The sequence below is a fragment of the Poromitra crassiceps genome, assembly GCF_964638095.1.
Source record: "Poromitra crassiceps genome assembly, chromosome: 7".
NCBI classification, from domain to species: domain Eukaryota; kingdom Metazoa; phylum Chordata; class Actinopteri; order Beryciformes; family Melamphaidae; genus Poromitra; species Poromitra crassiceps.
Genome location: NC_139628.1, coordinates 34,450,447 through 34,586,871, shown reverse-complemented (window position 1 = coordinate 34,586,871; position 136,425 = coordinate 34,450,447). Strand labels below are relative to the sequence as shown.

General features: G+C 44.0%; 6 protein-coding genes and 1 pseudogene across 8 annotated transcripts in view; 3 read left to right on the top strand and 4 right to left on the bottom strand.

Annotated features, from left to right (window-relative positions):
* Positions 1-25: 25 nt before the first annotated feature.
* On the bottom strand, positions 26-2,378 carry dctn6 (dynactin subunit 6). Its single transcript, XM_083639843.1, has 7 exons — positions 2,336-2,378; positions 2,030-2,094; positions 1,824-1,929; positions 836-924; positions 647-694; positions 367-509; positions 26-252 (listed from the first exon to the last, which is right to left on the bottom strand). Exons 1-7 carry the CDS (start codon positions 2,371-2,373, stop codon positions 154-156), a joined length of 588 nt encoding a protein of 195 aa, XP_083495969.1. The 5' UTR covers positions 2,374-2,378; the 3' UTR covers positions 26-153.
* Positions 2,379-6,945: 4,567 nt separating this feature from the next.
* On the top strand, positions 6,946-8,109 carry LOC310779236 (beta-1,3-galactosyltransferase 2 pseudogene; annotated as a pseudogene). Its single transcript has one exon. The product of its transcript is annotated as a beta-1,3-galactosyltransferase 2 pseudogene (transcript).
* Positions 8,110-17,127: 9,018 nt separating this feature from the next.
* On the top strand, positions 17,128-68,678 carry LOC310780080 (zeta-sarcoglycan-like; the record flags this gene model as incomplete). The annotated part of the gene is made up of 8 exons (XM_083640626.1): positions 17,128-17,166; positions 33,447-33,638; positions 38,782-38,883; positions 53,526-53,613; positions 55,030-55,152; positions 56,338-56,410; positions 67,204-67,327; positions 68,398-68,678. 8 exons carry the CDS (start codon positions 17,128-17,130, stop codon positions 68,590-68,592), a joined length of 936 nt encoding a protein of 311 aa, XP_083496752.1. The 3' UTR covers positions 68,593-68,678.
* A 5,219-nt stretch (positions 68,679-73,897) lies between these two features.
* On the bottom strand, positions 73,898-89,951 carry LOC310779946 (uncharacterized protein). The gene is made up of 18 exons (XM_083640469.1): positions 89,807-89,951; positions 89,574-89,593; positions 85,693-85,759; positions 84,970-85,199; positions 84,769-84,849; positions 83,248-83,316; positions 82,942-83,121; positions 81,962-82,129; positions 80,772-80,835; positions 80,558-80,648; positions 80,281-80,422; positions 78,549-78,653; positions 76,969-77,068; positions 76,426-76,681; positions 76,237-76,311; positions 75,857-75,959; positions 75,189-75,304; positions 73,898-74,984 (listed from the first exon to the last, which is right to left on the bottom strand). Exons 1-18 carry the CDS (start codon positions 89,829-89,831, stop codon positions 74,891-74,893), a joined length of 1,986 nt encoding a protein of 661 aa, XP_083496595.1. The 5' UTR covers positions 89,832-89,951; the 3' UTR covers positions 73,898-74,890.
* Positions 89,952-90,662: 711 nt separating this feature from the next.
* Positions 90,663-99,714, bottom strand: mfsd8 (major facilitator superfamily domain containing 8). The gene is made up of 12 exons (XM_083640749.1): positions 99,344-99,714; positions 99,023-99,105; positions 98,637-98,680; positions 97,398-97,638; positions 95,686-95,799; positions 95,363-95,507; positions 95,040-95,098; positions 94,841-94,949; positions 94,601-94,735; positions 94,391-94,494; positions 93,215-93,441; positions 90,663-91,973 (listed from the first exon to the last, which is right to left on the bottom strand). Exons 1-12 carry the CDS (start codon positions 99,397-99,399, stop codon positions 91,767-91,769), a joined length of 1,524 nt encoding a protein of 507 aa, XP_083496875.1. The 5' UTR covers positions 99,400-99,714; the 3' UTR covers positions 90,663-91,766.
* A 6,644-nt stretch (positions 99,715-106,358) lies between these two features.
* LOC310779237 (butyrophilin-like protein 3) lies at positions 106,359-114,314 on the top strand. The gene is made up of 10 exons (XM_083639750.1): positions 106,359-106,485; positions 106,685-106,744; positions 108,140-108,499; positions 108,803-109,087; positions 109,208-109,306; positions 111,791-111,820; positions 111,906-111,923; positions 112,111-112,131; positions 112,292-112,327; positions 112,426-114,314. Exons 1-10 carry the CDS (start codon positions 106,482-106,484, stop codon positions 113,088-113,090), a joined length of 1,578 nt encoding a protein of 525 aa, XP_083495876.1. The 5' UTR covers positions 106,359-106,481; the 3' UTR covers positions 113,091-114,314.
* A 19,575-nt stretch (positions 114,315-133,889) lies between these two features.
* Positions 133,890-136,425, bottom strand: part of LOC310780189 (uncharacterized protein) — an 8,279-nt gene continuing 5,743 nt past the window's right edge. For both annotated transcript variants that reach the window (XM_083640764.1, XM_083640765.1), the window contains exons 7-8: positions 135,925-136,125; positions 133,890-135,671 (exon numbers count right to left, since the gene is read on the bottom strand). In XM_083640764.1, coding sequence (XP_083496890.1) covers positions 135,427-135,671; positions 135,925-136,125 — 446 coding nt within the window. In that variant the 3' untranslated portion in view covers positions 133,890-135,426. The remainder of the gene's footprint in view (positions 135,672-135,924; positions 136,126-136,425) is intronic.

The following is a 136,425-nucleotide window of genomic DNA, read 5'->3' as shown; positions in this document are numbered from 1 at the left end:
GAGCGAGGGCGGCCCTAGCAGGGATTCACAGCGAATGTGGCCACGTACTGTAAGAGGAGTGAAGGTGCAGCCTGAAGCGAGGTGCTTCTGGTGTGTGTTGGTGCAGATGCTTCGGGTGGTAGGGAGTGTTCACCATGCTGAGATGACCCCATGTTAGTTTCTGACAGGTGTGCCGCTTCCTTTGATCGTCTTCTTCAGGTGATGGTAGTTGGGCAGAATCTTCATGAGGAAGTCGAGCTGCAGAGTCTGAGGCTGAAACAGAGACGTAATGGATACAATTCACCACTGTTTATTCACGCAGCCATATCAAACAAACATACAAACTTCATGAGTCACGACAATAGCCTTGTATCAATGGAGACAGACCTGTGGCCTCTCAGTCTGCACACGCCTGATGCAGTTCGAGCCGTAGATGACGGTGTTCTCTGGTATGACCTCACACGTGTTCACCTGGCAGCAGGCGCCCACGATACAGCCACTGGTCAGGATCACATTCCTCCCAAGATCAGCTACGATTTAGCGCCAGCAAATAGACGGTGTTTCAAAGATAAAACCAGAAAACAGTTGCGTGAAAACAATTAAAATGGAAGAGATGCAAAATGTAAATGTGTCAGCTACAGGAATGTAAAGTGTCCACAGGACCTACCTTTTGACTCGATCACGTTGTTGTCTCCAATTTTCAAAGACTGAGAGACTTAACTAGAATTAAGGATTTAAAATATTGCAACCAACTGTACCAATTCTTAGATAATAGAATTACATGACAAACTTATGCATTACATTTTCAAACATTTTCCAATTGATAGGCATATGCAGACTACCAATCAAAGGATACCACATCCAACCTCAAACACATTGTTGATCCCAATGGTCATGGTCTTTGGCTCAACACCCTCTGTGTCTGGCATGATGTTCTCTGGATAACTGAAGATCAAATACATGATACTCAGTATATTCTGAATAATTGCAACAAACACTAATATGATTCAGCAGGGGGAAAGAATAAGAATAGAGAATAAGCCCACGAATAGGATAGAAAATAAGCAATAAAAAAAAGTAATGGCAGAATTAGTGATTGTCTAGGGCAGGGGTTCCCAACCTTTTTTGGCTCGTGACCCGATTTTGACGTCACAAAAATCTAGGGACCCTAGACATTCAAATTCCAGTACACTGTCGATAATATCATCAGTGACATCGTCAGTGATGTCACATGTATGCTCCTTCTTTCCCTCAGAATTGTGACTTTAATCTGAGATTTCTGACTTTAATCTCAAAATTCTGACTTTATTTTCAGAATTCCGCCTTTATTCTTAGAATCCTGATTTATAGATATAACCTCAAACATTTTCATTCAAAAAAGTCACTATCTTATAGTAAGCCCATTGTTTGGATCTCACCTGCAATTACCACTCATCACCATTCAGGGGAAGCTCAGTGAATAGAAGTGAAATGATATTACATTAGTATTACATTAGTTATCAAAATAGCTTAGATGTGAGATTTTGTTAAAGAGATAGTTCCGAGATATGAGATATAGTAGTTTTGGTGAATATTAGTTTTTCCGACTTTCCCACAGTCAGAAATAAATAGATGTCTTCAGACAGATCCTTTTTTTTTATGTCTTTGATGTAGACTGAAGTATGTCAAACAGCAATATCATTCTATATTTTGGCTCAATTGTTGAGTGTCTATGGGATCAAAATAGCAATCATGGTCCCAGGCCACAGGCATCCAGGAATTGGGCGAAATGAAGCCGGCAGTTTCTGAGGGGAGGCCCACAGTCTCAGACTTTGGAAACTCGTGGTGGTCTAGGCTAGGCCTACCTGTTAATGATAAGTGCCTGCTCCTCAATCAGATTGCCTTCTCCAATGACAATAGGGCCTGCCTCTGCTATAATCCGAGCTTTGGGATGGACAACTGTTCTGGCACCTACAGGTAGGAAACAGAAACAGGACAGCATCTTATTACAGCATTATATTACAGCTGGATAAAAGATGGTGCTTCTGAAATTAGAAAAACAAATTCTCACCAATGGTCACATCTCCTCTTATTTCGCTTTCTACACACACAACCGCTCCAGCTGCGATTCTGGTACTGCAAGAAAACAGAAAGTATTTCGCGCTAGGCTTGATTACATACAACCAGACTAGGCTTTGAAATGATAAAACGAACCGAGCTGATAATGTGGGTGTTGTCATCAGTGGTTTCCCCCAGCGGGGTTTTCAACATAGACACGATTGTAACGCCTGAGATTGAATGTCTCCCTCGAATTAAATGCAGTATTTCAAAATAAGTCGATAGCGTAGCGAGAAGGCTAACGCCAAGGAAATGTTACCATTTCTGTGCAGGTTGCTTGTTGACGTCTGACATCATCCTACCCCGGCGATTAAACCATCGGCAATCGAGTAGTATGCCTTGTAGAGCAGCAGAGTCGAAGCTCAGGGTCGATTGCTTTTGTCTGAAAACACCATCCTGAAACGTTGCCTCCCTCTACTGTATGTTTTTGATACTGCGATTAATACTGCAATGTGTGAATGGAGGAAAACAAGCCTTTCCAACACTATGCACTCTGATGTAATAGTCATCTTGTTTATGTAATATTAATACAATGTATGTAGCCTATGCTATAAAACAAATGTTTTATTTATAAAAACAAAAAAAATAATCTTAAACTACTTTGTTGTTGTTTAGTTGCCAAACATAAAAAAACTTGAGTCTTAATTAAGCCTGCCTTTTCATTATGTGATGTAGCCCACCTACTAGTAGCCTGTAAGATTGCATAGACTGTGGAGTCAATCTGTGACCACAAAGGTGAATGCCACTATTATAAACAATAATAAAACTATAAAGATAAAGCTGTAGCCTACATAGACAGTATTGTAATAATCCGCTCCCGGGATCATTAAGTGAGGAGGAGAAGAGGCAATACTTGGTACAATCTTTATTCCTGGTTCACACTCATAGCTTCTAGCTACACACACAGCTCCTAGCTACACACACGTCCTGTCCGCTTCCTCGTATTCCCAGACTCTCCCCCCAGCCGAGACCGGAAGTCCCCTATACACTGGCTGGTCCGCTGCCTTCACGTAACGTCGTAATCACCACCGACATGTCAAACTCTGGGTCGCCACATTACCCCCTCCCTTCTTAGGCCAGCTCCCACGCTGGCACCCACAACCCACACATATCCCCCTGTACCAAAACACACCAACACATCAACGCTTTCCCCAATATCTTTTTTTCCTATCCCCACATTAAATTCTAATTCCCCACAACAGTCTTTTCTTTTCTTTTTTTTTCACACACCATCATCTACATCATTGACATTTTCCCCCTTTCCTTTTACACTCATTTTCACTCACATTTCAATTATTTCGTTTCTCTTTTCCCATTCATTTAAATTCTACCCACATTTCCATTCATTTAAACCGCCATTTCCATCCCCCCTTTCAAAGCTTCTGTCCCATCTGAAGCACTCTAGTCCCTCCCAACCCCCAGTGGGGTTAGTCCTTCGCAGGGTGACTCTCTTCGGTCCCCCCTCTGTGCCCTACAGTCATCACACGCCCTGCAGTAGCTCCGCACGTCCTCTTTTTGTTTGCCCCAGTAGTACATGCTACGGATGCGGCTGAGTGTCTCTTCAGGCCCGAAATGCCTTTTAAGTCTGAGATGACCTCTTACGGGGCCCCTGTGCATCCACCGCAAGACCAATTCCCGCAGGTAGCTGGGTACAACCGTCCGGGACCCCTCTTTCCCGTGTCCTTTCCTCACCAACATCCCCTCTTCATCCAGACGCAGGTCCGTAAACATGTTCCACAGTCCCTTCGTGGTACCGGAAAACATGTGAATCTCCTCTCCAGGGGGTCGGCTCCCGGCCGCCACCCACGCGAGCACCGGACCGATGTCCGCGTCCTCCGCCTGCCTGCGTTTCCACTCCTCCACGTCGACATCCATGATGGTCACGTCGTCTCCCGTCAGCCCAAAGTCTACACAGTAGTTCTCCAATCCCCCACCCCCAGGGGGCGGCGCTTTCATTCCAGTAAGGAGAAAATGACCGACGGCGATCTCCACCGTGGCTTCCTGCACCGCAATTGTGGGGGGTGTGGAGCAGTCAGGTTGGGCTGGTTCCTCCGGCGTTGACCCCTCTCGCTCACCCGGAGACAGGAGCGTTGCTCTCCCGACTGTAACAGCGTTGCAGATGATGTCCTCTACCATGGGGGTTGCAGAGCAGCTAGGCTCCTCCGGCGTTAGCAACACCCGTCCATCTGGACACGCAGTCCACACTCTCCTGACCTGAATGACCTCTTCCCCCCGGCTGCACACATTCTCCTCTGGAGACACAATCGTCAGTCCCCTGACTCTAATAACGTTCTCTTCAGCCTGTGTCCCTCCTTCGTCCTCCACAGACTCAGTGCAGTTCCTGGCCAAATGTCCAGGCTTCTTACACAACCAACAGAGTCTCACCTGCCAGCCGCCTGCGCATCTCTCCTCTCTCGCTGTCCTCTGTCCTCTGACAGCCTCCGGACACTCCCTGGCCAGATGTCCAAACGCCCCGCACGACCAACAGACACCCGGGCGCCCCCAGTACCGTTGCTCCGCGTACCTGGTTTGCCCCGAATGCATGCTGTGACACACCTCGCCAGATGTCCCTGTGCTCCACAAGTCCAACACAGTTTCTGCGGCTCCTCCGTCTGCCGTTCTCTGCACTGCGTGGCTTCCCTCAGTAGCTTCATAAGCACCTCTGCCCAGGCAGGCGTCGCCTCCAGCAGCCGTCTGATCCCCTGCATCAGGCGGGCCTCCACGTCGGCAAGCACCGCGCTGAACTTTTGCTCCAGGCGGGCCTCCATGCCGGCTAGTACCGAGCTGAACTCCGGAGTCGGTAGCTCCTCCCTCCCCCCGTCCAACGACGAGGGTCCACCAACGTGTGCCATTCCACGTGGTGTTTGTAGCAGTTAGCACACCAGCTAACCCCCAGCTAGCACACCAGCTAGCCTCCAGCTAGCACGCACAGCTAGCCTTTCAGCAGCTAGCAGACACAGCTAGCCGCCCACGCCTGGCCGATCCTCCCAGGCGTTAATTTTCACTTCTTCTCCGCTCCTCCTTGCCCCTTCTCACACGCCAACTGTAGCACTCAAGCCGGCCTACTTGAGGGAAATCCAGCCCGATTAGCTTGCAGCTGGCTGGAACCTCCGCGACGAGCAGCAACAGTCCGTCTCTCCGTTACTCTTTTTTTGATGTTACCGCACGAGGCGAGCGGCAAAGTTCGTAGTTAACACTTCTGTACACCAATGTAATAATCCGCTCCCGGGATCATTAAGTGAGGAGGAGAAGAGGCAATACTTGGTACAATCTTTATTCCTGGTTCACACTCATAGCTTCTAGCTACACACACAGCTCCTAGCTACACACACGTCCTGTCCGCTTCCTCGTATTCCCAGACTCTCCCCCCAGCCGAGACCGGAAGTCCCCTATACACTGGCTGGTCCGCTGCCTTCACGTAACGTCGTAATCACCACCGACATGTCAAACTCTGGGTCGCCACATTACCCCCTCCCTTCTTAGGCCAGCTCCCACGCTGGCACCCACAACCCACACATATCCCCCTGTACCAAAACACACCAACACATCAACGCTTTCCCCAATATCTTTTTTTCCTATCCCCACATTAAATTCTAATTCCCCACATGTCAAACTCTGGGTCGCCACAGTATATTACCTTCGCTTAAAGTCGAGCTGAACTCATAAATTACTTTTCTTTTGTTTTAGTTCAAATACCTGGGTATGCAGTGCACCTATTTAATAATGTATGCAAACAAAATCACAACAATCTAATTTCTTTAGTTTTTCACACTTTTTCACATCAAAAGTGCATTTTTCAAGATTTCATTGATAACAGTAATGTACAGTTTGCTGACGTCACCTTGTACTATCAGATTTCTACCCCATTTCAACCAATCATATCACGACATGCAGCTGTCAATCAAATCTTCATTTCAGGATAATTTTCTCTTCCAAATGAAGTAGAAAATGGCGCCTAGTGCCTGTCATCTGCAGAATTCCTATCCCATAAACTAACTACTAATTGGCCAATTGTTAGAAACATGAACAAAAAACAAAAACTATAATCTCTAAGAATGCAAAGAAATGTAACTGGCTCGTTAAAACGCGCATTCCAGGGATATCGTATTTACAGAAATAGCGTAAAAGGCGCACGCTTGAGAGCGTTTGTTTGGTTGTCAGGGGTCTGCCCTCGGAGATTCCAGGCGGGCAGGCAGCACCCATTCATCGGATTGTCCGCTGACTCCGCTCCCTCCGCACGAAGCAGCTGGCTGCCTGGTACTCCGCGGATCCCACTCGCGTAGCACGACAACACGCTGAATCCCACTCGATTTGGGGGTGGAACACGCCATGATTGAATGTATATTCATGTTTTGTAAATGGTTAGTTCATCATTAGTCTTGCTGGCCGAAGAGTGAATTTTTTTAAATGTGTCTTAAAATGAGCCAATTACACATCCTTTGCATAGGACAGGCTACATCAAACTGAAGCCACTTCTTAACATGCAGAGACTACTGATGGTTTTAAAGCAACTGACAGTAGCAGGCTGGTAGCTGGGCACTGCCAAGGTGGCCTTAGGGATCTCAGGGTATCACGGCCATAGGGAGGGGCAACGGAGGCCATGTGTGTAATTCCCACTCTGCACTCCCCCTAATAATAATAATAATAATGTCCCAACGCCTATGACATCATCAGTCATCTCTGCACGCACAGCGCACAATTTCTCTACTTTGCATCACTGATGACATCACTCACTGATGACATCACAATGATGTCACAATGTCTATGATATCATCAGTGATGTCACTGTGCAATTGTGACATCATCACTGTTGTACCACTTGATTGTATATGACCCGAGCAGCAGCCCCGTGCGACCCCGACTTGCACCATGCAGTGGAGGCGCTGGCACTGCTGTCCCATCAAGATGACCCTGAGAGTCAAGCATTCCCTCTTCCGCACCCGCGTGGCTGGCCTCCTCTCTCTGGCCCTGCTCTTCACCCTCTTCCTGTTCTTCAGTTACCAGTACTGGCTGCCGGGACGCTGGCCTACACCGTCGGGCCTCGACGGCCCCAAGGTAGAGGCCAAGCAGAGTGCCTCCCTCAGGAGCCTCTGGAGGGAGACAGGGTATGTGGTACCTAAGCGCGGCGAAGCAGGGGCAGGAGGGGGAACCAGGATGGGTGTAATGGGGCTTGACAACAACAACTTGCAGCAGGAGATGGGTGTGGGAGGGAGGTTCAGCGCCCAGCCCTACCGCTACATCCTGGACGAGCCCTTCAAGTGCAGGGACAGCACGCCATTCCTCATCCTCCTCATCCCTGCCAAACCCGGCCAGACCAGCGCCCGCAACGCCATCCGCCAGACGTGGGGGAACGAGAGCATGGGGCTGGGCTTCGTTCGTCTCTTTTTGCTCGGCGCGGGAAAGGGCTCGGACACCTTCCTCCAGAGCAGCATAGAGGAGGAGAGCCGTGTCCACCACGACATCATCCAACAGGACTACCAGGACACGTACCACAACCTGACTATCAAAACCCTGATGGGCATGAACTGGGTGGCTACCCACTGTCCGCGCGTATGCTACGTGATGAAGACGGACAGCGACATGTTCGTCAACACCGAGTATCTCATCCAGAAGCTGCTGAAGCCCGAGCTTCCGCCCAGGCAGAGGTACTTCACAGGTTCCCTGTACAGGGGCTACGGACCACACCGCAACAAGAACAGCAAGTGGTACATGCCGCCGGAGCTGTATCCCAGCGAGCACTACCCTGCCTTCTGCTCGGGCACGGGGTACGTGTTCTCGGGGGACATGGCGGAGCTGATCTACCAGGCGTCGCTCAGCATACCCAGGCTGCACCTGAAGGACGTGTACGTGGCGATCTGCCTGGCCAAGCTGTGCATCGACCCGGTGCCGCCGCCCAAGTTCCTCTTCAACGACTTCCGGGTGTCATACTCCAGCTGCACATACAGCCACCTGATAATGTCCCACGACTTCCAGCCCAACGAACTCATCAAGTATTGGAACCACTTGCAGAGCAACAAGCACAACGCTTGTTAACACTGAAACACGTGCGCTTCTTCTTTGTTTCTTTTTTCTTTCTTTTTTTTTACGCAAGATGGCGCTGGGAGAGGGGCCATGCCCGTAGCTACCATTGAGAACACCGAGGTCATGACCTCTGTATTTTTTTGTTATTATTTGTTTTTTATAGCCCCGGCCCCCCAATCTATTCATCTGTCATTGATGTTTTAAAGCCCTCATAAATAACATGGTAGATGACATAGTTGATCAGAAATGCAACAATTTGCTTCCTCTCTGTGTGCTATATTCACTTTATTCTTTGCCCATACAAGGACGCTTCTGCATGACGTCATTTTGTAATCGTCTTTCCGGTTTTAGACACGGAAGTAGATTACGCCTACCGTAGTAATTTTTAGACTTGCCAAAAAGCTGTTTTCAAGCAAAAAAAACCCCACTGTTTCAAAGTTTTAATATTTTGCGGGTGAGAAGGTAACATATGTGACCAGTTTATCAGAATAACGCCTTGAGTTAGTTTATTTAACGAGCAGCGAGGACTGGGAGCGCTGGCTGTGCTGGCCGGTCGGACTAGCTATCTGTCAAACCCTACTGTAGGCTACTGGCAGTGAGAAAACACACAGCAGTAACGCTATGAACATGTAACTGAAGTTGGCCGCAGTGTAGCTTAATTCTGAATGTTGCCAAACTTCATTCATTATTATAGTGACGTTTTGTTTTGAAATTGGCCGAGATGGGCGAAAATACATCATAAAGTATTTTGATACAAATTACAAATAGCCTACTTGCTCAAAAAATGTATCACAATACAAATACAAAATACTGGTCTGAAAAATGTATTTGAGATACAAATACGTATTTTGTATTTTGAAAATACATAAAAATACATTTTATAAAAACTGATCAAGAGCTGCAACAATTAGTCAATCCATCAATTCATTGCCAAATATTACATTCATTGCCTATTTCGATCATCTATTCATCATTTTGAGCCATTTCTGTAAGGAAAATGTCCTAATTCTCTGATTCCAGCTTCTCAAGTGGGACATTTTCTGGTTTCCTTAGATGGTAAATCATCTCTTAGTCCTCTGTGACAGTATTCTCCTTTGTGTACCCTCTAACACATTACAGTTCTTTCATTTCAGTTTTAGTTGTTTTTCAGCACAGCTAATTTCTCCCTCACTTCAGCTGTTAATCACCTTCTGTGAGGCAGACTTACAGGCAGCATTTCTACATGTTAACCTCAAGTTTTGGAACTTTGACCATGTTAGCCCTAGATATCTGACATCATAACAGTATCCCTGGAGATGATGTGCCATGGCTGCAGTTATGGAAATCGCCGGCTCCACGGGCTCCCAAAATCATGACTGACAGACAGACACCGCCCACCCACCTTGGTGCCATCGTGCAAATGTGCACCATCGGCTCATACTACATCAGAGTTGCTGGAGTGACATCACTGATGACATCACAACTGCCTGAGTGACATCACAGTTGGGTAATCAGTTGCTCGAGTGACATCACTGATGACATCACAATCATGACCCACACTGCCGCCATACACACTGCCACCCACTTTTCCAATTTTAATTAAGAAGATAATTAGTTGTGTCTTTCTAATATGATACACTGGTTTGAATAAAGTAAACCGTTTCATTTGCAGATAGGCCAGTTCATGCAATATCTAATACCCACCCTACTCTGCCTCTGATTTGTGGTTGAGTTTGTTCTGAGGGTAAGCCAATCAGAGGAAGAGTAGAAGTGACATGTCACATTTTTTTTCTCTCCACAGTTTAAACCTGTGTCAATGGTAAGAATGTGTCAATTTGAGAATAAAATGACATAAAATTAAAGAAAAAAGTATTTTATGTATTTAAAATACACAAAATACAAGGTCTGAAAGTATCTTGATACAAATTACATCTTATTTTTCTCGGTCCAGCCAAATACAAATTAAAAAATACATGTATTTTAAATACATGTATTTTAAATACATACATGTATTTAAAATACTGGCCATCTCTGCGCGCTGAACCGGAAGAAAAAAAATACAATTGCGTGTAACGCGTAAGAGAGAAAAAGTGAGCGTGGTGAATAAGGTGAATAGAAGGAAGAGACATAACTCACCACAACGTTCAAATTTTGCATTGGGGCTAGATTGGGGCTAGACTTTGGGGACAGTTCTATTGAAGTGAATGGGTAAGTAACTCCCCTGTAAGTGATGTTTGTGTGGATGGGTCATTGTATTTAATTGAGCAGTATTCTGCCATATGTGACCTGTATGCAGAGTATATATTATGTGGGGAGACATTTATTTTGTGTATCATTGTAAAGCAACAGCACAGTAAAGAGGATATTAATCTAATATGATGTCTGTAGTTCTTTATAGATATTATAGATATTATCTAGCCTCTTAATTTTGCTCTCAAAGTGCACCAGATTGAAGCATTTTACTTTAAAAATTGACAAAATTCTCTAACCGGGGGGGGAACAGCGCCCCCTGGGCCCCCCACACCGCACTAGAATGATCTCGGAATTTCTCAAACCCTGGCCTGCTTGACACTGTAAGTAAAATACTATGTAAAAGTTGTATGGAGTTGTATGTTATTTATTTGGTGAATGATTCAGAATGAATGATGTATGTGACACCATGGAGCAGATGCATTGGCTCATTGAGTAGGCTACTGTGAAAGCTTCTGCGTCGATTTTTATGATACGATAATGGTGAGATAAAGAGGGAGGGGCAGTGCGTGCTAAACTGTTGTGGGCCCCAATGCAACTGCATTACCTGCATAATGGTAGTTGGGCCTCTGAACCTAGGTGTGTGATAAACGTCAAGTAACTGTGTTAAATCTTACTTTGTTGTTGTACTTTCCAAAACCTGCTAACATTAGTTGCCAACAACACAACACAACAAAGGGTAAAGCTACATACTTTCTACACGCACACCTGGGAAATAAGGGCCCCAAGCCAAGGCCTACAAGCTAGCTCTCAACAACAACTGAAAAACGACAGGGTTCTTAAAGGCAGTGTGAGCTAATTAGGAGTGATTGTGGGCAGCTGTGCAATGAGGTGGAAGTGGCACAGGTGAGAGGTGAGTGAGTGGTGCATGGTGGGAAGTTGAGTCCAGGATACCAGTTTGGCAGGCCCGCGGGAAGTAGGGGTGCTGCAGGTGCTGCAGCACCCCCTAGATTTTTTTCCCCCAATTTTTTTTTTTTTTTTTTTTTTTTTTTTTTTTTTACAAATGTAATTAAAAATATTTTGCAGTGCACTATGTTCCTTTCTTGTTTAAGAATGTTTCGGGAAATGAAAATGTAGCCTATTTAAATAGAATTATCAACAATAACAATCAAGGAAGTTACATGCTTGTAGGCTAGAGAAGAAGAAGCGCGCATGCACGCACATGTTGTGTTGAACCAACCAACAACCAATACGAATTGTTTAATCTGGCAATAAAGAAATGTGAACTTGACATGCTATTTTAATAGCCTACTCAAAAATGCACCTCCCACTATACAGCAAAGAGAGGAGTCAATGTTTCTTGATATATGCCATTCAGATCAGAATAATTAGTCTAGTCATTAAGTTTGCTGATAATATTTCTATCATGTTAAGTCTGTGTCATGTTAACTGGTGTATTCAGAGCAAATAGGGAGATATAGAGCATTATCATCATGCTATATATCTCCCTCTTTGCTCTGAATGAGTGAGAAAAGGAGAAAATACTGAATAATTACATCACAACAGTATCCTAATGTTGATTTAAAATGAGATATTCCTCTAAATATGGCAAAAAAATGTTTAAAAAAAACGCCCAATTTTTTTTCGGCGGGGCCCTTGCGGGCCCCACCGAGAGTCCCTTCCTCCCAGCACCCCCTGCTTAAAATGACTTCCAGCGGCCCTGCAGTTTGGTGTTTTTGACGAGTATTTTGGTCATGGGTTTCATACACTTCCTGTAATAAAACACCTAAAAGTTAAAGAGGGGGGGGGGGGGGGAGTATCATGGGACACTTTTTGACTTTTCGCCTTGTGGAAGCTTTCTTGCCATGAATTAAAAAAAATAGCCCAACACATGATACATTTCTGTAATAGTCAAGATGTTACCTAACCTTCTGAGGTGGAATGAAGGTTACATTATATTCCAAGGAGGCGTGGCATCCTCTTTTGTGTGAACTGACCCAAAATCCCTTTTTTCTGTAACGTTTCGTATTATGGGACACAATGTTTGGTATTATGGGACAGATGCCTTATGATGGATTTAGGCTAGTGTAAGGATTTACTACACAATTTAATTCATACTTTGATATAATCTGACATGCACATCTTCCTTTTGTTGTTCATCTTTATAAATTAAGACTCCATGTGCATTTAAACTGTTTTATTTAATGTTTAAAGGGAGTAAGTACACATTTGGTCCACTACAGGGAACAACACCTTGTACCCAGTAAGTACCCTGTAAGTACATATTTGGTCAACTACAGGGAACAACACCTTGTACCCCGTAAGTACCCTGTAAGTATGGGGTACAACACCTTGTACCCCGTAGTTATATAGTAACTACATAGTAACTACAGGGGCGCGGGCTGTATTCTAAAGCAGTGTCAGTTCCCCCGTACTTACATAGTAACTACATGGGTGCGGGCTGTATTCTAAAGCAGTGTAATTTCCCCCGTACTTACATAGTAACTACCGTATAACTACAGGGGCACGGGCTGTATTCTAAAGCAGTACCTTGTACCCCGTAAGTACCCTGTAAGTACGGGGTACAACGCCTTGTACCCCGTAAGTACCCTGTAAGTACATATTTGGTCAACTACAGGGAACAACACCTTGTACCCCGTAAGTACCCTGTAAGTATGGGGTACAACACCTTGTACCCCGTAGTTATATAGTAACTACATAGTAACTACAGGGGTGCGGGCTGTATTCTAAAGCAGTGTCAGTTCCCCCGTACTTACATAGTAACTACATGGGTGCGGGCTGTATTCTGAAGCAGTGTCATTTCCCCCGTACTTACATAGTAACTACCGTATAACTACAGGGGCACGGGCTGTATTCTAAAGCAGTACCTTGTACCCCGTAAGTACCCTGTAAGTATGGGGTACAACGCCTTGTACCCCGTAAGTACCCTGTAAGTACATATTTGGTCCACTACAGGGAACAACACCTTGTACCCCGTAAGTACCCTGTATGTACAGGGTACAACACCTTCTACCCCTTAAGTACCCTGTAAGTACATACAGTATTTGGTCCACTACAGGGAACAACACCTTGGACCCCGTAAGTACCCTGTAAGTACGGGGTATAACACATTGTACCCCTTAAGTACCCTGTAAGTACATATTTAGTCCACTACAGGGAACAACACCTTGGACCCCGTAAGTACCCTGTAAGTACGGGGTACAACGCCTTGTACCCCGTAAGTACCCTGTAAGTACATATTTGGTCCACTACAGGGAACAACACCTTGGACCCCGTAAGTACCCTGTAAGTACGGGGTACAACGCCTTGTACCCCGTAAGTACCCTGTAAGTACATATTTGGTCCACTACAGGGAACAACACCTTGTACCCTGTAAGTACCCTGTATGTACAGGGTACAACACCTTCTACCCCTTAAGTACCCTGTAAGTACATACAGTATTTGGTCCACTACAGGGAAAAACACCTTCTTGTACCCCATAAGTACCCTGTAAGTACAGGGTACAACACCTTGTACCCCGTAAGTACCCTGTAAGTACATATTTGGTCCACTACAGGGAACAACACCTTGGACCCCGTAAGTACCCTGTAAGTACGGGGTACAACACCTTGTACCCTGTAAGTACATATTTGGTCCACTACAGGGAAAAACACCTTGTACCCTGTAAGTATCCCGTAAGTACAGGGTACAACACTACATATTTGGTCCACTACAAGGAAAAACACTTTGTACCCCGTAAGTACCCTGTAAGTACGGGGTACAACACAAATCTTGTTACCCTGTACTTACAGGGTTATTTGCGGGCTGTATTCTAAAGCGTTATCCACAATTTTCAAAGGCTCTAATAAAGGCTTGAGACTGAAGGGGGTCACCATTAAACACAGGGATATTTCTCATTGGCAGAGCAGATGGTACATTTTGCTGAACCAACAATGCAGTGATATCATTCTGACGTTGCATAATATTCACAATATCATTCTGGGTGTCATTGTGTGCTAGGTTCAGATGGGATTGACGGCCTGTTTGTTGAGCATTATGAACCACTTGTGTCATTTGTGCTTGTTGGTTAATCATCACTGGCCTGATGTCAATTTGTGTTAATGCAGCTTGTTTGGGCCTGACAGTCACAGCCTGGGCCTTAGGGTGAGATCCACTGACAACAGACTTTATTTTTCCTGGAAGAAAATGATCAGCATGAGGATTCAGTCGGCTTGTGTTTTGACCGGTCCTCCTCTCGAGATATGAATTCATTCCGTCAGATCTTTTAATTAGAACCACGCTTTGAATTGATTTTAAGGACATGAAGTTTAGCATTGGCTACAGCCAGTTCGGTTTCCAGAGCCAACTGTTCCTTCTCCTTTCTTAGTTCCTCCTCGGCTTCCAATAAATGTTTCTTTTGTAAAGCAGCCATGTGCTCCATAAGTGCTGCTTTATCAGCTTCTGCCTTTATCCATGCAGAAGATGTAGATGACGTTCTGGATAAGTGAGATCGGGCATAATTTACCATTAAAATATTTGAAGCACTGTCCTCAGGGCTAATATCATCTTCACACACTAAGTTACCAGGAAGTGTAATATCATTGTCAGGAGATTCAATATCATTGTCCTTTGATTGCACATGTGGCAGAAGGTTAATATCAGGTCCAGTGTTACTTTTATTGCACTGTCACAGTTTCTCCTGTAGAGGGCATCCACTACCAATGAATGAGAGCAGACAAAGCTCACTATGGCAATTGACTGAATCATTGGAACTGCAAGAGAGATCAGATTGCTATGATCTAATATTCCTATAGGAACTTAATAGTGTGTCTGCGAGTTTATAGTGACCTTATCATACTTTAATATCTCTCCTGTTACTGTCTTGTGTGATAGAAGATTTTGATTTGATGCAGCTGCATGATGGTTTAAAGTTTTGCTGTGATTCGCATCATTCTGATTTTGACTATGGGACTAATATTGTTTTCATAAGGGGTCAAAGAGGAAGGGGTAAAATGTCAAATAGCCTACACCAAAACAGAGGCTGCATATGAGAGAGAGAGAGAGAGAGAGAGAGAGAGAGTGAGAGAGAGAGAGAGAGAATTGAAATTGAATTGAGAGAGAGAGAGAGAGAGAGAGAGAGAGAGAGAGAAAGATCGTTTTAAATATTTTTTGTAGTCTCGTGCTGCGTCAAGCGAGAAAAAGATCACCGGACTAAAACCGGAAGTATATCGATTCTGCTTATGAATCAAATGTAAACTTTCTAAATACATATATACATAAATAAATAAATAAATAAATAAATAAATAAATAAATAAATAAATAGATAAATAAATAAATAAATACATACATACATACATACACATACATACATACATACATACATACATACATACATACATACATACATACATACATACATACATACATACATACATAAATAAACAAACAAACAAATAAATACATTTTAATTCAGCACCTGTTGCTGTGAGGGAACATTGCTCACCACTGAGCGACACATTTAGGCTAATTTACTAATTTAACTTACAGTTCAATACAACCCAAACGTTAGTTTTACAACAATCACAGGGGGAGAGTGAGATAATAATATACAGACATAATATAGCCGCAAGCGGCGATGGGCGGGGTTCAAGCCTTGCGCAGATGACAAAGCTTCTGATTCTAGGACATCCTCCTTGATATATCTGACAAGTTTCGCGATCATTGGACAAACAGGTGTGGAGTTACAGCCTTTTTTATGTTAAGCCACGCCTATTTCTGGCGTTTATGGCGCCCCCTTTTGCTCGAATTGCACAGAATTTGACACACATGGTCTAGGATGGTCTCCGAAGACCTCCTGCAAGTTTCGTGAAGATTCCTTAATCGGTCATGAAGTTATGACAATTTAGCTGTGAGGCCACGCCCTCTCACAACTTTAACGATCAATATCTCCGAAACTAAAGTAGATTTCAAAAATCCACCAATCACGATTGTAGAGCTTGCTCCATAGATGCTTCCTGGCGATTTTGGTGCAAATCGGTCCAACGGTCTAGGAGGAGATGTCAAAAATGTGTTTTCCAAACTTTTCCAAATATCTCAAAAACTTTCCAGGCGTACATTGAGGGTCCTTATGGCAAACTTGTAGAGCAGGTTCACCTGAACATCTAGAAAAAAAAAGTTTGAAAATCGGACCAACGGCGTGGAAGTTATGGCCTTTAACGTAAAACTGTGGATTATAGCGCCACCTTCAGGCCGATTCGAAAAATCTTTCTTGCTACCAGCTACCAGCCAACAATATCTGTCATTGGGCCAAATTTCAGGTCTCTACCATTTACCAACTCACGGGAATTTGCGTTGGGGCAGATGAACAACAAGAAGAAGAAGAAGAAGAAGAAGAAGACTAAACCAGCACAAAAACAATAGGGTTTCAGCCCCTTCAGGGCTTGAACCCCTAATTAGGCTAACATAACATAGGCTACTGGTGCGCTCCTCAAGAGTGATTTTATTCTGAAAGTTCTACAGGAAGTCTGACTTGAGAGCGGCCGGCTAGCTTGACAGCGGTTAACCACCCATCGTGGCAGCACAGCACAGCAGCTCCGTGAGCGGCAGACGGACCCTCCTGAGGCCGCCGGCCCCCGCATAACTAGACCAGTCCCTAGGAAAACTACTGACACGATGCTATTTACAAAAAAAAAAAATCGTTTTTGTTTTGCTACTGCGTTAACATTTTAGATTCCCGAAGTTGTGAGCAGCGTTGGATGTAATTCTGTTAAATGGCAGTGGCCAGCTGGCCCGTACAGGGAGTGTGTGTCAACTCAACTTTGTGGAAATAATGTGGGACGACGGTGGGATGACATTGTAACATGGAGCAGTCGACGACCCTTGACATAGAGACGCTGAAGGTGAGGCAATTTAGACCAACCTGGACATGTGCATATTTTGTGTGTGATATTGTTTTCAATCTTGGGGCGAAAGAAAACTGCTCAAGTTTGTCGATGGAGAGCAGAGGATCCCAGTTTGGATAAATTGTCAATTATGCAACAGGTGATAGTCTTGACAGTCTTCACTTGCACAAAAGTGCTCTAACGTATGCGGACAAATTTGAAAAGCATTGAAGCATGTATATAACGAAGGGGATTTTAATAGGGGTTCATGCCTGGGTTTTCTGGTCATTCATTCATTTAAATAACAGCTAGCCTACTGTATTGTGTTTTTCAGCCATTCAAATGGTGTGATTACCCCCTTGTCTCAACAGTCCTTTCTGTAACAGGTGCACCCACTTATTCGTTTCTGCCATATAACCCCCCTTTCCAACTAAGGGTATGGTAAAGTCTCTGCTCACTCTTTCTCCAATTTCGCACTATAGTTGCAGCGGACATTACAGCCTATGCTCCAGGCTAGGCAATAACAAAGTAACAAACATGAATCGGTCTTTGATTTGAAAGTTCCTGAGGATTATGTTCACATGTGAACATATCCATCTTCTTGCACTAATACTTCATTCTCCAGTTAAGAAGGAGAGTAATCTGTAGTAATAATCCTATTTCTGCCTGCACGATTCTCATGATCATTCGAGTCTAGCAGGGGGAGACACGCACTATGCAGTATGTAACCTCTGGATACAGTGTATACGGTATACATGTATAGAATGCACTGTATAGCTATACATTTTTCAGTGCTGCAATGCAAAAGGAAAGAAATTGTGTAAGGATTGGAACCTGCACAGTCTCTTTTCGCCAATTGCACAGACAGCTTTGGATATTGGTGTAGGGCAGGGATACTCAACTTGCTTTGCCCTGCAGGGATTGTAGGTTTCTCGGGTGTCAGCTGGAGTTTAGTCTGACAATGTTGTGCACACCGGATAGTTAGTTAAAGTCGAGCTGAACCCAAAAATGACTTTTCTTTTCTTTTAGTTCAAATACCTGGGTATTCAGTGCACCTATTTAATAATGTATGCAAAACAAATCACAACAATCTAATTTCTTTTTTTTTCACACTTTTTCACATCAAAAGTTCGTTTTTCAAGATTTCATTGATAACAGTAATTTACAGTTTGCTGACGTCACCTAGTACTATCACATTTCTACCCCATTTCAACCAATCATTTCACGACATGCAGCTGTCAATCAAATCTTCATTTCAGGATCATTTTCTCTTCCAAATGAAGGGGAAAATGGCGCCTAGTGCCTGTCATCTGGCAGAGTTTCTAGCCCATAAACTAACTACTAACTTGAGCAATTATGCAAACTAAATCAAACGGTAATGTCTAAGAATGCAAAGAAATGTAACTGGCTCGTTAAAACACGCATTCCAGGAATATTATTTACATTTATAATGATAATGGCGCGCGCCTCCGAGCCTGACAGCCTCCCTGGCTGTCAGGGGTCGTCTCTCGGAGATTCCAGGTGGGCGGGCAGCACCTATGGATCGGATTGTCCGCTCGCTCCGCACAAAGCCGGTTGGTGCCTGGTACTCTGCGGATCCCACTCACATATCATGACAACAGGCTGAATCCCACTTGATTTGGGGGTGGAACACGCCAGGATTGGCCTATGCCAAAGCCAGTCCTCAGAATTGTCAAATCAAATCATCGACACGTATATGGTCCGCCTCTCAATTCGTTTTCAGTGTCCGACGCTCGCGCTGGTGCATTCCGTTCCGGTTCACTTCGACTTTAAGTTAGTTAAGTTAAGTACATACATAAGTGCCTGGATAGCGAGCAGACGGCGGTAAATGGCCTGGTAAATGGCCTGCATTTATATAGCGCTTTTATCCAAAGCGCTTTACAATCAGTAGGTAGTCTACATTCACCCATTCATACACCGATGGCGGCAGGCTGCCACGCAGGGTGCCTACACACCATCGGGAGCAAGGAGGGTTAAGTGTCTTGCCCAAGGACACGACGACAGCAGCTGGGAGGGAGCGGGGATCGAGCTGCCAACCCTTGCGTCATTGGCCGACCCGCTCTACCTCCTGAGCTAAAGCCGCCCCCGGCGGTGTTTGACAATTTAGCTGGAGCTCAGTCAAACTTTATTTCACGTTAGCTTTTATTGTGAATTACAAAGAAAACTAACGTGAAATTATTTGAAAATGGTTGGGGGGGCCACTCTGCACCCTGTCGCAGGCTGGTGTAGGGGGTCATCAGTCAAGAAATAACTCCTGCTTGGGCTCAAAGTTGACTCCTCTCTTACTAGAGATGTTGACAAGTTAGTTTTCTCTTTCAGCTTATTTGTTCTGCATCATATTCAATGTAAGCTACTTATTTTGAAACGTAAATGTGTTGAATAGTAAGCTTGCTGAAAGTGCAGGAATTCCACCAATGATATTGTCGTGGTCGTAAAGGAGGCTTTATTTGTTTTAAAGTCTTTGTTTCTATTATTGGTGATAACGCTCCGATCAGTCTGTCGCTTCCCCTGTATGTTCCACTGATGAATGTAAATGATGTCTATGGGGGGCGGGGGGGCTGTCCAAAATGGCCCCCGTTGGCTCTGTAAGGATCTGCTGGGGATTAGTGTACTGTGAAGAGTCTGTCTGTTTACATCAGCAGTATGTGGTCTTTTCCCGCTGCCCGCACCATCACCGCTGAGACGGGAACTGACGGAGCAGCCCCAAACACCCAAGGCCAAGCAAATAACAAAGCCAGCTGTCTCTGCATGTCGACAATAATGAGTGTTACAAAGGTTACAGTTAAAGATCTCGTTCAATTTCCTCTGTCTCTCTGTCAGACGGTTGTAGCGTATCACACTGCACACTTTTTAGTTGTAGACCACAAACACACATTTTTTTGTGTTTTTTTTCTCTCCCCATGAAACTGTCATCAAAAGAACAGCTTTGAGGTATGGCTGCCACATACGTATCACAAGCATAAGGACATTCTTTGTGAAAAATCTATTCAAACGTGTGTGTGTGTGTGTGTGTGTGTGTGTGTGTGTGTGTGTGTGTGCGCGCGCGCCAGTGATGTTCAGAGGAATCTTGTTGGTTATGTGTTCTGATGTTCTGATGGAACAGCTGTGACCTTTCTTTGTGAAAGTCTTATTGGAGATCTTTGATCCCTGCTGGTGCCGTGCCTTACACTAGACTAGGTTATCTTTGTGCTTCCAGTTGAGGAAAGTGCACCGCCATCCATCAACAAAGGAAGGGCAATCTCACAGCGTAAGTTCAAAGCATTGACAAGCACCAGGCCTATTGGAACTCCGGGGGGAGACACAGGGCAGACGCAGCCACAAACATTGAATTTCACATTTTTGGGCGACCATCTATTGACTGCAGCATCTTCTTCTCTGTCACATCAGCACCATGTGAAATCAATGCAGTGAGTTTCTGTTTGAGAAGTTGCTCGCATGATGGGCCTTGTCCACTTACACTCGTGTATTCAGGCTGTGACACATTTTGACAAGTTAAAAGTTAAGTTACTCGCAAGTCGCTGCCGGGAGGTTTATATCTCTACCAGCACTAGAGGGATGTAACTTATGGTGCACTTTGTAATGAGGCGATACTCTTCATTCAACTTCATTTCCACAGTGCTCTGCCGCGAAGCCAACAGCTTTTCAAAGTAAACTGCTTTTTTTCAAAATAACAGTCCACACAGTCACATCTTACCTATAATAGTAGCTGAGACCAAAGCCGTGTGAATCGGAGATTGCTCCCTTAGATGATTATTAAGTCTGTGTCTGTCTAAACTCGCGTCAACAGGGGTCTCTCTCTCTCTCTCTCCTTACCGCCGGACCGGATAAACGCGGAAGTGAAACCCAGAAGTGAAACGCAGCTGCCTGCCTACCCCGTTCGCGCTGCCTAGCAACATAGCATAAACAATGTGAACGCCATGCATACTCTCGCGAACATCTCTCGTTATATTCTAACAGGTTTTTTGGAAGTTATTTTGTGGTTATGGCCGAAGTGGCTGCTGCAAACTGTTTCATTTCACTTCCTGATCTTCCCTGGCCACAGACAGACTAACACTGGCCGATTCACTCGGGGTTCAAACGAGACTACTCTGCGTTGGTCTCGTCTACTATTAGAGGTAAGATGTGATGCATTGATATTAAATTTAGACTGTTTAATAACAATCGAAAAAGTTGCTCGTAGCTGCTTTAATTTTCCAATGCGGACACACTTTAGTGCCGTCTTTTTTTAAGGGAAACATTTTAAGCACCTTTTATTATTGGAGATCCTCCTGTCCCCCCATGCTTCTTCCTACACCTGTGTTGTGCTGCTGACATCAGGTGAGCGACAAGTCTCTCGTTTATGCTTGTGAATTGATCTGGAACCGAGAAGCGTCCGTAGCGCAAAAAGAATAGACAGTAATGTTAGTCTCTCCTCCTCTCTTCTCCTCTCCTCTTCTCCTTATCTCTCATGAAAAAACCTCCGCTGCTGAATGCATATTTATTTTCCTTTTTCCCCCGTTTTTTAAATATTTTTCCCCAGATGTTTTTATCCCATTTTTATTCCTCGTTAGTGCAAATTTTAATTTATTTATCCTGGTTGCTGCTCCACCCTCTGCCGATCTGGGGAGAGCCGAAGCTGGCTCCATGCTTCCTCCGAGACATGGGCAGTAGCCAGCCGCTTCTTTTCACCTGACAGGGGAAGCTTCACCGGTTTTACATAGCACGTGGGAGGATCACGCTATTCCAACGAGTTCCCCTCCCTCCGAACAGGCGCCCCTAACGACCGGAGGAGGCACCACTTCAACGACCAGGATATTGCATGCTTTGGTGTGGGGTTCCTAACATCCTATATGAAGGAAAACCCCAGGGGGCACAGGGAGAACATGCAAACTCCACACAGAAAGGCCCTTTTGATGACCCCACCCGGGCGGTGGGCACTCGAGGACATCCGGACGGGCACGCACTCCTTCAGGGCTCACAGCGTCCCAGGTGGGAATCGAAACCCAGGACCGTCTAGCTGTGAGGCGACAGCGCTTACCACTGCGCCACCGTGCTCCCTGGTGAATGCATGTAGGGGAAACCCTACACCTGTACACTTACCGTGTGTCACAGTCCAACCACCTTCCCTGTTGCTGCCTCAGCCGGCAGTGCAGTGTTGATATGCAGCTAAAATGCAGGACGGACGTAATCATTAGTGCACCTCCAAATGTTTTCTTACCTCCAGCCGAGGGGGGCCCTGTGGGACTCCCGTGGTGCCGCTGAGTGAGAGGAGGCCCTGTGGGACTCCCGTGGCACCGCTGAGTGAGAGCGCCTGAGCCGATCTGCTGATTAATATCACCAAGGCATTAATAACGTCTCATTTTCTTTCATTAGCCGCTCCTCAGCTGTATTTTGTGTCACGGCTTGATCAAAACAGCATGTTAGAATATCGCCCTCTACGCTAATTGGTGAAGATGAGGCGTGCTGGCAGCGGGAAGGGGGACTGCTGGATAATTGCTAGCTTTGGCTTGCTCCAGCTGTAGCGCACTGCATGTTGTCGAAGCTCTGACGCCCCCCCTCCCCCGCCTCCCCCCAGCAAAGAAACCGACCGTCACATCTCAGCAAAGACTTAATAGGGATTGATGTAAATACCCTATGAAAATGTGATAGCAGATGGTTTTGTATTAAATTTGCAAGGACCTTTCTGTTGCAGTGTATGATCTACAAAGATAGAGGCTTTTATAGCTTATTGTGCCTTGGAGATGCAAGTAGCTGTGGAGGTGTTAAGCTATAAATAGAAATTGCATGTAATCAGAACATGGCTAGTAGGTGGTACCATCCATCCGTAGCTTTACAGCGGGCTTCAGACCCGTCTACTCCTGATAATCTGTTAATATTCCTCTTGAATCTGCAGAGTACATTTTGACGATTTCATCATAGAGAGATCTCAATGATTGTGCCTAAGCAAGATCATGATGGCAGATATTAAACACTCCACCCAAAATCAATGTTGATTTATTTTGCACATAATCTCACACATCAGGCATTCATTTAGTTTGACAGTTATTGAGAGTTGATTTGAGTTAAGTTGTGGACCACCAGTGATGTCATTCATGCACAAATTACATCACTGGTCCACAACTTAACCCAAATCAACTCTCAAACTAAATGAATTATGTGCAAAAATAAATCAGCATTGTTTTTTGGTGGAGTGTCCTTTAAGAATAATTGTTGTCTCGGAAAATGTGTGTTCTCATCTTCTGTGTCTGCATGGGGATAAAAAAAAAGTCACTTAATGCTGCGTTTGTTTATAACACGCAAGTCGCAAATTGCCACGTGCTACTAGCAAAAATCCAATAAAACGTCACGTTAACTCGGAGTTCCTACTCGCAAACTTGGGTATGATTTCTCAACCCCTAGTTGCTCCCAGTGCGTCATTTGATGTCATTTCAACATGGCCACCCACAATGTATGAATTTAAAACACATTTTTGGCACATTTTTCTTTTCTTTTCAACAATAGTAAGCTTTCAGATCAATCAGCATACAGTACAGTAAACCCTTACAATTAAACGTTAATGTTGATATTAGCTGTTAGCTTAAACAGCTAACAGCTATTAGCATCCATGGTTTTGCGACCTGAAGCTCGAACGCATGTAGGTCGGGGATTACGCGTTTGCCACTTGCCACTTGCCACCCCTGCCATATATAGAGAGCGAAAGTGAACGTCACTTCCTGCCTTTCTCTCGGTACCAGCGTCTGAAAAAATATGAATGTTGGTGAACGGCGAGAGACGATACTTTTTTTTATCCCATTTGAATTGTGCCACAGGGTACACATATCATGTTTGTCAATGTAAAAGATAACTTTGCACGTCAAGAAAGTCGCAGTTTGTGGTAAAACTGTGGCACTATAAGTTATAAATCAGAAAGACTACGCACAACCAGTCGCATAAGTGAGGTCTCTGCCGCCAGTCCACGTTGTTGATGGTGTGACGTATATTGTGCGACACGAGAGATGTAGTTGTCTTGATAGTTATCTTTTAAATTGACAAAAATATGTTACCCCGTGGCACAATTCAAACGGGATCAAAAAAGGTATCGTCTCTCGCCGTTCACCACCATTCATATTTTTTCAGACGCTGGTACCGAGAGAACGGCAGGAAGTGACGTTAACTTTGGCTCTCTATAAATGAACGCAGCATTACTTCTACAAAATATGTAGTTTGTAGTTTTATTGGGTGCAGACGTCTGTTCATTGATTGATTCTCTGGCCTATATCTTGCAATCTGTCTCTTGTTCACAAATGAGCAAAAAATACTAGGGGGCTGGACAAAATAAAGGAAATACCTAACAATATGAATATAATTTACCTAATGAGGAGGAGGGCCATCTTTCCCCCTCAGAACAGCTTCTGTAGTGCCGTTAAAACCTGAACTGTGTGTACGGTAATTGGATATTGGACCATTCTTAAAGAAGGAAAACCTTGAGGGATGAAGCAGCTGGAAATCTACAAAGCAGCACTCTGCACTTCAAAACATTTTATAATATCCATTTATCTCACTTGTTTGTTTATATATATATAAAAAAAAAAGATTTGATCACACACTTTGTATAAATGTTGGATGATATTTAGATCTGGTGAAGCCATGGAAGATGTTCACTTTATCTCAGTGTTCAAGAAACCGTGATTGAGGGAGCAGTATTTGCACCTCTCAGGGTGCTGTACGTTTACATAACGCCACCGTTTTTCTAATATAGTATTTTAATACTTGTAGTGATTAGATTATTTTATCACTTAGGCTATTTTTTATATTCGAGCTGTGCACTCATATTTCCTTTCCTCGCTGAATCCTATTACTTTTGCTGCTGCGACAACAACATGATTTCCACATGGGATCAATAAAGTTTAATCTCATCTTAAAATGGCCTCGTGTTCTTCGGCTGTTACAACCATACAGAGCAATGGTCAGTCCTGATGTCTGCTGAAACATGGCTGCCCATACATTACAGATCCACCATCAAGTTGAACAGCCATTCATTTAACACCAGGTGGGAGAGCGGGCAAACCTGGCTTGAAGGCATCCTTTGGCTTGAAGGCATCCTTTGGCTTGTTCTTGTTCTGGACCGTTCTGGATGTGGGAAAAAGGAGGAAGGGGGGAATCCTTGGGTATCTCACGATTTGATTCAATTCCGATTCCTGGGGTCACGATTTGATTCAAAATCGATTTTCGATTCAAAATCGATTGTCGATTCAGTACATAGGGCGGTACAGTACATAGGGGCATTTCAGGATCTCCTCCAGTCCGCTCTGTGCTAAGAAAGGCGGTGTAGCAAATTATGGTATGAAATAATAAAAAAGTGTATTATGTCGTTTTTATTTGAAAAAGTTGTATTAACTGATTGCAATAATGCACACACAGTAGTACACACAAAGGCAAACCTAAAAAAGGTAACATTCATTCATGCTAAACTTGGTCAAATAAAAACTTCTTAGTATTTCTCGGTTCTCAGTGACTTCAAGAAAGATAAGATATAAGAATCGTGATTCTTACATGAATCGATTTTTTTGGGGACACCCCTACTCTACAGTCTCCCATTGCTCTTACCCAGTGTTTCCCAAACTATGGGTCAGGACCCAATTTAAGTCGCGGACCCGTGGGGGGTGGGTCGCCAACTGCTGGTCGTGGCAACTCATTACCATATGTTTTTGGGAGTTTGGGTCCCAGGGAGACATAAAAGTTATCTTTTGGGTCCCCAGATGAAAAAGCTGGGCAACCCCTGCTCAAACCAGATTCCGAGTCTTTTTTTCTTTCTGTTTTCTGTTTTTGAAGTTTTTGTTGAGACCGTAACAGAGGCATCAGAGGTTGTAGTTCTGTCTTTTTAGCCGTGTCACTGTGCAGTGAGCTTTGACTTGTGACCTCTAAACCTGTTTTCTAATTTCTCAACACTGTTCCCTTTGCCAGATTAGTGTTGCAAAATTAATAATTTTACCGTTTCCTTACCTATGTACTTGTAATTTGGACACTTATTTGGCAGCCTCTAGGCCATGTTCAGACTAGGAGGCCAAATCTGATTTGTGAACTTTAATGACTTATTAATGATTCTATCCAGATTGGTTTTATGAGTCTGGACGCTCCAAGTCTGATTTGTGTCACTTGTCCCAAACCACATATGGAGGTAGTTTCCAATCTGTTTTCGACTGATGTGACTTCAGTGTGGACGCGCTGATCACCCAAATCAGATTTGACAGTGTCTTTTGCAGGGGGCGGGGACTTGAAGAGCAGAGCGCAGACATGCAAACACTGCCAGAAACATTGTATGTTGGCTCATTGGCTCTTTGTATCTGGACACACAGATCCGACTTGAACACTTGCCCAAATCAGATTTGTGGCAGTGCGGACACACTCTCAAATCAGATTTGGGAAACCAATCAAGATAATGAGGATTAATGACTTTAGCAGCAAATCGGATTTGCCTGTAATGTGAACATGGCCTTAGTAGGGCTGCACAATATATCGTTTCAGCATCGTCATCGCAATGTGCACATGTGCAATAGTCACATCGCAGAGCATGCAATGTCAAGTAAGGCAAATTAACTCATAGCCTACAGTAATGCACCTCTGTTACGTTCTAAGCTCTTTTCCTACTAAGTAAAGTACCGGTACCTTTACTCACTTAGCATCCTGCAACTGCAGCTAAAAACACACTCTCCTACTACGTCAACCATGCAGGTTACCCACTAGGCCACCTTCTTAAACGGGCAAGGCTTGATAGACCTACAGTATGCAAGTCTTTTGGTGAAAATTCCTGTATTTTTTCATATCGCAATATATATCGCACAATAAAAAAATATTGCAATGCCAATTTTTTCCAATATCGTGCAGCCCTAGGCCTTAGTAACTGTGCTAGTTGTCTTCACTTGAAGGCTCACATATAAAGTGGTGAATGTCAAACCTCTTTGAAAGCTTCTTGGCATTCAGCTTAATATGACTCGCCTGCATAGCTGCAGTCATTGTTGTAATTTACTGGCTTCATGTGGTGTTTCAGTTATTTTATCCATCCCCTGTAGTTATAACCTGCTGGCGGAGTCAGGTTACTGTAGTTAGCCATGTTGATCAGCACAGCGATCGTGTTTGTGAGAGTCAACTGTGACTGTGCATGCTGAAACGACTGATCGACAAAACACTTTCACTCCGCTATGCACTCTCCCCCACTTTGTGAATAAAGCAAGCTTTCCGAGTGTGTTTATGCTGGGAATGCCGTACAGCGTTCCGACCTGACTCGACCGGAGTAATATATGCATTAAAAATCACAACAGCGCTGGGAACAGTGGGTTGCCATAGAAATTAGAAGTGCTGAAGTTTCCCATAGCAACTGTGGATTGAAAATAGACTGGAGCTGTCCTGCGCTGGCATGGCTGTAGGCTAAAACTTTGGTCTTGAGCCCTTTTTTTTTGCAGTGTTACACAATGTTTATATATAGAGAGAGGCAAAGTGAACGTCACTTCCTGCTTCAGCACTGTACCAGAGATTTTCATCCGCCATTTATTTTCCCATAGACATGTCGTAAAATGCTTATAAAAATAGTTTTACTTCGTCAAAACAAACGGTTCAGCTATATTTAGAATTGGGAGAGACCATAGAACATTTCACTAGGACCAAAACTTAAAAAAACAACATCGAAAAAATATTTTCTTTAAATCCGCAATTTCTTTACATTTTGCTCTGGGTGAAATGTTATGTGGTCTCTCCTGTTTCTAAATATATCTGAACCGTTTGGTTTGAACAAGTAAAACTATTTTTATAAGCATTTTACGAAATGTCTATGGGAAAATAAATGGTGGATGAAAATCTCTGGTACAGTGCTGGAGCAGGAAGTGATGTTCACTTTGCCTCTCCATACCCTTATGTCCAAAGACGATGGGATTCAAGCAAGACGGCTCAACTTCAACTCACTTCCTGTCATTTTGTCACGTGGGTTTTGCCCATGGCTTTCCACAGACACGCCCACTTAGGAGACTTTCGGCAGGTCTGAGTCAACGGTTGACCACGCCCATTTAGGAGACTTGCTGCTACCATTTGTTAGAATTGGCGGAGCCTGCGGTGACCAATCTATCGTAATATAATATCTATGTTATGTCTCTCTCAGATACCAATCAAGTATAAGGATGTTAATAACGATAGAAAGAAGGATCTTGAGTGCTCAGTAGTCGGTGCTCAGAGACAAAGTACTTCAGTGGTAAGGTATGGTAAGGAAAGTATAAATGCATCCTCCATACATTAAAGGAACACTCCGCCCATTTTCAACCAGCTTTGTATCATTAGTAGTATATCAGAAAACTGTAAACTGTTTTGAAGTCTGTCATTTAATTTGACAGTTATTGAGTGTTAAAGTGTGGACCAGTGACATCACTGGTCCACACTAACTCAAATTAATAACTCATTAACTCAAATCAACTCTCAATAACTGTCAAACTATTCATCATTCTTCTAGTTTGACAGTTATTGAGAGTTGATTTGAGTTAATGAGTTATTAATTTGAGTTAGTGTGGACCAGTGATGTCACTGGTCCACACTTTAACACTCAATAACTGTCAAATTAAATGACAGACTTCAAAACAGTTTACAGTTTTCTGATATACTACTGATGTTCTAATGATACAAAGCTGGTTGAAAATGGGCAGAGTGTTCCTTTAACAGATGCAGTTGGTCGTGTAAGTGTAATAGCACAAGTTTTTTTATGGAAAGTTGGAGTTAATCCGTCGTGAAAATGTCTTGCATGTCCTTATAACTTGTTTACCAGCCGTATCATAATGCTCTTGTCCCTCAGCTGTATCGCCAGCTAAATTGGATTCACTGACATTTCTAGGCCGGCGATATGGGTCATTTGACATCTGCCACCACGGGCAGATGTCTCACAAACTGTTATTTCAAGGAAACGCTCTCTAGAGGAGTGGATTCAATTGTGTCGCAGTCTTGTTGAAGACTCTCGTCGGATGGCAGGCTCTGAAGTGCCGTACTCTGCGTTATGATAGTCTCAACACTAGACCCATGCGAGTTCTCACACCGATGTACGTTACTGCATGCTGCAGATCTCTCTCTGGTATGCGGAGCGGAGCGATACAACGTAATATTTGAGTCGGGGGAGAGACTAGCGTTGTTACTTTGTGTTGGAGGAGCTTGTCTAATTCATGCACTTCCAAGTGAATAGGAAGTATAGGCTGAAGTACACATAGCCCCGCTATGACTGTTCTGGGTATGACGTCATCGTCTACCCTACAAGAGTCCCGTAATCCTTACATATGTATCATGTGCTCCTCGGATATATCGGCTTTACCAGGGGTGACGTGGTAATTACGACAGGACCCCGTTCGAGTGCTCTTGGTCGGAAAGAGCAACAAACGTGGACGCTTGTTTTCTCGTGGCTGGTGTTTTCTTACTAAAAGCAAGTAGTGGGTCATTATGTTAGCTACATAGGCCATAATGTGCAACTACTAAAAATAAATGCTAGCTACTATGAACAGAATAACAAAATATATTTATATATTTATATATACTTTTTACAGTCAATTGGTGCCACGGACTCCATACTTCCTGTTCCCGCCATTGTTGTAGTCCCGAATCCTCATGCAACGTCACAACGTCGGAAAATCGTGTAGCATCGAAATCTCAGAAATTCCCACTGGTAAATACGACATTGAAGGGCCGTTCATGTGCTCACATCATGTGATATTTCAAAGATAGCTCTATTATGTAAAGCCAAGGCTCCAGCATTGGGTGATTACATATTTGAAGATTATTGCATATTTGATGATTATTGCAAGTTTGGCGAGAGTAGTAAGGAATACAATTTCTGACATTATTATGATTCGTTTTCATTATTATTATTATTATTACAGTTACAGTTAGTAGACGGACAAGCCCGTCTTTTATTGTCACACGAACACACCCAACACATGCATGTGGCCACAACACACACTCATGCTGACGGTGGCCGGTGAAATTTGTCCTCTGCATTTAACCCATCCAGGCTTGTCCTTTCCTCCGAGGGGCAGGTCAGGAGCAGTGGTCGCTTTTTCTTTCCAGCGCCCGGGGGCCAACTTCGGATGTTGTCGTCACTGGTCGGATGACGATGACGATCTTCTGCATGTTTTTAGTGGGGGGGTTATGTACGGAGGAACCCCCCTGGGGAGCATTATTATTATTATAACCTTTGCCAAGTTTTCATTCCTCACTGAAAAAGTCATCAGCTCACTGAGTCCTTCCCACTGTTAATCAGGACCTGACAGGAAAACTTACATACAATCTAATAATGACAACTGTATAATATGCTGTAGTATGCTATTGCTAATGACTTGCTAAGTATGAATAAAGCATGTAGCGGTCCTTGCTTGAGTTATGCATGCATGCATAGCACTTCTGGAGTATTCCTTTGAGGAACACTGTGCTCAGGTGTGTCTTATTATGGATGTCTGGCCATGAGACATTCTTTCTATCGCAAGACGTATAATAAACCAAAGCGGTTTCTCTCTGTGTGTACTAACCACTAGGGCTGCACGCACGATTATGGTCAAATGATAATCAGGATTATTTTTGAACAATATTGAGATCACGATTATTGAAGCTACTCATTGACTTTGGGGGACATCATCTTGAACTAAAAACAAACCATTATCTTCTACCAAGGAAAAATGGACTCAAGCTGAAACTACACACACCACAGCATGTTTGGGCTTTGGAGGAGGGGCGGAGCACACCACTGTGAGGGAAAGGGGTACACTGGATTTACAATACGACAAAACGAGCGCTCCTTCTTCTTCTTCTTCTTCTTCTTTTTTCAGCTGCTCCCGTTAGGGGTTGCCACAGCGGAGCATCTGTTTTGATCTCTTCCTGTCCTCTGCATCTTCCTCTCCTCTCTTCCTCTTCTCCACCTCTCTTCCACTCTCCCCCTTATTGGACAGTATTACGTATTAAAACTCGTCCACCAAAATGAGGCAAACAAGAGAAAACAAGAGAAAACGAGAGCAACATTGCTAAATGGAATGCGTCGTGTTTTATCTAGATTTTATCTCAATCTTCTTGTTTTCATGATTGTGGCAAGCCAAAATCTTGATCAGGATTAATATTCGATTAATTGTGCTGCCCTACTATACTCACCACACACTTGGCTTTATTAGCTAATATGCAAAAGTGAGGACTGTATGAATGGGCCTTTTTCACAGCTGCGTTTGCCCATGGTTTTCCACGGACACGACCACTTTGGAGGTTTTTGGCCGGTCTGAGTCTATTGGAGTCAATGGGAAAAGTCAACGTGATCTCAGATTATGACCCCCATATTCATTAAAGTAAATATTGGGCCCATTCTCCGAAGCCACATATCTTCAGAATATTCTGACACTAAAATGGCATTTTTCAGACAGACAGATCAAGAGACAAATAAACGTGTTAAAGACCTGTCTCTATCTCTGCAACAAGCTCTTGTGAGATTTGGCAACAGGAACTCATGTCAGCAGGGAGCGATTAGCTAAAGCTGAAGTTCGTTGATGTAGTAGCTAAATCTGTGGCTAGAAAAACGATTTTTTAATGGAATATCTTAGTTTCAACTGTATTGAGCTAACAATGGGCAGCTTCATGTTTATATGTATGGTTTGTGTGGAGTTTGGGAACTCACGATACTCTATTTCAAGTTAGCTTGCTAGGTCAGCACTAACCCCGCGTCACCAGGTACGGTCCTCTCACAACACTTCAGGGGAGAGTTGCAGCGACCATTTCTTAGAATTGGCAGAGCCTGAGGTGAATGATCCAGATAGTAATGGAAGATCAGATTCTATGGTTACACCCCGTCACCCAGACACTGCTGACACTCGCCTGGACGACCACACTTGACAGTCATCAGTGCCTCTGATCTTAGATCAGAGCTCACATGTATTAAGTTTTGAGTGCTGCCTGCCAGGAACTGATTTACTCACCTAGGCCCGAATTTATTCAACAATCTGCACATATGATGAATACAGATTCATACTTTTCTATTTAGACAGTCATATCACCCTATTACTGTATCTCCTCTTAGCCTCCCACTGAGCCTTTCCCCTCCCTGCTCATAGAAACACAGTATCATTTTCTGACCCGCCGTCCCAAAAATCCACCTCCCATTTTCATTAGTGTTGAGTGGAAGAAATAGACCATCTAATGTGTTTATGACCTGACCTTTGTGAAGAACGTGCTCAGAACATACCCTTCCATCAAGGTTGGGATAAACAATAGCCCATGGGCTGACTTGACTTCAAAGCAACCCACTCCATCAATTTGCTGCTTATTCTTCCATAAAGCCTGCTGAGAGTCAAACACACTTAATACAAAATGGAATATGAAATTGCCATTTTTTAAAGGTTGATGCCTTGATGGGCAACCATGTGGAACAACGTTCACTGGATCTCAAGTCTCCGAGGGAAGGGGGGGGGGGGGGGGGGGGGCAATAAACAGGTTCACTGCAGGAAGCTGTCACTCATGGTGACATTGTTTGTGAGCATAGGAGGGACCCAGTTTGATCGAATGTCAACATTTAATTAGCACGGAAAACAGAGCTGTGACACTTTGTTATGATGTTTAGCGATGTAGTGGGCGTGGCCTGTTTGTACATGAATATACGACAAGCGGACAAGCGGAGATGTTCTTCGAGAGCCTATTGGCTCTGAGCGACACTTTTGGGCCAATCGTTCCCTTGACTGTTCTTGACTGATGATCCCCTCTTTCCTAAATCGGCACGAAACACACTGTAAAAAAAGGGGGTGGGGGGGGGGGGGGGGGTTCCAATGTGGTATCTGAGTTAATAAAATCAAGTCACCCCAACAACCTTGTCTGTTAGGCGCAGAGCTTGATGGATTACTCTATCGGTTCAATTTTAAGAAGTATATAGAGGCAGTGGTATTAAGGTATGTGATCACAAAAGCCGGAGAAAGCAGGAAAGCAGTAGTCAGCCATGCAAAAAAACTGAAATGACTTTGAAAATGTGAACAATCTCACATCCCAGTGTGTCCTTCGAAAGTCCTCTTCCCTCCATTCAATGACCATGCATGGACTTTTCAGCTTGTAGTAATGCCCCAGTTTACATTCGTGGGATGGTTTCACGTTTTGCTCATTTCAACTTTTCAAAAATAGCGAAATAACAGTTTAGGAGGTACTTCCTCAATCGTGCCTAAGCTCCTTTGCAAGCCCTGGCTGGAGCCATAGCTGCGTACGTGTGATTGCTTTTGTGCGGAGCCTATATAATCTTGACAGCCATGTTACATAAAGAGCCGCCGTCTCTGGTTGTGTTGCAGATCACCCAGGAGCAGTATATACTCGCGTCCCAGTCCCTGCACCTGCGCCCTGGCTGCGAGGCGGCCTACCCAGTGGGTCTGTACGGCTGGAGGAAAAGATGCTTCTATTTCTTCTTGCTGCTGCTCCTGGTGATCATGATAGTTAACCTGGCGCTCACCGTCTGGATGCTAAAGGTCATGCATTTCTCAGTGGTGAGTACAGACATGGCATCCTCGCCAATAACACTGACCCAGTTAGACAGGTGATGTTATGCCTCTTGAATGTAACTGTTACCATATTAAAGAAATAATCCACAATGAGTCTTTTGGCCTCCATATTCAGCCTAGGGATGCACAATGACATCGGCAGGTCATCGTATCGGTGTCGGCCCAAAACGAACATTTCTGTCGGTATGACAGGCCGATAAAGTGACGTTAATTATGCCCAAATGCCCGATATTTGTTCCTTCTTCTTTTTTTTTTCTTTTTTTTCCCTGATTTTTTTTATCCCATTTTTATCCCCCATTAGTGCTAATTTAAATTTATTTATCCTGGTTGCTGCTCCACCCTCTGTCGATCTGGGGAGAGCCGAAACTGGCTCCATGCTTCCTCCGAGACATGGGCAGTTAGCCAGCCGCTTCTTTTCACCTGACAGGGGAAGCTTCACCGGTAGGACATAGCACGTGGGAGAATTACGCTATTCCAACGAGTTCCCCTCCCTCCGAACAGGCGCCCCTAACGACCAAAGGAGGGATCACTTCAACGACCGGGATATTGCATGTTTTTTGGTGGGGGGTTCCTATATGAAGGAAAACTCCAGGGGGCACGGGGAGAACATGCAAACTCCACACAGAAAGGCCCTTTTGACGACCCCACCCGGGCGGTGGGCACTCGAGGACATGCGGACGGGCACGCACTCCTTCAGCGCTCACAGCGTCCCAGGTGGGAATCGAACCCAGGACCTTCTAGCTGTGAGGCGACAGCGCTTACCACTGCGCCACCGTGCCCCCCTCGATATTTGTTGCTAAGTTGAAGTCATTTTCTTATGTTTTGCCGAGCGGATGTGTACATTTAGAAAAGCATTGTATTTATGTCTACATCTGGCAGTGGGCCATCATAATAAGAGTAGGCATAATAATGTAAACAATTCCACTACAGGAGTAGCCTCGCCTGCCAGACTCTCTCCCTGCGCCGGGAGAGAGTCTGGCTGCTAATACCTCCACTCTGGGCTAGCAGGGGGAAAAAGGCTCTATTACCTTTACAGCATCCAGCGAAAGTACCAAGCAGGCCTGCTTTATTGCACAATCCAAATCTTCGTCAAAACTTGCCATTTTCAGCGTGTAGCAATGAGCTAGCGTTGTTGTTGTCGTTTCACAGCGGCGGCGGCGGCATTTGAGAGCGACAGATTCGACACGCGGGGACCGGAAAGAAAATCCATAAATGGTCGGAGCCGGTCGGTCAGAGCCGGTCAGAGCCAATGGCAGAGCTTAGACCCTCAGCCTGCTTCCAGGCAGTCAGACTACTACAGGAGACGAGAGACTTGATGTTCTCTGAAATTAGGTTGGGAAAAATGCACGCACATATTGAAAAGAAAATCCAATATCGTGCATCCGAATTTCAGCCACATCAAAACACTTCAGGACACTATCCCAAACCTTACATTTATAGAGTGCATACTATCCGCCACATTGCATGGCTTGCTTTCTCAAGGTTAAGAAAGTGTTTGTCGACAGATGCTAATTTTAGCTCAGTATATGGGTCAAGTATAGATTTTCAGTTATATAGGATCCTACTCCTGACCTTAATACAACGCCGGATGGAAGAATTGTATTCACGGCAGCTCATTTCAACTTTGTATAAGTGCCATCTCCCATGCTGAGATTTTTTCCTCATTTGGATTTGATGAAAAATGAGAAAAGCGTTGGAAGTGGCACCCGGCCGACACAGATGCAGCGAGTCCCTGTGACATTTTCAGGGACCGTGCACACAATCTACCATTTTGTCAACAAACTCCTGATGGCAGCATCCCCCCTCTGTGACGGACGCATCCCGCGACTATCGCTATCACTCCCTCGCCTCCCATCAATCTGTGTCACCAGTAAAAGACCTTATCAGCGCTGTTGGTGTCGCACCAGAAAATGTACTCCACTGCTCCCCATTTCTCTCAGGACTTGGAAGAAGACGCCTGCCAACCTGCACCCCCCCCCCCCCTACTGGAATTATAACAAGTTTGTTTTTTGAGTAAACTCAGTCTCTTAGTCTCTATCTGCTTCACTCAGCTAGAGAGACTGAGGACTTTCTCACAGCTTTCGTTGTTCAAACTGGGTGGAAACAATTTGAGAGTTGAAAAGAAAAAACGGCAAAAGACTTATTTTGAAGGAATGGAAGTCCTCTTCACCTTCTTTCCAGGTGTGGCTAATGGACATTGTCTCTGTAATACAGATGGAAAGACTCTGGTTCCTGAGAACAAACTAATTTGGAAAGTTCTCAACTATCTGGGACCCGTTTTTAACCTACTTTGACGAGGTTAAGAATGCCTAGTGACTGAGGTTAGGGGTAATTGACAGCTTGCCCAGCTGATTTCCCACAGACCCCTTGTATAAGATCCCATATGCAATATCTCTTACAAGCACATAAGCACCTTATGCGACTGGTAGCTCCACATTACAATGTTAAATGTAAAAGATCTTCTTTCCAGTTTTTATATTGTTTATTATTATTATTATTATTATTATTATTATTATTATTATTATTATTATTATATTTTACTTTTTATTATTATTACTTCTTTTCCTGTGTCTGAGTCTGTTTGTCTTGTATGTTTATCGTTCTATAAAAATTGAAAATAAAATATAAAAAAAATAAGAAAAAACGGCATTGCAGAACCAATCCAGTCTTTAGGGGCAGCCCTTCATGCAGGTAGTCACTAAAGCCAGACTGTCTCTTCTACATTTTGTGAATGCAGCTGAGACAGTCTGTAATTCACGCCCACAGAACATGGACAAAGGAAGTTGGGGGGGGGGGGGGGAACGCTTCATCCCGGAGGACGTTCAAACCGATGCAGGTGATCGGAGATATGAGCGGGACATCCGGGATATCCCCTATCATTGCTCATTATTTCCCTTTCCGTTTTGACCAACTTTTCCCTACTAAAGGTACAGACGTTTAGGCGGAAGCATTTGAAAATTGCGAGAGCCAACCGTCTGTTTTAAGTAGTCTCGCTGGCCAGCCTCCTCTCCCTTCTGTCTGATTTGTCTGGCACTCGTCATTGGCTCCGACCATGTCAATCAGAGCGGCTTCCGCTCCCTCCTCCCTGTGTGTCGCTGTAAATAGTGCCCTGCCGCCTCAGTGAAAACAACAACGCTAACTAGCTAGCAGGCTAACGGCAGAAACCTACACGCTAGCTCGTTGCTACACGCTGAAAACGGCAAGTTGGATTGTTTTGAAACTATTTTCCAAGGGCACTGCTGCTAAGCTCCGCCCATCGCAATCCCACTATGGAGACCTGCGGCGCCAGACTCCTCGGACGGAAGGAAGAGGAGGCTGGCCAGCGAGACTAGTTTTAAGAGACTATGCAGAATGGGCCGTTATTATGCAGAAGTCGTGTGCTTGTAAACGGATAAAACAAAATCAAAGAATGCAATGTTGCTCGGGACATCTATTTTCAATGTTTTAAAAAGCTGTTACAAAGTGATTGGCTGTATGTCCAGTTTGTTTCACTACGGGCGATAATGCGGGGGGAGAGCGTAACTTGTCAAAGGGATGTAGGTTTGTTCGCGGTCGTTCTCGCCACCGAGACTAGTTTCTGAGCAGATAGACTTTGGCATGAGAGAAAGTAACATTTATTTATTGACACTGCGAATACACCCTTAGGATTTGGAATCAAGTCTCTATGTCTATTAATGTCATAGTTATGGCAAAAAAATATAAATAATGACATTGCATGGAATTTATGGAAATCTATTCGTAGGTTTTTGAGATATCCAGCTGACAGAGAGACAAACTATTGAGTGAAAACATAACCTCCTTGGCAGTGGTAAATGCTACATACAGGCATGCACACGCACACACACACACACGCACACGCACACGCACACACACACACACGCACACGCACACGCACACGCACACGCACACACACACACACACACACACACACACACACACACACACACACACACACACACACTGTGTGCACTCATATATACTACTGCTTATCTTTTCCTATAGGCCATTTTTGTTACTCTTTTGTCAAGGTCCATAATAGTCCTTTTTACAAGCACACCTGGATGGATGAGAGAAGATGCCTGCCTGCCTGCCTGCCTGACTCATTCCTTCCTGACTTCCTCACTGGTCTGAAGATAAGGAGCAATAGCCATTTTCATTTTAACTCCTCCCCCACCAGCGTAAAAAAAGAAAGAGCTGCCATCATTTTTTTAAATCATTTTCACTAAACTTTCAAGACCCACAGAATATTTTGTTCTGTGAATATGTGAACAGTGAATAATCAAAAGGAAGAACATAGCCTCCTATTTTATGTTATTTAATCAACACTTGAATGTAGGTCGTTTTAATCTAAAAACGGTCGTTTTCAGACAAAAAGCGGAGAAAAATGCATTTTGCATTTTCAAAGATCCTGAACCGAATCCAATGTCTCTGAGGGTGGATACCAGACCAAGTCAGTCCCAAGTCATTTGGCAAGTCAAGTCTTAAGTCTTTTTTTTTTTGGTCAACTCACCAAGTCTCAAGTCCACATCTCCGGTGAGCTGTCCAATGTTACACTGAAATCTGCAGAACATGTGCATCAGTGCCCCTCTGCCATCACACATTTCGGTTGGGCACAGATTTCATTGTGACACACGGCGCGTTGGCGACACTCAGGCCACTCCTCGGGGCCACCGGCTCCCCGTGTCTGCTAAATTTGGAACTCATCCACTGGTTGAAAGTGATTGAGTTGCACCTAGGCTGTCACCCCGACACTGCAGACTGTCTGTGGCATTCACCTTGGCGTTTTGTCCTACCGCTGCCCTGTCACTCGGCTCCGCCCGTCCACCTGCCTGTCTGGCCTACCAGCATCAATACACAGCAGCTGTGCTGTTACCCAGCCTAAAGCAGTTCAGAGACAGGATAATTCAATTTCGTATGCTGTTGTGAAGACACGCCACGCACGCTAAAATCCCTTCAATCAAATCATGAATTTTGACAGCGAGGTTAATAGACTTTTTGTGTGTGTGTGTGCACCAAATACCTTTCTGCTGCTCATCACAACATGGCAAACAGTGCAGCATAGGATGGGAACACTAATGCGTATTGCTGTATTTACTGTACTCCTCTGATATTCCTGATTATGTTGCAGGACGGAATGGGAAACCTCCAGTTGAACCGAGATGGGATTCGCCTGGAGGGAATCTCCGAGTTTCTCTCGCCTCTCTATGTGAATGAGATCCAGTCCAGAAGGGTAAGAAGTTCTCACTGTCCTCAAGGTGCCTGGTGTTCAACGCAGCGCGGCACACTCGTGAACTAGGAATAACGACTATCGACTGGGACCTATGTGAAAAGCTCTTACGGGAAAAAAGAGCTTGCCAAAAACCATTGACAAGCTGGTATCGATCTCTCAGCGTTGAGGAGGTCTAATCAATTCATTAACAACAAAGGCCGACTTCCCTCCGAGGCTCTCCGCCTCGAAGGCACTTTGATGTACCGGTAGCCTATATTTCTGCATGGCGGCTGGGATGGAGAGATTACTCCTCTCTCTCTCTCTCCTTTCTTTCGCGCTCCTCTTCTCCTCCTCCTCCTCATTTCCTGTCATCCTCCACCCTGTGCGCTATCGGGGGCTGCCATCGGCAGGAGATGGGTAATAGGCTGGCTCTCGGCTGCTCACAGGTCACACTGCGCCCTACAGGAGATTACAGGCGATTACAGAGCAGAGGGACCAGAGTCCCCCGCTGGATTTTCCAATCAAGCCCGCGCGATAAATTCCCCTCTCCTCTTCCTCCTCCCTCCTCCTCCTGCCTCTTTGATGTTCCGTAGATTAACCAACACAGCTCCCGTGCAAAGTTGATCCAAATTTTCTTCTCCCACACGAATCCTCGACACCCAGCTGGATCATTCCCTTTTGAGTGATTCGGCACGGTGCAGGAAGCAATTTCAAGCGCTGGAAGCTGGGGTTCCATCCATGTATAGATTCGATTTGTGAGGAATGTCTATGGAGGCCGTGTCTGGATAGTGGGCAGGATTTGCCACACCACATCGACAAACAAGTTGGAATTAGCTCACTAAGAGTCAATTTATTTTAATGTCTTATTTATTTAAATATAACGGTGGGCGCACTTAACACATTGAGTGCCAGCCATTTTTTCAATCCTGTAGGTAAGTTGTGCCAGGTTTTTTTTTGAGGATTCTGGCTCATTTTACAAGAGCCGAGGATTATTTTCTGTTAAGAATTCGTGAACACCAATCATCTAAAAATAACTAATAGAATGTGTGCTTTCTCTGTCTAAAAGAGTTAGTTTGCAGAGTTAGTAGTTATGTAGATATTAGCCGTTGAGTACAGCATGGTTTCAGAGATTTTCAGAGAGTTTGGAGATAAATGGATTTTTAGAACCACCTCACGTGCCTGTGATTATGGGTGCCCTTGTCTCCCACTCTGTGCGCTCTCTCTCTCTCTCTCTCTCTCTCCTCTCTCTCTCTCCTCTCTCTCTCTCTCTCTCTCTCTCCTCTCTCTCTCTCTCTCTCTCTCTCTCTCTCTCTCTCTCTCTCTCTCTCTCTCTCTCTCTCTCTGTGTGTCCCCATGTCTCTCTCTCTCTCTCTCTCTCTCTCTCTCTCTCTCTCTCTCTCTCTCTCTCTCTCTCTCTCTCGAGAGAGAGAGAGAGAGAGAGAGAGAGAGAGAGAGAGAGAGTGTGTGTGTGTCTCCAAACTCCTCCCTCCGTCTGTGCTGCGGAGTGCTCTGCTGCTGGGAGTTTGAGCAGCGAGTTGAGCAGCCTCTCTCCCTGGCAGCGAGTGTGGATAGGTCTCACTGTCTCTTGGGTTTGACAGCCCCGATTAAGCCCCGTGCGACTCTAGGCTTTATGCTGCTCACCCAGTCCATTTCTGGAACCCCCCACCGCAGCAGCGCGAAGCGTCCCCGCCTACAGTATGAGAATGAGGCTCGTTCGTTTCTGACTGTAAAATCGCCAAGCCATTTCCGCGGGAGGCGGCTGCTTTTGGTCCACGGGTCCCGTGGCTGTGGCTTTCTCTCTGTCTCTGTCTGGAGAGAACTGTCGCCACTTAGTGGTCGGTAAAATAGATTATACACATTCTCTTGCTCCAATAGTGATATAGAAGACGTAAAAGCGGTTGATTGATGTCCCACCGTCAAAAAAAAAAAATGTTTATGTAAGACGAGATAGCTCGTCTATGGCACTTAACCGTTGGATTATGTAAGACGAGATATCTCGGCTATGGCACTCAACGTGTTAACACACATAGCAAACACTAACTACTGTAATAATATATATAATAATAATAATAATGATTGGATTTATATAGCGCCTTTCCAAGTGCTCAAAGCGCTTCACAGAATCATTATTCGTTCACACCATTCGTACCGGTGGTTCGAAAGCATGGCAGCCACACATCGGCGCTCAACGGCCCCTCCGACCAATCATACGAGGCAAGGAGGGTTAAGTGTCTTGCCCAAGGACACAACAACAGCAGCTGGGAGGGGGCGGGGATCGAACCGCCAACCCTTGCGTCATTGGCCGACCCGCTCTACCTCCTGAGCTAAAGCCGCCCCTAACTGTAAGACAGTAGCGCTGCAATAATGCCTGCAGACATTTTTACTGTCTTGTTTTACAGACAGGCTGTGCAGTGGCACCCTTATCTACCGGCTCCAGAGATATTCGCAGGACAAAAATCTGTGTGGGTCACTCAATATTTCCCACCTGAGGAAATTATGTCAAGCACAGCGAGAGCAGGGATTAGTGTTATATATCCAATGAGTGGTAGAGAGTTTACACCACGGTGAACACCGCCTTTTTTCACTCAGATAACCAGCATTGATCAATAAGCCATTACAGTACCACAAAGAGCATTGGACACAATAGTATATTAGAGATATTTTATAAAAGGTAACTAACAGCAACACAATATTTATTTTTTATGCCTGCGCAAGCCTTGAACTGAACACACACACTTTAGGAAATGTTAGGATTTATTTTTTTGCGGACTTTGATATCTCCCAGCTGGCATTATAAATTGTGTAAGGATGTCAACACAAGCTGTAATCCACTGAGCTCAGCAGTAAAAATAATCAACTGTACTCGCCAAAAGTGAGACATATCAACTTCAGTTCCTTCCTATCTGGTTGATTTTCATAGTCCACTTCCCTGGCTGAATCCAACTTCGCTCAGGTGTGCTCCTCCACTCAGGTGTCTTCCATCAGTAGTTAACAAATGGAGCTCTCCGTAGTGCTGAACGTGTGTTGACTAATTTTGGCCAGTAACTTTTTTTGCCCGTTTAGTTGGCCCTAATTACCTAATTCAAAAATCCGGCTTCGTTAGGTCATAAGCAGGGCTGCTCTTTACACTTCCTGAAAGATTCAGCGCAATTGCACGTAAAATGGCATAGCTGTGGCTGAACACAATTTCTCAATTACTCACTCACTCACTCACTCACTCACTCACTCACTCACTCACTCACTCTCACACACACACACACACACACACACACACACACACACACACTCACACATGTGGTATTCTTATTATAGGATGTAACCCAGCGGTTTTCAATCATGTGCCTTTTGAGGCTGAAGAGTGCAGGTTTTCCTCCCTGCTAAACACGACAGCTGCTGATTTCTCTGATTAGTTCCTCCTCTCTGGCTGAAGATGCTGAGGGGGGAAATCACTGCTGTGAGTGTTTGGTTGGAATGAAAACCTAAATATGAGAACGTTTACACAAGGGTCCTCCGTTATCACTTATTTGTAGTGGCGTGTGCGTGTATTGCGCAACATATTGTGGGCACGGTATTACAGGGATAATTGTGGTATCTTGATATCGCGGTATAGATACAGTCGGTCTGTGTGGGAACGCCCACTGTCTGTGTGGGAAACCCCCCCATATATCTCAATGGGCTGACTCACCAAAGGAGGGTGCTGCGGCTCTACACTACAGGATTGGAGATTCAAAAGCAGGTACATACAGTAGACGTCTGTTCAGATGTTACGTTCACTGCGGGGGTTGAATCCCTGATCCTGTCTGCCTGGGCTGGGCTAGCAGCTAAATGCTAACTCTGCTGCATTGGAAGAATGGGAGGATTTCCCCCACGCTGATCCATTGAACACGCGTCTATGACGAGACACCGACTGAATCTATACCTTAAAACGGTACATCGTTACATCCCTACTGGAAAAGCTCTGATGCAGACAGCAGGAAAACAGAGAGGGAGACAGAAGGTGGACTTGGTGACTCGACCCTCTCTGGGCATGTGGGCATCACACCTGACCTCAGGTGATACTCTGGGCATGTGGGCATCACACCTGACCTCAGGTGATACTCTGGGCATGTGGGCATCACACCTGACCTCAGGTGATACTCTGGGCATGTGGGCATCACACCTGACCTCAGGTGATACTCTGGGCATGTGGGCATCACACCTGACCTCAGGTGATACTCTGGGCATGTGGGCATCACACCTGACCTCAGGTGATACTCTGGGCATGTGGGCATCACACCTGACCTCAGGTGATACTCTGGGCATGTGGGCATCACACCTGACCTCAGGTGATACTCTGGGCATGTGGGCATCACACCTGACCTCAGGTGATACTCTGGGCATGTGGGCATCACACCTGACCTCAGGTGATACTCTGGGCATGTGGGCATCACACCTGACCTCAGGTGATACTCTGGGCATGTGGGCATCACACCTGACCTCAGGTGATACTCTGGGCATGTGGGCATCACACCTGACCTCAGGTGATACCCTCCATTATGATCCATGGCTTTAGGAATATTGTTCTGAATCATATCAATCAATGCAAGTAAGACCAAAGCCTGCATGTCATGCATTGTGTCAAATAGTATGGGTGTTGTGGCAACTCTGATTCAATCCAAGACACATAAAACAGTTTTAAACGCCGAAGCGTTGTTTTATTCACCAAAATGAAAACTCTTCCCTTATCGGGGTATGTCCATGAAATATATATAACTAAAGTAGGCTGGGTTAGCCTGGGGCCAGTGAGGGGGTTTGCTCCCCACCACGTAGCCAGGGCTCCGTTCCTCGTTTAAGTGCTCCCGTAACGTGCCTGTGGACGATAGGAGAGAGGGTCTGTCAGGCAACATCATTTTATGACACGAGAATGTTTAGGGAGAGGAGTGGAAATCTGACTTACCGCCCGACAGCAAGGAGCGCTTCCACCTGGAGGAAAACCGGCCACACAGTGAGCTTCAGAGCGGCGTCTGTTTTTCTAGGGCCACTGATTGGGGATCTGTTCCAGCCGGGCGCTCTGTTCCTAACAGCGCCCGGCTGCTAGCGGTCCCACTGATTCAGGACATAATTGGGGAAGTACCTATCAGTGATGACGCGTCCCAGACAGCGTTTCTGTTGGGATCCCCCTGCTCTGACGTCACTGTGGTGGCTGGCTGTCCTCCTGCTCTCACCTGTCAGGGGGTAGGCTGACGAGACTCCACACATCCTCCCCCTAAGCTCGCTGCCAGTGCGGGGAGCTTCACTTTCCCCTGCTTCATCTCGGCGTGACATGGCGTCTGCGTGTGGTATCTCTCTTCCTGGTTTGTGTTCCACTTTGAACTTATAGTTCTGAAGTTCCAAGAACCACCGCGTTACCCGCTCATTTTTATCCTTGTTCGTCGCCATCCATTTTAGGGGGGCGTGGTCCGTGATGAGGGTGAATACCCTGCCCCATAGGTAGTAGCGTAGGTAGTGAATGGCCCACTTCACCGCCAGGCATTCCTTCTCTACGGTTGAGTAGTTTCTCTCATGTTTAAGCAATTTTCTACTTATAAAGGTAACGGGGTGTTCATCCCCATCTATTACCTGCGCCAGCACTGCTCCTATTCCTGTTCCTGAGGCGTCTGTGTGTAGGATGAATGGCTTAGCGAAGTCTGGGGCCATCAGCACCGGCTCTCGGCAGAGCGCCTCCTTTAGGGCACAGAATGCGGCGTTTGTTTCCTCCGTCCATTTGACATGGTGGGGCAGCTTCTGGCGCGTTAAGTCATACAACGGGGCTGCTATGGTGGCAAAATTTTTTACAAATTTTAAATAATATGCAATCAGGCCCAGGAAGGATTTTACTTGTTTTTTCGTCCTGGGCTGGGGCCAATTTTGTATCCTCTCCACTTTGGTTATTTGGGGTTTTACGCACCCCCGGCCTATGGTGTATCCCAGGTAGTTTGTCTCTGTCCATGCCAATTTACATTTCTTGGCGTTGGCGGTGAGTCCGGCTCGGCGGAGGGCTCCCAGCACCGCTTCCAGCTGTGTCATGTGCTGCTCCCAGCTGCTGCTGTGTATGACGATATCGTCTAGATATGCCGCCGCATAAGCGCGATGGGGCCGGAGGACTCTGTCCATCAGTCGCTGAAATGTGGCCGGGGCGCCGTGTACTCCAAAGGGGAGGACGCGGTATTGAAATAGGCCGTCGGGGGTCGCGAATGCGGTTTTGGCTCTCGCCCGTCTGGTTAGGGGTACCTGCCAATAGCCTTTGGTGAGGTCCAGGGTGCTCACGAATCGAGCGGGCCCCAGCCGCTCGATTAATTCATCTACCCTTGGCATCGGGTATGCGTCAAAAGTGGATATTTCATTCAGTTTTCTAAAATCATTGCAAAACCGAAGCGTCCCGTCTGGCTTCGGCACAATGACAATGGGGCTGGACCAGGGGCTGTGGGACTCTTCTATTACGCCCAACTCGAGCATTTTCTTCACTTCGCCCCGGATGGCTTCTCTCCGGGCCTCGGGGATGCGGTAGGGCCGCTGTCGCACCACTTTTCCCGGCGTCGTCTCAATGTCGTGTTGGATAGCGTGTGTCCGTCCTGGCAGCTCGGAGAAAACATCATGACTCCTTCCTAGGAGTTCCTTGAGATCTTGTCGTTGCTCTGGCCCCAGGTCCTGTCCGATGTCCACGGGGATCGTCTGCGGTGGCCTGGGTTGTGCGAGGGTGAGGAGGGCTAGGGGGCCGGGTCTCTCGGCGTCGTGCCATGGCTTCAGAATGTTTATGTGGTATATCTGGTGGCCTTTCCTCCTCCCCGGCTGACAGACCCGGTAATTCACTGGCCCGACCTTCTCGGTTACTTCAAATGGTCCCTGCCATTTTGCCAGGAATTTGCAGTCATGGCTGGGCACCAGCACCAGGACCTTCTCTCCTACCTGGAACTGCCGGGGTTTGGCTCCCCTGTTATAGGTGCGCGCCTGGGCTGCCTGGGCTTCCTCCATGTGACTCCGTACCAGTGGCCAGACCTTTTTGGCTCTCTCCTGGAGCCGCTCCACATGTTCGATAACATTCCGGAGGGGGGAGGGCTGGCTTTCCCAGGCCTCCTTGGCCAGGTCGAGTAGGCCACGGGGGTTTCGGCCGTAGAGGAGTTCGAACGGTGAGTATCCGGTGGAGGCCTGTGGCACCTCCCGTATAGCGAACAGCACGTATGGGAGGAGTTGGTCCCAATCTTTTCCGTCCACGTCAATCAGTTTTTTTAGCATCTTTTTCAGGGTTTGGTTGAATCTCTCGACAAGTCCATCGGTCTGGGGGTGATAAACAGAAGTTCTGATACGGGTGATTTTCAGCCATTTGTATAACGCCGTCATTACTCTGGACATAAAACAGGACCCTTGGTCTGTGAGTACCTGCTCCGCTATTCCCACTCTGCTAAATAGCAGGAACAGTTCCCGAGCGACATTTTTGGCATTAGCGGTGCGTAAAGGTATTGCCTCAGGGTAACGAGTAGCATAATCCACTATTACCAGTATGTATCGGTGTCCTCGGCTGGACTTCGGGAGAGGCCCCACGATATCCATGGCCAGCCTGGAGAACGGGACCTCGATGATTGGCAGTGGAATCAGTGGGTTCCGGTACATTGGCCGGGGTGCCGTTTTCTGGCACTCGCCACAACAACGACAGAACAGTTCAATGGCTTTCTTTATGCCGGGCCAATAGAATCTGCGTAGCACTCTATCATACGTTTTTTGGACCCCTAAGTGGGCCCCCAGTTGGTGAGTGTGGGCCAAATACAACACTCTGGATACGTATGTTTTTGGTACTAACAATTGTTCTATTAAATCCCCCCCCGGAGTTTTGGCGACTCGATATAACAACCCATGTTTAACAATAAACTGTGGAAAGTTTTGTCTCACCCCGGAACAGTGCTGGCCATCGATGCCAGCGACGGCGCGGCGGCCGGCTTCCAAATTCGGATCGGCCCACTGGGCCGAGGCAAACTCTCCGCGGCCCGGAGGTCCAGGGTCGTCCGGGAGCGGAAACTCCGCGAAAGGGTCCTCGTCGAGAGGAGGCGTGTCCGACTCGGCTGGCCGGGTTGGACCGTCTTCCGCGGCTGATGTTTCGGACTGCGGTCCGTCTGATCCCGGCCGGAAGGCTGGGCAGGCCAGGCGCGGCCGGGCCATCCTTTTTCCCCTCGGTTTCTCTCGTCGGGGCTTCTCCGGCCGACGACCGTGACTCCAGTACCGGCTGAATAGGGGGTAGTCGGTGCCTATCAGGAGCGGGACCGGGAGGTTGGGCACCACGCCGGCGGCTACTTTTACGTCGCCTTTCGGGGTCTGGACCCGTATATAACTGACCGGATAGCTCTTCACGTCCCCGTGGACGCACGTCACCGGCATTGTCTCTGTAGTGAGGACCTCCACGAGGTCAGCCCGCACGAGCGTCACCACACTACCGGAGTCTAGGAGGGCGTGGGTGTCGATGCGGCCCACCCGGACCGGCAGTGTCGCCTGCTGGCTAGGGGCTCCTCCGGTGTGGAGGGAGGGCCGTGGTTCGTCTCCGGCGGCGGAAGGCATCGACACATCCCGGTCGGGGCAGGACCAGGAGAGGTGGTCCTCTTGTCCGCAGACATAGCACCTCCTCAGCTGCCGACTCACTCGGTCGGCCTGGGCCCGAGGGTCCCTCTGGGTCGGGGGCTGTAGCGGCGGTGGCCGGCGTCGGCTGTCTCGGCTGGGTCTGTCGGCTATGGCGGGCTTTCGGAGGGGCTCGTTCTGCGTGTGGCGCATCATGTCGGCGCTGACTTGGTGGTTCTCTAGCAAGGCCACCAATGCGTTCAGCGATGAGGGGCTCACCTGGGCAGCATATTTTCGGGCGTCGGGCGGCAAGGAGCGGATACATCTGTCTATTACGAGGCGTTCTATCCACGGGGGCTCCCCGGTGGAGGTGAGCCAACTCTGGGTGAGCCTCAGCAAATCGGCGACTTGGGAGCGGGGCGGTTGGTCCGGGGTGTACCTCCAGCCATGGTACCTTTGTGCGCGAGCAGGAAGGCTGTAGCCGTAACTGGCGAGGATGGCGGTGCGCAGCTTCACAAAGTCGCGGGCCTCTCCCATGGACATGTCCCGGCAAACCCTCTGTGCCTGGCCCGTGAGGAAGGGCGCGATGATGCCTCCCCAGTGGGCTGCGGGCCATCCCTCTCGCACCGCCGTTCTTTCGAAGAGCTCCATGTATGCCTCGATATCATCGTCGGGGGTCTGCTTAGTGAGGACATCTCCTGGAGCCCGGGAAGTCGAGCCGTCTTTCTCTATTTTTTTTATCAGTTCGTGTACGGCCTGCTGTAGGTCAGTTTGGCTTTGGATTAGGGCCACCAGAGCCTGTGCTTGCTCCATGGTGCGTGCGGTTGGCGTTGAATCAGAGTGCCTGCATTCTCCACCACTTGTGGCAACTCTGATTCAATCCAAGACACATAAAACAGTTTTAAACGCCGAAGCGTTGTTTTATTCACCAAAATGAAAACTCTTCCCTTATCGGGGTATGTCCATGAAATATATATAACTAAAGTAGGCTGGGTTAGCCTGGGGCCAGTGAGGGGGTTTGCTCCCCACCACGTAGCCAGGGCTCCGTTCCTCGTTTAAGTGCTCCCGTAACGTGCCTGTGGACGATAGGAGAGAGGGTCTGTCAGGCAACATCATTTTATGACACGAGAATGTTTAGGGAGAGGAGTGGAAATCTGACTTACCGCCCGACAGCAAGGAGCGCTTCCACCTGGAGGAAAACCGGCCACACAGTGAGCTTCAGAGCGGCGTCTGTTTTTCTAGGGCCACTGATTGGGGATCTGTTCCAGCCGGGCGCTCTGTTCCTAACAGCGCCCGGCTGCTAGCGGTCCCACTGATTCAGGACATAATTGGGGAAGTACCTATCAGTGATGACGCGTCCCAGACAGCGTTTCTGTTGGGATCCCCCTGCTCTGACGTCACTGTGGTGGCTGGCTGTCCTCCTGCTCTCACCTGTCAGGGGGTAGGCTGACGAGACTCCACAGTGTATGCATTATTTAAAATAGAAGTGCGATGAAGGAAATGGCCACTTGTCATTTCAACTGACGTGACATATTGCACATATTAATATTACAAATTTCCCTGCAAGAGATTGCTGGCAAGTGTCACACTGTAAATGTGCCAAACTATTGCAGATCAAACTGGAAAATTGTGCATCTTTCCCTTTGAATTGAAGTGCCTGCCAGTCTGAAACATAATGTACTAATAACGAGGCGTCGTCAGGCAGCAGTGCAGCGCAGTGATCTAGTTAATCAAATCTCTGCCATTCTGTAGCTGTTGCCTCTGGGGACCCTGACTGGTCTATAAATAGCATCGGATGCAGGTGTAATTCACTGGAGTGAAAACGGTCCGTCACTGAGGCGCATCTACTTGTAATGATAAGCATGACAACGACCAATGATGAGTCCAAGGGTGCGATGTGGCTGATTCACTCACGGCTGATTCACTCACGGCTGATTCACTCACGGCTGATTCACGGTTGTCACAGGGGTTTCCAGAAAACTCCGCTAGTGCATCAGAAATCTGAAGATCACTGGAGCAGAGTTTGCTCAAACTCAAACCAATTAAATTTGGATAACAGCAGCAATGCATTGAAATATTGGGGCGGTTGATTTTCCAAAAAACGCCTCCAGACACACGCTCCAAAACTCCCTGAAGCATCCAGCTGGTTGCTGGTTTCTAATTAAACGTTTCAACACGAACATGACAACAACTAGAACAGGATTTTCAACTTGTGGCGTATTTTGTTCATTATGCTTATTTGGTCAGTTAAAGCAGCTACGAGCAAGATTTTCGATTGTTATTAAACAGTCTAAATGTAATATTGATGCATCACATCTTGCCTATAATAGTAGCTGAGACCAAAGCCGTGTGAATCGGAGATTGCTCTCTTGATGATTATGGAGTCTGTGTCTGTCTTCCGGCGGGCCGGATAGACCAGGAAGTGAAACGAAACGGTTGACGGCAGCTGCCTGCCTTCAACCGTTTCGCGCTGCCTAGCAACAGACCATAAACAAGGAGAACGCCATGCTCGCTACATCCAGGGGCTTGCTACTCTCGCGAACATCTTTCATTATATTCTAACAATTTGTTTGGAAGTAATTCTGTTATTTTGTGGTTATGGCCGAAGTGGCTGCCGCAAACCGTTTCATTTCACTTCCTGACCTGCCCCGGCCACAGACAGACTAATCATCAAGACAACACCGGCCGATTCACTCGGGGTTCAAGCGAGACTACTCGGCGGTGGTCTCGTCTACTATTAGAGGTAAGATGTGAGGCATCGATATTAAATTTAGACTGTTTAATAACAATCGAAAAACTTGCTCGTAGCTGCTTTAAGATGTCGGCAGTTTCAATAAACAGAAACTCTGGTTGGTATATATATATATATATATATATATATATATATATATATATATATATGTGTGTGTGTGTGTACACTATGTGTATATGTGAGGATCAGGCTATTCCCCACGAGTTCCCCTCCCCTCCGAACAGGCCCCCGGACCAACCAGAGTAGGCACTAGTGCAGTAACCAGGGCTCATACCCCAATACCCTCCCACCCCCAGACACGGCCAATTGTGTCTGTATAGGAACGCCTGACCAAGCCGGAAGTACCGCTGCCGGGAATGGAACCCGGGTCTCTGCGGTGGTAGGCGAGTGCTTTTACCTCTACAAGACCCAAACGCCCCAACAATGAATGGAAGTTGGAAACCCTCATTAGTGTTTTGCTTGCACCTGTCTTTACCCTGCCTTTTCGACACAAAATGGCCCCTGTGAAAAGGGTCTATTCAGCTTTCAGATATTTGTCAGCACAGATTTGCTCAATCAGGTTCATTACGTCTTCTTTGTTCAAATGATAGTTTTGGTTTTGAGCACGCCTGCTCAAAACAGCTGTTGACACGTCACAGCTGTCATTTGACGCTTCTGAGGAAGACTGCAGATGTCAGTCGAAACTGTCACGGTAAAAAACATCTACTAAGCACAGATTTGGTTGGGGTTATACAGTGTGGCAGCTTTAAAGGTTTATTTTACACCCACTCACAGCAAGATGGGAGACAACTTTGCTTTCTTTAAAACGACTTTGTTGAAGTAGTCTGCCGTGCTCTCGCCTTTGACTGTGATGTTATTCATTGTATGCAGGGAAGCATCCATTGCCTTCTAGCAGCCATGGTAATTTTTCAGTCTGACGGGGCTCCGCTGCACCGACGGCGACGACAACAACAGCCTCCTTTTGTGTGCATTCGCACTGATCTGCACTTGACCTTCCATAACTGAAACGCCTTTCATGTGATGGCAAAGACGTGTTCAGGGGAGCAGCCATATTGGCCCCTCGGGAAACCGTTTGAGACCTGTGAACTCTTTAAAGTGATACTTTCAAATGGAGGACGCCAATTTCCTCTGCGCATTTCTATCGTGGTGGAGCAAGCAGGGCGGGTATGAAGACGATCAGTATGGCCTCTGCAAAGCGAGTGTCTTCCGCACCGTCGGCCTTTGTCGGGCAGCTTTTTCGGAGGGTTCACATGTTGAACTGGCGTCGGGCCGTCGCTGAGAGAAATCACTCTGATTGGTTGGTCAGCTGGTGAGAGAAATCACTCTGATTGGTTGGTCGGCTGGTGAGAGAAACCACTCTGATTGGTTGGTCGGCTGGTTAAGCGAAGCAGTGCACGAGAAGAGAGGGCTCGCACAAAACTTATCTTCCCATTTTTCAACTTGATCTCATCTGATCATTCCAATACGCAAATATTTTCACGGCGTGGCTCTCGGGAAAAGCGCCTTGAGCCTGTCGCGCGCTGTACGATATCACCCATTTAGTGACTGTGGTTTCTCCTTTCTTTTTTGGTTTCTGCCTCCGCCTCTTTCTTCTTCCTCAAGCAAAAGACCAGGCAAGGGCTGACAACTGCAGCGCCGTTTGCAACTCTTCATCAGACATATTCTCCATTTAGAAGTAGCTATATTACAAAACTGTCTAAGTGGTGAGCGAGAGTGGTGTGGAAGAACGCTGCTTTGTGTCATGTATCTTGTTTGTATATCCGCATGTCCTACGTCGCGCGCAGGCGCAGGATGTGCGTGCTAGTTGACCGTCGGCTGTGTGGTCTTTGTGATGTGTCCAAGTGCAACATTTTGGCCACGACTAGGGATGTCACGATACTAGCATTTCTACTTTGATACCGATACCCAGGAAAATATCGATACTCGATATCATTTTCGATACCACGGGAAGGGGGGGATGATGACACATCAAGAAGCATAAAAATAAAGTTAGACAGATGGACGGACAGACAGACGCACACTTCTCCATAATCTAGGCCTGATAAAACTTTGAATTGAGACAGCAGATTAGCCCTGCTCTAGCCATCAGAACACGTTTAGCTTGTTGAAGCAACAGATACCCACCAATGATAGAGAGGGAAAAATCAGTGATTTTTCATTAAAATGTCTAGTATTGATACTTTCGATACTATGCAAATGAGTATTGTATCCGATTCAAAGTTTCAGTATTGATACTTTTCGATACTATATCGATACTTTTGACAACCCTAGCCACGACACAGGCGACGTGAGCTGACGCGACACTAAAACAGTCTGCCTTCGTTAGCGCGCTAAGTCCTTTAAAGTCGCCCCCGGTGTGTCTGGGGCTTAAATCAGAGCTTTGTGCACAACTCATGCATGGTGTTATTCGTACACGTGTTCTACTGACGTTATAGGCTATAAACCCTCGAGAACTCTTCAGATGTGAAGCGGGTCGGGAGTTCAAATCAACAAGCTTCATCATGCATATATGTATCCACCATCCAAGGGGCGGCTTTAGCTCAGGAGGTAGAGCGGGTCGGCCAATGACGCAAGGGTTGGCGGCTCGATCCCCGCTCCCTCCCAGCTGCTGTCGTTGTGTCCTTGGGCAAGACACTTAACCCTCCTTGCTCCCGATGGTGTGTAGGCACCCTGCGTGGCAGCCTGCCGCCATCGGTGTATGAATGGGTGAATGTAGACTATCTACTGATTGTAAAGCGCTTTGGATAAAAGCGCTATATAAATGCAGGCCATTTACCATTTACCATGTGCAACATCCACTCACTAAGCTCTAGTCAACTCATTCACACAGTTATATATGAGAGTCTGTGTACCGACAGCACTGACCTGTTGCCATGCCGGATGCTGGGGAGAGAGGCAGCAGAGCCATCACAACACCTTTAGCAGCTGATTTATTCTCACAAATGCTTCTGGGCTTTGGCAGGCACACATGCGTACATACGTACGTACGTACGCAATCACAGATGTATGCCTCTCACTTGCTCACACAAAGACACACACATACACACACACACACTTGCGTGAGCTCATACGCACACAGACACACCGTTGTTAGTTGCTTCCTCCCATATGATAGTGATCTTCTCTCCGTAGTATCTCACCCTCTTCCTCCGACTTACACCTCTATCTGCACTTCATTTTGTCCTTAGTTATCTTTTAATATTTTTCTTATCGATATCTTATCAACATATCAACGCATGCAAAGCGGTGAACAGCCCTCATAAATATTAACACCATATCTCTATCTCTGTCTGTCTCTCTCTCTATCTCTCTCTCTCTCTCTCTGTCTCTCTCCCCATCATGCTTCCCTCAGGACAGCTCGTTGGTCTTCTGGTCAGAGAAGAATGTAACGCTGAACGCACGGAACCACCGAGGCCAACTGACCGGCCAGCTCACTGTGGGTGAGTTTCCACTTATCCCGCATCCGCTTTGCTTTGTAAGATCCCTTCATCATTTTCTATATTTGTAGTCTTTATGTCCATTTCTTAGTCCAACTTTGTAACAAACAGTTCCGTTTTAGTTTTTAGTCCAATTTGGCTCCAACTGTAAATTGTCTGATCAATCTCATTTTATGAATGGCTTTAATCAAGATTGGAGCAACAATTTATCTTTGACTCACCAGAAATTGTCTCTGCGCCTGCCCGAGACACTGGGCGGGTAGTTTCTCTCTGCAGACATTAACCTTTGCAGGACATATTAAAGGGGCAATGGGCTCTTCTTATTATCATCAAGTTTAACCATCAGTCAGTCCAAATTACATTGTCATGTATGTGATTAATGACCACTGGAAAGCAAACGACCTGCTCATTAACATTAACCTATTGATTTTAGCCAACGTCAAGTTGAGAGTTGACGGTGATTCGACAAGACTTGTGATATGACACTTTTTGGTCACGCTTGACCTTCCCCTGAGAATGAGCGCCTGATTGGATAGAAAGTGCAGTTTTGTATGAAATGAGAAGAAACTCGGCGAGAATAATTAAATTCCCTAGCCGTCACTCCCTATTGGATTAATTGTAGAAACGGAGAGATGTTCAAGTTCCTGTGTGCACATCTGGAAAAACACCAAAGGCTAAAGAACACAATTAATATTCTCCACCAGTGGAACAGATTACTGATTTCTCTCCATCCATTGTAAAAGCATGGCTGATGGAGCTTTGTTGGGAGCTTTTCATTTGCACAGAAAGCACTCCAGGAAATATATATTCAGATTGCGAGTAGCCTCACTTGCCTCAACCTCATTTCCCAACGCTTATTTGCAACGTTTGAAGCGCATAACACCTTTATTTGAAAGAGCTATTTCCGAAAAAGCATTATTGTCAACATATCGAATTCTAGTAAGACGTTTTTAGTGTCAAATTGGTTTTCAAAGGTTGGATTCCAATGCTTTGCACAAATATGCATTGCATGTGTTGATGTATTATACTGTACACACAGTTTATATATTATAATAATAATTCATTTATTTTATATAGCGCTTTTCAGAACCCAAAGACGCTTAACGGTAAACAAAAGACAAGCAACAGAAACAGGCAACAGATACAGGTAACAGGTACAAATAACAGTGGCGATTCAGGGCAAGGTTGTATGGAGAAGCAGAGGAGAGGAAGAGAACAGGAGGGAGGGGCAGGGGGGGAGGGGGAAGGAGGGGGAGGCGGAGGGTGGTGGTTAGGAGGAGGTGGTCAGGTATGGATATCATACATTATACGGTACACACAGTAGGCCTAAACAAGCACATTCCGATAGTTTTAATCATTCTTAGTGATCCAAGACCTGGCAGTAGTCCCACTCTCCAACCTGGGCTGCGCTCTCTGCAGGCTCTGAGGCGGTGGAGGCCCAGTGTCGCAGGCTGGAGGTACGTAGCCGCGACGGAGGCAGACCGCTGTTCACTGCAGACGAGGAGGAGGTCAGCATGAGGGCAGAGAGGTTCACCGTCACAGGTACAATGTGCTGGACTCTTAATCCATCTGCTTTCACGTTGATATCTGACAAGCTGGGCCCCGGTTGCACAAAACACCTTAGATTTTCCTTGAAGTCTGAATTTAGGTTTCCTCCAAATAAAATCGGATGCACAAAAGACCCCTAAGTCTTCTCCTTAAGTGTCACAGTTAAGAAGAAAACTGGTATTTTGTTAGCCTGGTAAACGATCCGGTCACGTGAACTCACATTGTGTTTTGTTCTACTAGACCAGTGATACTCAACTTGCGGCCTGGGGGCCAGATGTGGCCCGCGATACGGTGCGGAGTGGCCCCCCGACCATTTTCTAATTCACAATGAAAACTAAGGTTAAATAATTTTTTACTGAGCTCCAGCTAAATTGTCAAATATTGCTGTCTGCTGCTCGCCGCCCAGGCACTTACAGTATATGTACTTAACTAACTTAACCTAACTAACTATCCTGTGTGCACAAAATTGTCAGGCTGACACCCCAAAACCCTACAATCCGTTACAGAAAAATGTATATTAATCTTTGTTTATTAACTGGCCCATTTTTGTCATTTTGCAAAAGTGGCCCCTGGGCAAAGCAACTTGAGTATCCCTGTACTAGACCGTCTGGCCTCTGCCTCTGCCCAATCAGGAACGGCAGGAATTGCTGCCTCCATGGCTTTCCGCCTCAAGCAGAAACGTCATAGTTCATCAAGTTTAAACAGCCATATGTGCAGTTATTGCAGAAATAGACTCAATAACAACAATTAAACAAGAACAGGAGTATGCAAGTTTCTCGGCTAAAAATACTTTTTCGCCATTCTTCCATGTGGATTTGGATTTGACTGGATCTGATGCCGATTGGCTGAAGGACTGGCTACTTCCACCCACTGAAATGACTGTGTACAGTCCAGACGGATCAGAATCACATATACACAGGGGTAGGTGTCGGTGATACAGGTTACTGCACATTGAAACCAAACAGAATGTGAGTTGATGGATCCGGATGGTTTTAACCAGGCTAGTATTTTGTGCAACTGGCCCTTTAACCAGGCTAGTATTTTGTGCAACTGGCCCTTTAACCAGGCAAGTATTTTGTGCAACTGGCCGCTGAAAGCGGAATGAACAAACTGTAAACTTGGCACGAAACAGGCGTTTAGTCCGACGAAATGTTATAAAAGTGTGAATTCTGTTGCCAGGCTCAGAAGGCGCCGTCTTCGGACATTCGGTGGAAACTCCGCTAATCCAGGCGGGGCCTTCAGAAGACCTGAAGTAAGTTCAAATTCATTGACTTAACAGAAATTCATTAAAGCTCAGTGTTGCATGGTCATCTCCTGTTCAATTAATATGAAGATCTTTAAATAATCATGATGGATGTCGTGTGACATTTCGGAGACGATGCTGGGGGGGGGGGGGGGGGGGGGGGCGGGGGGGGGGGGGACATGCGTGGCAGAAACCATCGTTCACTGGTATCATTATTCTCGAGCACCCTCTAGTAAACTCAAGCATCCAGCCTCATTAACGTGTGCATTTAAATCCCTCTTAAACTAGATTTTTTTTTTTTTACAATTGTATCTATTTCACAGCACATGGGGGAACTTATTTGTTGTTCGACATGGCAGTCAGGCATTGATTAGATCAAGGCTTTGTGAGAGAATGAGCGAGGTTGTGGTGTATATTAGATGCACTCCTATGCATAGACGCTCCACTGCACTTTGCCTCAGGCAGTGGGCCCCATCAGTCCATTAACAAGCTATAATGAGTGTAGTTTGTTGTCCACCTTGCTGGTCCTGAAGGGATGGCAGGGATCAGAGTTGGCAGAAAAGCAGTGTTCTGGCAGCTAATTCCTCCGGAGTGAGTGGAATACTGATGTGGCTTACTTTAAAGCAAACACACACACACACACACACACACACACACACACACACACACACACACACACACACACACACACACACACACACACACAGGCTCAGTGCAGGGGTGACCATCTGCAATGTGGCCAAAATCTCAATGATACGCAATGAGAGGCACTTTGGACACAAGCATTTGACGTTGGAACTGATCAAAAGATTGATTTAGCAGCAACATGACGTTTACATCAAGGGCCCCTATTTTTTTTTGTCAAATATCTTTATCGGTGAAAACACTACTAATACATTTCAAACAATTCAATTCACAGTTGCTGACAATGTTATCAATGATACAAATTGAAAATCAAATGAATTGAAAATCAAATTAATTGAAAATAAATTACTGATAATAAATGAAGGGACCCTATTATTAGAATTAACAGATGAAACAATTACCGGTTTGATGGTAAACCGTGATCAAATTGCTGGCGATTAGTATTACCGCTTTGTATTAAAACCGGGTTACCGTGATTACCGTGTTACCATGATTACAGCGCTTTGAGAGAAACACAGTAAATACTGTCCATCATCAAAAGTTGGCAACAGTTGTTACAGGACACCAGCCAACGCATCACTGCACTCTGTCTTGATTGGCTCCCCTTGCTCAAATCCCTCCAATCAGGCCAGTTTACAGCATTTTGAAGGCCTGGTATTGTCAGCCAGTCAGATTCAAATGCAAATAAATGTATTACCGAAACACAGTGAAGAACATTATTCTCATTCTGAGCTGTAGTATATTTGAAGACAAAATCTTGAATAACTGAATAATGTGACACGTTTTTAATGATGTGAAATTCAAAGAGAGCGGTCAAAGTGTCACTGTATCCTATATCCTACACTATATCCTTTTCAGGTTGACGTTTTTCTTTCTTTTTTGGTATTCATAATTCCATCTATACTCTCCGCACAAGAAAGACTCAAATTATGAACAAAGCAAAATTATTTGAGTGTGAGGAGAATATTATAATCAGTTCGCTATTGTGATGGCAAGGTATGAACGCCACAGGAGGAGCTTGTCCTTGCTAGTCGGAAAGGCCTATAGAGTGGAGTCTGTTTAGATTCATCGCGCTCACACGGACAGAATGGAGGGGCTGAATGAATGCGGTCTGGATCTGTGGAAGATGGTAAAGAGATTCAGAAGGACAGATTGTCCTGGCTGTAATCCAGGTACAGCCTTACCCAGGAGGACGGAGAGCCTCGGATCACCATGTCAACTGATTAGGTCGTCCTCAACTCAGCAGACGAGCCCAGCTGGATTTCTCTCCATTGTTAGGCTTTACAGTGCCATGTGAGGACTCCTCTCAGCCTCAGTGCCTTGGTTAGAGGCACCCCTAACATACATGTCTTTGAGGGTGGGAGGAACCCAGAGAAAACCCACAAGAACAGTGCTAACCACTGAGCCACTGTTTCGTCAACTGTGCTGGTGAAATTATGACCCCCGTTACCAATCTGAACTCCAGGGCTAGATGTACTGCCTATTGAAGGCTAAAAATCTGTTTATGCACAACATTTGAAATTGCATAGTGTAGTGTTTTTGTCAGATTTATAAAATCCTGCTTATGCATGGTTCTGTTTTATGAATGGCAATCATTGTGAAACTGTGTGCATGTGTATCAGCCTAATGTCAACTAATTAGCCATAAATGTGTCGTCGCACACGTACTTAGTTTGTCCATAAATGCCAGTCGTCATCATGGGCCTGAACTGAAAATAAAGATTGATTCTCGCCTAAGTCTTGCATTGGCAATATTTTATTTATATAAATTAGGTGTAGCCCCCCTACTCAATTCTCATTGAACATGTGTGTATACCTTTAAACATCTGGTATCACATGTGCATGGGAGGTGAGAGTCTACTAAAGTTGAATTGGGATGTGTTTACAATAAACAAATAAAAACATGACTAGCTAGGATGCAAGAGGCCTGGTTAGCTTCTTGCTTTACAGCTATACTGTTATTGTGAACTCTCATGCAATAGAGCTCAGCAGTCGCGTGACTTTCCGTGACGTTTCCAGCCTCGGAGAGAGTTCCCCATTCACTTTCTCCATAGACATTTAGAAAAATCCTTATATAATGAGTTTTAAGGCTGGAACCAAGCCAACCCGTGACCTACTGAATCGTGAGTGACCATAAAACATTTCAGTTGGAGCAAAAACAAAGCGGGAAAAACATCAAATCTGATTTTTTTCCCCCGTTTTTCTTTTTTCTTCTTCTTATTTTTGTGTTTGACTGGATCCAACGCTGATTGGCTGAAGGAGTTGTCTGTCAAGGCAAGTACACCCTCCCAACTTCCGCCCACTGCAAACACTGGGTGAAAGCTTAAGGCCAGACGGTCTGGTAGAACAAAATTAAATGTGAGTTCACGTGACCGGCTGGTTTACCAGGCTAACACTGATTGGTTTGTTACATCAATCAAACCAATCAGATTGCCTCTCTCACTTCCTTTCACCTCATAATTTTCAGATAAATCACGCAAATAATGTTATTTTTCAATGTGCTCAAGGGAATATCAAACAGGTGTTTTCTATTCATTCTAAGAATGGCATTTAACGGTTTCTGCAAATGAATTTGAATGAATTTGCACGATGCATGCTGTAATCTCCATGCGTAATTTGGACTCAAATTGACAATTGCGCGAGGCGGACGATGACATAAGACACACAGAAGATTGCAGATAGCAAACCGACCCGCAAGCGCAAAAAAGCAAATAGCGCTTGTACGATGATAGGGCCCATAATGTGTAGGTAAATTGAAATAGACACACATAAAAACAAGATGTCAACAAAAATTTAGCATGTAAACAACAAATTGTAGCAGGGTACTACATAGGCCTATGAATGATATAAAACATAGGTCAGCTCTGCACCTGCGGAAATTCAAATTCAACTAATATGACTATAATAAATTGGCAGTAAGGGGGGTTGGGGAGTCTTCTAACAAGTGAACCAACTATTCAATTGAATTAACAATTGAATAGTAATTTTATAACATGACATTGGAATGATTGTACTTTTGCAGAGAATGGGCTGTGGGGTTACAAAGGAGAGCGTCCTTGGTTCCTCTGTAACAGTGATTTCAGAGGCATTTTCCATGGAAAGTGGGTGCAGTTATCCGAGTGAAGGTGGACACAGTTCTCTGTGAGAGAGGCATCAGCTTGTCTCCCATTTTTGACTCAGCCACAGCACAGATAGCAGGGGTGGACTGCTGATCGGTGTGGCAGAAAACCACCAGGACTTAAAGGCACATAGGAATTTGTTGTGCGATTGGAGGAAAGTCTCATATTAAGAAGCCAGGCACACCAGATGGGATTTGAGGGCTCTCTGCTGTCTTGCGGTGCAGACATCACATGGTGCATGTGATGTGTGTGTGATGTGCAACTCTTCATGGTCCTGGTTAATCCTCTGGTCAGTCTTCTCTACCACCAATCTGGTGGGATTGAGGCTTTGATAGGTATGGGGGTGAAATATAGTGGGACGTAGTTGGGCAAAATATCGTATTTGTGCATGAGAGAAATGTTTGGACAGCAGAGAATATTACATGTGGAAACTGGAAACAGTTTGGAAATATATGGAAATAATTTGGCATAATAACTGAAGTTTGTGTCAATGTCTTGTTTTCAATGAAGGATGCGCTCTCCTGAACTGCTGCGCAACTGAAAGCGGTAGAATTGATATTTCATCAGGGTTTGTGTCAGAAATTCAACTCGATTGAACTTTGACCTCCAAATACGTTGACCTCTTTTGTGTGTACTTCATGTTACTATCATCTTCAAGTTGGCGCTGCATCAAATTAAATTACTAAAAAACACATAATAGCAGTACATTTAGTTATAAGGAAAACACAACTACATAAAACAGTAATTTAAAGATGTTCAACAATAGCATGTGGATCTTGTCTGTGACCCAGTGTTAAATAATCTACATCTATACAGAATTGGAAAATACATGCGATTATTTGGCTATTAATGTGTCAGGTTTTGTGGTCAAACTACAATGTGATTCAACTCAGGAAATTCACTGTTCATTCAATGGTGAAAGATTTACCTGTAATTAAGTCATTCAATGGTGAAAAATTTACCTGTAATTAAATCATTCAATGGCGAAAAATTAACCTGTAATTAAATCATTCAATGGTGAAAAATTAACCTGTAATTAAATCATTCAATGGTGAAAAATCACACACTTGCTTGTGTGTATGCAATGCACGTGCATGTGTCTTACAGCCCGTTCACACCATATGCCGAAGCAACGCTCATCCTACGCTGAACCCACAAGTTTCATTTCGGCGTCCTTGTTAACAGGCGAAGCCGTTCACACCAGCCGCGCGCGTGCCTTGCTCAAGGCACGCTCAAGCGATCGTTCAGGATTCAGTCCTATTTTCCAAGCGTGACGCGTGAAGCTGCCAGGCATGAAGTCAATGGGACTGCAAACAAAGGCTTAGGTATACATTTGTTTTAAGTACAGACTTGCTTTGGTTTGAATTAAATCTTTTTGGTTGGGCAAGGTGGGGGGGCCCCCTTGCTCAGATCACACCCATTTTCCAACTCGGCCTTCATTTTGATGTCAACTACACACCTTTAAAGTTTTGTGATTGCATCTTGCACGGTTTTGGTCAAGTAATTATTCACAATAGGGACCATCAGCGCCTGCGACTTAAAACGATTGTGGGCCAGGGACGTAAAATCGGGGTGTGTGTGGGGGGGGGAAGGCCATTTTCGAACTTGGCCTTTATTTTGATGTCAACTACACACCTGTAAAGTTAACGCTAACAAAATCTGTCCACAGACAGACAGACAGACAGACAGACAGACAGACAGTTCCCGCTACAATCATGGATGTATTAAAAGAACTGGACTGGTTTTACTTCCTGACCATGCGGCCCAAGGCGAAGTGCGCATGTGTGCCATGACGTATTCCATGACGTCTCCCACCCCTCCCACCCGTAGATGTAGATGAAGAAAATACACCCGTATACGGCTCTTATGGCTTCTGAAGAAAAAATTACCGCATATTTTTTTTTTTTATAATTAAAAGAGTTGTTTTATACTTTGAGTGACACCCGGAAAAAATTCCCCTGGGTTTAACAGCTGCTGGGGTCCCCATGCAAGTGGATGGGAATTTTCCTTTCTGGGCTGCATGGCGTCACGTGACTTGCAATACAGAGCTTCGCCACCATGTTCAAATGGCTTCACAGCCCAGTGCTATTCCTGGGGGCTTGGCTACAATAGGCGTCTCCAGGACCACATTGTATCTTGATGATGATGACACACACACACACAGACTCACAAGGTGAAAACAATACCAGCCCCGCTGACGTGGCTCATAATTAGCCAAGAACATCAATTAGACTGAAAAGTGTGAATCAAATCAAGGAGATAAGAAAAATATAGAAGAAATATAAAAAGAAAAAGAAATGAAGAATAAAGAAATAAAAAAATCCTATGATAATTAAATTGCGCCAAGGTGCATTTGCTCTCCTTGTTATCTACAAGAGCAGAGACCTTTTCTCTTCTCATGGGCACCTTGTATCTGTTAATGTATCTCCTGGAAGCTGATTTAAAGTTACACAGATGTTTCCAATGCAGATGAAATTAATTTGCTTTTGCATTTTTTCCCCCCTCCAACAGCACATAATCCAGAATGTGTCACTTTCAGAGGGTATGGAGATTTAAGCGATTTCAAGACAGCTCCTTAAAGTCTTCTATTTAAAATTCATTGAAAACAGATTTGGGGAAGCTGGTGTGGGGAAAATCAATTTGAAACGGTTATGAGTTTTGAAAACAAATTCCACACTGATTGGCTCCTGCTCTTATCTTGCCTGTGTAAACAAATATTCCATGGCAGGAAAATGCATAATTGCATCAGCCTCAGTGTTGCTGAAGGTCAGAATCAGCTGATACAATTATGGGCTGTTTAGGATAATAGCAGTTTGGAATAATGAGAAGCGCTATTCCGACATGAACAATGTACCTGTGTCATTTTAGATACAAAATGGCTGCTGTGAAAAAGGCCTATTCCTCCACTATTGCAGTCATCGATCTCACTAAAGCCCCAAAATACAAACCTTTACGGAGTGAGATCTCCCTTCCTCACTACCCTCATCAACTCCTCTCTGTCCTCGGGTCTTGTTCCGGCTTCTCTAAAGAATGCTAGAGTCATGCCTCTGCTTAAGAAACCCTCCCTTGACCCAACTGCTATTCAGAACTACAGACATGTCTCTCTTCTCTCATTTCTCTCCAAAACCCTTGAACGAGCAGCTTCCGATCAACTTTCTCTCTATCTCTCCCAGAATGACCTCTTGGACCCTCTGCAGTCCGGTTTCAAGGCTTCTCACTCCACTGAGACAGCTCTTCTTGCTGTCACAGAGGCCCTTCACACTGCTAAGGCCTCATCCCTCTCCTCTGTCCTTGTCCTCCTTGACCTATCCGCTGCTTTTGACACAGTCAATCACCAAATCCTTCTCTCTATCCTGTCCGACCTAGGCATCTCTGGATCTGCACACTCCTGGTTTGCTTCCTATCTCTCTAACCGCTCATACCGGGTCTTATGGAGAGGATCTCTCTCCATATCCTGCCCTCTTACCACCGGTGTCCCCCAGGGCTCTGTCCTGGGCCCCTTGCTTTTCCTTCTCTATATCAGATCTCTCGGTCATGTCATCTCATCTCATGGCTTTTCCTATCACTGCTACGCCGATGACACTCAGCTTTACCTTTCCTCCCCCCCCCCCCAGACACCCAAATCGAGGCACGCATGTCTGCATGCCTCAAAGACATTGGTGACTGGATGTCTGCCCACCACCTTAAGCTCAATCTTGGTAAGACAGAGCTACTCTTCCTCCCAGGGAAAGACTGCCCTCTAGCAGACCTCTCCATCTCCATTGACAATACCACTGTACTTCCCTCCCAAACAGCTAAGAACCTTGGGGTGATCATTGACAACCAACTGTCTTGCTCTGCCTACATTGCTGCGACAGCATGCTCCTGTAGGTTCTCCTTGTACAACATCCGCAAAATCCGCCCGTTTCTCACAAGGGAAGCGACACAACTCCTGGTCCAGTCACTTATCATCTCCCGTCTGGACTACTGCAACGTGCTCCTGGCCGGCCTTCCTGCCGCTGACATCCATCCGCTTCAGCTCATTCACGGGGGCACAGTGGCTCAGTGGTAGAGCTGTCGCCTCACAGTCAGAAGGTCCTGAGTTCGATTCTCGCCTGGGACACTGTGGGCGCTGTGGTTGTGTTCCCCCCCATATCTTCAGTGCCTACTGCCCAGGTGGGGTATCTCGTCGTAAGGGCCTTTCTCTCTGTGTGGAGTTTGCATGTTCTCCCCGTGCTCCCCCAGGGGGTTCCTCCGTATATAACCCCCCCACTAAAAACATGCAAAAGATCAGATCGTCATCGTCATCCGACCAGTGACGACAACATCCGAAGTTGGTCCCCGGGCGCTGTACGAGAAAGCGACCACTGCTCCTGGCCTCCCCCCCGGAGGAAAGGACATGCCTGGATGGGTTAAATGCAGAGGACACTTTTCACCGGCCACCGTCAGCATGAGTGTGTTGTGGCCGCATGCATGTGTTGTAGTGTTCGTGTGACAATAAAAGACGGGCGAGAGAGAGAGTTACGAGAGTTTTTTCAGAATGCTGCAGCCCGTCTGGTATTCAACCAACCCAAGTTCTCTCATGTCACTCCCCTCTTCCGGGACCTTCACTGGCTTCCCATCTCGCCACGCATTAAATTCAAAACACTGGTTCTGGCCTACAGGGCAGTAAACCAGACAGCTCCTCTGTACTTACAATCTTTGGTCAGGCTCCAAATCTCTCACCGTTCCCTCTGCTCCTCCACCAGCGCAGGACGCCTCGCCCCTCCTCCGCTACGGGGGCTCAAAAGTCGCTCATCCCATTCGCGACTCTTCTCGTCCCTGGCACCTCAATGGTGGAATGAGCTTCCACCTTCGGTCAGGACGGCCGAATCACTGCCGATCTTTCGGAAATGACTAAAGACACACCTTTTCAGGCTCCATCTGGGCCCTTCTTGAACTAACTTCTTTCTCTCTTAACACGTTGACTGCCACTGACGTATATATACGTAAAAAAAAATCCAGCGGTTCACTGCCATTGACGTATTAATACGTCGATTTTTTTTTTGACGGTGCTACGTGGATCAATGCCCCCCGCGTCTCCTATGGAGATATTGGAAGTATTGAATGTGTATAATCTATTTTACCGACCAGCTAGGTGGCGACGGTGCCCTCCCGACAGAGAGAAAGTCAACCAAAAGCAGCCGCCTCCCGCGGCTGCTTCCTCCATTCTCAAGGAAATGGCTTGCCGATTTTACAGTCATCAGTCACCAGACTCGCCGCTCTCGGGCCGCGCCAGCAGCAGCACACGGGGGATTGCAAATTTGCATAAGCCTAGAGTCGCACGGGGCTTCATCGGGGCTCTCAAACCCAAGAGACGAGTGAGACCTATCCACACTCGCTGCCAGGGAGGGAGGCTGCTCAAACTCGCTGCCAGGGAGGGAGGCTGCTCGAACTCGCTGCAGCAGCAGCAGCAGCAGACCACTCGCTTGTGACAAACGCAGGCTGAAAGCCACTAGACACGCCCACGGAGGGAGGAGTTGAAGGAGAGGGCGTTCGGAACTATATTGTTTGGATGTCTGATCTCTCACTGATGCCAAAAATAAATGGTTAAAGTGACTGTTCTGCCTGTTTGATTGAATTTCACAAAACTGCGATTATCTCAGCTTCCTGTCTCAGACACTGAAACCATGCTGTACTCAACGGCTAATATCTACATAACTACTAACTCTACAAACTAACTCTTTTAGACAGAGAAAGCACACATTCTATTAGTACTTTTCTGAACTTTGTGTTCACAAACTCCAAGCAGAAAAGAATCCTCGGCTCTTTTAAAATGAGCCAGAATCCTCAAAAAACGGCCTGGCAGAAGCTACCTACAGCAAAAAAAAAACGGCTGGCGGTCAATGTGTTAAAAAAAAAAACTTACTAACTTAACTTTACCACTATTCCTTCAGAAGTTGTAGTTGTCATAGACTGTGTTGCATAGTTGATTGCTCTATTGCTGACAAAAATGTGTTATTGTAAGTCGCTTTGGATAAAAGCGTCTGCCAAATGACGTAATGTAATGTAATGTTGTGGTTGGTTTTGAAACAAAAGAACTTCCAGTCCACCTGCCCTAATTTACACTGGCATATTCATAAATTATAAACAGCATAAGAATAATCAATTTAACCTTGAAATCTGTCTTGTATTCTGAGTAGAGGTGTGCTAGCTGACCCGAACCAACGGGACCCGTGACCCGGTCGGGTAGGGCCTGCTTTTTAAATAAACAATTGGGGCTCGTGTCGGGCTAGGGCTCGTTATGATCGCTGAGGGAAAAATACATTGTGTCATCAGGCTGGGCAGAGCCAGAGACACACTCCCTCACCCTCTCGCCTCCTGAAGCTCTGCTGCTCTGTCACAGGCTGGATGGCAGACACACACACACACACACTAGAGGAGGTCTGCTACCCGACCTGAACCCGACGGGACCCGAGACCCGATGGTCGGGTATAGTTCCATAAAATAGAGGACATTGCAGTAATACACTTTGAACAGCTCTGTACCATTACTGGTACCATTACTGGTACAGAGCTGGATTGAGAATGTAAAGAAAGTAACCAAACAATAAGACATAAACAGACATGAGTAAAAGAATAAATAAAAAAAATAAATGAATGTGCTAAGTATCACAGGGTATCTTAGCAGGATCATCTATATATACTAGGAAAGACAGACAGTTAAATACATAATATACCAAATACATGCCAAATACAAAAAGAAACCAAATACAGGATTGCAACTATTTGTTTTGGTTGGTATGATTTAGTCATCTATATCCGCTGCCTTCAGGAAATCAATCAGGTCAAGCCATATTCCCTCAAATATATCTGCCTCTGCTTCAAATTATTCTCTTATTAGGAATACAAGAGGGTAGTTGACTGAGCCAGTGAGAGGCTGGTGGTGGGTGCTCGTCCTTCCATTAAGGGCTGTATACTTATTAGCTGTGTATAGCTGTGTATACAGTGAAAGGCAAAAGTTGGAAGAATACAAACATCCTGGATGTAAATCCTGATGCTTGCTGCTTGTCCCGTCCCAGGCTGGAGTCTCCAACACGGACGCTGACCATGGAGGCTCCCAGAGGGGTGGAGGTAAGGGCCGCCTCGGGGACGCTCAAGGTTGGCGGGCGAAAGGACCTACAGCTGCAGTCCACAGAGGGAGAGGTGAGCTGAAAAGGCCTAAATTAGTACCAGATTTCCCCCAATGAGTTGAAATCCCCCCCCCCCCCCCCCCCCCCGTCTTGTACTTGGCCAATTCCCCCTTGCCACCACCCCCTCTGCCGATCGGTAGAGAGTTGTAGACTAGCACATGCTTCCTCCAACACGTGTAGTCGCCATCGGCTTCTTTGCACCTGACAGCGAGGGGTTTCACCGGCAGGACGTAGCGTAGCACGGGGTAGGAGGATCTCTAGGATCACACTATTCCCCCGAGTTTCCATGCCCCCCCTGAACAGACCAGAGGAGGCGCTAGTGCAGCGACCAGTACATACCCTTAATCTGGCTTCCACCCGCAGACACGGCCAATTGTGCCTGTATGGGCCCTTGTGTTGGTAGGCAGGGAATCTACCGCTGCACTACCCGGACACCCCCGCATTCACTAACTGCATTTGCATTTGTTTACCTGTTGGAGATGGTGTTGTATTTACTATTTACTTTAGGGCAGGGCTGATTGGATGCAGGTTTGGGGGTCAATTCAGGAATTAACACAGCAGTTCCAAGTCAACTGATGAATTGGAATTTGGAAAAGACTTACAGGAAATGTATTTGGAATTTGAATGTATTGGAAATAGGAAAGAAACGAGTCTGCACACTGTACCTCCCATTTAGCTCATTTATTCATCGCATTGAATGTATTTAAATTAAATCATGTGAAATTCTGTTAGTTTTTTTCTTACATTATGTGAGATTACACATCTTATATATTATCAAAACTGAATATCATAAACTGTTTATGGGACCTTTCAGGTGGTATTTGAACATGTAAACGTAATACATACATTATGATTGTTGATGGAGGCTAGATTTATAATGTTTAGCAAGTCAAGACGAATTCTCTTTGAAATGGAATTGAATAGAATCCAATCCCGTCATTCCAATTCAATTCACATTCTGTTTCCTTGGAGCTGTATACAATTCCAATTTCAACTTGACAAATTGAATTTGAATGTACCATGCATTCTCAATGCAATCTATTTGATTTGCTGACATCCGTCATGTCTCATAATATTGCTCAGATACTTCTAGACGCCGGCACCATCCGGCTGGGGACCCTCCCGCTCGGCGTCTACACTGAGTCCGCCTCCGGGCCGGCCTCGCAGAGACAGCCCGTATACGAGGTGTGCGTCTGCCCCAGCGGCAAGGTCTACCTCTCCCCTGCCCAGAGCAGCTCCACCTGCCAGGCCATGAGCAACATCTGCCTCTGGAGCTGACCTGGGATCTGCCTGCTCCGCGTTCACACCCCGAGACAGGACTGTCAAGAGAGCAGAACTCACCCGGGGCGAGGTGGCGCTCAATCTCTGCAACATCTGGGCTGCTCTCTCAGATTCGTCTGGGAACGTCCTCGTCCGAAGCTTGCGGGCAAACTAATGGAGGCTCTTGTACCACAGACAGTCTCTGGGGGGGAACGGCAGCCAGAGGAAGCTCTCTGAAATAAAGTGTCGGGAATATCACACTAAACAAGAACATCTCGTTTACGTTTTATCAGAAGCCAGAGGAGCCGCCCCTTTATTTTTCTACCGTAGGTTCATTATTGCAGAGATACGCAGTGACAGTGTTCAAGATAGAGGGAATAGATGGGGAGAAGATAAAACACAGGTGCCTTCTGCTTTGAAAAGAGGGACGTTTCGTGGCTAATATTAAACCTGTCACTCTCTTTTTAATCAGGGAAGGACAGACAGAGGTTTGTGGAGGTGTGACAGTAGAAACTGATGCAAGCACAAATCTGCCATGATTTTTGTCAAAAATCTAGAATTTGAAATGTTTGTTTTCGAGCAAGCTCAATAGAAATTTTACACCCCCCCCCCCCCCCCCCCACACCCACTATATTAGGTGCTGTGTAGTTTGGAATTAAAAAACATTCTATGTGGCATATATTGTACTTGAAGCTTAACTTTGATAAAGACAACTGAAACAATGGAAATAATGCTGTCTTTAGTACAGAAGATGATGCCAATACTACAACATATATGACAAAATTCACGTTATAACATCTTAATAATGTAGTTAAGTCATGTGCTGTTGTAGTGCATATCCATGTTGTTAACTTGAAAAGTTTCTCAAGTTGCCTGCTAGTAACACTGACCTATATGACTAGTAACCCAAATCACTCTGTGAAATGAACTTCTCTCCACGGTGGAGTTTCACAGGAGCGCGTGGCTGACCTTGGCACCTCAGCCGAGAGCCAGCCAGGCAGCGTGTCGGCAGGGTCTGTCGGCAGGAGTGGTCCAGTCCCGCTCCACTCTCCTCTCCTCTCCGCGTCCTCTTGCGTCGCCACCCTCTGGCAGAGATGAACGAGGGTAGTAAGTAGCATGGGTGATCGTTTCTGAGCTGCACTAGGCACGGGTTTTCTTCAAAAAATACACTTGTCTTGTCAGCCTAAAGCATCCGATCACCATCACCACTAATTGGTATCGACACTTTTCTGCAGCAAGGGCCAAATTCAAAATTCAGAGTGAAATACAAACAAGAGAAAGCCGGACTCTTCCCTTTGGGTATAAACTTCTATATTTTAAGTTGACGTTCAAACCGTTGCCTCACTACCATTTGGAGGCACTAATTGCAGCTTTTGTCCATCCAACTAGGCATTCCTAGCAGCTCACCGAGCTGGCCCTGCAGCTTGCATAGCTCGGCTGCTGCGTGGCCTTGCCTGCTCTATTGACATGCGCAACGCACTATTGCCCAACTTTGCATCACTGATGACATCACAATGTCTATGACATCATCAGTGCCTATAGACATCATCATTCATGTCACTGATGACATCACTGATGATGTCATAGCCATTGTGACATCATCAGTGGTACACAAATTTAAAAAGGAACAGCGGCTAATTCCTAGGCCGCTGTGCGGGCTCACCTGCTCTTATGACATCACTGAAAATGTCACAATGTCTATGACATCATCAGTGATGTCACGATGCACAATTGCTCAAGTGACATCACTGATGACATCACTTCCAGCTGAGTGACATCACTTCCGGGACAAAAATCACAGACAGAGCCCAGATGCTCCCTATATATATATATATATATATATATATATATACACACACACACACACACACACACACACACATATATATATATATATATATATATATATATATATATCTATATCGAGAGAGAGAGAGATATATATATAGGTAAGTCCAACTGTCCTGTAGCTTTATTTTGGTACACCTGTGGTATACTATTGTTTGGTAACTCGCTGTCTGAATGTTTCATACTAGGACTGGCCGTATATTTTACCTAAATGTGAGATGTATTTGTGTTTCGATTTTTTTTTTTTTTTTTTTTTACATTTGTCAGGTTCATAAACACTGGGGGCGAACGGATCTCTATCTTGAGTAATGATGAGTAAACATATCACAGTGATGATAACCCTGCAAAAGAAAGTGCACAAACTCGCATGCCAAATCTTGAGGACATCTGGTGTAAATTGGAGCCGCTGATGCCCTGTCTGGGAGTTAAGCTCAGCTGTAACTTAAAGGGACAGAGAACATTGCTTTATGGGGAAGGGGGGTTGGGAATCTAATGAAGCGATTTGAAAGTGATGCCACAACAGCCTCAGGAAGCCTGATGAAATGAATACTCATTACACTAAACAAAACAGGCAAAGTGAGCAATGCAATTAGGGCATATACATAGCAGGCCCACATCAAACCAAGTCTCGTCCGTTGGGTTTGCTTATGCTCCCTCTTAATTGAATTTGCTGTTATTGTGTGTATAGAACAAATTAAAGTGACTGGGTATTGGATTACTGGATGTTTGCCACAGAGAAAATGTGGATCAGAGATTTAGTCTGGAAGACAAAGACGAAACTCACTTTGTTTAACCAAAACATGAAAATTGTCCAGCCTCCCTCTAGTCAGACAAAAATAAAACATACATTAAAGATGGCCTGTATAGAACTTTGAGTACATTATAAAAGGAGTTGTGGAATATGCTTTCAGCATATTCATTCATACGCTTTATCATTCATTATCCTTTCCCCAAGCTTATGATGTGCTAGTACAGGCTAGTACAGCTGCAGTTCACCTGGTGGCTGTATTATAAAGGTTCTCCGTGGCTTCAGGCAATCTATAACCCTGGCCCATTGAGAGTATTTAAGACAGTGCTGAGAGCAGCTATTGTCGTAGCCTGTGTCGGTGCACAGTCAAGGGTGGGTGCACACTGCAAGATTTCTGGCACTAATTAAGCCCGTAGTTGCCATCACAAGCCAAAATTTCCACATAAGGGGGTTGCAAGAAAAAACTAGACGTTGCATTTTAATACCATTCCCCCCTCCAAATCCATGTGGAATGGTTAGCTTCTTAGCAGCAGCTGGTGTTGTAAAGGCATTTGATCAAGGATTATGACAGCGGCTCCTGTGATACCCCATTGGGCATTAGGGTTTAGCATTAGTGATAAATTTAGCTGATGTTGGTGTGGTGAATCTGAGACCTGGATCATGATTTGCAGTCTCAACTGGTTCTTAAGGTTATTTTTAATACTCTTTCAAATTGTGAGCAATATATTCAGTAGCCTACCTTCCCTTTTACAGTTACTAGAGTAAGATGAAGACTCTTTGACGGGACAGCTATTTGTAGGACTGAAACCTGTGACCATCCCGTTAACGCTCACTTGCCTTGCCAAGTCACATCCCGCACTACACCTGAGTATTAAAGGGCAATAATATATTAATTAATGTTGAGACAAAGGGCCAGTCTGTATGTTTGCATGATTTGGGCTTGTTAGGAAAGTAGTCTCAAATCCCCAAACTCCAATACGGTAATTCAGATTTCCCCTCAGACAGGGATGATGAATGAGACCCTCTTTTGGGGCGAGTTTGATGATGGTTGAAAGGTGCCGTGGACCTAAGAAGAATTTGATCATCAACCCATGTGACGGAATTTAACATTTCCACAAATGGTTAAAGATATATTTTGCATCTGTGTTTCAATGCCTGTAGCATAGTTCTAAATGAGATGATGGTCAATTTGAATATTAAGTGTAAAAAAAAAAATTTGGTCCCAGCTGTGGATATGGTTGTACCAAAGCTAAAGTACAGTTTTCTACTCACAATGGTTTTGACAAGTAAGGTGATAGAATGAAGATAATTCTCACTGCAGTAGACTGGATCTTACGCCAGGTGACAAAATCTAGTAATCTTCTGATCACTCACAAATCTGTCCAGTGTCCACACAACTCTCAATATGGCCCAGATCAGATTAGTACATTCAGTTGCAGGTTAAAATGACTCAAAAGCACAGCTAGGGGACGTCATCTTGGGCCCAATCATAGACTGTATGGGCCCAATCCATGATAAGATAGTTGATCTTATCTCAAAACACGGCCTAATTAGATTACATTTTCTGTAAAGACCATTTTCAAATAGTAGCCATGGTACACCCGATTTATAAAATGAACGCAGCTGGATTAAGCTTAGTATGCAACTTTTTCAATTTGTGTCACATCACCCAGTTCCAGTCCCTCGCCCTAAAATAATTGAAATAGGTCAGTGCCTTATAAATCAATATAAACAATGAAATTTGATCTTGACACGGCTTTCTACACATCCCTAAATCAAACCTCGACCTTGAGATGTAAAAGCTCCCAGCTCAACAAGTATGAAGGTCAGGTGTTTCAGAGGCATACCGCATTGGGATTAAAACCTACTCTTTAGTTTACACAGGTGTATGTTGCAAAGTCAACAACAATAAAGTTATGTGCGTGTGTGTGTGTGTGGAGGCATCTTATGCTCAGAAGAAACACTTTGTTGGAAGTTGGGCTGCAGGGAGAAATCAAGTAGCCTACATTGACACCTGTGTATTTATCATAGCGGTTGTTTTCTACTGAAGTTTCCTTTCAGCCAACTATACAGAGGAAGCCTTTCACATTTCAAACTCATAGGACAGCCAGTGATTTTGTTGTGCTATTTCAGGTGCTGCAGTGAATAACAAGGTGCAGAATATGCACATGACTATGCACACATGGTATAAAATAGTCTATTGATGACATGAGGAACCACTAAACTGAGAAAAGTAAATTGAGGTAACAGTGCCCATCAAGGAATGATTTTCACACATTTGGGCAGGTAAAGCCCCTCTCACATCACATTTCCAGGAGCAGGGATTGATATTATTAATGGGAATTCTTTCCCACCACCTAGTAATGGTTCAGGGAAAATCCCTGCAATTTGATTGGGTCGCTTTGAAACACAATGGGACAGTCCTGACACCTCTCCTCAGCGGCCCACAACAGAGTCCCCCTCCTCTGTCACTTGCCCCATCTATTCTGGCATTGCCATGGCATGTGTTAAAAGGAAAACGGAAATGTTGGTGAATGTAGCTGCATGTGCGAATACTGAAAATCACAAGTAGCCGTGGCTGAAAGGTTATCCCAGTAATTTAACTGTGTGAAAGAGGCTCCAACAGACACTGGATGGAATACTTAGCTTGTGCTGCCATCTACTGGTTTTCCAGCCTCAAAATTTCAGCAAATTTCATTCAAATCAAGTTATGAGACAGCAACTGAGAATGTGAAAGAATATTTAATTCTTTTTTAGGAGATTAAGAACACAAATGGTATAATTAAAGGCCTCCGATTGAAATCTAAACATAAAATGCCTGATATGGCTCCCCATGTTCAACCACTAATCAAGTGTCGTAACCAGACCTGTAGAGCAAAGTCAACTAATACATGGATGAACAGCAATAATAAGTAATTTCTCAGTTTCCCAGCTATGACAGGCAAAAATGAAAATATAAAAAAGACCCCCCCCCCTTTCAAAATGTGGTTTGAATGGCAGTGTTTTCACCAGGAAAGTTCTTAGGTCATCTGGCAAGTATTGCCGCACCGCCGGCCAAGTGTCTTTTGTGACAGGGGCCTGCGACAGACTGATGGCAGCATTAAGGTAAGGCCCTATAGTTTCTGTGATAACAGAATCGTGGAATTGAGAATTTTAAAAAGCTATGATACAAGCTTCCATAGGCCAAATTTGGGGGTGGGGGAATAAAAAAAATCTAAAAGATTACGTTAAAAGAAAATCCCCGGTGCTTAGGACTGGTGGGCTACCAGGCTGGTAGTTGTTTTGCCACTTAGCCTGCCCTGCCTCTCTGTTGGCTGCTGCAATTCCTGAGAAATAATGAACTGGGTACAGTTTCCCCAAATACATTTTTAGCACTTGACTTGAACTGCAATGATCTTGGCACTGGCACAAGATGCTTTTTGGAAACCTCGAATCATCAATTTAGGTAAACCAGTCAATTAAAATGTAATAAAAACAAAAACAAAAAAGCATTTAAACAAAATATATATGTATATGATCAGAGGCTTTCATTTTTGGTGACTAATATTTAAAATGTTCATAAAACTGTTAAAGATAAATATTGTTATTAATTCAAAAATGAGCAAAAAGCCTTTAAACCCTGTAAATGTCACCGACTACTCTGTATCAGACAGTATGAGTGATTCTGCTTTTATTGAAGGTGATCGGACCCATGGCATCTTGTCTGCATCTTTTTCCATTTCAGCACTTGTGGAAGCCTCTGTGGTCGGAGCCGGGTTTGTAATGGGGGCCAGGTCTCCAGGTCCAGCCACCCCCGTTCCTCCACTCATTTTGCCTGTAAACACAGGAGTAGCCAGTAGTTTCCTATTTAGTAATCACCATTATTATTTTCAGTTCAATGTGGGGTGATGGTAGAGTGACTACAGTTTTCCAAAAAGAAGACTCACTGCCCTTAATCTGTTATCACCACAAACGACAGGGCAATGCAAACAAACCCAAAACTTCAATTTGAATCCAAAATGGGTTGCAAGTCACTCACCTGAAATTCTCATCTTGCAGGTCATCTGTGATCTTTGCCGACCTGGATATGTGCATGCCTGCAGGGATCCTCTCTGGGTATCGCACAATAATGCTGGTGCCCATTAGCTCATAGCCCTGATGAAGAGCACAAAGATCACATAAAAATCCAGTAGAAAGCAAAGGAGTTGATATACTCCTGGCATGGTCCTAGTGCCTCTCATGTGCATGTAAGGGTAAGCAAATAATATGCATGTCATGGAGACCTTGGCCATCAAGAGGAAACGATAAGCAGAGCTCAACAGGACCCAAGCAGAAGATAGTTGTGGCTGAATTAAGAGAAGAAACTCAAAACATGGGGCCCAATCAGTGACCGGGAGTTGATAGACTAGATAAACAATGTCAATTCCCGGTATTTCCTCCCTTACCATCTGTCTCATGGTCCATGCGTTATACCAATGTCTAGAGATTACTCTATTTAGCCTACATCTACATTCGTAAATATATCTTCAAACAGATAAGGTGATTTATGCAAGTGAGAATGAGGTTAAGATTACATTGGAAAACACCAACTTAATGTATGCAAAAGGTGCAACAGAAGTCAGTGCAGACAGTCTGTAGTGAAGTTACGACTTCAAGCCTCTCGCCCACTAGTCCAACCCCATTACCCATAGTCCAGGGACTACTTACATTCAATTGTCGGATCGCCTCATCACAGTACTCTTGCTTGGTAAAGTTTACAAAGGCACATCGTTTGGGAGTCAGAAGCTTGACACTATAGATAGCCCCAACACTGCAAGAGAAGAGATGGTCTTGGTGAATGAGATTAACATAATACATTTTTTTAATCACAAAGAAAACTGGGAAGTCCAAGTTTGATTTTTTTTCAAGGGGAGTGGTAGATGTACTGAGTTCAGTAATCATGCATACACATATCTTCTATAATGATTTTATCATTTCGTTTCATAGGTGTGTGTGTAGAACCATCAGCTAAGAGTTCCTTCTCTAAAAGTGGATGTACAGCATTGTGGAGTAAAAAGGCTTCCTATAAAAACGAAGTATTCCCTTACCTGCTAAATAGCTTGGTTACCATGGGCTCAGTTACTTTGAAAACCACGTTTCCCACCCATACTGGAAACAGTTCCCTGTTGAAAGAAAATACTGATGTTTAAGGAGTGGTTAGGGATTTCAAAAATGCAGAGGTGTGTGAGTATGTCACTGGTTGGGCTCTCTAACTGTATAACTGTATCAAAACTCACGGTGGCAGTTGACGATCTTCATGGTTGGTCTTCATCGCTTGATCAGAAATGGGCTTTGGCTGACTGTGGACATTTGACATATTCTGGGCCGGACCTAAAGGTCTGTTCTTAAGTGGTGTTTTTGGTGCATCCGGAGACTGAGGAGCTACGTGGGGGTTTGGGTTGGCTGAAGGAAGTGGAGGGGCTCTGGTGATATTAACTACTGGAGCCGGTGGTTGAAGTTCACGAGCTGGAAGCCTGTCATTAAAAGTGGCTCCTAAACACAGTGACAAGCATTTAGATTAGATTTAGAAAATTGACAGTTAAAATGTGGACAAGCAAGCACACTTTACACAAACTGGAATTTAGCAGATTCATTTTAGGATAACCATACAAGTTGATCATGTAATTCCACTGAAGCTACAACCCCATTGACTTAGGAAGATGTACTCCAAACAGGCAGACCTCACTCGTGCAAGCAGATTTTAAATGTCCTCTGATGCAAAACAGCATCTGGGTACAACCCTCAGAAAGTAGCAAAAGCACAGACAAAGCAACACTCACCTGGTGTAGCATTTAAATTGGACAGCACCTCCAGTGCTTTATTTAGTGTCCCATGAATTATTAAGGCATTTGAGCTCTGCTCCCGAGAGAAACCATACTCCTGAAACAAAAACAAAAAATAAACGGGATTCCAGGTAAGCAACAATATCAAAGCATGGACACCATATTCAGTTAAGGGTTCAACGTACGGTACTTACGGTAAGTACAATGTACATTACTCAACGTACTTAACAACGTACTTAATAAGTACAACAGTGAAGTTCCCTTTAGATTAGGGATGTTCATTTTGAAAAATTTCCAAAATCGATAATCGGTGAGAATTAACGATCAATTATCGATTATCGATTTTATTAATACTTAGAAAATTTTCAATATTTTCATTTTTTTTTTTTACAAAATGAATGCCTATGGCAGAAAATACGAAAGACAACGTGTTCTCCTCAATGAACTCTTTATTTCAATGTGTCTCCTCTCCAACACTGCTGTCCCCGGCGCATGCCGGTGTGAATTTCCCATGTTTAAAACAGTTTTGTTGGCACAAAGGCCCGTGCCCAGCCAGAAAACTAGAGACTATATGAAGCTCCACCTCACGTTAGTCGGCTGTGCAATGGAGTGGGGCGAGGAGTAACGAATTCCACCCAAACCTAGTTCAAAAAAAAAAAAAAAAAAAAATTTTTTTTTTTTTTTTTAATAATTAAAAAATCGATCCAAATGCCACAGGATCGATTCCAATCCTTAACGATCGATTATCGATTTTCGATAATTGATGAACATCCCTACTTTAGATACATTTGTTTTCCATTAGTTACAATATATGTAATGTCAACATACAGACCAATAAAGCAGCTACGAGCAACTTTTTCGATTGTTATTAAACAGTATAATTACAATATTGATGCATCACATCTTACCTATAATAGTAGCTGAGACCAAAGCCGTGTCAATCGGAGATTGCTCCCTTAGGTGATTATTAAGTCTGTGTCTGTCTAAACTCGCGTCAACAGGGGGCTCTCTCTCTCTCCTACGGCCGGCCCGGCTACACCCGGAAGTGAAACGCAGAAGTGAAACCCGGAAGTGAAACGCAGCTGCCTGCCTACGCCGTTTGCGCTGCCTAGCAACATAACATAAACAATGTGAACGCCACGCATACTCTCGGGAACATCTCTCGTTATATTCTAACAGGTTTTTTGGAAGTTATTTTGTGGTTATGGCTGAAGTGGCTGCTGCAAACCGTTTCATTTCACTTCCTGATCTGCCCTGGCCACAGACAGACTAACACTGGCCGATTCACTCGGGGTTCAAGCGAGACTACTGTGCGTTGGTCTCGTCGACTATTAGAGGTAAGATGTGATGCATTGATATTAAATTTATACTGTTTAATAACAATCGAAAAAGTTGCTCGTAGCTGCTTTAACAAACATTTTCACACCAGTCATGCACAATTTTATATAGCTAAATAAACTTGATACTGGTTCAATGCACATCAACGTATAAGACAATAAGAGTATGCATTTTCACATGCAACATAATACATCACGACATAACACCATAGTTCACTGTTCAACAATACTGTTACACACCATTAGTTGCGTTATCTGCACGCGCATCAGTTCCTGGGCAGCATCTGTACAGGAGCTGTCCAGCTTCAAAACCTCCTTAAAGGCCTGGGCGGCCTCATCATACCTCTGTGGGGAGAAGAAACAACCACAAGATCTAGAACTCTCTGACACAGGATTCAATACAAGTTCAGACTCACTCAACTTGGCTGGATTCATATTCTGTACAAACTTTACATAAACATTCTAAATTGGCCCTAGCCTTACTTCCTGTTGCAGTGTTTGCTTATACAATAACTGAGCGGAAATAAACTTGAGTCCAAACAGAATTCCGGTAAAACGGTCTACAGTATATATAAGTAAGCCCAGTAAAAAAGATATTCTCTCCCCCTCTCTCTATACATACATATGTGTATGTATGTATATATGTATGTATATATATATATATATATATATATACACACACACATATACACATACATTAGGTAAATGGACAAAGCAGTGCCACACTTTGTCCCCTTCTAAAACGTTGATACTGCAGCAGTCTGTCTCTCGTGTTCATTAAACTACCGGGTGTTCTTCATAACCACAACAGATAAGAAGCATAGCCACAACAGATAAGAGGCACCAAAGGGGCCTAAGCCTCTACTCCTGAAAAGTCAAAGTAAGCACGCACGCACACACACACACACACACACACACACACACACACACACACACACACACACACACACACACACTGTGTTTATGTTTGTGTGTCTTTATAAAAAATGTGCCACTTATTTTGCACACACACACACACACACACACGGTGTGTGAGTCATCAATGCGAGTCTGGTCAGTCAGCTGACTTCTGGAAATAATTCACTGGTGTGGCAACAAGGACAAAGTGACCACGAGGTCATTCCAACCTGCAATATCATATCGGAGTCCTGACTGCACCACATTGACTGTGACTCAACTACATGATATGTATGACATAGTGGGGACAGTGTGGGTGGTGCAGATGTGTTAGGACATGACATGTACGACATAGTGGGGACAGTGTGGGTGGTGCAGATGTGTTAGGACATGACATGTATGACATAGTGGGGACAGTGTGGGTGGTGCAGATGTGTTAGGACATGACATGTATGACATAGTGGGGACAGTGTGGGTGGTGCAGATGTGTTAGGACATGACATGTATGACAGAGTGGGGACAGTGTGGTGGTGCAGATGTGTTAGGACATGACATGGTGGAGACAGTAAAGTATGGGTGCTGCAGATGTGTTAGTATGACATGTACGACATAGTGGGGACAGTGTGGGTGGTGCAGATGTGTTAGGACATGACATGTACGACATAGTGGGGACAGTGTGGTGGTGCAGATGTGTTAGGACATGACATGTATGACATAGTGGGGACAGTGTGGGTGGTGCAGATGTGTTAGGACATGACATGTACGACATAGTGGGGACAGTGTGGGTGGTGCAGATGTGTTAGGACATGACATGTATGACATAGTGGGGACAGTGTGGGTGGTGCAGATGTGTTAGGACATGACATGTATGACATAGTGGGGACAGTGTGGGTGGTGCAGATGTGTTAGGACATGACATGTATGACATAGTGGGGACAGTGTGGGTGGTGCATCTCTAGTTAGGACATGACATGTATGACATAGTGGGGACAGTGTGGGTGGTGCATCTCTAGTTAGGACATGACATGTATGACATAGTGGGGACAGTGTGGGTGGTGCAGACATGGCCACTTACCTTCAGACCGGCCAGAGCCCGGCCCTTTCTATAAAGGCCTTTGACCCAGCCGGGAAACATGCTGAGGGACAACTCGGCGTCGGTCAGCGACTTCTCATATTGTTGCATTTTTTCAAAACAGAAAGAGCGATTGCCGAACAGCCTGCAATTAAAATAATCACTTTAAACATTGTCTGACAGTCAATGGATGGTGATCACTATGAAGGAGGACACTATTACAAGGATATTGATACTGAATATAATCAAATTGGGTAGAAGTGATGAGACGTATTCTTACTTAAACTCTGTAGGGTTGTACTTAATTGCGTCCGTGAAATACTTCACAGCCATATTAAAATCTCCGGCACTTGCAAACTGATTCCCAAGAACTGCAAAGAAGAATTTTAGTCAAACACTTGGTTGATAAAGTATTGTTTACATAGAAACGGTGACTCAAACAATGATTAACCCAGCTGGCTGTACATTTTGTGTACGTTGTGGACAAAACTCACCTGCAAACTCTGTACTTATTTTTACATGGTCTTCATAGGCGGGAGTGTTAGGGGTGGCAGTATCCTGTTGAGACCAGGAGAAAGAGAGGTTTAAAAATGGCAAGGGTGAGTGCTGGGCATCCGATCACAGGGAGGTCAAGGGTCAAGGCTGGGCATCTGATCACAGGGAGGTCAACCCTTGTGCCATGGAGGGCCGAGAGTATGAATGTTTCTGTTGCAACCAAAGGCTATAATGTGGTTTCACTGATTACCACAACTTGAACCAGCAAGGAGGACCTAATCAGTGAAATCAGCCGTAGACTTTGGTTGGACTTTGGTCTGCACTCACAGGATCTGACACAGACCCTATAGCCTCTTCCCATCCACCTTTATAGTAATGATGCTTAATTAATGGTTAATTTATTGAGAAATTAATAAGTGTGCGGCATTACGATGATCCCCTACTCTGGATGTGGCTACACCGTAACTCATTAATGGTAGGTCTGGGGGGGGGGGGGGGGGGGGGTAAAAACAAAACAAAAAAAACAATGGTCACATTGTTAGATATGGATGTGTTGGTGGTCACTAATCACAATTTTATGAAGCATGGACAAAATCCAACTAGCGTGCAAAATGAAAGGAATACAAATAGCTGGATAGGGAGAGTAAAGCAGAGTAATGAGACACTAATGCAGATGGCGTCATATCATGGCTATGGGGAGTGGAACAAGATCCCTAACGAAATTAAGTCTGCGAACTCTCTGAATGGTTTCAAAAACCTTCTGAAGAAATTATTTTCGAGTAACGTATTTTGGAACTTATGTTGGTGCATATCTCCCGTTCTTTTTATTCTTGACTGTTTTGTTTATGATGTTATATGTTATGGTTTGTCCTGTTTTTATAAGACCAGGGACCATGTTGGAAATAAGTGTTTATACACTTTCTCACACTCACACACACACACACACACCTCTCTTGGATGCCGTTGTTCTTTATCCACAATCAAATCTAACCAAAACAACTTCATGCAAGTAAACAAACACTGCAACAAAAAAGCATCGATGCAAGACGTGAATAAAAGAAGTATCGATCGGTACAAATGCCCAGCAACCACCAGGCATGGTTGTTTAGAAGGGCAAACGAGCAAGAATGTCAAATCTTAACTATGAAATGACAGATTCTGACTATTATTTGCAATGCTGAGCTCCCACCTTGTTCACATCATTGTGGTCTTCATTAGGTTGGTCAGTGGCTGGTGGAGTTTCCTTCTTAACCTGGCTCTTCTTGTTCTCCTTCCTCTCAGACTTGGGCTTTTGCTCCAGTTTACGCTGAACTAGGAGGGCAGCTTTACTCACAAAAGCACTGTTCATATCCAACTCCTGACCAAAACACAAAGAACAGGCAAGATCACAGTTTAAAGCATACATAGGGGTTGGTCCATGATTCAAATAGATTTGATTTTTTCACTTTTCTGAGTAGTTAGGACACTCAAAACAGAAATCAAATGTCAGGTTACATTCAAAGTGATAGCAAATTCAGGGGCTTAACAGTTATTCTTAATTGTGTGAGGGAGATATAAAGACACCCTTTCTTCAGAATGGGTGGTGGGGGAGGTGCGGTGATGTTCTCATGGTCGGGGTAGGGGTGGGGTTGTATTTGACCTTTGACCTAGAGCCGTCATATTCATATTCTGATAAAAGGTCATAAAAGGGTGTCTTTTTATCGCTCGTGTGACAAACCGAACAGAATCACTGAACCAGTCTTGTTGGCATACACCTGAACTACAAATTACACCATATAAACAGCTTCATACAGTGTGTGGATCATGTATGGTTTATATGTAAAACAAGCTTAAACCAAGACTTGAAAGAAAATCAAAGTTACTAGAATTTGTGTATGGCCACATTTTCCAAGGATTGTGAAAAATAATCACTTCACTGCCCATTTCAAAATAAAACATTTTTAAGTGGCTAAATGTACTTTTTTCAGTATAACAACAAGAAGCCTGATTTATAAGTTATTATAGAAATATAAACAAATCAATGAATCTCCAAAAAACTAAGTTGGGTTCATGCCATAACAATTCAAAAAGAAAAAGCTTTCTTTTTGCCCATGCCCCCAATAATGGAAAGAAATTTGAATATGAGTCTGAATTGCAGTGAAACCAACCCAAAGAAAACAGTGTTGGTACCTCTGATTCACTCTCAGGTTCACTCCCTTCTTCTTCTTCTTCTTCTTCACTGGATTCCCAGACCTGCCAATCTTCACCTTCTTCACTGCTGTCTGTATCATACAGGCCAACTCCTGCATTACATTTATCATTAACCTCTTTACTCTCCTCTGCTTTGGACGGCTGCGAGTCATTCTCTACCTGTGAAACAGGAAAAAGAAGAAAGAAAGAAACAGGATATTAGTATGCATGTTGTTTGTTTTCCTCAAGGCATTGGTTAACTTTTACAGATGTGGTAAACAAATGCAGCGGAAAGGTGACAATTACCTCAATGCTTTTTTGTGGATTTTGTTTCTCCTTCTCCAACTTCTCAAGCAGTTTTCTTTCCTTCTGTCTCTGTTGGGCAACAATACAGGAGTCAGGCGATTATACGGTCGTGGAAGTTCTATAGCAAAACTTGTGTCAGGCCAAACGAGCTAAGGACAGTGGCTCATATGACCCTCCTTTTAGACCAACAATCACAATAGTAGTTGTCTTCTATGGTAACATACATCACCATATGACTTCATATATACAGTATTCAGATGACACTAGACAAATTAGATTAGTTATGTGCCAAGCCTTTACAGAGCCGGACATATTAGCATCAAAGGCGCTGTCGTATGAATGACCCCTATTATTCAAAAAGAGTTAAACTGCAGGCCTGATATACAGGCAGAAAGCCATCCATATTGGATTAACACGTTCACTGCCGTGGACGAGATATCTCGCCAAGCAGAAACCAGCGGTTGACTGCCGTGGACGAGATATCTCGTCAAAAAAAAAAAAAAAAAAATTTTGACGGTGGGACGTGGATCTAACCCTTTTACATCTCCTATAAAAATATGGGAGCCACCGAACGTGTACAACCCATTCCACCGACCCACTAAGTGGCGACAGTGCTCTCCAGACTAGAAAAAGCTGAGCCAAAACTGCAGGGGAAAGCGCGAGGAAACCATTCTCATACTGTAGAATGGTTTGGCGAAAACGCTTTCACGCTGGCGCACAACGGTGGCGCACAACGGTGGGGGGTTCCAAAAATAGACTGGGTGCAACACACTTTGAAACACGCAGCATAAATAAGCACAGAATCGCAAAAGCTTCATCAAATCTCTCAACCGAAACCCCAAGAAACGAGCGAGCCCATCCAGACTCGCCCGACGAGGGGCAGCCAGGCAGCAGACAGGCAGCAGAAACTCGCTTGTGACACACCCGCTGCAGCCACGGAGGGAGGAGGAGAACACACACGGAGGGAGGAGTTTGAAGGAGAGGGGGGTTTCCTGCTGTTATGGAGGAAATTACTGTTCAAAACTATTGTTTAGATGTCTGACGTCTTACTGATGCCAAAAATAAATGGTTAAAGTGACTGTTCTATCGAATTTCACAAAAAGGCATTTATCTCAGCTTAAATTTTCAGACGCTGAAACCATGCTGTATTCAACTGCTAATGCCTACATAACTACTAACTCTACAAACTAACTCTTTTAGACAGAGAAAGCACACATTCTATTAGTTCTTTTGAGATATTTTGTGTTCACAAAATCCTAACAGAAAATAATCCTCGGCTCTTGAAAGATGAGCCAGAATCCTCAAAAAAAAACCTTGGCAGAAGCTACCTACAGTAAAAAAAAAAGCTGTTGGCAGTGAATGTGTTAAAAGTTACAGACTCCATTGATATCCACTGAGAAGGAACAATTTAAGCAACGTTAGTATGATTAACGATCATTCCCATCACAGACTTCATCCGCACAATCAAACATACACTCATGGCTGCTGGGAAATAGTGGGAGATACGAGAGCACAACTTGCCTGTTTCTTAAGCCGCTTCTTCGCAGCCCTTTCTTTAACTTTTTTCGACTCTTGTAATAATCTGGCTCTTCTTTCGGCATGCTAATGGAGAGGTGATGCAACTGACATTACACAGAGTTCAACCGTTTCAACTGAGCACAATCAAATCCAAGAAGACACTCATATGGGTTCATGAGATCAAATAAAAAATTCTAAGCTCACGCTCTCAACTGGCTTAGCCACTGCAGAGGACAGCTGTGAAAGGTGGTGGCGAGCTGGTGCTGGTGCTGGTGGTGACGATGTGAAGCGATTAGATTGAGCCGGAACGATTCTTCGTTCTTCGTAGGAATTGGTGGAAGCCCGTGTAAATCTTGTATTAAAATCACTGGCGCTGCCATACCAAAAGTCTTCACTAGGATAACTTAGGTCATCATCCGGATCATCATCAGTTACTAGAAGAGGAGAGAACGGCGTTTAGTGCTGAATGGGTGAACAGCAGTGGTCAGACAGACAGTACCAAAGTGAAAGCCATATAAGCAAAGTTATGGATGATTTTGGCTGTTGGCTGATTTAAGATTGAAGCTTTGAACAACAATAAATACATTAATTCCATTTACTGAATGTGCACAGCAAAGTAATTTCATTACACCCACGTTTAGTGTATTTTCACAAATTAAACACTTTTCAGAACAAAAAAGGGAATATTGACTGTGCTGTGCAGATGAGATCATCTCACTCCAAACAATATGCTTACAAATACAAATAAAATACAATATGCTTAAAAAAAAGAAAACAAAAACATTTTTTTTATTAAAAAAGAAAATACAATATGCTAGTACAAACTTACTGAGAATGATTTTAAGATAAAATACAACAAAATAAATCATTACACATAATCATGACTACCGTAGTATTAGATGCATTATGAAGTATCTCCTTCCTTACCAATAAATCCAATCCTTACAACCCTTGGAAAAGGAGCATTTCTTTCAAACATATCCACTACCCTTTTCTGGAAGGATAGAAAGAGAGAAGGATGTCAGTTCCATAGAATTGCTCACACCCATCACATTTCCCCCAACTCTTTTTGCCGGGAAAATGTGTCAAGCTTTCAATCAGCAAGCAAGCAAAAAGCAATCACTTTCACCTTATATACTAATTAAGAGTTGGTCAATTTTACACCACTGAAAACTAGAAACTGGGGTTATTGTCTGGCACAAGTACATGCATGCACACTGCGGAGCTAGGGATAGCTTTCACTTCTGTTTTTGTGGAAGCACTGGCTCATTGGTTGAACAGACATTAGGGATGGGCGCGAGTACTCGGGTACTCGAGCACTCGTTCATAACGTCAGTAGTCGAGTAACGTTTCTGCTGTTCGGGTACTCGCCCCACTCCCCCCCCTTTAAAAATGGTCTAGAAGATCTACGCACGCATCGTTATGTGAATCTGGCAGCATGAACTGCACGGGCGTCAAGTCAGCCAGAATGTACAAGAACATCGTCCGCTTTGTTGCTTTCAAAATAAAACGCCTATTGTAACGTAACCTTATTTATTTTGAGTAATGCGTTACAGCCACAGTTTCACGCCATATGACATCACGAGTATTTTGATACAAGGTTTGCTGCTTCATTCGTTGAAATACCTTTTCTCCTCCAACATGCATCAATAAGCTATTTACTTTTGTTTAAGTAACATTATTTTGAAAGTTTTAACCGGAAGTTTTCCAGCTCATCCCGAAAATGGTGGCTGAAGATATGCTCCCGAAGGAGACGCACACTTCTTCATAGCGCACGCCCGATAAAACTCATTCAAAACTTTGCAGTAACGCTAGTTTACTGACTACACTGTCGTTTCCCATAACAGTAGTCACAAGAAATGTGGAGAAAGAATCAATTTTTGGGAGACAATCGCTTCATGGTGATCACTATTTAGCTGCAGCTGTAACGTTAATCACACTGGGCACTGTGGGCAGTTTTCACTTTTTGGCAGAACACCGGACCTTGTAATCCGTGGATTTACGTTAGTGTAACAGTGATCATAAAGCAAAAGGGATGATACTACACAATAACCTGACATTGCTGGACAATGGACATGTAGGCTATTGGAAATGCATTCGCTTGTTTCACAACTTGTCTGCTCCAAAGCGCTAATGCCATCCATCCAACCATCGGAGATACTGTTTGAGGTAAGGCTGAATTATGCTCACCCTGCCGTGAAGGGCGCAGGGGTGGAGCGAGGGGCGGGCGCGTCAAATTACGTAAATTTGTTGGGCGTGGTTATGCGCTAGCTCCAGCGGCCGCTCGCGTTCTGCCTGATTTTTTTTCTAACAGCGCGAGCTTCTCTCCAAACATGGCTGCTTTCGATTCACTGAACCCTGAACACTGAGCTGTGTTTTCGCCACATTTCTTGACCCATGTGGTAGGCTATAAACTTAGATTTGCAACTGTTCGTTTTTAGTAATTTCACCAAGTAAATGTGTTGTGTTGAGAGCATGATTGAGAGAGATTAAAAGCAGCACAGAGTAGGCAATCAGGGCTGAGAAGTAAAAACGGCTTTCAGTAAAAACAAGTTTGGTGAGTCCTTCATGTGCTGATGTGCGGTCGTTTGAGAGTGAAAGCGCACTCAGTACTACACAGCGTTTCATTGCGACTTTTCACGGGCTGTTCTTCTCACCATTGTACAATAGCTACAATACATGCTGATCACTTTCTGAGTATAATGGCATCAGCCCCAGCGCGAGGTCTGCACGGTGACTCACGGAGACTCGCGGGGCCCCACCCCCACGGAGCTTTGCTCGAGCATAAGAGCACCTGTAGGCTTTAGATGTTCGCTTAGCGTCACCTAATATCACAGTCAGAGGGACTGACTGTGATATTGACAAAAAATGCTCCAGGTAGTGCTTTTTCCATGCAAAAATGCAAACGTTATGTGTGAACAGCCCCATATACAGCAAATTACCCCTGCTCAGTCATTACCATAGTAATCACACAGACCCCCCCCCCCCCCCGCGCGAGTGCTCGAGCACTCGTTCATAATATAAGGAGAGTACTCGAGTATTTAAATTGCTTAAAATGCCCATCCCTAACAGACATTCACCTTTAAATACTGTAGTAGCTGTCTGGAAATTAGTCCGTTGTAAGCCTAGGCTACAGTTTTGATTGAGACTGAGGAAGGACAGGATTTAATCGCAGCCAATTAAAACAGCCACGTCAAGAAAGTGAAGTGAAGCTAACCGTAACAGAGTGCACACATTTATTTTCCAGGTCACACATTCAAGTTACTTTAAATCCCTGTGATGTGATCACATGTGATCATCAGTGATGTGTGTACTCTCTTATGGGTTACGCCCACTGATGCCAAACTCAATACAAAAACCTGTCCGTTGTTGTCTTGCTTGTCACTAAATGTGCCAAACTACTATAACACGATTTTAGACCCGTTATGAATCAATGGGGTATTTTGTAATATTCGGGCTAAAAACCTAAGCTCAGACCACGTACGTGTTGCTTATTCGCAAAATTCACATCCGCACTCATTGTTTTGAATGGCAGGTTACCCCCAGTTCCGGGTCCCTTCCTGCCTCCTTTGCGTGATGTCAGAGTAACATTACGAATGAGGTGTAACGCTACAATTTCTCTCTGCAGAGATGCTATATTTGGAACAACTGTAACATTGTATATAAGAACAAATCATTATTTTATGATAAATGGTTTAACAATGGTATTATATTAGTGAATCAGTTGTTCAATAAATGACTCCTATACAACTACTCAGAATTTCTCAGCAGATACAAGGTACCAGTAACACAAAATAATTTGCTATTGTTTTTTATGCTATTCCATCTGGTAACCATACTTTCAGTGTAGCCCCCTGACCTACTCCAATCTCCTTTAGGTAGTTTGTTTTTCTTTTAATAAGGGTATGAACTCTGAGCTCCGTTTCAGAACAACATTGTTTCTATTCCTACTGCAGCATTTTACTGGAGTAATTATGTTAGTAATATTGAATAGATAGATAGATTAGATAGATGTAAATTGCTCTTTCTGTGAATTACATCCTGAAACCTGCTCACATCTACTCTGGTCTTGTAAATTTTGAACTGTGGAACATTTTCTCAGATTTTGTTTTGACTATAGGAATATTATTTTTGGTTGCTCTGATTACAATAGCAAAGACGAGAATGTGCTTTTTCTTATGAATTTGATTATACTTCTTGCCAAATTCCACGTAAATGTACTAACAAAAACCTAGATTCTTAGTATTTATGAGGGAAATGGAGCTTTACCTTTCAACTATCTCATCGTCAATTAACAAAAAAGCAGTCAAAACAGTGTTTATTTGCAATACTTTCAAAGTTTTTACATTAACTGTACTCATAAACCCCTCTCGCACCCTTACTTTTCTTTATTTTAATTTTATGTTATGTACACTGTACTGGTTATGTCTGCCGTTTCACCCGTATCTCTCTCTGTCTCACGTTTCTTTATGTCTCATATGTTTTCAGTTCTGATGTTTTATTTTAAACTGTATGTTCTAAAGTGTCAAATAAAGTTTTATAAAAAAAACGTTACCGTTTAAACTCAAAAACTAATTTATTAACTGCTAGTCCAAATCACGCTCAACAAGTTGTATGGTGTCTGCGAGGGCTCTCTGCTACTGAGAAGTCCAGTTTCCCATACTGCTCCAAATACCATCATGTATTGTAGCCAACGTGAGTCAACCATGAAATGCGGAAATCTGGGCGATTCCATGTTTTTTATGGCTTATTGTAAACAAGCATTAACTAGCTAGATTTGAACAGTTAAATTGTGTAAAAATACTTACGACTATGGGGGGTCTAAAATCTGGAAAAGACACAGAAACAATCAAAGTCAAAACACGTTCCCACAACGTTATATCAAATCAAATGGAACAGACAGATTGGTCTAAGTTATTGTTAACAAAAAGCTAGCTTAGCTTGTTAGCCACATTAGCCACTAACTTATAAAAGCTAGCCTGTTAGCCACATTAGCCACAAACTTCTAACAATAAGCCAGTGAAGCCAACATTTTTCTTACCTGGGTCTTCGAAATAGAACGGCATATTCAATGCTGCTATAGTTTCAGGCACACTCTGAAAGTGGGGTTATTACATAATAAGTTGCATTAACTTTAAACATCCAACTTCCACTGCGCGCTGCGCACCCTCGAGCTGCCTACACGCTCTCCCTCCCTCGCTCTCTCCAGGCCACCAGCTTCAGCTCCAGACCTTGAACGGAACTTGCTTTGCTTTTTGCTGCACGCATGCGCGTTGTCGTCCTCTTGACGGAGACCCTTGGCTGCTCCCTACTGGACACATGCCGGTACTTGCACAGATCTACTTCATCTACAATCTGGGAACCCATCGGTTAAACAAAACAAAAAAACTATTTTCGATGCAAGTCGAAAGTCTGTCTCGAGATATTACTTTATCTATGGCACTCCCTCCATACAATCATGTTTGACCCTGTCTTTCAGATAAATGATTGACTGGTTGGTTACCAGCCAATAATGGGTACTGTACTACTATGCAGATATTACAACTATAAATACCATTTAGTTTTCCATTTTAATGCGTTGTCACAAATACTTTTCACCTTAGGTGGGCTACTAGGCTACTATTAAAAAGAAAAGGGAAAAAGTCACTTTATATTCGAGCCCTCAATAAAAGATATCCATCTATCCTGTGTGTGTGTCTATCTCTATCTATCTATATCATGTATGTGTGTATGTATGTACGGTATGTATATATATACGGTATATATATATATACGGTATATATATATATAATTGAGACAACACTCATTTTAACACAATGCTTTCAGTTAGTCATTACTGTATGTGTACAAACACAAAGTTTTCTGTTTTTATTTTATGAATTATTTCAGGTGGGGGAAAAACAGTAGTTGTGGCTTTAAACAACAAATTAAGCTGTTGACAGAAATAGAAAATAAATATCATTGACAGTCATTTCTTGACTGACAAGAATCATTGTAGATAAATAACAATTCTGAAATCTCATTCATAATATTCTCCATATTTACAACTTAAAACAGTTGCTCACTCAGCACATTTTGACGAGAATGCTGCATTCAAGCAATATACACATTAATCACCGTAATCAGCACATTTTCTGTTTATAAAAATGGAATATTAAACCATTTCATTACAGGTTTTGATGTACAGTTAATGTAAATCATGGGTGCTCATTTATACTATCCACATGTCTATGGATTCCACACCTGTATAATAATTATACAGTTGCAGTTGCATAATTAGACAGTATACAGTGCACGCTCTGAATACTGAATACTCCATCCATACAATACTGAAAATGAACTGAACTGCTTTTTTGTGACCTTAGTTCAAAATTCAAAATTGTGAACTATGAACATGAACCAGTTCATTTTAATCTGTGTGACTGTGAGCTGAACTTTGAGCTAGCTCTTGTGAAGTGTGAACTTGCACAACACTGGTATAATTACAGTAAATGTGAGAATTTTATCAAGTCTGACAAATGCTTGACACACTGTGCATTCAAATACTTTGATTTCTTTTAAACAAATAATGCAATTAGATACATAATAACATTATGTTTCAGTAACAAGTATTATTCTGCCACTCCTGAATTAAAAAAGTACCGCCTATTTAAAATAAATGGCCCATCATACAAGTCAATGTCATACAAGATGGCTTTGTTTACCCAGAGTAAAAGAGCAGCTGTAGTGTGAGCATTAGTCCCTCCCTTTTAACTAGCGAAGCGGCTATCATTGGTCAGCCCACAAGGAATGATTTGACCTTATCTCTCCGCGGAACAGTTTGAAGGTCAACCCTGAGTCACAAACTCTAAAAGGCATTTCTCAACTGCTACCACGTCCCAAGGTAACAGCAACAAAAAAGCCTCAATTATAGCCAACATTTTGGCTACAAGTCGTTGAAAGAGAAAGTGGGAAATGAGCCTTCAGCTCCTGCAGTTTAAAAAGTGAGGGGATCACCATGGTTACTCCACAATCCTTCCGTGGCGCACAGAGAAGGCGATGAGTCTGTGGTAGAGCGAGGCCAGGAGCACGATGGCCCCCAGCACCATGCCAGAGACCAAGCTGAAGGCCCATATGGGGCCCAGCCTGGTATAGACCTGGGAGACGAAGATGGGGCCCAACGTCCGCGCTCCGCTGCCAGAGGCCGTCAGCCAGCCCATGTACACACCCTGCAGAGACAAACGGGAAAACAGCCACTTGTTACTTACGCCGGAGATATACTTGCTGTTGGCTACGCGTGCGTATCCTGCGTCCATTTGGAGCGTCGGTCGTGCACGCCCTATCCAAATGAATGCTATGCGTAAGCTACAAATAGAGGCAGGATACGCGAGGCAGCCATCATGCGCACGCGAACGTGTAGCTAAAAGCAAGTATATCTCTGGCTTATAAGTAGAGTAGCTGTTCACGTGAACTCACATTTCATTTTGTTCTACCAGACCGTCTGGCCTCAAGCTTTCACGCAGTGTTTGCAGTGGGAGGGTGTACTTGCCTTGACAGACAACTCCTCCAGCCAACCAGCATTGGATCCAGTCAAACCCAAATCCACTCGGGAGAACGACAAAAACATCTTTTCCACCGAGAAACTCTGCCGTTGCATACTCCTGTACTTGTTTAATTGTTGATATTGAGTCTGTTTCTGCAATAACTGCACTTTATAGCTGTTTAAACTCGACGAACGTTGACATTACTCCTCGAGGCGGACAAGCACGGAAGCAGCCATTACTGTTTTGCCAGCGGCGTTCCTGATTGGCCGGTTACGATGTCAACTACGAGGCGAGTCGCTGATTGGCTCGTACGCTTTGCAGTTTCTGCAAAAGCCCTCCCAGGGCTTGAGGCCAGACGGTCTGGTAGAACAAAATTAAATGTGAGTTCACGTGACCGGCTGGTTTACCAGGCTAGCTTATTTATAAGTATAAAATGAATACATGTTTGAGAAATGTCTGAATGCACTCCTAGTGGTCTGAAGCACACAAAACATTCAAACTTTTTCAGGAGTGGAGAGTTAAAAGATGATTTGTACTGGTAGGAAGCAATATGAGAAAGAGCCTATCACACCCATTCCTATTAGATACAGTATTGAATGTGAATCGTGATGTGAATGAGCCATTGATCTCAAGCCCACTGCCATGAAAAACAGCACAAAAGGAGCCACCCAGCCTTTTATTGTTGGCCACTGATTTGTTTCATTAGGGCAGCTGAAGGGTTAAATGCCTTGCTCAAGGGCAATATGATGATGGTAGTTGTGAGATGGTGAAATTCCATTCTACAACATTGATAAAAGGAAAAGGATTTCTCGTTCACTTTCCCCAGTAAGATTTTCCCTGCATGTCTGAGGAATCAAACCTATGAGCTTCTAGTCACTTTAATAACCTTCAGGCTACTGTCGGCCAAAGCTGTTCTATGTTCTTACCTGAGGCGTTGGTCCAAGGATTTTGGAGTACAGTGTGTAAGACATCACATTGCAAGCTGGGTATCCCACTCCGATGAGGATATCTGAGGTGATGTACTGTGCCAGGCGGATGGCAGGAGTATACTGGCACCAGGTCTGTTCAAGCGGGCAGCCCGTTGGCTCCAAAGAGCTGTTGGTGGCCAGTGTGGCGTCAAAGGTCTGATTGACCACCGAGTTGTTTTTGATGTCTGCATTTTGAAAAGACAAGCAAACACGCGCATGCTAAATCAATGCTCATTATTCTCAGCCAGGATGTTGTATTCCTGCAGTCCCTTAAATTTCATGCTACACCGGAAACATTGTAACATCACTCCACAAGGAAATACAAATTCTGTCAAAAAACCACTGCCACTAGGGCTGCACAATTAATCGTATTTTCATCGTCATCGCAATATGATCATGCGCAATAAACACATCGCAAAGAATAATAACAAATATGAATAACAAAAGTGGTTTTATTTACATGCGACATGCATTCCCACTCAGCATCTGATCATTTTGTCTTGTGTTGTAAATCCAGCGTACACCTTTCCCTTGCAACAGTGCTCTCCGCCCCTCTGCCAAAGCCCAAACACGCTGTGTGTAGTTTCAGCTAGAGTCAGTGTGTATTTCATTTCTTTATTCAGTGGGCATAGGCTATGTTTGGGGTCTATGTTAGCATTATTAAAGCAGAAAGACATAGGAACTGTATAGCTAATATGCATACTTTAATATTTGTTTATTTATCGCAAGTCGTATCGTCATCGCTATATTGAACAATGTTATCGCACATCGCAGATTTTCCTCATATCGTGCAGGCCTAACTGCCACTGCAGTATTATTTAAAAAACAAAAAAGCCAAAATGACATTCCATCTGCAGCAATGAATTACTACAACATAGGACACTGGACCCATCTTTTGGGGGCATTAGCTCAGGAGGTAGAGCTGTCGCCTGGGAATCGGAAGGTTCCCGGTTGGAGGCTGGTTCCTCCCAGTAGCGTGTCGAAGTGTCTTTGAGCAAGACATGGAAACTACCGTTGGTGTGTGAATGTGAGTGTGATGAATGTAGGGTATCCATGTAAAAGTCAATGGACTATATAAAAATGTGCTCTATAAATACAGTCCATTTACCATCTTTGCAAATAAAAAAGTCATACCTGCCCACTGGATTTTAGGGTACTGGTTCCCCCATGGGAGCAGAATAAAGAAACCACAGAATATAATGGCCAAGCCTCCCATCAACACAGGACGATCCCCAATCCTGGAAGGGAACAAAACATTCGATTAGCCAATATTTAGGGATTTTAATTTAATTTAATTTTTTTATTCACTTGGTTCATTCACAAACAACAAAATTGTGTAGATACCTTTGGGCGGCTATCTTTACAACTATAAACACCAGGATGGATTCAAAGCCAATGCAGGAGATGATGATGCCGTTGTACAGCACCGCATCTCTCCTCGTCCAGGCAAACATGTCCATGGACAAAGGGGTGGCGATTCTGAGGAATTACAGAAAACATCCAGTCAGATCTTAAACAAATAATACCGTGGAGCCTTTGCCTCATTCGGACTTGACTGCCTTCATACTGGACTGAAATACATACGTCTCGAAGACGGCGAAGATGAACATGATGGTGAAGAAGAGGGCATTGGAGGTCAGGACCGCTACCTGGTCAATGGATTCTTCGGTTTCTTGGCTAATGTCATCTCTCTCTACAACAGAGGGAAGAGGAGAATATGGACTTAATTATTGGTAGTTAAATGGAATATATTAAATGAGGTCAAGAGTAGGACAGCACATACCCTCTGACAGGTAGTTGATGGCCCGAATATGTCTCCCATGGTCATCTACATAGTGCTCTCTGATGAGTAGAGTCGAGATAGACATCTTAGCTAATTATGCTAGCCCCTTAATTATTATCAATGCTACAGCAGAGGTCAAAACATGATTTCTGATCATTGGAGAAGCATAGAAAAAGATTTACAAATCGACTGACAGAAGTGTAGCATAACTCAAGGGTAGATTGTTGTTGTTTTGTTTAGTTAAGTGCCCTCAATTCAATTCTCTCATATCCCAAAACCCTCTCCCCGACACACACATTTTAGGATTTGGGGGAAACCCTCACCTCCGCACCAACAGAACCAACAGGATGTTGACGATGCCAAAGGCTGCTGCCAGTAAGGCTGGAGCCGTGTACATGTTGAGCTGCAGGTCGATCAACTTCACCGTGACACCTTGCTCACCAATGAACGACAGGCATGCCTGCAGAGCTGACGCATCAAAGATACTAATCAAAATCAGGTCTACGTCTCCTAACCTACATAGCATAGTGGCTAGTTGCACTGCCTTTCTCCACACTGTCCCCAAACAGTTTGAACTACTTTTCATTGTATTCCCAAGACCAGTTTCTCTGACTGGGAGCTCAGTAAACCACCCAGACATCTTTACCTGGTCCCAGGATGAAGCCCAGGGCCTGACAGGCGCTCATGTTGGCCATGGCGTTGGTCCTCTCCTTCAGCGATGTGGCTCCAGCAACATAGGACCTCACAACGGCAACATTACCTGCCAAGACAGGACCGACACTGATGTTAGGGGATACATGTCGCTATGTATCATCTGCTAGAACAGAGCCATATGTACAAACTAGCTTCCCCCCCCTAAGTCCCATATAAATATATGTCTCTCAACAATGCACGTTATTCCTTTGTCACACACAGTTCAGTCAATACTTATGAATAGGCACCATTCTTTCCTGAAGCGAGAAAGTGGAGAACTAACTGTTGGATTTGTGATGTAAAATCTGACATTGATCCATAGACAGTGAATGGGGCTCTGGCTGGAGTTCTTGCACCTAAATGAGGTTTAAATTCTGGTTCATATCTGTTAGCAAAGCTAGACTATGAGCTTCACTTTCATGTGAGAACTCATCTGAGCATCTTATGAGTCAACAAAGTCAGCATCCCATTCATCCCTTAGATGAACCTCTGATTTTACATCCCAGTGACATCACAACTTCAAGGATTTTTTTTCTACATTGATTGACCTGTCTCGGGGGACAGGAATAAATATGTGAATTATTGAAATGGGTGGTAGAACAAAGAACAAAGGCTTAAAATCACTGTACGCCTTGAGTCACTATCCCTGAAGCCTAAGGATCAAGTCAAAAATCTTGGAGTTATTATTGATTCCGATCTCAATTTTAACTCCCACATTAAGTCAATTAGAAAATCTGCTTTTTATCATCTTAAAAATATAGCAAGAATTAGGGGATACATGTCCAGACAGGATCTAGAAAAACTAATTCACGCCTTCATTTATAGTAGGTTAGACTACTGCAATAGCGTTTTTTCTGGTCTCTCCAAAAAAGAACTTAGGCAACTTCAACTTATTCAGAATGCTGCTGCTAGAGTTCTAACGAAGACTAAGAAAGCTGATCATATCACTCCAGTTCTTAAGTCCTTACACTGGTTGCCAGTGTGTCAGAGAATAGATTTTAAAATACTGTTATTAGTCTATAAATCACTTAACGGCCTAGGCCCAAAATACATAGCTGAATTGCTCCCACGCTACGAACCGTCTAGAACTCTTAGGTCAACAGGGTCCAGCTTATTAACTGTCCCTAGGATCAAATCAAATCACGGGAAGGCTGCATTTACCCACTATGCTTCTGCTAGCTGGAACAAATTGCCTGAAGACCTCAGATCTGCCCCAACCTTACTTACTTTTAAAAATAGACTAAAGACTTTTATGTTTACCGTCGCTTTTAACTGCTGACAGCTACTATGCAAACCCAATGAGTCCTCTATAAGTTTGAGCTCTTTCTGCAACTGCTGCGCCTGTTGCTTATTGCACTTTTTATACTCTTTTTTTTTTAAGTTTTGTTGTGATGCTTTTAAATCTTTTATTTTCCTGTCAACCATTTTATGTGCTTAATGAAGTTGCTTAATGCACTTTTTATACTCTTTTTTTTGTGATGCTTTTAAATGTCCATTTTACTCTCTTCTTTTCTTTTCTTTTCTTTTCCTGTCAACCATTTTATGTGAAGCACTTTGAATTGCCTCTGTGTATGAAATGTGCTATACAAATAAACTTGACTTGACTTGACTTGGTATTCCCCTTTAAACCCACTAAAACAACAAATGACAGGGAACTCAGGAAACCTGCTCCGAAGCCCACAAAGGTTCTGGCCATGAGCATGTGGAACTTGTTCCCGGTTGTGGGCAGGTAGACGTAGGAGTAGTAGATATTGGCCGACACGTTGATGAAGATGGAGCACACCAGCGGCTCCCTGCACGGCCTGTGATTGGACCACAGGCCAAAAATGGGCGAGGCCACCATCTGACCCAGGCTGTAGGCTGCCACCACCCAGCCCAGGAAGCTGGCGTTGGCACTGTCATCAACCTACAAGGGACACACATGGAGCAAAGTGTTAGTAATGGGCATGAGGAATGTTCTACACACACTATACTTTTAACAGACATTCGGACAATGCTATAATAAATGCTATAATATGGAAATATGGGACTGTATATTATTAAGCAATTGATGCAATTCATTACATTACATTACATTACGTCATTTGGCAGACGCTTTTATCCAAAGCGACTGATTCCATTACTGATACATGCAATCAGACTCAAAACATTTAACCTGCAAATTAGACCACAAAGCATATTTCAGTATTCAGAACGAGGTGACGGTGGAACAAACGAAACGACAAAAACAAACAAACCGTGTTTTACTGCAACATTGAAAACATTCAGAATTGTTTGAACAGAAAACCCAGCATTTCCATCAACAATGTTTCATTGACCAACTGGTTTCAAGTTTTCCAAGATATTAATCAGGACCTCCCCCTAGGCGCATAACCAAAGTTTAATTTGCCCATTCTGTAAATCTGATCTGTGTTGTTTTTCTTTGGTGCACTACAAAATCAAAACAATACAAAATACTCCATGCCTGGAAACGTGGCACACAGTATCTCTTGAGAAGCGTGGCTTGTTTTTGCTCCTCTGAAATGAACGTGCCCAAAATGTCCAGAATCTATGTAGCTTCTTTCACTTCTTCTTTACTCTGCCAAGGCCGTCCTTTAGACCAGTGATTCCAACCTTTTTTGTTGTATGTACCCCTTGAGCTGTTTTGCCATGCCAATAGTACCCCATGCAAATTAAGATACTGTTTGTCTAAAGTTTAGACAAACAGTATCTTAATTGGCATGATTAATGCCATCAACAGTAAAAAAAGAAAAGAAAAAAAAGTTAGTTATACATAGCCTGGGTAAACCCAGCCTTCAACGTGACGTCACAGGCTATGCCTGTAGCGTACGTTTCTTCGTGCCTGATGGTACATAGAGGTCACATGGAAGCTGGGTTTACCCAGGCTAGGTGAGTCATGCTTACCTTTTGCAAATAGGGCCACAGTGATGTTATGACAATAGTGAAGCCTAAAACAGGACATGAAACAAACGAACAAGTGTCACATGCTGTCAAAGCTGAAACCACGCACAGTCACAGAAGCATCTATTAATTGCAATTTTATGGTTGTAATCAACAGTCAAAAATCTGCAAAAAAAAAACAGGTGTTTGCTGTTGTGGGGACTTGAACGTCTGCACCCAAGCATGCAGGAGGCCCTTCTACATTCAAGTGACTAACTCTTTACTCCAAACTAAAACCTTCGTAAAGTAATATAGGTGCAATGTTTCATAGATCACAGAACTTCTTGTCTCAGAATTGGCTGTTTGATACATGGCACATGGGGTACTAGGGAGGCAGGTGGCATCCTCACCTACACTGCTGAGGAACATGGTGAAGTACATGACTCGGATAGACCTCCACCGACTCTTGTAGTCTTCATCTTGGGAGTCCTCACTGTTTACAGGCAAGGGGACAATAAAGCAAGGGTGGTTCGCAGTTTGAGTGACTGTTCCTGGTGCTGATCAACATGACTATGACATGTTCTACCAAAACAATGTGACACATGTCCACATTACATAGGGTTAGTACCAGTGTTTTGATTTCCTATGTCATCATAGCATTGCCATTTGTTGAATTTTAACCGAACAGTTTGTCAACAGCCAGCGGCCAGTGAACTCTGCACTCCACTCACCTGCTTGTATCGTCCCTCAGCAAAGGAGTATTCTCGTCGGAGTCAACAAGAGACATGCTTGTTAAAACAGCACGAGACTTCCCAGATATAGGACAATAATATTCTAACGTTAAGTCGCCATGTAACTTAGCCGAGACGTAAAGTTAGTTAGCTTTCCTGCAAAGTCGCTTTTCCACACAGGTATCCAAGCTAGCTCTCGCCTATCAGCTTACCACTGGAGCTGACATTATAGCTAATCTATACGTTAGCCTGGCCCTATATTATAACGTTACCGCACACGACGATTAAGTGTGGTATTTTTTTTGTAACAGCTGTTAAAATCTAAATACGACAATCTGCAAAAACTTGACGTTTGATGTGGTTACCAGAGATCCTTTACTAGACAGCAGCAGTGTCAAGTTCCACATCTGAGTTAAAAGGAAACAAAAACCACTTCCGGCTAAAACGTTAGATTTCAAAATAACGAGTACGAGAGTGAATACGAGGAATTGTATTCAAGAAAGAATATTTCGATGAAATTTAAATGATTTGTTAGCAATATGGACGTTTCACACACAGCACTTTTCGTGTAAATGTGAACACCCTAACTCACTCGTTTTTCAAACACGACCAACTTTCGATTTTATTTTGAAGGAAATTCACAACTTCTGGTGTTGCTATTTCCCTTTCTCGTTCATGGACGCAGCTTGTCACGTGAAAGGTGAGGCGAGCCAGTGGGTGAGCCTTGTTATTTGAGCGCCCCCCCCCCCCCCCCCCCCCGCGCGTGTTTGGAATAAAATTGCATTCGCAGCCGTAAACATGTATAACTTTATAACCTATTTATAACCCATGTGTTAGACCAGAGTGAGTCCTCTAAGAATCAACAAAACAGTGCATTTTATTTTAATGAAGCTATCATTGCAGAATGCAAATTGCTCATCTGAACCAAGCATTTGGTATTTTAGCAGCCTGCCACCCCTCCCCCCCCCGCGTTTCCCATGCAGGATTCCCATTGTTTATTGTTTGTTTATTTATTTAACACACATTAAAACAGTGCAAGGAGGGAGCGAAGCCCACAGGGCTATATATACGGGATATATACGGAGTTCCACCCCTATCAACAATCATAATCGTAAAATCATAATCATATAAAAGTTCCCTTCAGGAATGAAATTGAAAGTAAAATCTATCGATCTGCAGGGTTGCATTTTATTTGTTAGCGCGGATATTTCATTTCATCCATAAATAACGACAAAGAAGAGGAATTAAAGCAGATTTGCAGATCTGATACCTGATAAAGTTACAGCTTGCTGGAAGCACTCTGACGGACATTTCTGCATTTTGTGCCATATAAATAATGGGTAGTAGGGCGTAGGCTTAGGCCTGATTTCATTTTTCATTGATCAAGGTACAAGCAGACGTAATACAATAATTAAAATAATATTTTACCTGGGCACTTCACACAGACTACCCGAAGTAAAGACACCGGAGCACTCTTTTCCGTCTGCACGTTTTAATAGAAGGGGCTGACTGACGTTTCGACAGACAAGTCTGTCTTCCTCAGAGTCAAGCAGAGCTTGACTCTGAGGAAGACAGACTTGTCTGTCGAAACGTCAGTCAGCCCCTTCTATTAAAACGTGCAGACGGAAAAGAGTGCTCCGGTGTCTTTACTTCGGGTAGTCTGTGTGAAGTGCCCAGGTAAAATATTATTTTATGCATATTGTCCTCCACTGTTGAGCACCAGGACCCTCTTTATTCCAAACCTGGCTGAAGCGCGCTGGACTCTATTACTACTGTAATACAATAATTGTCTGTTATTTTTTTTCTATTGAGTATTGACCCTCCATAATCGCAGTTTTCACCACTCTTTGAAATTGCATGACATTATCTATGCTGTACTGTACATGTTGCTGAGTAGGCCTACTAGCTAATTCTTCTTCCGTATAGGTTTTCAGGTGATGCTACTGCATCTTGCTGCTCTCTGCGCATCTATGTGCGCCTCTGGTGAGTCTGAAGAAGTCTTGCAGTCATTGTTTTTATGTGATCCTATTACGTTTTTATCCTGAAAACATAAACATGGCCTCAGTTTTGTTGCAGTGCTAGTACAATAACTGACAGGACATAGGCTATCAGTAGGTTCCAAACTGTTCCCTATCACACTGTGAAAACTATTTTTACTAGTAGCCTATATTGTCTCCCCCCTTTTTTGAGTAGTCTATAATCTTTGCATGTTATTTAACACACTTTTTAAACTCTCGTAAGTGCTATTATTGTTATTAGCCACACAGTTACTTTGAATATCTTTATGTCCACAATCACACACAATCACAATCATTTGTATGGCTCAATGGGCAGTGATTATCAATTACATCTATGTTATATTATAGTCATATCATAACCAAATTTACCTACGTTTCATACCATCTTACCTGCAACTTCCTGAGTGTGAATCTGGCCTGGGGCATTTGTGTTGCATGTGTAATACCGGATTCTTCCCTGGTATCATCACGGAGTTGATTCTAGTATTTAATTGTCCCGTAGCTCTTTATCACTCCACTTCTGTTGCACAGCTATACAGAGTTCACAGGAGGCGACGATCAGCTTTTATGGAACTTTATATCAACTACTCAGGTAACAGGTACACGTTGCACACCTTGCACACACGTCTGAGTCTAACCCAACAATCCTACTTCCTCTCCCACTCTTCTTCTTCCATTCTTTCCCCCTCTCTTAAAGGAACATTCCTCCATTCTCCAACTATAGCAAACAACCTTATATCCCAAAGATGTGCTCACAATATTAAATGGTAAATGGCCTGCATTTATATAGTGCTTTTATCCAAAACGCTTTACAATCAGTAGGTACATTCATCCATTCATACACCGATGGTGGTGGGCTGCCACGCAGGGTGCTGGCACGCCATCAGAGGGGAATTTGGGGTTCAGTATCTTGCCCAAGGACACGCAGACTGGAGGAGCCGGGAATCGAACCACCGACCTCTTTCATCCAAGGCGATTAGTGACGACCCGCTCTACCTCTGAGCTACAGCCGCCCCAATATTACTTCCCCTTCTTACACATGTGATGTCACCCTCCCACTCTCATCTTTACTGTCTCTCAAAACTAACAACATTCATGTTTCCCATTCAACAGTCTCAGACAACTTTGTGGTTTCGATCCCCGGGGCCCCGGTCTCAGTCCGGCGGGGCCGTGTGGCCACGTTGCCCTGCTGGCTCACCCCGCCGAACAGCGCTGAGGGCCTGGACGTGCGCTGGTACCGCGGCGACAAATTTGATGCCCTGGTCCTCAAACAGCTCGCCGATGGCTCCCAGCAGACGGAGTACGTGGGCCGTGTGTCCTTCGGCCTGCGAGATGTAAAGTCTCCCGGGCTGATGGCGGGCGACCTCACCCTGCAGCTGGTAAACGTCACTCTGGAGGACACAGGGGAGTACACCTGCTATGTGAGCAGCAACAAGCACTACTCCAAGGCCAGCATCAGTCTCATCGTGACCGGTGAGCGCTACCAAAAGCTGGAAAAAAGGCCACTGCATTTCATCACATCCTTTAAATCAGTGCTTCCCAACTTTTTTGTCCTATATATGTACCCTTTGAGCTGTTTTGCCATGTCAACAGTATCCCCTCACTCATGCATACACGTAAATCCATACAAGTAAATCCATATCAAATATATATTTGTCATTGAGCTGCTGGTGTTTGGGTTTGGCTTCTTTTCTTCTTTTTGTCACCGGGCCCCCTAAACCTGAATCTGGAGCGACAGCAACTGGATGTTTGAGCCATTTATCATCCATCTCTCGTCCTCTTTGGTAGAAACGGGCAGCTCTCCCCTCCTGTCGGTGGTGTGGAGCGAAGATGGCCAGGTGAACGTGAGCTGTGAGTCTGAAGGCTGGCACCCGAAGCCCGGGCTGCGCTGGTCCAACCAGCAGGGGCCTCTGGCCCCGGAAAGCCTGGTGTACAGCAACAACACAGGTGGCCTGGTGTCCGTCCACAGCTGGCTGCTGCTCTCCAGTTCCTCCAGGGTTTCCTGCTCCGTAGGCCTGTCAGAGGAGGACCGCAGTGAGGCAAGGGTGCGCCTGGAGAACCTCGTCCTGCCAGGTAAACGGGGGAAAGAGCTGGTTTTGTCCAGGAAAAGTGTTTACTGTATGTGGGTGTGTCTTTATCCTTTTTGGTGATTCTTATCATTTGAAACAAATACATTTCTTTTTATTCAGAGACCGAGTCTTCGGTGGCTGGATGGGTGGCCTTCAGCGTGACCTTCATAGCTTTAGCTGCCATGTCTGTACTTGGACTGATGTACTACAAAAACAGAGGTAAATGTCTAATGGTTTTGATGAGATGACATGAGACAATACTTTTTTTTACAAGGCCGTGGAAGATCCTATACAACAAACTGACATTTGCCATCAACAGGAAATTCTCGAATGTTAGAAAGTTATATTTCTTGATAATGTTACAGTAATGATAGCTGTTAGGTTTTTTATCCAGGACCTTCAACGCTTGCTTGAATAGAGTAAAGAGTGGCTGCCTCGTTGTTTTATTGGCCTGGGACCACGTAGTGGCACAATAAGACAGATGTGATCAAATGAAAGAATGAAGAGACAGTTTCGCTGCATCAGTGCTCAGCTGACCTCGAATTAATCTAAATTGCCGAAGATTACGTTTGACAGTCCTTGCAGGTTTCTTTATGTGCTTTATGAAGGAGAGGTTGCTATCTAAAATAATACCCAGGTATTTAAACTCCTGGACAACCTCCACCCTCTGACCCTTAACAAAGATGTCGGGAGGGGGGGTGTTATTACGCCTTATAGAGAAATACATGGTCACGGTTTTAGCGACATTCAAGGTCAGGCAGGAGTCATTCAGCCACATAGCTAGCTTTTCCATAGCGACTGTGAGCACAGATGCAGCTTCCTGCTTGGAGTCAGCGTGTACATATATGACCGTGTCGTCCGCGTACATTTGGACTCTCACATCTGTGCAGATGTGGGGGAGGTCATTTATGTACACACCGAAGAAGACAGGACCCAGGACCGAACCCTGGGGAACCCCCGTAGAGCAATCTAAAAGTGAGGAAGTATGACCATTGATTTTTGTACAGTGCTTTCTGTTGTTTAAGTAAGATGTCATACACTTCATCGTATGGGTTGAGATGTTATGTTTGGAAAGTTTTGATAGCAGTACATTATGGTTGACTGTATCAAAAGCTTTTTTCAGGTCTATGAATATTGCACCTACTACTCCTCCTTTGTCCAGCATGCTCTTTATTTCCTCTACAAAGTAACAGTTTGCCGTTTTCGTGGAGTGTTGAGGCCTGAAACCGAATAGGATGAAATGGATGATGACTGGAGTTCAAGTGGGCTGTTAATTGGCATGCAACAACTTTTTCCATCACTTTTGAGAGGATGGGCAAGATGCTAATCGGTCTATAATTGCTTAGTTCTGAACAGTCGCCACTCTTAAAGATGGGAGAGATGACTGCCGTTTTCAGACCATCAGGAAAAACAGCATCTTTAATAGACAGATTAAGTAGCTTGGAGATAGAAGCACACAGAGTAGTTGCATTCCGCTTAAAAATACAAGAATCAAGGCCATACACGTCCAGAGCACTAGAGGCCTTCAAGGTCGATCGAGTCCTCAAAACCTCCTGTTCAGTTGGCTCAGTGAGGGAGAAGACAGGGTGGGGCTGTGGTCTGGTGGAGAGCTCACATCCTCCCTCACATCCACAAATTCAAGTAGGCGTATCAAGATACATACTAGTTTGACTAGGATTGTGGTATAGAGGTATGCAAGAACCACTTCACAGGTGCATCATGATCCAAGACTTTGAAGAATACATTTGAATACTTATGAATACGCACCATTCTTTCCTGATACAATCAAACTCAAAACATTTAACCTGCAAATTAGACCACAAAGCATATTTCAGTATTCAGAACGAGGTGACGGGGGAAAACAAACAACCCATGTTTTACTGCAACATTGCAAACATTCAGAATTGCTTGGACAGAAAACCCAGCATTTCCATCAACAATAGCCTAATTGACCAACTGGTTTCAAGTTTTCCAAGATATTAATCAGGGCCTCCAGCTTAAGCAGTTATACATAAACAGTTTAATTTGCCCATTCTGTAAATCTGATCTGTGTTGTTTGTTTTTCTTTGGTGCACTACAAAATCAATAGCCTACTGCTCCACTGCTCTAACATACACTCTATACGTTAATCCTATGTTATAAAACGTTACCACACAACGATAAAGTGTGGTATTTTTTCTAACAGCTGTTAAAATCTAACTATACGACAATCTGCAAAAACTTGACGTTTGAGGTTTGATGTGGTTAGATCATTCACTAGACAGACAGCAGCATCAGAAGTGTCAAGTTCCAACATATGAGTTAAACAAAACAAAAAAACACTTCCGGCTAAAACGTTAGACTTCAAAATAACAACGAGTACGAGAGTGAATACGACGAGGAATTGCATTCAAGAAAAAATATTTCGATTACATTTTAATTCAGACTTTTCACACAGACCACTTTTTGTGTAAATGTGAACACCCTAATAACACACTCATTTTTCAAACGCGACCAACTTTCGATATTATTTTGAAGGAAATACACAACTTCTGGTCATTCTATTGCTTATTCTCGGCGATTGACGCAGCTCGGTGACACTTGTTGTTTGAGCGCCACCGCGTGTTTGCAATAAAATGTCAGCCGTTAAACAATAACTTTATAACCTGTTTATTATTAACCCTCAGAGTGAGTCCTCTAAAGAATCAACAAAACAGTGAATTTTATTTTAATGAAGCTATCATTGCAGAATGCAAAACATTTCTCATTTGAACTCAAGCATCTGCTGGCATTTTAGCAGCCTACTGCCACTCCTCCCCCCGTTTTCCCATGCAGAATTCCCATTTCCTTATCCCATGAATGAAAGTGAAAGTAAAATCTATCGACCAACAGGGTGGCATTTTCTTTGTTAGCGCGGAGATTTCATTTCATCCATAAATAACGACAGGATCCAACTACAAATTAAAGCAAGTTAAAGCTGATTTGCAGATAATAGTGATATCTGATAAAGTTGCAGCTTGCTGGAAGCACTCTGACGGACATTTCTGCATTTTGTGCCATCGCAGCAAGACAATGGGTAGGTATGAGTAGGGCTTAGGCCTAGGCCTGATTTCATTGATCATCAAGGTCAAGCAGACGTAATAAAATAGGCTACTTTTTTTTATTGACCCTCCATAAACCATAATCGCAGTTTTCACCACTCTTTGAAATTGCATGACATTCGCTATGCTGTACATGTTGCTGTAGTAGCCTACTAGCTAATTCTTCTTCCGTAGGTTTTCAGGTGATGCTACTGTACCTTGTTGCTGCTGTCTGCGCATCTATGTGCGCCTCTGGTGAGTCTGAAGACGTCTTGCAGTCATTTTTTTAATGTGATCCTATTACGTTTTTATCCTGAAAACATAAACATGCCCTCAGTTTACTTCCTGTTGCAGTGTTTGCTAGTATGCTACAATAACTGACAGGACATATCAGTAGGTTCCAAACTATCACACAATTCTGTGAAAACTATTTTTACTAGTATATTGTCTCCCCCCTTCTTTGAGTAGTCTATAATCTTTGCATTTGATTTAAAGCACTTTTTAAACGCGTAAAGTGCTATTATTATTGTTATTTGCCACACAGTTACTTTGAATAGCTTTATGTCCACAATCACACACAATCACAATCATTTGTATGGCTCAGATCAGATCGGTGCCGCGTCTATGTGCCGACAGGCCGCAATGCCGATAGCCCACAAGCAGAACCAGCTGAGCGAGGCGGCGTGCAGCGTGTCGGTGGACCGGCTGGAGCTAACCTCTCCCAGCCCCCACGCCAAACCTAACCTCCCCCAGACCCTAACCCAAAACCTAACCTCTCCCACCCCCCATGCCTAAACCTAACCTCCCCCAGACCCTAACACAAAACCTAACCTCTCCCACCCCCCACGCCTAAACCTAAGGTCGGCATTGCGGGTGGACACCATCAGATCAGATAAACTTTATTGTCCCCGAGGGGAAATTTGTCTTGGGCATCAAGTGCATTACAGCATATCCATCGGCAGTAACATACACCAACAAAGGAAACAACAACATGACAGCAAGACAACAGTGGCATTTAACAAAGCATTGCACGGAACCCGGGTGGAAATAGCGGTGCCTGTTTAGGCCAGAAAAATTGCACCCGCCGTTATTACACTGGCCCTAATTGCACTATCTTGTAATATAAAATAATAATAAAACAATTAAGCGAAATAAAAGCAAAGAGAAACCACAGGAAGGACTAAAAGAGAAAAGACAAGAGCCATCACGTTTCTGGCACTGTTATATTATAGTCATATCATAAGTTATGATATAAAGTTCCATAGTTCTAAATACATAAAATACAATACATAAAAGCTGATCGTCGCCTCCTGTGAACTCTGTATAGCTGTGCAACAGAAGTGGAGTGATAAAGAGCTAAGGGACAATTAAATACTAGAATCAACTCCGTGATGATACCAGGGAAGAATCCGGTACTACACATGCAACAAATGCCCCAGGCCAGATTCACACTCAGGAAGTTGCAGGTAAGATGGTATGAAACGTAGGTAAATTTGGTTATGATTCATAACCAAATTTACCTACATTTCATACCATGTTACCTGCAACCTCCTGAGTGCCTGGGGCACTTGCATTTGTTGCATGTGATGTCACCCTCCCACTCATTACTGTCTCTCAAAACTAACAACGTTCATGTTTCCCATTCAACAGTCTCAGACAACTTCGTGGTTTCGGTCCCCGGGGCCCCGGTCTCAGTGTGGCGGGGCCGTGCGGCCATGTTGCCCTGCTGGCTCACCCCGCCTAAGAGCGCCGAGGGCCTGGAGGTGCGCTGGTACCGCGGTGATAAGTTTGACGCCCCGGTCCTCAAACAGCTCCCCGACGGCTCCCAGCAGACGGAGTACGTGGGCCGAGTGTCCTTTGGCCTGCGGGATGCAAAGTCTCCCGGGCTGAAGGCGGGCGACGTCACCCTGCAGCTGGTAAACGTCACTCTGGAGGACGCAGGGGAGTACACCTGCTATGTGAGCAGTGACAAGCACTACGAAAAGGCCAGCATCGGTCTCAACGTGACTGGTGAGCGCTACCAAAAGCTGGAAAAAAGGCCACTGCATTTCATCACATCCTTTAAATCCACGGTTCCCAACATTTTTTTGTCCTATGTATGTACCCTTTGAGCTGTTGCCATGCCAACAGTATCCCCTCACTCATGCATGTTCTTTGCAGACATACATGTATATATTTGTCATTGAGCTGCTGGTGTTTGGGTTTGGCTTCTTTTCTTCTTTTTTGTCACCGGGCCCCCTAAACCTGAATCATGGAGCGACAGCAACTGGAGGTTTGAGCCATTTATCATCCATCTCTCTTCCTCTTTGGTAGAAACGGGCAGCTCTCCCCTCCTGTCGGTGGTGTGGAGAGAAGACGGCCAGGTGAACGTGAGCTGTGAGTCTGAAGGCTGGCACCCGAAGCCCGGGCTGCGCTGGTCCGACCAGCAGGGGCCTCTGGCCCCGGAAAGCCTGGTGTACAGCAACAACACAGGTGGCCTGGTGTCCGTCCACAGCTGGCTGCTGCTCTCCAGTTCCTCCAGGGTTTCCTGCTCCGTAGGCCTGTCAGAGGAGGACCGCAGTGAGGCAAGGGTGCGCCTGGAGAACCTCGTCCTGCCAGGTAGGTAAACGGGGGAAAGAGCTGGTTTTGTCCAGGAAAAGTGTTTACTGTGTGTGGGTGTGTCTTTATCCTTTTTGGTGATTCTTATCATTTGAAACAAATACATTTCTTTTTATTCAGAGACCGAGTCTTCGGTGGCTGGATGGGTGGCCTTCAGCGTGACCTTCATAGCTTTAGCTGCCATGGCTGTACTTGGACTGATGTACTACAAAAACAGAGGTAAATGTCTAATGGGTTTGATGAGATCAAATGAGACAAATATATTTATTGAGTTTTACAATCCCCCCTCCCCACAAAAAGGATACAGGGCAATCAGTGCAGACAGCATCAGATATCACCCCAACCCGAAAGGCGAGCAAAAAGTAAATACAAAAGTAAACTATAACAAAGTAAACTATAACATAGTTTACTTTTGATTGAGAAATCTCACAAATCGATTTCGACTCAAAGCATAGTCAGTGTCCATTTCCCACTTAGCCTTTGCACTGAGAGCCTTATTTTCTGTAAGATTCATGATTCTACTATAGGCAAAAGATAGGAAACCTTTAGTATTATGTTGTTCTTCCATCATACTATCTATCTGAAAGTCGTCTGAAGAAGTAAGTTTCCCTCCAAGATGTACTCTGATATGATCTCTAACTTGAAGATATTTATAAAAGTGTGCTGAAGGGGAGTCCAAAATAAGATTTTAATTGTTCAAAGGACTTGATATTGTCACGCTCAAAAAGATGCCCAAACTTGCATATGCCTCTGTTATACCAGTCCCTAGTAATGCCATCTCTCAGTGCCCCAGGTAAAGCTCTGTTATACCAGTCCCTAGTAATGCCATCTCTCAGTGCCCCAGGTAAAGCTCTGTTATACCAGTCCCTAGTAATGCCATCTCTCAGTGCCCCAGGTAAAGCTCTGTTATACCAGTCCCTAGTAATGCCATCTCTCAGTGCCCCAGGTAAAGCTCTGTTATACCAGTCCCTAGTAATGCCATCTCTCAGTGCCCCAGGTAAAGCTCTGTTATACCAGTCCCTAGTAATGCCATCTCTCAGTGCCCCAGGTAAAGCTCTGTTATACCAGTCCCTAGTAATGCCATCTCTCAGTGCCCCAGGTAAAGTGGGTTTACAATGGAATGGAGGTAGACCTGTATGTTGTGCGGACACTTTGAAACTTTACTCTTATTTCATGCCAAATTTTAGATGCATGTTTTATCATTGGATTTCTAATTAAAGACCCTGGAAACCGAAATCCACAAAACCATCTAACTATGTAATTTAGGGTCTTATGTGACTAATTGTAAGCCTCAAAAAGTTTGAGACAGTAATTTCAACCCAAATCCTAAATATTACCATTTCCCTGTTTAAATTTTTTCTTGAGGCAGGATTTGAATTGGGCGGTACTTAACGGCTTCAAACGGCCTGCCTATTGACGTCAACAAGCGGATCCAATCATAAAGTAGCTTACAGTTTGTCCGTTCCACAAAACCTTCGTGCCCCCGCAGACCGCTGGGACTCTGTCTGAATGGGGCCGGCCGTGTTTTCGATTTATTTTACATTTATAAAACATAGTCCCTGAGAGAGCCTGCTCCACTTTCACTTTCTCTATGATCGGGTCTCAGCAGAGCTGGAGAGAACAGGAAAGAAATGAAATGAAGAAGTAAGTACACTGAGCTGTGTTTTGACCACATTTCTTGACCCATGTGGTAAAACTTTGATTTCTAATTGTTCCGTCCCAGTGCGGAGTGTTGTACGAACAGATTAGATTAGATTAGCCTTTATTGTATCCCTTAGGAGAAATTTGTCTTGGGGTCCAGGATAGTTGGCAAGTCAGCTACACTAGAAAAAACAGTGGCATAGCAAGAAGGCATCGGCCATTTTGATACCAACACTGCGGGGAGCGGCCACCCATCTTCTGCTGTCTCAAGATGTCTGTCCAGGAGCTGCAGGAACAGATTAAAGTCCTGTTTTTGAAAGCTGATTTGCCAACTTTGAACAAAACAGTATTATCCTACTCATCATGTGTAAAAAAATAAACCACGTTTAACTGAGAAAAGCAAATACTCTGTGCCTTCCTTTCTGGGGAAGAACCCTTGGCCAAGTGTTGCGGACTGATGGTAAAATGATAAATGGCCTGCATTTATATAGTGCTTTACAATGAGTAGTTGCATTCACACCGACATTGGGGTTCAGTATCTTCTTGCCCAAGGACACTTCCGCATGCAGACTGGAGGAGGCGGGGATCAACCCACCAACCTCTTTTATCCAAAGCGATTAGTGGACGACCCTCTCTACCTCCTGAGCTACAGCCTGATGGAGCAATCTAGTGACATGTCAAGTTTAAAGTTAATTTGCCATTTTGCAGAAAAGTGGTTTGATGAAGTTGAAGTGCAAGTTGCTACTTTATTTGCACAACATAATATAGACACAGAGTGCATATAAATGACATCGCCATAATCTAAAACTGATATAAATGTTGCACAAACAATCTTTTCAGATTGAAACAAGCTTTATTTCTATTAAAAAAAAAAATCTCTTTTTCAATTTCTGTGTGTGTTCTAAAATATGCATTTTAAAAGACAACTTGTCAGTTTGTTGAGTCTGGCAGTGTCCCCCATCTTGATGTTAGCAGTGTGACCACTGTCCCATCATGTTGACATGTTGATGGAAATATGAATACTGGCAGAAACCAAAGCCTCGTGTTTGTCTTGCATTTCAGAGAGCAAATCCAAATCTGATCCTGAAACTGGTACGTTTTTTTAAAGATATATCTGCTACTTTGGAAGTTCTAAACTATACTTTTACTAGATGGTAATTTGTGCTTTGTGTTTCAGGAAATGATCATTCAGAGGGTAAGGAAGGCCACAGTCACATTGAACACAATCTCATTCTTACACAGCATTTCAATCAAATTCCATAATTGTGCCCATGATGAACAAATGATGATATGAGTGCATCACAGTGTGATTTTATAATTAAGGACATCTGATCCCATAGGTTAGACCTAAGAATTATTAACCATTTGTCTATTTCTTCCAGAAACTCACCTTCTATCAGGAGGTAAGGCTTGACTCACTCTATTTTACTTCATAAAGTCAAAGCAAAGCACAATCCATCACAGTTTCTCAACATGCTGTCATGGAATGAGTTGCTGAATGAGATGACATTCCGTTTATCTGGGAACAAATCATTTTTATTTGTCCTCAATTTCAATTTTCAGAAAATTCTGTAGTAGCAGAGGCCAGCAAACATCAAGGTAATCTTCTGACAATCTGCTGAGATTTGCACTTATCATGTATTGCTCTATCCTGAACGTTCCTGTTTTATCCTGATCTCATTCTCTGTTTTCAACAGTGAATGTCACACTTGAGGAGACAGAAAATCCATATCTGAAAACAGCCAAAGGTAAACTTGTGAGAGCAGTGGAAGACGGAGGTTCTTTTTCTGATGGTGAGGAAGTCACTCTCCTCACTTCTATAAAGGGAACACCTGGCTTCTCTTCTGGACAGCACTACTGGGAGGTTTCGTTGAGCAGAGAAAATGTAGGCCTCAAAAAGTCCTGGTGGGTAGGAGTGACGAGTGCAACTGTCAACCGTGCGCAACGGGATGTACCAACAACTCCATCCAATGGTTTCTGGTTCCTCTCCTCAAACACAGAAGACAGATTCCAGCTTAACACAGAACCAGCCGTTTTACTTCCTGTCCATTCCAGACCAAAGACTCTTGGTGTGTATTTGAACTATGACAGTGGAGAGCTTTCCTTTTACAACATAGAAGAAAATAGACATATTGTCACTCTATCAGCTAAGTTCAAGGGAGAAGTCTTTCCTTTTTTCAATCCTGGTAAAGGTGACAACGCCCCTATGGAGATATTACATAGGGAAAACATACAGTGTCAGCCTTCTAAAGTGGAGTGCACTTTAGATAACGGAGAAGGGAACGATGGCATAATGCGCAAAGGGAACGATGGCATAATGTGCAAACCACTTGGAGAGCATCCTACTTCAAGTTCGGATTGACAACATTCACCATTTTCCTGCTCTGAAGGTAAAAATAAAAATGGGATAGACAAAATGAATTGAACAAAGTGTAAATGTGGTTTGCTCATGTCAGTGCAGGGAGAGCTGACTGGCTCAAATATCCTCTTTGATAATGTGGCATCTATCTAATGTTCCTTGTTCCTTCTGCTAGTAGAGAAGCATAATCAAAAATCTGAGAATCCAATTTAAGAAATTCACCAAATCCCTTTGACAGCTTAATTAATACTGACACCAAAAATTGGCACAGTACTGATACAGTAGATGGAGTCACTATCCGCCCAACACGCACAGAGATCAACTGTCAATTCAAATATCAAATTGAACCACAAAAATGAAAATAATCCAAACTTGAACTTCATCGCCACTATTATAATGGCAATTATATTATTAACAGTTGTTAATATTAAGGATTATTTTGAGCCAGTGTAGCTTATACCACACTAAAAACCCAGAGTGACATTTAGTGAAATCCTGCATTACATTGCTGGCTTGGTAGGGAAGCTAAGCAGGACTGGCTGTGGTTAGTCCTTGGATGGGAAACCATCTGGTGCTGGAAGTGGTGTTGGAGGACCAGTAGGAGGTGCTTTTCCCTCTGGTCTCATGAATAATATCCACACTGCCACAGGGCAGAGACAGGGACTCTCTCCTGTGAGTGAGCACCATGCTTCAAATGAAACGGAGGTCATGACTAAGATCGCATCAGCACTCTTCCCAAGAGTTGGTGTGTAACCCCGGTGCCCTGGCTAAATTCCCACACAGGCCTCACTTCAATCATGGTCACCTAATCATCCCTTGTTACTTAATTGGCACATTCAGTCCTCAAGTCTACACTGATCGCTGATGTGTGGTGAGCATTCTGGCACAAACTGGCTGCTGTCCATCACATGGGTGGGTGCTACACATCAGTGGTGGGGGAGTTGAGATGCCCCCCCCCCCCCACACACACACGCTGATAGTAAAGCACTTTGGGTGCCTTTAAACATGCTATATAAATCTAATCAATTATTATTACCGGTATTAGGTATTCACAGTGAATGCTGGGAATACCTATTGTTTCTGTCCAGATTGTAAATGGCTCTAGCTCAGTGTCTGATTGGTGAAAAGTTTTCAAATTTGGCACACACATAGGTAAGCTGATGTGTCAAAAATGAAAAAAAAAAAAAAAAATCCGCCCAAGGAGGGGCACTAGGCAATATGTTAAACTTTTAGGCCATTCACAGAGCCATTGTGACATCATCACCATCCTTCTTCTGTGGTGTTTTACGGCAGTTGGCATCCTTTACGTTGCATTACCGCCTCCCATACCCCACCGGCTTCCCACCCGCACACACGACCAATTGTGTCTGTAGGAACGTCTGACCAAGCCGGAAGTACCGCTGCCGGGAATTGAACCATCACCATCCCTTCCCCGCTTCCCAATAACACTGTGACATGATCAGTGATGTCAAACATTGTGACATCATCACAATGGGGACTCTACCGAATGACGATGCAGTATTGATTTCATTGATTTGTGCTAAGCTAACCACAAACATACAAAATCACACATTAACAGGGTTTTCTCGTAAACGGTGCTATTGACTCCCAGTAAATGTGAATGCCTATCGAGGCTGCTTGCAGCTTTAATTATTATTATTGTTATGATGAATGTCATGACTTAATCATGACTGTATGTATCTTGGGTGAATCCTGGGTCTGATAAAAGAAAAATAATCCAGTTCAAACCCAAATAATCAATTAAATTAATAATGAAAAGGTGTCAGTGTTACTAGATTACATTAGATACATTAGAGCAACTAATGATCTTTGACCGAACTATTCTGTGGCATTTCAGTCAACTTACAATTTTAAGGGAGCTAGGAAATATAAACAGCTTAATTCCTCTGAAGTTGAGAGTTGCTTGTTCCTGTTGTTACTACAAATATTGTACAGGATAGCATTCAAGTCTGAATTTTATTTGGACACTTAATATCTAGCTCAAATAATGGTAATGTTATTGTGGATCCCAGAAATAATAGCTGTTTGGTGGTAATAACTAATGCAGATTCAAATAATCCATGAAAAATAGCGCATAAAGCTACTGAGGCCTGATTTAGACGCACCTCAACAAGGTTTGACAGTTAATCTCTCAAGCCCATCCGTGGGACATTCACTGACAATTGTTGAAATCTTTTCTCACAAACCACGGCAACCCTACTCAACTCTTCAAGACAGTTACTACCCAAGAATGTTGAGGACTTTTTCTATTTTCTGCATTGAAAGTTGTGCTGTTTAGTAAAATTTTTACATGATTTTTACATTTGATATTTTGTGTTTGCTTAATTTTTTAATTTGTGATATTTTGTGATGGTGGTGTCTCTGTCTATGTCTACCGCTGTGTTTGAAACAGTGGAGGCCTAACTTACTGTATGGATTTTTAAAGTCAATAACATTCCTTTACTTTATATGTACTGTATTCATGTACTACATACAAATGTCAATTAGATGGTAATCTGCATGAGAAATAAAGAAAAACAAAAGAATCGGTTATAATGATCATGCGCTTTGACCCGTCTATATATATATATATATATATATATATATACAGGTATATATAATTTTTTATTTCCACCATACAGGTTATACAAGGCATTTATCAGACATTTCATTTTAGGAGTTTTTACATTATAACCCCCCCACCCACCCTATATCTCCATACATAAATAATTGATTAATAAAACAAACAAACAAAAAATAAGACATACATATATTTTGATAGTGGGCTTTATAGATCGACAGTTATGTGTGATGTGCTATCAGTCCTTTGACATTATCTGTTGGCAATATGGTCCAGGAATGGGCTCCATATTTGTAGGAACAGATCTTGTCGTCCTGAGAGTCTGAATGTGACTCGTTCATAACTTGCAATGTTAGACATTAGTTTGATCTAGTGATCAAATGATGAGGGGTGTAGTCGCTTTCCATTGTCTGGTAATAATTCTGCAGCCTGTTAACATGGCCAGTCGGCACCACAGTTTATGGAGGCAGTGTATCTGCAGATTTGTGGGCATAATGCCCAGCATACATACAGCTGGATTCTTCGTCAGGGAGATGTTAAACAGGTCATTTATGAAAGATATTATTTCCCCCCATAAATCTGTAACCATCACACAGTTATAAAACATATGTACCACTGTTCCAATATCGTTATGACAACGCCAACATAGATCATCATCCCTAAGTTGAAGTCTAGCCATTCTGCTTGGTGTCCAGTAGCATCGGTTAAGGATTTTATAATTGGTAAATTGTGACCAGGCTTCTCGGGCAGGGGTGTGCCAGCTTGATATGATTTCATTCCACTGTTGTTGTTCAATATGTATTCTGAAATCTCTCTCCCAAACCATTTTAAGACCATTAAGTTTTGGTGCGTTGGCATCTCTGATATGGTTATATAAAGTTGTTGCTCCACCTTTTTTAAAGCCAAGATGTCGTAGTAGGCTTTGGATTTCATGTTCGGGTCAGGGCCAGATCTCAGAACCGAAAGGAGACAGTGCCTGAGCTGGAGATATTTATAGAAGTCGGTATTTAACAGGTTATAATGTTGTTTCAGATAATCAAAGGTTATTTTCGTATAGGTCCCCTAGTTGTACAGTAGGATTCCTAGTTTAGCCCAGTGGTAGCAGCCGAATGGCTTTTTGGCTATTCTAATCTTAGGGTTGAACCATAATGATGCTTCAAGTGACAATGTGGGGTTACTTTTAGTGTATCGGTGTGTCATTTTCTAGCACTCTCTAGAGGACTCTAACACCGGGTTATGAACCGGCAAAGGCCAACCTGTCTGTGTTACAAATGTTTCGATCCGAAAGGGGTCAAGTAGCTCTTTTTCAATTTCTACCCAGGCAGGTGCTCTGTGAGGGGGTAAGTTACAGGCAGGGGCTCTGTGAGGGGGTAAGTTACAGGCAGGGGCTCTGTGAGGGGGTAAGTTACAGGCAGGGGCTCTGTGAGGGTCAAAGTTACTTTTTTGACAGTTGTGCAAATGAACAGTGGTACCAATCTAGCTTAGGCAAGGAGAGCCCCCCCATTACATTTGGCAGCATATAACTTCATATGGCTGAAGAGTTTTTTCCCCCCCGTCATATAAATGATTCAACATATTTGTCATATTCTTTTAGTAGTAATTGTAAAGGAAGAGGGAGTGGTAGCATATAAGCAATATAATTGACCTTTGGTATTATTATCATTTTTATTAAATTAATCCTTCCCAATAAAGATATTCAATCTACTCCAATTATGTAAAAGGGATGTGCGACTGGATCAAAAATGAAGCCATCTGGTGAGGCACCAAGCCATGGTGCATCAGGGTGGATGATGAGGCCACAGGGTGGGTAGTTAACATTCTTCAGGCTGCAGTACTCCGTTGCGGCCTCAAACTCCATGTCTGCACCTCTTCTCATGTCTGCAGTCTGCCTGGTTCCTTTGAGGATTCTTTCTGCAAGACACTGCAGAGCACGCTCCCCTCACAAAACATACCTCTCGAAGACGCGAGGAGGTGATCCTGGGCCGATGGAGCTGATGCCACTCCTGGTCTGCTGCCTGTTCTCTTGTCGCCAAGTCAACCTTATAGTGTGACCTTCAAGTAGCGATGAAACTGAGAACATTTTTCATATCGTGATTACAGAGACCAAAATGATCATGGTTATCAGTATTATCACGGTATTGTTAAAATGTGCTGAAAATGTACTGATACACTCACTGAAACCATTTCACCAAGTTTTATATTGAAAAACACAAATAAAATTAGCAGCACTATGCACTTATTTGTATAAACATTAAAATCGTAACATAGCCAATAGGATTTGGTGCAATTTGGACATGAGACGCACTCAGTTTGAATAAACAAGCAGCACAAACAGTGCTCTGCAGCAGTGACAATCGTGGTAATCAAACCTACACTGTTTTAATGATCATTAAAACCTTAAACGGTAATAATGGCCCTCCGAATTTTTTATCACGGTTTATCATTAAACCGCTAATCATTTCTCATCCCTACCTTCAGGCTTTCAAGGTGGAAATGCTCCTCCTCAGTACAGACATGCACACACACTCTGTTGGACCAAGCCTGTACTCCCCCAAGAGGCAGCGGTGGGTAATGCGGAGGACCTTGGTGCATCTTGACTGACCTCGTGGGCAGTATGGGTTGCTGGTACGAGAGCACACTGCCCTTTTGTGCTAAGCCCAATGCTGTCTCTCAACAAGGCTCTTCTCGTCATTGATGGCCATAGTTGCTGCTAGAGGTCTCTCTGTAATGTCCAAGTCTTTGTACATGTCTCCAATCTGTAGCAAGGACATGTCAAGTGGGTCCCCAACCAAGAAACCCTTGTAGAGTGTACTTCTGTGAAAGACAGTAATAGTGTGAGGCATCCTGTCATGCAGTGCGCGCGCGCGTGAACGCACACGTGCACACACACACACACACACACACACACACACACACACACACACGACAACAGTCAGGACTAGTAGGCAGCTCACTGATTCCTCCTCCCATGTGCCGGTTGAGTCTTGGTCTGGTGATGACCATTTTGTTGATTGGCCCAGGTTTCACTCCCTGACAAAAGACAAACAACAACAATCTCAACAATAAAAGACAACAAAATTAAAGGGGGGGGGGGGGGGGCACAAAAAAAACTAACTAGTCAGGCAACGTATGTGACATGACCTGTGACTGCCTAATCCTATGTAACTAGTCAGGCAACGCATGTGACATGACCTGTGACTGCCTAATCCTATGTAACTAGTCAGGCAACGTATGTGACATGACCTGTGACTGCCTAATCCTATGTAACTAGTCAGGCAACGTATGTGACATGACCTGTGACTGCCTAATCCTATGTAACTAGTCAGGCAACCTATGTGACATTACCTGTGACTGCCTAATCCTATGTAACTAGTCAGGCAACGTATGTGACATGACCTGTGACTGCCTAATCCTATGTAACTAGTCAGGCAACGCATGTGACATGACCTGTGACTGCCTAATCCTATGTAACTAGTCAGGCAACGTATGTGACATGACCTGTGACTGCCTAATCCTATGTAACTAGTCAGGCAACGTATGTGACATGACCTGTGACTGCCTAATCCTATGTAACTAGTCAGGCAACGTATGTGACATGACCTGTGACTGCCTAATCCTATGTAACTAGTCTAGCCTGGGTAAACCCAGCCCCCACGTGACCTGCTCTCAGACCTGTTCTCAGTCTAGTGACTGGGGGCTGGGTTTACCCAGGCTATAACTAGTCAGGCAACGTATGTGACATGACCTGTGACTGCCTAATCCTATGTAACTAGTCAGGCAACGTATGTGACATGACCTGTGACTGCCTAATCCTATGTAACTAGTCAGGCAACGTATGTGACATGACCTGTGACTGCCTAATCCTATGTAACTAGTCAGGCAACGTATGTGACATGACCTGTGACTGCCTAATCCTATGTAACTAGTCTAGCCTGGGTAAACCCAGCCCCCACGTGACCTGCTCTCAGACCTGTTCTCAGTCTAGTGACTGGGGGCTGGGTTTACCCAGGCTATAACTAGTCAGGCAACGTATGTGACATGACCTGTGACTGCCTAATCCTATGTAACTAGTCAGGCAACGTATGTGACATGACCTGTGACTGCCTAAACCTATGTAACTAGTCAGGCAACGTATGTGACATGACCTGTGACTGCCTAATCCTATGTAACTAGTCAGGCATAATGTGACATGACCTGTGACTGCCTAATCCTATGTAACTAGTCAGGCAACGTATGTGACATGACCTGTGACTGCCTAATCCTTTGTAACTAGTCAGGCAACGTATGTGACATTACCTGTGACTGCCTAATCCTATGTAACTAGTCAGGCAACGTATGTGACATGACCTGTGACTGCCTAATCCTATGTAACTAGTCAGGCAACGTATGTGACATTACCTGTGACTGCCTAATCCTTTGTAACTAGTCAGGCAATGTATTTGACCTGACCTGTGACTACCTAATCCTATGTAACTAGTCAGGCAACGCATGTGACATGACCTGTGACTGCCTAATCCTATGTAACTAGTCAGGCAACGTATGTGACATGACCTGTGACTGCCTAATCCTTTGTAACTAGTCAGGCAACGTATGTGACATGACCTGTGACTGCCTAATCCTATGTAACTAGTCAGGCAACGTATGTGACATGACCTGTGACTGCCTAATCCTTTGTAACTAGTCAGGCAACGTATGTGACATGACCTGTGACTGCCTAATCCTTTGTAACTAGTCAGGCAACGTATGTGACATGACCTGTGACTGCCTAATCCTATGTAACTAGTCAGGCAACGCATGTGACATGACCTGTGACTGCCTAATCCTTTGTAACTAGTCAGGCAACGCATGTGACATGACCTGTGACTGCCTAATCCTATGTAACTAGTCAGGCAACGTATGTGACATGACCTGTGACTGCCTAATCCTTTGTAACTAGTCAGGCAACGTATGTGACATGACCTGTGACTGCCTAATCCTATGTAACTAGTCAGGCAACGTATGTGACATGACCTGTGACTGCCTAATCCTTTGTAACTAGTCAGGCAACGTATGTGACATGACCTGTGACTGCCTAATCCTATGTAACTAGTCAGGCAACGCATGTGACATGACCTGTGACTGCCTAATCCTTTGTAACTAGTCAGGCAACGCATGTGACATGACCTGTGACTGCCTAATCCTTTGTAACTAGTCAGGCAACGCATGTGACATGACCTGTGACTGCCTAATCCTATGTAACTAGTCAGGCATAATGTGACATGACCTGTGACTGCCTAATCCTATGTAACTAGTCAGGCATAATGTGACATGACCTGTGACTGCCTAATCCTATGTAACTAGTCAGGCAACGTATGTGACATGACCTGTGACTGCCTAATCCTATGTAACTAGTCAGGCAACGTATGTGACATGACCTGTGACTGCCTAATCCTATGTAACTAGTCAGGCAACGTATGTGACATGACCTGTGACTGCCTAATCCTATGTAACTAGTCAGGCAACATATGTGACATGACCTGTGACTGCCTAATCCTATGTAACTAGTCAGGCAACGCATGTGACATGACCTGTGACTGCCTAATCCTATGTAACTAGTCAGGCAACGTATGTGACATGACCTGTGACTGCCTAATCCTATGTAACTAGTCAGGCAACGCATGTGACATGACCTGTGACTGCCTAATCCTATGTAACTAGTCAGGCAACGTATGTGACATGACCTGTGACTGCCTAATCCTATGTAACTAGTCAGGCAACGTATGTGACATGACCTGTGACTGCCTAATCCTATGTAACTAGTCAGGCAACGTATGTGACATGACCTGTGACTGCCTAATCCTATGTAACTAGTCAGGCAACGCATGTGACATGACCTGTGACTGCCTAATCCTATGTAACTAGTCAGGCAACGTATGTGACATGACCTGTGACTGCCTAATCCTATGTAACTAGTCAGGCAACGTATGTGACATGACCTGTGACTGCCTAATCCTATGTAACTAGTCAGGCAACGTATGTGACATGACCTGTGACTGCCTAATCCTATGTAACTAGTCAGGCAACGTATGTGACATGACCTGTGACTGCCTAATCCTATGTAACTAGTCAGGCAACGTATGTGACATGACCTGTGACTGCCTAATCCTATGTAACTAGTCAGGCAACATATGTGACATGACCTGTGACTGCCTAATCCTATGTAACTAGTCAGGCAACGCATGTGACATGACCTGTGACTGCCTAATCCTATGTAACTAGTCAGGCAACGTATGTGACATGACCTGTGACTGCCTAATCCTATGTAACTAGTCAGGCAACGTATGTGACATGACCTGTGACTGCCTAATCCTATGTAACTAGTCAGGCAACGTATGTGACATGACCTGTGACTGCCTAATCCTATGTAACTAGTCAGGCAACGTATGTGACATGACCTGTGACTGTCTAATCCTATGTAACTAGTCAGGCAACGTATGTGACATGACCTGTGACTGCCTAAACCTATGTAACTAGTCAGGCAACGTATGTGACATGACCTGTGACTGCCTAAACCTATGTAACTAGTCAGGCAACGTATGTGACATTACCTGTGACTGCCTAATCCTATGTAACTAGTCAGGCAACGTATGTGACATGACCTGTGACTGCCTAATCCTTTGTAACTAGTCAGGCAACGTATGTGACATGACCTGTGACTGCCTAATCCTATGTAACTAGTCAGGCAACGTATGTGACATTACCTGTGACTGCCTAATCCTTTGTAACTAGTCAGGCAACGTATGTGACATTACCTGTGACTGCCTAATCCTATGTAACTAGTCAGGCAACGTATGTGACATGACCTGTGACTGCCTAATCCTATGTCAAAACAATGAGAGCAAAACAAAATGGCATTCAATAATACATTCTTCTAAGGTTCCCGACCTGTTAAAAGTTGGACCGGCATTGACAGATCATGCCTCCAATTAAATACAGTTGTCCCAGTGTATATCACAAATATGAGGCCTATGAATTGCGTCTCAATACTCACTGCTGTTCTGGGCTTGTGCCATCTCTGCTCTGTCTCAGTGCAGGTGTGGACAGGGGGCACCACCTGCACATTCAGCTCAGAATAGTGTGCCGTTTGAAACAGCAAAGTACTGTGTGGTTACACACTGCAGTGCCAGCAACACATGAGCAGCCATTTGACATGAGGATGACAGGGTCCGAATCCCAAAGCACTATCTGTACAAAAGTATATGGAGAGATTTTTTATTTTATTTTTTACAAACATTGACACTGATTTGAGTGTGATTGAACTGATCCTACTTGAGCAGTGGTCCAAACAGATGCCTCTGATGTTGAGGAGCAGTCTAGTTAGGTTGCTGGGGCAAGTTTGGAAATGACATGAATACAATAAATACATGCCTGTTTGATTACATGGAATGATGGGTGGCACCCAAGAATGAAGGATTTACAGTCAGTTGACTATACCCCAGTGACCAGTCACTATGCTCAACACATGGAAGGTGGAACAACTGCATGCATTCACCAAGCATCTCAGAATAGGACAGCTCTCGCCTTATAGTGAAGGGACCCAGTCATGATCTCATGATGATCACTGATTAGTCTCTTACACAGATTTAAAACGACCTAATCTGGGAAGCGAGGTAGGAAGAAGCACTTTCCTTTACACCGGAAGTGAAGAGTGGAACAAGATTCCTAGAGAAATTAGGTCTGCGACTTCCCTAAACAGTTTGGCTGAAAAAACACCTGCTAATAAATAAGCTCGAGTAACATGTAGTCTCTCCTATTGTTAGCTAGTTTATATATTCTACTGAGCGTACCCAGAGATGCTCAAAAGTCATTTTTTGCAAGTCCAAGTCAAGTCTCAAGTCTTTGAGGGGAAAGTCCAAGTCAAGTCTCAAGTCCCTATGGAGTGAGCGTTCTATCATCTGCTGCATGCCATCCGGTCTGCTTAAAACACTGCAGCTAAAACTAAGGGATTAAAAGCATGTACTGTATTATCCTCACTCCTTATCTATTAGAATACAATAGCAGCAATGATTAGAGATGACATTAGTAGACATTTCCTTAATGTTAATGCACCAAAAAATAAAGAAAGAAAGGATTGTTCACAAGTCCCAAACCTTCAAGTCCAAGTCAAGTCTCAAGTCTTTGAGGACGAGTCTCAAGTCAAGTCTCAAGTCACTGTGTGGGTGACTTAAGTGCGACTCAAGTCCAAGTCCCCATCTCTGAGCGTACCCCAAGGTTTATTTTTTCTTGATTGTTCCATCCTGTTCCATTGTATGTTGAATGTCACTGTAGCTATGTCATGTTTTAACACCAGGGACCATGTTGTAAATAAGTGCCTGCACTTTCACATGTATATCCCTTGGATTTTGCTGTCTTGATATCCAAATCAAATCAAATCAAAAACCCTGAGAGGCTTGAAAACTGTCCCTCAACTGGAACAGACTGGGAACTCGAGCAGAACACGAGCATCCCTAACATGACTCCCAGGCTGTGTGGCTTCTGTGACAGGCTGCCCTGATGCTGACAGCACCAGTCAGCCTGTCTTTGTTTTGATAGTTTAATCAGAAATTCGCAGTGACAAGTTTTCTATCAGATTAGCGTTAGCTGGTGACATAACACAAGTTATGCTTGTTGGGGATAAATACATGTTACCCGGCATATGCGATGGACATCGGTTATGCTCAACAATTCGGTAGCTCCTGGAGGCATCGTGTGTAAAATAGCGCCATATTCAAAAAGGATCGTCCAATTCAAACAGTAAAAACTATTTTCATCTCCGTAATTGTACATAATGTTAACTATCAAAATCCCGTCATGTCAATGTTTACAGCAAGGCAGCGGAAGTCGAATGTCTTGTTTTCTTCTTCTTCTTAATAGTGTGTTGTTTCAGGTGTCATGCCGAGTTTTGCACCCCCGCCCGCCGAGAATGGTTTGGTCACGATTTTGGAGGGTGCGCACAGCCAATCAGCTTGCACCAAATTTTTGTTTAAAACACCGCGCAACGGTCCTGACTATTCAGTGTATGGAAAACATTGAAGACGTTCAGACACGGAGAGACTTGGCTACTAGAAATCTAACTGCTCAGACACGGAGACTTCGGCTAGAAATCTAACTGCTCGACATCTAACTGCTAGTTTTTTTAAAAACTCAGTTTGGAATTTTGCTAACTGTGTCATTTTCCTAACTTCACACTTCTGAACAGGTAAATTATGTTTCTAAACTAACGTTAGTGAAGGTGCTGCCTGTCATGAGATATGATAGTGTAGCAAATCAGGGTGTTGGTGGATAAAGTGAGTACCGGTATGTTTGGTCGGATGGGTAACGTCTTCGGCTTGTAAGTTGCAGATCGCGGGTTCGAAACCAGCCTTCCCTCTGCCGTTAGTGCATTTTAGCATCAAACGTGCATTTTAGAACTGGGGACCATCGTAGTTCAGAACGCCATTGTGATGGACTTTTTAGCTCTTAACTTCAGGGTAGGTAGGCCTACTTTGTCAACACAAGAGGAACGTTAGTGGTCCAGACTTCTATAAATGCTCCGAGACGGTAACATCATCACTAACGTAGCGTTTAGCTTTTTTGTTGCATGTAGCCGACGCTAACGTTAGGTAGCTAATTGTTGTGGAAATGGTTTGTGTTGCTTTTGTACAGGTAATTCTGCTGAAAGAACGCTAGCGTTTGCTACTGTTTACCCCCCCCCTCCCCATATCACCCAGTTGTATGGAGGAACATTTATTTTTTCCTAGCTAAGTTATTCAGTAGATCCAGAACGATTTTTTTTGCAGTAGTCTACATCTACTGTTGTCGGCTGTCACTTTTTATTTGTATCACCGAGAGCATCTGTCGTTGCGGCTGCTGCTATGTTATTTTATCCTGTAGTAATAATCGCTTTTCTTTCTCTCAGACTTGTTGCCATGGAGATGGAGATTATACCAACATTCTCCTCAAAAGACGAGGAAATTGAATTCTGGAAGGCTCTTTCCATCAAGTACCAGAAAAGGTATGTAAAGGGCACAATAAAAGTTTGCATGATATGTGATTTATGATGTGACGCCAAAGGCCAGAGCTTGAAAACCTCTCCCTTTCCCCAAAGTGACAGATCCTGTTTCACATAAAACATCAAAGGCTTTCATGTTGTCCACCTGTCGTTCAATGAGTTTATATAATGGTGCTGTTCCCCTGTTTCTGCTATTGCCATTGTCATCATATTAATGATCTACAGACTATTGAAATTAGGCACGTCAGGGTATTTCCCTCAATTAGCGGCATCATAATTAGCTTAAAAACATCAAAATATCAATCCTATTTATGTGCAGTTCTTGGTGTTTCTCTTGTTGATATATGCAACTGAAAGCATAACTGCAAATCTCAATTCAGCTGGTGTACTGAAAGGTTTGGTTTTGGTCGAGCCTGTGGTTCAAATAAGCAAGGTTCTACTAAATCTACTCATGGCCTGTTAATTAGCCTGTGGTTCAAATAAGCAAGGTTCTACATCTACTCATGGCCTGAGTCGGGTTCCCTCAGACAAAAGGTGATGAAGTGTGTATGTAAACAGACACTGATCGACTGACCTGCACACTTTTCACAATCATCCATTTGAAAATCTATATGGGAAAGTGTTCAATTTGCGTAAACCGTAAATATCAGCAAATATACCCACATCCGGTTTAACAGAAAACACCGAGCTGATTCCTGAAACTGCCCAGTAAACAGGAAACGTTTTGAGCTGCTGAGAGGATGAATCCTGCAACAACACATTTCCATCACGGAAAGTTGATGATTATATAAATGATTATATAACTGCATCCTGACGGTTGACCTGATCTACTTCTCTCAACAGCTAACAGTGATTTTTGGTCAAAGCACTTTTTATGATACACCGGCTCCGTCAGGTGGTTGGTGTTTAAGATATATGCCACTGGCTCCAATGGCAATACAAATCTGTTAGTATGCTGTTTAACAGTGATGGTGAATGCACCTTCCAGTTCCCACTGTGTCTCTCGTGTGGCTTGTGTATCGACCTCGGTCTGTCTCTTCTGTCTGGGCTTGTTGTCTAATGCGTTCTCTCTCCTTCCCTCCTGTCTCCCACAGCTACCAGGAGGTCCAGGAGGAGCTGCTGGAGTTCCAGGAGGGCAGCAGAGAGCTGGAGGCTGAGCTGGAAGCACAGTTGGGCCAGGCTGAACTTTCTCTGCGGGACCTGCAGTCCGAGAACCAAAGACTCGGGAACGAGTCTGAAGCGCTCAAGGTGACTACAGTACAGATGTTTGGCAATGAAACAATGTATGACTCAGTTTGGACCAATCTTGCCTCAGAAAATGGTATTAATATTAGTATTGATGAGAAAGTAGTGATGATAAAACAATGTTCTATTTGGGCACAGTTAAAACATTGTCATTCCATTATTCCATTGCATTCGTTATTTATCTATCTGTCTACATAGTCAGTTGTTTGTTTATTTAAACAAGCGTCCATCTCCATTATATGGTGTTAAAGGCCGTAAACCTCCGCTGAATATGACATTGCCTGTCAATGTGGATTTCTGATGAGTAGCCTTATTTGTATGTGTGTAACCTTGAGGTACAGCATGTCTATGATAGATCCACACCTCTGAGTGGAATACTTCATAGGCTTTCTGTTGCCATCTTCTATCACCACTCGTCCTGGTCCTCTAACCTATCTCCTACCTGTATCCTATCTCACCCCTCCTCCTCTCCCTCCACCCCCTCTAGGACAAGCTCAAGCATCAGAACACTGACAGCGAGAAGCAGATTGCCATGCTGAAGGACAACCTCAGCAAAACGCACAGCATCAAGGAGCAGCTCCGCAAAGATGTCCGAGAGCTGGAGCAGTCCAATGACGACTTGGAGAGAGACAACAGGTCTGTATGTGCTCTGCAGCCAAATACAGCTGAAAAAACAAATGATACACCCCAAATTAATCCTGCACCCGTTATTCAGGTACAGGACAATAGACAGTAGAATAATCATTTATATGCAGAGAGGACATACAGAAGGCTTGTTTTATTTCATTTTCGATTCTCTAAATCTCAACACCGCTGCTTCCTTGTTCTCCCTTCCTTCCTTTCTGCAGAGCTAACAGTGAGTCTCTGAAGATGAATGAGCAGCATCTGGACCAGGCCCTCGAAAAGGCAGAGTTCCTGGAGAGCGAGCTGGAGGAGAAGGAATCCCTCCTGGACGAGAAGGAGTCACTCCTTCAACGACTGAAGGACGAGGCCAGAGGTGATAATTGACTGGCTGTTACTAACGAGCCAAGCTGTCACTCACCTCTTCGAATCATTAGCATATCGTTGCTAATGCGCCTCTTCTCATTTTTCTTTTCTTTTTTACAACTGTTTGAATTTTCAATATTTGCTTTGCCACACATTTGCAGGGTGGTTTGTGTCCTCGGGGGATCTGGGGCAAACATTAAAATGTGTTGTGTTTTGTGTTGCAGACCTGCAGCAGGAACTTAAGGCGGAGAAATCCGGTTTTAGAAAGATGCAGATGGCCCTCCAGGAAGAGCTGGCGGTTGTGATGGAAGAGAACACCAAGCTCACCACTCTCCTGGATGCCAAAGTCCAGAAAAGTAGGTCTAAAGTCGGGTGGTGTGGGTACCATAACATATTAAGGTTTTGCTTGTTGTTGAATTTAATCAGTTTTATGTTTTGAAGCACTTTAGGCTGAATAGAATTGGCTTCATATAAGTGATGCACATTAGTGTCAAGTGGAATTGGGGGTAGCAGGTTGGCACGTGGCATAGTCCCATTTGAAGAAAGCAATGTACAAGGACATTTTGATGTGGACTTGTGCAGTCTGTAAAGTCTGATATTCTAACACGGTGTTTACTGCTGTCAGATCCCATAGACAGCGTGGAGCAGGAGAGAACAGTGGCTAACCTCAGCAAGGAGCTGGCTGCATCTCGTGACGCAGAGGGAGCCCTCCAAGGCCAGCCGGAAGAGCTGTACTCGCTTCCAGAAAAGATGATCGGTGTCATGGAGCAGGTAAAAGCGCCATCCAACACAGCATTACCACACTTGATCAAAAGTATTTTAGAAATGATAACCCCCGTCAGATTCAGTATATCATTTCATATCACGATTATTGTCATCTCAAAAGTCACATTTGTCATCAGTGTACACAAGTTGAAATGGGGTTTATTTTCCAGCTAAACCAGCTGACTGAGGAGCTTGAGAGAGTGCGAGCTGACAAAGATGCCGTCCTGGCTGAGAAGTCTGCTGATGATCAGAGTTCTGCGGAGTTGATGCGCGAGCTGCTCTCTGAACTGACTTCTCTCACTGAGGAGAGAGACCTGCTCAAGGCACACTGGCAGAGGAAAGAAGAGATGGTGAGTGACTGCATAGATGATCCAAATGTGAAAATGCTTTTGACAGCAGTTTTGTTCATTTCCGTCAACTGTTTTGAGCCTTTGCTGTTAGCATAGCCCTTTTAACAGAATAATTCAGAGTAATTTGTCATCAATGGAAACAAGCCATTTCTAAATTGTTCTCTCCTTTCCAGCTCAACCAGCTGACTGAGGAGCTTGAGAGAGCGCGAGCTGAGAAAGATGCTGTCCTGACTGAGAGGTCTGCTGATGATCAGCGTTCTGCAGAGTTGATGGGCGAGCTGCTCTCTGAACTGACTTCTCTCACTGAGGAGAGAGACCTGCTCAAGACACACTGGCAGAGGAAAGGAGAGATGGTGAGTGACTGCATAGATGATCCAAATGTGAAAATGCTTTTGACAGCAGTTTTGTTCATTTCCGTCAACTGTTTTGAGCCTTTGCTGTTAGCATAGCCCTTTTAACAGAATAATTCGGAGTAATATGTCATCAATGGAAACAAGCCATTTCTAAATTGTTCTCTCCTTTCCAGCTCAACCAGAGAACCGAGGAGCTTCAGAGAGCACGAGCTGAGACAGATGCTATCCTGTCGGCCGTTCAGACATCTGCAAAGGAGACGGAAGAGCTGCGTTCTCAACTGACTTCTCTCACTGAGGAGAGAGACCAGCTCAATACAGACTGGCAGTGGAATATGGACATGGCGTCACGAACAGTGAGCGACTGCATAGATTATCCAAATGTGAAATTGCTTTTGACAAGTTTTGTTCATTTCCCTCCCTTTTAATATAAATGAAATTCTTATTATTTTTAACAGATTGGTGATATTCAAATGGAGCTCAAGACTGCCGAGGAGAAGAATTGCGAGAAGAAGGAGCAGATCAAACACCTGAAGATGGCACAGAAGGGCCTGTGGCAAGAGAAGAACCAGCTCAAAGCAGACCTGCAGATGATGGCAATGGTCTGTTAATTTGTTTTAATTTGTTCTCTAAAATGTTGTCAAGTCAAGAATTGACCAATTCAAAGCGGGAAGACTAACAAGTTGTTTTTTTCCTTCACAGATGGAGGTTGCACAGGAGGTAATGGCGAGTGGCATGTCAGGGGTGGATGAACTGCAGCACTCCCTCGGCCTGGCCTCTGGGGGTACCAGAAACAAGGCCAACCTTTCCCCACTGAGGAGCAGCACCTACATCCTGGAGTCTTCTGAGGTTAGTATAGGAGACTTACACACACACACACACACACACACACACACACACACACACACACACACACACACACACACACACACACCCACACTGTCTGAACACTAAATGCATGCAATCACACATATTATATAATATACACAATTAGAAGGTCAGAGATGCAGTTTCTCTTGTATTTTACATGCTTGCTATAACGTTGGCAATATGTCTGCCTGTCTCAATCTGACAGAAAAGGGTGAAGAAGACCACCGTAATGAATAAACTCAGCAAGCTGCGCAGCCGGATCTTCAGAAAGAAGGAAAAGAAACACAACAGTGACAGTGTGGATATGTATGTTGTTTAAATGTTTTGTATGTGTGTGTGTGTGTGTGTGTGTGTGTGTGTGTGTGTGAGTGTGAGTGAATATTAATAATAAATTAGTTTTTTTTTAAGAAAGGCCTTATATCAATGTCTTTTTTTATTCCCTGAAAAATGTCACATGTAAGAAGGCGGTTTTCACATTTTTTGGGTTGTTTGACGAGTGGATAAAACTCATACAGATGCAACGGGCAAGGGCTTATCAAACCGTGTAGGTGTAGGTGCCCAAAGGAATCCTGGGACTTTTATGCAAAGCAGCCATGACGTCAGACTGTAACGATTGGCTGCCGGCCGGCGTGGGAACATAAAAGCTTCAGAGAGAAATCACTTCAATCCTTCCCTCATTGTCCACATTTTGAATGTTGTTGTGATCAACTGGGTTAAACTACGCTATTCTTTTATGGTTTGGCAGAAGGAAATGGAAAAACTCTCTTCCTGGTTTGTTTTGACTCAAGAAAATCTCACGCAGTTCCCCCAAACCTGCCGCTAGGTGTCAATTGCTGCTAACCTGAAAATAATTGAATTAGTCTAGGTTTCAGTTTCAGTTTTGTGTCTGATGATGGCCTAAAATTGCTGATTGCTAGCTTTTCTGGTTTAGTAGTAGTGGGGAAAACGGAATACTTGCAGTTTTCCATGAAAATGTTCACATTTTATTGATTTATTGGATCAAACATGGACATAACATATTGGCTCACTGTCACTTCCAGTCTAAAAATATCTGTAGGCTATTAGTATGGGCATTCAAAAAAGATATGAGTCAAACCCTAATGCACAAGGCCCAACTGAGAGACTCGAGACGATAACAGCTGTGGCATCCAGTTTACCCAACTTCCTCAGTTGAAATGAGGAAGAAGGGCTATATGGCAAAGATGCAATTTATTAATGTTTTTCTTTTCTGTAATCCTCCACTCATTACTGCCTAAAGGAATCAGTTATTGTAATCAGATTACAGAAATGCACAGTAGGTCTAATCCCTCTGTGATTGCTTGTTACATTGTCAGAATTTCCTATCTATTCCCCCGGCCGGGCTCGTGGTCAGATATTTATATAATCGGGGTAATATTTGGTGTGATAATCAGAATGTTACAACATTGTAATCCAGTTAAAACCTTATATAGACTGAACAGAAAACAGGGTTATAGTTTAGATAAACAGCCAACTTACTAAGAAAATTTCGGGCTCGGGCCCATGAATGCAGCCAATGGGACGGGACGGGCCGGGCCGGGCTCAGACAGAACAGGTTTGGGCTCGGGTCGGGCCTGTTTTTTTGCGCCCAATCTAAGCTAGGCATGGTGGCATATGATCAAATTGTCCTGGTACAGTTCCAGTGATTGGCCAACACTGTTGCAGTACAGGCTTTCTGTCTGCCTGACAGACAACGGCACTGCAGTCCCAGGTTAATATGCAACTCCCCTGTGTGTGAATTGTGCAACTGAAATCAATGGTACATTGAAATGTATCATGTCTTCACACATCCCTTATATTCTATTATTCAAGCCAGCAGAGTCACTTGGTAAAAGACAATAATACTGAATCCGAGATCACTATGCAGTTAAAAAGGTCAACTCACACGGCAACCCAATGAATATATGATAGAAACAACGAAGAGGCTGCCAACTGACATGGCTGCAGATTGTGTCTGCTACTTATACTGCTGAAAAACCAGCCTGTCATCAAAAGCGCTTGTTGTTCTGTCTGTAAATGTTGTCTGCTGCTGCATATAGAAGGGCAGTGCAGGGCTGTATTGCAGCATGAGGGAATGGAACCACTCTAGTCAAATTCAGTTTAAGTGTGTTACTCCCACCAGTTTGTGCACTTTTCTTTTGAAAAGGAGGCTATTTTTGTCTGGTAATTATTTGAACAGTGTCCACATCTCAAAACTCCCCCAATCAAATGACCAGAATGAGGATGAAAGAGCACAAGGCACAGTGAAACTTTGTAGACATTCAACCACAATCCCCCCTACTATGCATCTCAGTATCACACAAAACATTTCAACATTTCAAAGCCATGGGCTGTAACAAATCTGCAGGTTTTCAGTTGGATTTGATTGAAAACATTATAAAATAATATGTGGTCCAGCAGCATTTCAGTTCTTTTTTTGTTTATGTTTAATATGTTCACATTTACTCAAAGCTAGTTGAGAATGGCTTATACAACAAAGTTGTCCATGATGGTGTCAAGGAGACGGTCGGACTGCACAGGAAGAGGCAGAAACTGAACATCTACCGCCCCTGTGTGGCTGCAAGGTGGAACTACACTGAACCCTCCAACACAGGATTCCGGCAGGTGGATTCCAATTGGTGTTCAACAGGTACATTGGTTCAATTCCTGAATTTACTATTCTGTGATTCCTGGACTCTGATTGGCAAATTCATGACTTGAGCTTGTTTTTATCCCTCAAATTCAGTGATGTGAAACAAAAGGGCTTCCACCTATCCAAGGCATGGATATGGGCACACATATCGACAGAATCCCCAGCCCACGTCTAAAAATCTTAAGAAAACAAACAAATAAAAAACAAACAATATAACTTCTACCAGGTTCTCAATAGACCAAATTACACAGCGCAGGATAACGAGTAGTATAGCAGAAACTTGAGCATGTCTGCTAAACCACATTTTTAGGGTTTCAAATCATGTTCATAGCAGTCTCAATATTCAAAGAAGAGGGCGAATTATGCAAACAACTTGGCTGGAGTAGCAGGGCATTATATTCTTTCAGTAAAAGGAGAATGAGCCTTACATGTGCATTGCAAATGACAAGAAAACTAATCAGATTCGTGTTTCTGACAAATATGTGTATACATATGTATATATATATATTATGACAAATATACTGTGTACACATGTGTATATATATACACACGTGTATATATATATACAGTATATATGACAAATATACTGTGTACACGTGTATATAGATATACGGTATGTGTATATATATATATATATAACATACACACCCACATTTATATATACATAGTGTGTGTGGGGTCATATGACCTGATTGCTGTCTGACACCATCTGTGATATGTGACATCACTATAGTGGCAGTCCCCAAACCCCACGTTGAGAACCGCTTTTTTTTCCAGCCTAGTGTCATTTGCTTTTTGATTGGGAATGCACATCTCATTATCACTCTGGTTTCTATGGTTAGTGTGCTGCCCTCTTGTTTGTGGTCTTTTTGTTTTAACCAAAATATATCCAAATATCTAACTTCTGTGTAGTTTTCTCTGTATCAATCAATACAATCAATCTGAGATTTTTATATTTATTCATGATTTCTCTTTTCTTTGTATCATGTGTCCACAATGTAAAACCTCACTTTACAATCCAGCTTAAGAAAACACAGCAAAATGTCATACACTTTAATCAGTACAGGTAGTATTTACAATATGTACACCATAGCACAATACTACGTAACTTTGTCATCACTACTGTATACTTTTCATTGATTAGTAAGTATTTACACTGTGAATAAGACCATAATGTTGATTCCAAGTAAAAGAATAAAAAAAAAGTCTGATACGCAATAAACAAATTCAAGTAGGCGTGCCTTGATACATACTAGTTTGACTACGATTGTGGTATAGAGGTATGCAAGAACCACTTCACAGGTGCATCATGGTCCAAGACTTTGAAGAATACGTGTTAATACGAGAGCCATGTGTTTTGGGGCACAAATGCCTGCCAATTATCAATATCAAACACAAACTATACAGGGTTCATAAATGTCTGTCCAGAAGACGCAGGCTAACTATGGGGACTTTAAGGGGCGGAGCCATTGGTTTCTTCCTCCATATCTTTACACATTCATGTTTGGTCATCAGCCTTCTGTGGAAGTGGACACTAGAGCGTCCGCCGTGTCTGAACTCAAAGTCACACTTTGGGTATGTCGTGTCCAACCACTTGAAAATATCTGTCAAAAACAGGCACGGGCAATCTCAGCATCCCTTCTGTTCTCTCAGTTCAGTCCGTTTTATTACACTAATCCCTTACGACCAGGGTGACGGGGCTAGGCCTGATAGTGCGCCTAATTCCAGGTACTGCATCCATGGAATTTTGAACAATGTCACGTTTGGAGTAGGGCTGGGTTAAAAAAGTCGATTCTCCAAGTTTTATTTTAATCCTTTGATATCGATTCATCTGTCCAGAGACCGATTTTCTTTATTTAAAAAAAATAAAAAATAAAATAAACATAGGCTATAATATTATAGGCTGTGTGTGGTAGTTGAAACATAGTTTCAAGTTGACGTTTATTTATGTTTGTAGTTTAAACAAAAACATAAATACTGTAGGCTACATAAATGGAAATGTTTGATCATTAATATCTACTTTTAGAAATTATATAGGCTGAAATCAAATCACTGTGCATAATTGTGAAAGTATAAAATACTACATAAATATATGTGTAACTAAAACCATTAAAATTGACAACCGGTCCACAACTTTTTTTCCCCATGTACAGTATCTACCCCGGTCCTTGGCACAAAAAAGGTTGGGAACCCCTGTGTTACATAACTGGACAGTCATGTAATTCACGTTACAGCTCAAAAAACATGTTTTAGTATCACTAACCAAATCGATATTGAAATTAATCGAATCGGAATCGAATCGAATCGGGATTAATCGATTCGGAACCTTGTGAATCGGAATCGAATCGATTCTTGAAATTTGAACCAATACCCAGCCCTAGTTTGGAGAGAGAGAGAGAGAAAGAAGAAAAAAAAACAGAAAAAGCTGTACTCCACCATAACCGGGACTTATTCTCTTCATCGTGCTTAATTGCTGGATATACAATATGATGCGTGTCCTCCTCCGTCTGCGTTTAACCCTCTGCCTCTGGCCTAGCAGACCGAGCCCGCGCGCTCTCTCCTCCCCTGCTTCTTCAGCAGCTGGATGCGGTTGTGGACGTAAAACTTGATCGCCCGCCAGTCTCGCTGGTTGCTGACCAGCAGGGGGCAGAGTTCCAGGCAGCGCTCGCAGTCTGCCTTGGCGGGGACACGCAGTTCCACGATGTTCCTCTTCAGGTGAGTCTCCACCGCCACGCGCTCCGCCTCCGACCAGGGACGCTTCAGCACGCCACGCTTCCCTGAGAGGTTGGGAGGGAGGTGTTACAAAGTGTACATGGATGGATATGGACAGAATAAATGCAGTGTAGAATACCGTATGTGCTCCACTGATCCTGTTGTTGCTAAGGTATATCTCCATCTGCCTGTATAGAATCAAATTAACATAAACAGCTTCTCTGACCGTGGGCAAATCCGAGCTAGTCTGCCAAGCTAGTCGGAAGCTAAGATCAGACACAGATCTCTCACCCTACACACCAAAACACAGATGGTTACCTGATTTGGGCTGAATACACCTCCTTTTATGGACACTGGGTAGCGATGGGTTAACTGAAGAAGGAAGGGCTCTCTTCTTCCGTGGTGGTCGGCCCGGTCCTTTCTTCTTCACCATCACCTCTACCTTCTCCTTAACCTCCTCCTTCTCTCCCTCCCCCTCTGAATCCTCTGAAAAGGAGTCTCCTGAGTTGCCGGACATCACTGTAGACAGACATAACAGAGAACGTAGCCAAGTTAAATCATCATCATCATACCTCTATAAAAAGCTCTCTTACAAGGACGCCCTGCATACAATACAAAAGAACAGCATAGAAAATATTACAGTAGTATAAAGCAAAAATATTACACTATATTACTCTGATGATATACAAAGAACAGCATCGAAAATTTAGTATATCACAACAAGTATATAAGAAAGAACATACAACATAAAAAGCACTAAGTACAGGCGCAACAATAATTCAGCGAAAAACACATTCACACTGCTCAATGTCAGTCAAC

Coding starts and splice junctions, on each gene's coding strand:
- dctn6 (XM_083639843.1), bottom strand. CDS start 2,373: ATGATGTCAGACGTCAACAAGCAACCTGCACAGAAATG. Junction 695..835: donor TGTGTTTGAGGTTGGATGTG/GTATCCTTTGAT, acceptor ATTCTAGTTAAG/TCTCTCAGTCTTTGAAAATT. Junction 510..646: donor CAACGTGATCGAGTCAAAAG/GTAGGTCCTGTG, acceptor GCTAAATCGTAG/CTGATCTTGGGAGGAATGTG.
- LOC310779946 (XM_083640469.1), bottom strand. CDS start 89,831: ATGCCGTTCTATTTCGAAGACCCAG. Junction 89,594..89,806: donor GTTCTATTTCGAAGACCCAG/GTAAGAAAAATG, acceptor TGTCTTTTCCAG/ATTTTAGACCCCCCATAGTC. Junction 82,130..82,941: donor AACCTGAGAGTGAATCAGAG/GTACCAACACTG, acceptor TGTTTTGGTCAG/GAGTTGGATATGAACAGTGC.
- mfsd8 (XM_083640749.1), bottom strand. CDS start 99,399: ATGTCTCTTGTTGACTCCGACGAGAATACTCCTTTGCTGAGGGACGAT. Junction 95,800..97,397: donor CTTTGTGGGCTTCGGAGCAG/GTTTCCTGAGTT, acceptor CTGTCTTGGCAG/GTAATGTTGCCGTTGTGAGG. Junction 94,736..94,840: donor ATCTTCGCCGTCTTCGAGAC/GTATGTATTTCA, acceptor GTAATTCCTCAG/AATCGCCACCCCTTTGTCCA.
- LOC310779237 (XM_083639750.1), top strand. Junction 106,745..108,139: donor CGCATCTATGTGCGCCTCTG/GTGAGTCTGAAG, acceptor CCCATTCAACAG/TCTCAGACAACTTCGTGGTT. Junction 112,328..112,425: donor AGAGGCCAGCAAACATCAAG/GTAATCTTCTGA, acceptor TGTTTTCAACAG/TGAATGTCACACTTGAGGAG.